This window comes from Eulemur rufifrons, chromosome 21 (assembly GCF_041146395.1).
Source record: "Eulemur rufifrons isolate Redbay chromosome 21, OSU_ERuf_1, whole genome shotgun sequence".
NCBI classification, from domain to species: domain Eukaryota; kingdom Metazoa; phylum Chordata; class Mammalia; order Primates; family Lemuridae; genus Eulemur; species Eulemur rufifrons.
Window position 1 is genome coordinate 15998080 of NC_091003.1, and position 109521 is coordinate 16107600.

Genomic DNA, 109521 nt, shown 5'->3' on the forward strand with positions numbered 1-109521 from the left:
TTCTTTTTATTGTTGAGTTGTAAGAGTTTATGAGATTTTGCATTTGAGAATACCAATGCCCAATCAACATTGAGCCTGGATTATAAAAGCAAGATCAAAGAGTCCTGGGTGAGAAATGGCACCTGGCTGCAAGTTCTGGACCTGTCAGTGGCCACGTGGGCAACCTTGATTAAGTTACCTTCTTTGTAATTCAGTGTTTTCATCTTAAATTCTGTAGCTATGGTGGCAATTGAGGTACATTGTTGTTCCCCAGGTGAGATGCCTGTCCTTTACTCTTGATGGAATTTCGAGACAGAAGGGTCTCAGTAGTAACTCAAGGTTGCACCTGCCTGTCAGGTACCTCAAGAGTTCAGTCACCTATACTGAGGGCTTCTGAGATGCATTGACTTCTCCAGGCCCTCCTGTTGGTGCTGTGTTTACATGACTCTTCCCTATTCCTGTCTCCTAGGCTCAAAATTTTCCTGTTTTTTGTTTACAGATACCAGAAAAGTCCACACTGCCCCTGCACGAACCTTGTTCCTGCTGCGCCCGCTGCCCATTCTGTTGTTGACAGGTGGCGGGTACACAGGGTACCGGCAGTATGAGAAGTACAGAGAGCGAGAGCTGGAGAAGTTGGGATTGGAGATCCCACCCAAACTCGCTGGTCACTGGGAGGTAGGAATGAGGCGCAGCTGCCTTGGGTTCTCACCCAGCACAGCTGTCTGCCGCTCTTCTAGTTGCCTCAAAGTTGAAATGTTTGAACCAGTCAAATATGCTTTCTTGGAGCTCATGTCTCCAGTGGGTTTTGGCCAGATATAGGAGTAATACCTTTGGGGTCACGTCAAGCTTCTCTTCTGTCCCAAGATCTCCCCTGATCTCCCCAAGGGCTCTGAGAAGAACTTGCCCGCTGTTGAAATCTCAGAGTTCATGCCCTGTGTGGTGCTGACGTCCTGGCTGTTTTGCTGTTCCTGCCCTTCTCTGTCTGTGAAGGGCTGAAACTGTTGGATTTTTGTGATGTGTACTAGTTCTCACCAGGAACCAGATTGAAATAATCAATTTTCTTTATTGTTATTGTTCTAAATGCTCCCCACCCCCCCAGTCATACTCACACAGTAGGGACAGCCTGCATTGTTGCAGAACCATGCATGAAAATAATGAAACGCCTTATTTATCTGTGCTTCCTGGGGCCCAGGACAAAGCCTGACTCAGAGGAGACATTCAGTAAATATTGAAATTGAATATAAAGGTATATATTTAAAAGTTGCCTTCTTTTCAGCTGTAATTCATTTGTTCAGCTATTGAGCAAAATGAAAAATCTGAAATGTCAGATGATACTTGGAATGGAATGGTGCATTTGGATTTGCTCATGATTCATTTTGTTAATCCAGCTCAGTTGAACAGTCTAGTAGGATATATGGTGACCAGGGCATCAGGGTCCTCAGTCGCCATATGAACTTGGACATGTCCCTTTCTGTCTGGTCGTCTGTGTCTTTAACTGTAAAACAGCAGGTTGGATTGGAACACAAGTGAGATCGCTTTCAACCCTAACATCATTTTATCTAGGAATCTTTGCTGCCACTGGCATTACATGCTCCGTTGTAGGCTCCCTTCCAAAATCCTTTTTTGACTTTTGGTTTTGATCATTTTCCTCCAGTAAAATCTAATAAAAGGTTTTCACTTGATTTCTGACAGTCCTGTAAAACTGTGTCTCAGTCAACTGGCCGTACAGATCCAGATGTTACCCCAAGAGATATCTGTCTGCCCTCCGTCCCCTATGCCCATGTGCCTACCCTTTGGCGTGTTCATATGCCTTGGACTTTATCATAACCTACCTCAGACCAAAAAAAAAGTTTTCGGGTAGCATATCGCGAAACCCTTTTGGTGAAGGGAATTGTGTAGTGTGTGAGTCACACTTTCAAAGTATGCTGCATTCTGTTTTCCATGACATTGGTGGTTTCCCCTGTAAACATATCCTTCTCCATTAGGTTAGTGAAGTACGTGTAAGTGTAGCACAGGGCTGTGATTGTATGACCCCACTCAAGCGTCAGGCCCAAGCCGGCATCTTTCTGATCCTAGGCATTTGTCACACTGGCTCACCCTGTGACGAGCTTGCATGCCTTCAGGAAATTCCCACCCATTTCAAAGGTATCCCAAGACAATGTAAATTTGGAAGAAGTCTGCTACTTCCAAAATAGTAAAAGACCAGTGCCAGTAGTTTTTTAGCATCTACCATTTGTAAAATTGGGATTACTGCCACACATAAGTTTCATACCTGAAAGATGATTGTAGAGAGGGTGAGTTGATTAGCTCATGAGTTCTCGGGCCTGGACAGTAACAGGACCCTGGAGTGGAGTGGCCCAGTGCAGCGTGAGGTCTCAGAGCACCTATTGGTAAGAGGACTTATTAGATACTGTTCTTTTGGTTGAATAAAATAGCCACAGGACCACGCTTGGATTTTCAAGTAGACTCCAGCGTTTCATTTTATGAAGGGGAAATGGCCTGGACTCAGAGTTGACATTATAGGTGGAGTATCTGTTATCCAAAATGCTTGGGACAGAAGTATTTTGGATTTTGCAATATTTGCATGTACGTGTTGAAATACCTCGGGAAGGGACCCAAGTGTAAATACGAAATTCATTTATGTCTTATATACACCTAATACACATAGTCTGAAGGTAACCTTACACATATTTTTAATAATTTTGTGCATGAAGCAAAGTTTTGACATGTTTTGACTGCGACCCATTATGTGAGGTCAGGTGTAGAATTTTCCACTTGTGGCATCGTGTTGGCGCTCAAACAGTTTTGGATTCCGGAGCATTTTAGGTTTTAGATGTTCAGATTAGGGATGCTCAACCTGTGTAAGAGCTCAGGAGAGGCAGCAGGTGAGCTGTGATCCTGAACTGGCAGTCGGGCTGGGTCCTAGTCCCACCTCTGGCCCTATCTAATTGTAGTCATTGTAAATGAAAACTAACAGATTTTCCAAATCTAGCTGATCATCAGACTTGTTGGGGAGCTTTAAAAATGATGAATTCTTTAGTCTCCTGCAAATTTAGAAAATGTGGGAAGGCTCAAGATCTGTGTTTTTCGGAAGCCCCTTATTGATTCTGACAACAGGCCAGATTTAGGAACCTCAGGCAGCTAAGCTGTAAGGTTCCCTTCAGGGCTCCACTTTTAAGTGGCAAATGAAACTTTTGGTGGTGATTTTGCTGGAATATAACCCCCTAATATCCCCGAGATCAAGTCTGGCATCTCAAGAGAGAGAAGTAGGCTGATAGTTACTGTTGAAATGAGCCCCTGGGATCAGTGGCACAGCTGAGGCAATAGGATGATGTTGTTTTACCAAAAATAGTGTTTTCTGGTTTTCCAGGAGATAGACACGAGTGCAGGGTCCACACATAAAACATTCCCGTTAGCTCCTGTGGGTCAGTTTACCAGCAGGGAGCCTTTGTTCTCCTTTATCATTCTTGTAAATTTCCCTTGTGCCAGAAAAGGATTTGGTTATCCCTCTGGAGCGGAAATCTTAACAGCGTGATTGTAATACCTTATGTTTGAACATCATCTGACAGTTTTTCTAAACTTTTCCAGTTAATTATTTTGTTAAGATTTTACAGCAGCTCACTGAAGTGGACAGTGCAGATGTTACAGATATTTTTTTTAAATTTTATTTTAATTTATTTATTTATTTATTTTTTTTTTTTTGTTGAGACAGAGTCTCACTCTGTTGCCCAGGCTAGAGTGAGTGCCGTGGCGTCAGCTTAGCTCACAGCAACCTCAGACTCCTCGGCTTAAGCGATCCTACTGCCTCAGCCTCCCGAGTAGCTGGGACTACAGGCATGCGCCACCATGCCCGGCTAATTTTTTCTATATAGATTTTTAGTTGTCCATATAATGTCTTTCTATTTTTAGTAGAGACGGGGTCTCGCTCAGGCTGGTCTCGAACTCCTGACCTTGAGCGATCCACCCGCCTCGGCCTCCCAGAGTGCTAGGATTACAGGCGTGAGCCACCGCGCCCGGCCTATTTTAATTTAAATTAAATTTTTTTTTAGAGACAAAGTCTTGCCCTATCACCCAGGCTGGAATGCAGTGGCATGATCATAACTCACTGCAGCCTTAAACTCCTGGGCTCAAGTGATCTTCCTATCTGAGCCTCCCAAAGTAGCTGGGATTACAGGTGTGAGCTACCACGCTTAACCTAAATTTAATTTAATTTTGTTAAGAGATAGAGTCTCACTGTGTTGCCCAGGCAGGAGTGCAATGTCTATTCACAGGTTCTGTCACAGCTCACTGCAGCCTTGAACTCCAGGACTCAAGCAATCTTCCCTCCTCAGCCTCTTGAATAGCTGGGACTACAGGTGTATGCCATCATGCCTGGCGAGGTTGGAGCCATTTTACAAGTGAAAAAAACTAATTTGTAGCAGAGTGGGTTCCAGAACCAAGATCTGGTGACACCAAATCCCATACTCTTTCAACAGTACCATGTTGCTACTGAAAGATGTTAGTAAAGAGCTTTGACGGTGTTAACAAAAAATGGAGGCAAGCTGCCTGCTCACTGGGGCGTGCTGTGTAGTTGAAGTACCTCCTTTCTATGAGGACTGTGGTTGTTTCAAACGTGAGGTGACTCTGAGTGTACTGGCTTGAAGAGTTGTGATAAAGCAGATGAACATTTATGTGAGGCCTCCCCCAACACTGTGTTGCTGAAAAATTTATACTCATATCTTTTCTTTATTTAAATAGAATTTCCTGTTTTTTTTTTTTTTTTGGTAACAGTATAAAATATCCCATAACTCCAAAATCCATGCCACCTCACTGGGGTGGGAGCGAGGAGGGCGCACTGGGCATGCATAAGGGGACATGGGCTCTGGGCACCGGCAGCTGCGTGACCTTGGGTGCATTGTTTCACCTTTCTGGGTTATATTTTTACACATGTAAGAACTCTTGCTAAGATATTTGCCTGCTCTATAATTCATGCTCTTTTTATGGTAGAAAGAAAAAGTCCATGCGGTCAACTGAACAGAAATGAAACCTATGTGTTTACGATTAGGGGGGTAACAGAATTCTTTGGCAACAAAGTAACCTGTGGAAGAGCTTTGGTTCCCTCCTTTTTTGAGGAGGGTGTTCTGAAGGCCCTGGCAGCTTTCAGAAGCATCCAGTTTCTGGCATCTCCACGTTGTCTGTCTCTATATAGGGTATCACTTTTCCCAATGTGGGAATAACTTTGTCCTTTTCTAATTAGAAAAATAAGTATCCTCTTTAAAAATCAGAAAGTGTTGCAAAATATGAAGACAAAAACAACAATGACCATAACCCACAGAAAATCACAGTTAACATTTTGGTGAATGTAGCCCTTCCAGGTTTTGGTTATGTTTAGGAATATGTATTAATTGAATTTTAATTTGTAACAAAATAATGGCTTTTAAAAGTTTACATAAAAATTAGTCATTAAAATCCGAATAGTCAAGAAGGTTTATATAAAAATAAGTCTTTCACCCTGTCTCAGCTGCTAATCCCATTCCCACTCCAGAAGCAAGCATTTTTAACATGTCTTACATATCCTTCCACAAAAATCTCTCTCCATACTTAGCATGTTTTTTGGTTGTTCACAGTTGATTTAATTTTTTTTTTTTTTTAACTTTTTAAATTTTTTGAGGCAGAGTCCCACTCTGTCACCCTGGCTAGAGTGCCATGGCATCAGCCCAGCTCACAGCATCCTCAAACTCCTGGGCTAGAGCAATCCTTCTGCCTCAGCCTCCCAAGTAGCTGGGACTACAGGCATGCGCTACCATGCCCAGCTAATTTTTTCTGTATATTTTTAGTTGTCCAGCTAATTTCTTTCTATTTTTTAGTAGAGACGGGGTCTCGCTCTTGCTCAGGCTGGTCTCGAACTTCTGAGCTCAAACCCGCCTGCCTCGGCCTCCCAGAGTGCTAGGATTGCAGGCGTGAGCCACCGTGCCCAGCCTGATTTGATTTTTTTAAAATAAACTTTATTGAGGTATTATTTACATAAAATGAAATACACCCTTTTAAAGCAACGAGTTCAATGGGTTTGTTTCACTTTTTTTAGACAGGGTCTCACTCTGTTGCCCAGGCTGGAGTGCAGTGGCGCAATTATAGCTCACTGCAGTCTTGAACACCTGGGTTCAAGCATGCCTCCCACCTCAGCTTCCTGAGTAGCTGGGACTACAGGCATGTGACACCACATTTGACTAATTTTTCTTATATTTTGTAGAGACAGGGTACAGGGTTTCACTCTGTTGCCTAAGTTGGTCTCGAGCTCCTGGGCTCAAGCGATCTTCCTGCCTTGGCCTCCCAAAATGCTGCGATTACAGAGATGAGCCACTGGGTGGTTTTTGATAAATGTATCTACCTGTGTAACCACCACCACACTCAAGTTAGAGAATGTGTGCTCCTTTGTGGTCAGTATCTACCCATGGTTGTACACAGTCACTGATCTGCTTTCTGTCACTGTAGATTAGATTTGTCTTTTAAAAATTTTATATAAATAGAATCATACAGTATACTTTGTTATATATGATTTATTTCACTGAGCATGTTTTTGAGATTCATTCATGCTGTTGCATATATTGGGAGTACATTCTTTTTTATCGCTCATTAGCATTTCATTGGGTGGATATACCACAAATTATTTTTAATCCTTCACTTGTTGGTGGACATTTGGGTTGTTCGCAGTTTGTGACTATTATGTAAAAAGTTGGTACAATTATTCGTGTAAAAGTCTTTGGACGTTTGTTTTCATTTCTCTTGTGTTGCCTAAAAGTATTATTACTTGGTCATATATTAATATAAGTGTATATTTAACTTTATAGGAAGTTTTGCCAAACTGTTTTGAAAGTAGTTACACCATGTGGCAATACCATTAGCAATATCTGAGAGTTTGTGATTAAATTCGCTTACTAGTTGTAGTAACTTTCTTGGGTAGAAATTTTCATTGTAGCTAGGCAAGGTGGCGTGTGCATGCCTGTAGTCCCAGCTACTTGGGAGACTGTGGTGAGAGGATCACTTGAGCCCAGGAGTTCAAGGCTGCAGTGTGCTATGATCAATAGACACTGCACTCCAGCCTGGACAACATAGCAAGACCTCGTCTCTTAAAAAAAGAAAATTTCATTGTAGGTATTCTGTCTTTCATTTTATTTTATTTTTTATGGATCTGGAAACAGATTATATTTGTCATTTTAGAAATTTCAAGTTGTTCTTCTTTATGTCTTCCATTTCTCTCATTATACTCATATTTTCCATTAAGTCTTTGAGTACATTTTATTTATTTATTTATTTTTGAGACAGGGTCTTGCTCTATCGCCCAGGGTAGAGTGCAGTAGCATCATCATAGCTCACAGCAACCTCAAACTCCTGGGCTCAAGGGGTCCTCCTGCCTCAGCCTCCCGAGTAGCTGGGACTACAGGTGCACACTACCACAGCTGGTTAATCCTTGAGCATATTGTGCCTGTTTATGTAGCTATCTCAATGCCCTTTTCTCGTAATTTTACCATTTTTCTATCATTTTCTGGGTCTGTTTCTATTGAGTGATTTTCTTCCCGCCCCCACCCTCATCCTGGTTGTCAGTCACATTTTCTTCGTTCCTCCAGTGTCTAGTAATTTTGATTTAATGCTGTATTTTGCAAGTTTTATATTGTTGAATGCTGAGTTTTGATGTTTCCCTTCAAAGGAGTATTTGACTTTGTTCTGGGAGACAGTTAATTTATGTGTGGATCACTTTGATGCTTTTAGGCTTGTTTTAAAGCTTTTTTTTTTTTTTTTTGAGACAGAGTCTCACTTTGTTGCCCGGGCTAGAGTGAGTGCCGTGGCATCAGCCTAGCTCACAGCAACCTCAGACTCCTGGGCTTAAGCGATCCTACTGCCTCAGCCTCCCGAGTAGCTAGGACTACAGGCATGCGCCACTATGCCCGGCTAATTTTTCTATATATATTTTTAGTTGTCCGTATAATTTCTTTCTATTTTTAGTAGAGACGGGGTCTCGCTCTTGCTCAGGCTGGTCTCGAACTCCTGACCTTGAGCGATCCACCCGCCTCGGCCTCCCAGAGTGCTAGGATTACAGGCGTGAGCCACCGCGCCCCCCCCCCCCCCCCCCCCCCCCCCCCCCCGGCCTAAAGCTTTAAGATGGATTTAGAGTAGCCTTTACTCTGGACTGGTTTAGCCCTGCTACTAAGGTGCGACCAAATGCCCCAGGACTGTTGAAATGCAAATGTCCCCTGGCCCTGTGTAAACTGTGGGATTTGTTTAGTTTGTGTCTCTCTGGATATTCTATTCTTGCTTCTTGGAATTTAGTCCTATGTACGAATGGTTTAGTATTCAACTAGAGACTCAGGAACCCCTGTGCAGATTTTATGGAGGTCTTTGTCTGCGTAGCTCCCTCCTTTCTGGTTCTCTGCCTTAAATAATGTAGCTCTTTATTGGTGTGAAGTTACCTGGGTTTCATTACAAACAGGCAAGACTCATTTCAAGAGGGACTCCAGGGGGTGGGGAGTCTTTTTATGATATATTGGGAATGATTGTTTATGGAAGCTGTCACCACCCATGAAGGATCCTCTGCCCCCGTGTTCTGCAGTTATTAGGCACTAGTTGCCTTCCTGCCCCTGTGCTTTGAGTTCAGTTAGGCCAGGGCTGAATTCTGCATGCTGCAGGCATCCAGGAAATCATTTATCATGTGACCTTGACGTGGTGCTGGTGGTGTGTCTTTGCCCACTGGGTGAGAGGAGTGTATGGGAGGCAAGGAAATGCCAGGAGGACGAAGAAACCTAAAGGTCACATTAACATGAAACATGGAATTGGGGCCATGAGACCGATGACCCATCATCCCTGGGAAGCACAGCTAGAGGAGGAGGCTGTGCAGACGGCCCTCCCTCACCGCGCTTCTGCTGTTCCTTGTCTGTCATCGTTTGCTCTGTCCTCTGTGTATGTGTGTGTCTGTCCATGAATGTCCCCCCATTAGGCTTAGTAGGTGCTCACGGTGTGGGAGGAGAAAGATTTCTCATGAAGAGATTAAGTTATAAAAGGAAAAAAAGTTTATTTTATCCTTTTAGAGGAGGGCTGGGGAGAGAGAGAGAGAAAGAGGGAGAAAGAGAGAAGGGAAGGGGGGAAGAGAGCAGGGAGATGGCATGGCATCCCAAAGAAAGAGAAGGGGGTGCCAACAGCAATGCCTAGTGGCTCACTGTAAGGGGGACAAAGAGAAAAAAAATAGTGATGGCTGTCAGTTGATAAGAAAAGCGGCAGCAGGTAGATAACAAAACTGCAAGGATGTCAAAGTCCAAGACTTGGTTTCCTGCCTTCCTTGGAGAAGGGATTATCACAGGAGATGCAACTCTGTCTAGATATGGTTGAGGCTGCAGCTCATTCTTCTGCTGTTTACTCAGGAACTGTGTAAAAGCAGATTCTCAAAAAAACAATTTTGAAAGAGAGATTTACATCTCTTTTCTCTCTATTCAGCTCTTTCCAGAAGTTGTGCAAAACAGAACTCCTGCAGGGTACCTGTTAGTGATTGATCTTTAACCCTTACTGGGGAAATTGTGGGATTAGGTATTTTCCTCTTGTTTTCGCAAGGCCGACCCTTTCACTCCCTGTCCCCCAATCTGTCTCTTTCTTCCTTCTTCTCATCTCCTTCCCCTGCGTCACTTTGCTGTCCTTTCTGACTGGTGGCATCCCATCTTCCTCTCCCCACAGAAACTGTTCCAAGGTATTTTGGTGATGTGTACCTACCCTGGATTTTAGGCGTACTTTTTTGTTTGCCAGTGTCCTCTCTTGTTCTCTCTCTGTTTTCTTCTCCTCCCACTATTGGTAAAATACACTGTCTTAGTCAGCTCTGACTGCCATAACGAAATACCACAAACTGAGTGGCTTAAACAACAGAAGTTTATTTTCTGACAGTTCTGAAGGCCGACGTCTGAGATCGGTGCTAGCCTGGCTGGGTTCTAGCGAGGGCTTTCTTCTTGGCTTGCAGCCTCCCTGTGTCCTCACGTGGCTGAGAGAGAAAGAGCAAGCTCTCTGGTGTCTTGTCAGGGTCCTAAACTCTCGAGTACCCCATTCTCGTGAGTTCATCTAAACCTACCTCCCAAAGGCCCCGTCCTTAAATGTACAATTCAGTGGCATGAAGTACATTCGCAGTGTTTTGTGACCACCACCACTGCCCATTTCTGGAACTTTTTCATCATCCCAGGTGGAAATTCTCTACCAATTAAATAATACTCCCAATAAACAGTAACTACCGTTCTATTGTCAATCACTGTGAATTTCCCTATTCTAGGTATGTGCTTCTTGCAAGTGGAATCATGCAATATTTGTCCTTTTGTGTCTGGCTAATTTCACTTAGCACAATGTTTCCAAGGTTCATCCAGGTTGTAGCATGTATCAGCGCTCCACTCCTTTTTCTACCTGAATAATATTCCATCATGTGTATATACCACATTTTGTTTATCTTCTCATCTGTTGGATGGCATTTGTCTTGTTTCTAACTTTTAACTATAGTGAATAATGCTACCGTGAATGTTGGTATACTAGTATCTGGTCAAGTCCCTGCTTTCAATTCTGTTGAATTACACCTAGGAGTGGAATTGCTGGATCATAAGATAATTCTATGTTTAACTTTTTGAAGAACTGCCAAGCTTTTGTGCAGCAGCTATACCATTTTACGTTCCCACTAGCAGGAGTGCACAAAGGTTCCAAGTTCTTCTCACCATTTTTTGATAATAGCCATCCTACCAGGTGGGAAGTGGTATCTCATGGTTTTGATTTGCATTTCCCTCAAGATTAATGATGTTGAGCATCTTTTCATGTGCTTATTGGCCATTTGTCTATCTTCAGAGAATTGTCTATGCAAGTCCTTTGTCCATTTGTTAATTAGTTTTTTTGTCGTTTTTGTTACTGAATTGTAAAAGGTCTCTATATTTTCTGGGTGCTAGACTCTGATCAGGTAGATAATTTGCAAATATTTTCTCTGGTTCCATGGGTTATTTTTCACTTTCTTGATAGTGTATTCTTTGGTGCATGAAAATTTTAAATTTTGATAAAGCCCAGTTTATCTGTTTTTTATTTGTTGCCTATGGTTTTCATGTCATATCCAAGAATCATTACCAAATCTAACGTGGGGATTTTTTTCCCCCTATGTTTTCTTCTAAGAGTTTTATAGTTTTGGGCCTTTTTATGTAGTTATTTCATTTTAGAGACGGGGCTTGCTGTTTCCAGGGCTGGAGCGCAGTGGCTGTTCACGGGAGCTATCAGGGTGCACTGCAGCCTCAAACTCCTGCGCTCAAGTGAGTTCAAGCTGGAACTGTAGGCTCATGACACAGTGCCCGGCTAGTTTAGGTCTTGTATTTAAGTCTTTTATCCTTTTTGAGTTAATTTTTGTATGTGGTATAACAGTAGGATCCAAGGTCATTCTTTTGCATGTGGATGTCCAGTTTTCCCAGTACCATGTGTTACAAAGATTGTCCTTTCCCTATTGAATGGTCTTGGTGTGCTTGTGGGAATCAATCTCCTTCCCTTTTAAATGACAGAGATGATACAACATGGCAGAATGTTGGAAAACAGAGGAGGACAGTGCTGATTCTCACCCTTCTGGCTGTATGACTGTGATTAATCAAGAGCTTTATTTTTCGTGCATTCAATTCTTGTCTTTGTCTCTATTTTTAAACTGTATAGCTATTTTGTATCTTGCCTTTTTTTTTTTTTTTCCACCTTGTACGTATTGCTGTCTGTAAAGATGTTGTGAGAGCTCGGGATAGCACTGTAAGTGGCTTTACTAGCACAGTTGATTCTGGTGCACTGGTGGTTTTTGCCACTGTGAATAGTGTTGCAGAGCACGTCTTTGCACATACGGCCTTTTCGCTGTGGTGAACGCCGAGGGGTAGGATATCAGCCTGAAAGGATGTGGATGCCTTTGTGGTTTGTAGCATGTGTTCGGCTCCAAAAACTGTTACAGTAGTCCATCCCCCCTTGTCCGAGGTTTCACTTTCTGCAGTTTCAGTTACCTGCAGTCTGCAAATGTTAAATGGAAAATTCCAGAAATAAGCAATTCATAAGTTTTAAATTGCCCGCTGTTCTGAGTAGCGTGATGAAATCTTGCACGGTCTAGCTCAGTCCCGCCTGGCACATGAATCATCCCTTTGTCCAGAGGATGCACGCTGTCTGCGACGACGCCCACCTGTGAGTCACTTAGTAGCCGTCTTGGTTATCAGATTGACTGTTGTGGTATCACAGCACTTGTGTTCGTGCTGATCACCCTTATTTTACTGAATGGCTCTAAAGCGCAAGAGTAGTGATGCTAGCAATTAGGATATGCCAAAGGGAAGCCTAAAGTATTTCCTTTAGGTGAAAAGGTAAAAGGTCCCAAGGAAAGAAAAAAATCATATACTGAGGTTGCTAAGATCTCCGGTTAAGAACGAATAATTTGTGCATGAAATTGTGAAGAAGGAAAAATAAATTTGTGCTAGTTTTGCTGCCCCACCTCGAACTGAAAAAGTTATGGTCACAGTGCGTGATAAGTGCTTAGTCGAGGTGGAAAAGGCATTAAGTGTGTGGGCGGAAGACACGCACAGCAACATGTTCTGATTGAGGGCAGTTGGGTTCAGTACTGTCTGGTTTTAGGGTCTTGGAATGTATCCCCCACAGATAAGGGGGAGGACTACTGTATGCCCTTTGTAGTTGGCATTGTCGGCTACATGAACCACACTGGATATTTGCAAAACAAAAATAGATGAACATGATTCCTTTCCTCTTTAATTCACTCATTTATTTACCAAATCTTTGAGTTCCTTCTATATGCCAGGCCCTGTTGAGGTGCTGAGAATTCATCAGTGAACAAAACCAGGGCTTCCCTTATTAGTGGAAGAGACAGAAAAGAAACAAGTGGATATATAGGCATGTAAGTGATTAAAATGCCACGAAGCAAACTTAAACAGGGCGTCCTGGGCTGGGGTGGAGCTGGGCTGCTGTTTTACTGGAGCAGTCAGGGAAGGAGGGCCTCGCTCAGTGCCACGGGAGCAGGGTGTGCCTGTCACTGTAGAAGAAGAGCGAAATGTGGCCCCGTGGGGCTGGAGGAGCCCATCACAAGGGGCTTTTCCCCTGACTGAGGGCTGAGCCATCTGGGTTTTGATGGGAGCACTCTGCTGCCGTGGAGACAGGGCAGGGGGACCAGGATGGAGGCAGGGGGACCTGTTAGGAGGTGCTGGTGGTGTCCTGGCAAGAGATGGTGGTGGCTTGGATCAGGGTGGGACCAGAGGAGGGAGGGAGAAGGGACCCACTTCTGGGTGTGTTTTGAGGGAAGGGCAGACACGATGCACTGGTGGATTGTATGGGGAGGGGGAGAGACTTGGAAAATGGCTCATGGTTTTGGACTTGAGCAGCTGGAGTAGCTCTTTACTGAGAGCTGTAGAGGAGTAGGGAACCGCAAGACTTTGGTACTTTAATACAACTTTTAATTTGCATTTCTTTTTCTTTTGAGACAGAGTGTCGCTTTGTTGCCCTGGCTAGAGTGAGTGCTGTGGCGTCAGCCTAGCTCACAGCAACCTCACACTCCTGGGCTTAAGCGATCCTACTGCCTCAGCCTCCCGAGTAGCTGGGACTACAGGCATGCGCCACCATGCCTGGCTAATTTTTTCTATATAGATTTTAGTTGGCCAGATAATTTCTTTCTATTTTTAGTAGAGATGGGGTCTTGCTCTTGCTCAGGCTGGTCTCGAACTCCTGACCTCGAGCGATCCACCCGCCTCGGCCTCCCAGAGTGCTAGGATTACAGGCGCGAGCCACCATGCCCGGCCTGCATTTCTTTAAATGCAAACTCCACCATAAATTTTTTTTTCACTCGTTGATTCTCTGTTTATATTGGCTTGTTTATCAAGTATCATTTGAGGATTTTTGCCTATTTTTCTGTTATATATTTTTTCCCCTTAGATATCTTTGAATATTATGAACAGTCATTTAGAAATTTGTTTTTATTAACAATTTAGATCCATAGTTTTTAACTTTTTTTTTTTTTTTGAGACAGAGTCTCGCTCCATTGCCTGGGCTAGAGTGCCGTGGTGTCAGCCTAGCTCACAGCAACCACAGGTTCCTGGGCTCAAGCGATCCCCCTGCCTTGGCCTCCCCAGTAGGTGGGACTACAGGTGTGCACCACCATGCCTGGCTAGTTTTTTTCTATTTTTAGTTGCCTGGCTAATTTCTTTCTATTTTTAGTACAGATGGGGTCTTGCTCTTGCTGAGGCTGGGCTTGAACTCCTGACCTCAAGCGATCCTCCTGCCTTGGCCTCTCAGAGTTCTAGGATTACAGGGGTGAGCCACCGCACCCGGCCCATAGTTTTTAACTTTTGAGGTCTTGAATATCTCTTAGAGTTGGACAGAAATTGTGGATTTTCTCCTTCAAAAAAAATATGCCCGAGCAGACTTTTTTGCTAGGGCCTCAAATCCCTCAAACCGATTTGTGTATTCCAGGTTAAGAACCATTGGATGAAGCTTTAAGTGGATGTTTTTCATGTGAAGTTTTTATTTCACAGAATTATGTGGCTAGAAGGGGTAGCTTGAAATAGTGCAGTCTTAGAAGCTGCTTGCTGAGCCTCTGAGGTTGGAGTATCATCGTGTGTTCCTTTTAGTTCCATCTCGTCCTGCGGCGTCGATCGTGTGCGGTTTGAAGGATGCTTGCTGGCTTCCAGGGTGCTCTCCCTCCTCTTGAGTCCTTGAATCAGCCTGTGGCCTCCATCAGTGGGCAGAGGTGACTGTCGGAAGGGCGCTGGGGGCTTTTTGAGGGGAGGGGCTCAGGGACTGCTGAGAAGTAGAGAAGATTTTCCAGGAGCTTCTTCTCAGGAACTCATAACCTAGAAACGCCCTGGGTTCATGGCCAAGTGCACAGGCCTGGCTTTGGCCCTTGGTCTTAGGAGCAGGGCCGTTAACACAGGGTCTTTGCAGCTCAGGTAGAGGATGCAGCCAGGTGTGCCTGCGGCAGTCGTGGGGCCTGCGTTTGTGTGGCAGTTGTGATTTCAGATATGTTGTCCATTTATCTCCAGAAGTAAAAACTACCATTCAGCAACATAACAGCATATGGCTCATTGCCTCATTTCCTAAAGTTGACAAGTTTGTTTTAGATCATGTCTCAAGTTTCTGGTTACAAAATATCTAACTGAAAATATGCATTTTCTAGTTTATCCGTGGGTTTGTTTTTTTGTGTTCATTCTGGTAGGTGGGACCCAGATGGTTTTTCCGTGCAGATCTCTGAGGGGAGGGGGTGCTGCGGGGTTCCTTACTGCCCGTTTTGCACCTCTTGGGACAGCTTTGCCATTGCCCCTCCCCGAGTCCTCTTAGCCAACAAGTGTTTCTCCCCCTTTCCTGTGCTCCCCACCTTCCTCAGCCCCTCCACAAATCCAGCGGTGTTTGACGGACACTCCCCGCCTTGTAATTAGTTGAGTCAAGTGGAGGTGAGTTTTCCATGGGGAGGGGCTTGGCAACAGGGGTTGCTGGCCCTCCAGAAGGGGCTTGGGGCTGCTGTTGTGACCAAACCTGCCCCATGTCCAAGAGCCTGAGCTGCACCCAGTCACAGTGGCCACAGGGCCTTTGTGTTGCCTCTGCCCTGTGGATCCAAGTCTCAGGGGATCTGGTCCAGGCGAGGGCTGTTTGAATCCTTAGGGGCCACCACACACCTGGCTGGAGGCCAGAGGCAAGGGCGGGGATATCCGAAACACGTCTGGCTGGGGAACCCGGGAGTAGGTCCTCCTGGACCTACAGTTTGGAGGACACCTGCCCCAGCCCGAGGGGCAGCCCTCGCTCAGCCGGTGTCTCTTGCTCCAAAGCAGGGCGGCCTCCTGGTCTGACTGAGGCCGAGGGCCTTGCTTCTGGAAGCTTTCGTTCCTTGCCATTCAGCCTGTTGTTATTATAAATCTACAACTACTCTGAGTCAGAGCTTGTACCTTGTGGGACATGTCATTATGGAATGAAGACTTCATCTTCACTGGATGCAAGATAACAAGTGCCAGGTGAGGGGAGGGCACTTCATCCCTCAGAAGAGTGGATCAAAAAGATGACCTCTTCCTTAGTCCGCATCAGGATGGGGAAGAGAATGGTGCTTTCGCAACAGAGATGCTTTTTCGTAGCTTTCCCTGTCTCTTTGCTCTGCAAAATAGAGGCCAAGGAGTTCTCAGGGCAGCATCTGAGCCTAACTTAAGCCCTTGAGTGAGGCTCTCAGGCTGCTACTCCTGGCATATGCCTGTCGCTCTCACAAGCTGCTAGAGGATAACGTAGCGAGGAGGGTCCTGCTCAGAGTGGCGCGAGACTAGGGTTATATTAAAACAAGACGGTTAGCAGTTTGAGGCCGGTGAGAAATTTTTAACAGTAAATATGTAATCCCTTAAAAAGTGGGAACAGAAAAACTTCCTAAGTACTTCTGAACTAAAAGGATAGAAGGTTATGTAGCCGTCTCATGACGACAGACTTCAGGTGTGTCGGGGAAGGGTACCACTGTGCACTGTGGTGACTCCTGGGGTTTCCCATTAATGTGTGGGTGACCCGAGTTCCATACAGGCTGAAATCTGCTGACACACTCCTGCTCTCTAGCATGTCTGAGCTGGGAGGCATCCTTTCTTCCTTGATCAGAGGACACAAGAGCCTGTGGTGGGAAGGCACACCCCAGTCCCATGGGCCCTTGCTGGTGACTGCGGAGATGGGAGGGACCTGGCTGCAGAGCCAGCCTTGGTTGGCAGCTGGCCTCTCCTGTCAGCCCCAAAGGTCTCTCTCTGGACACCAGCACCCAGCCAGAGCTGGGCACATGGCCACATGATGCACCTGCGCTGAGTGGACAGGAAACAGGTGGGCGATGTTCAGCCTTGAGCTCCCATGTGTGAGGAGCCACAGTGGGGACGCAGGAGACGCCCAGAGCAGGCCCCACATGTTCTGCCTCCCCTCAGGGTGGGAGAAGTTCCATGTGCGGAATGTGGGCTTGGATTTTTCTCCCCATTAGTGATAGAATTTAGAGGGGTTTTCTGTGGTTTAGCAAAGTCTTGCAATTTTTTAAATTGCAAGCGCTTTTGAACAGAGTAGAACAGTTGAAAGAATAAGAGTTACCCATATATGCACCACCTTGATTGAACAGTTAATGTTTTGTCATACTTGCTTTATTTCCTTGTGTGTATATTTTACACTGAACCTTTTGCCAAGGACATTGTGGAACTTCACCCCTAAATACATCAGCATGCGCCTGAGCATAGTAGCCGGTTTTGTTTGTTGCTTGGCCTGGCCCTGGGGGCTTGGGGAGCAGCCGTGGGGCAGACAAGCCTTAGGAGCAGGGGGGCTTGCAGGGACACTCTCCTGCCCTGGCACTGCCGCCTCGTTTCTAGCCTCAGGTTAGAAACGTTCAAAGACATACGGTGCGTTATTCCAATTCATGAAAAGGAATGAAGACAGCCCAGCCTGTCTGTTCTCCCAGCATCCAGCTGAGGCACAAGACAGGACCCTGTGTCCTGTTCCTGTCCCCACGCTCTGCCTGGAGCCCCGTTGTGCTGTGCACAGAGGGCTCCTCAGTGCTGTGACGTACTTGACCATGTATAGTATCAGATGTGTTCGGCACATTTCTAAACTATATGTAAATCCTATAGCTTTATTATTTTCATCTGTAAACAAGGTCTCTGTTAACTCCCTCGTAAAGCTGTTAAATGAGAATGATGTATGTGTAAATACCGCGTCCCATGCTGGCAGGGAGTAGAGAATTAGTAAGTACTATTTTACTTCTTACCTAATAGGTGTGAAGAAAACTATTATGGATGTTAAAATGGGCAAATAGTCAAGTTGGCAGGGAAGCAGATCCTCCCGCCTGCTCAGGTGCCTGCTCAGGTGCCGCCTGCATTCCTGGAGTAGTTTTCTTCTGCTGCTGAAACTGGCCAGCAGGGGCCAGCTCGGTCCTCGGAATCGCGGGCTCATTCTAGGGCAGGAGGACATCTCAGAGGCCCCTCCTGCTGCGTTCACCAGGAACTGGCTCAGAGACACACAGTCACGCTCTGATGCCCAGCTGTGCTGCAGCGTGGCCAGGCCCCCATCCCAGCCCATCCCTCCAGCCCTGCCTCCCCGCAGCCCAGATACAGCTCTGTGTGGGGACCACTCGGGAGCTGCTTCCCCAGCTTTGAGTGGCCAGCGGGTGGGAGAGTGGAGGACTGTGCCTGCAGGAGACATGGAACTAAAAACAAGGCTAAACTCCCGGGCAGGGGGGCCCGACTCAGATGCCCACCGCCCTGCGTGAAGCTGTCTGCTGGGCTTGCTCTGCCTGAAAGCCCTTTTTCTTTATTCTGCTGCAGGCCATCCTCCCTTGGTGCCTGGGCAGGGCCCTCGGGGAGCTGCTGGAGGGGCTCTGCATGGGCCAGGGGCATCGGAGAAGTCGTGCAGCCCGGTGGGACTGCCAAGAGCCATTCCTGGACCTGAGTGCAGAAGTGGGAAGTGGGCAGGGCTGGGCGAACCTCGTGTAGGGAGAAATTGCCTGAGGGCACTTCCCGCTTGTGGTGCTCCCTGCCCAGACTGCTGGGAGGCTGATGGCTGCCTGTGGTCCCTTGGGCCAGCGGTGAGACACCAGTCATCTTCCTCTGAGGGCCTCTACTGGCCTCCAGGGAATTAGCTAAGGGGACCCGCCACACCCATTCCACGACCACCTTCTGTTCCCTGGCACAGGGCATCTGTCCAGAGGTAGTGCATGAAATTCACGCAGCTAGGACCTAGCAGAGCCCAGGGGTGGGTTAACTGAGGCAGGGAGGCCTCTGTCTGCTGGTGTCCTTGTAGCCTGCAGTGCCTCGCAGTGGCACTAGGTGGCACTCCTACCAGGGGCGATTAACAGGGTAGGAGGAGTGGAAATTAAGGACTCAGTGGCCAGAAGAGCCTTCTTCAAGGTGGGAAAGTAAATTTACCCCAGAGGGTTCCCCACTCTAGTAATTCATTTGTTAACTAATTGTTTGAAATCCAGAAGGTGGAGGAGGTCTGGCTGGAGGGCTAATCTCCGGGCAGACTGGTGGGCCGGTTTGTGGTTTCTAAATACCAGTTCACCGTAGTGTGGCTAAATGGGAACGCTCGTGGGCACTGCAAGGCCTGGTGGGCCATCCCACGGGAAGGCTCTGTACCCAGGAGCCTGTGGGGCCTGGGCTGCGTTACTGGAGGCTCTGGGAAGTCAGGGTGGTCTTCCGGGGTCTTTCCAGTTCTGGAATTTGATGGTGCTAAGATGCTCTCTCAGCATCTTTCTGTGCTTTAACTCCTTTTTGTCCCATTTCATGTGGTGTTTGCTTGGAGCTTGGAGGTGAGAAGGCGCCCGAAGTGTCACTGGGGTTTAGGGAATGCTGGGGTCAATCCCAGCAAGTCCTTACCTGACCGCGGCCACAGGTTCTTGGAATCTTCCACTTTAAGCGAAACGGCGTAGAATGAAACCAATTTTACCATAGGCTAAAAAAGAGTTAAGCCCCACGGCATATATTTCTGGTCACAAAAACGTCACCAAACTTCTAAATAAAGACCCCAGACACTTCTAATATTAAAAATTGAATAAAATGTGAGCTATATATACAGTTAAGAAAGATTAATAAAAACAGGGTAATTATTTACCTGCTTATTCCAGGTTTGAGGGTAGCCAGAACCTGTCCACCGGGATAGGGTGCAAGGTGGGGAACCCATCCTGGACAGGACGCCGTCCCCTCGCCGGGCGCGCTCGCACACCCTGGGACAAGTCCGGCTCGCCAGTGAACCTGGCGTGCGTAGCTTTGGGAGGTGGAGGGGAGCCAGAGTGCCTGGAGAAAACCGACGTAGACATGAAGGAAGGGTGCAGACTCCACACAGACAGCAGCCACAGCTGGGAATCACTTTGTCCCCCGCCCCCCATCAGCGTTATGATGAAACAATGTTTTTCAAGGACCTGCCGTAGTGATGTCTGCTGTGGGCTCAGGGTGGGAGGATAGGAGGGCAGCCTGTGTGTCGGGTATTCCCAGCCCTGCACCAAAACTTGAGGCTCTGGGCTAGAACTGTACCTCGCTCCCCCTGCCTCCCCATTCCCAGGGTGCATAGTAGGTGTGGAATATCGTGGGGAATCCATGACCTGTAGTCTTCCCCCTGCTGCTTCCAGGGTCTGTGGCTTGTCACGCAGCACTTGCTTGGGTTGGATCTGGGTAAGGAGGACAGGTGTGGGGCTGTGTCTGCACAGTGTGTCCCGTTCCAGGCCGTCCTGGCCCACCAGCCCCATGTCTCCACAGGCCCTGTAGGCGCTCTCCTCCTGTTCCAAATGGTAATTGTTTTAGAAAACAAAATTCTCAGTGGTCAGAAGCTGGAGTTGTTCAGTGGCCCAGAGTGAGATGACTGAGCCTTCTGAGGCCGTCAGACCATCGCATGGGTGCGGGATGGGAGGTGCTGAGTTGGTTGCACAGCCGTGAATGAGGCTTCGTGATTCCATGCCCTTTCTTTGGCTGAAAGGTGGCCCCTCAGGTCTTCCCCCTCCTCTAAAAAATATTAAGCTGATTCATTCCATCCCATGTGGACTGAGTGCTTGCCGGGCGCCTGGCATGCGGCTGCGGCGGTCGGCTGCTGACCCTGCAGACTGGGGTCCTTCCATCTAGTGGAGTAGAAGGACACAGCACACACATCATCCCTCGGGACCTTCATCCCAGCAGGGGGAAGCCTGTGTGCTCTGGGCCTGGCAGTTCGATCCTGTTCACAGCTGTTCTTATTCACTGGTCTCCATCGTTTTGGGGGTCAGGGCATTTTGTATGTCAGGGGCGAGCCTGCCTGGAGGACAGCATGTGGGCTGGGGGCCGCCTTGCGTCTTCTAGACGGGGCGTGGGAGAGATCGAGGACCTCGGTGGTGAGGTCGGCAGCACGTGGTGGCCTGAACCTGCCTGGCAGTGGGGGGTGTGCGGGGAGTGGTGAGGGAGGCAGTGGCTCCTGGAGGCCAGCCACAGGCTGAGGACAGACAGGCTGACAGACAGGAGGACAGGCCGAGGTATCTCTAGGGGCAGGGACATCCCATGACAGTGCCCAGGCAGAGCTGGTCGCCCTATCACCACTCTTCCCCTTCTCTCCTGGCCTTGGCCCCGCCTCTTAAAGGGGCCCTCAGGCTGGGCGGGTGGCCCGGCCTGGCTGGAGCTCAGGGGAAGCGGCGGCTTTAACGGTGGCCAGGGTCGGTCTCCTGCCCCCGCCCCGGCAGTCTGAGTGGCTGGAGCGCGAGCCCCGCCCACCCCAAGGCTTCGAGCCGGGCGCCCCTCCCCGGAGCTGGAGGCCGGGGGAGCCCGGAAGACGCGCCTGGGACCCACCTGCCGGTGAGCGAGCCGAGAGCTGAGCAGACCAGACCGGGGCCCTGGGCCCGGGAGCCACAGGTGACTTCTCTGGGAGGCGCCCTGCCCTGCCCTGCCCTGCCCTGCCCTGCCCTGCCCAGCCCTGCCTTGCCTGCCTGCCCAGAGGACTGGACCGGGGGGAGCGCCCTTCTAGCTCATTCCGTGTGCGGGTTGGCTCTTTCACTGCCGGGAAGGATGTGGTCCTCGGGGCCTGAGGAACCCACCCGGACAGTCTTGATCAAATTGTGGGCTCTCCTGTCCCCGACATGGGTCACGGGGCCCAGGCTGCATGAGCTCACTTCCTTCCTCCCCGTCCTGCAGCATCCCCCGTCTGCCGCGGCGTGCGGGAAGTGAGGGAAATGCCGGCAGAGCGTTGGCGGCGCCACCCTCGCCGAGAGCTCCCATCTCTGTGCTGTCCCTCAACGGGACAGGGTACCTGGGGGAGAGGGAAGCGCCATTCCTCAGTAGAGCCTCAGGGTGTCACCACCTGAGGGCTGGGGAGGGGGTGGCAGGCTGCCTCTTTGTAGAGCCCTGTTCCCGCAGGCACCAAAGGTCATCTGAGAGGAGATTCCTCTTCTCTCGGTGATTAAGTGTGGCCCGTGGCATCCTGTCTCTTCCCTGCGCTCCTGGGCGCGTGGCCGGGCCCTTCTATTTGCTCCCTCTTCCCCTGCCCTCGCTTCCCCCATGTCTCTCCCATTTTGCCCAGGGAGAGCCCACTTTCCCAGTCCCCTACTTGGGAAGTTGGTCCCTGCTAGCCCTGGAACACAGGGGAGGAAGGCTTGGTTGCCCCACTGGGCACAGCTGCCAGGTGCTGGGGAGAAAGCCCGCTCCTCCCCTCTGGGGGGAGTACGCCCAGCCCAGGTTAGGCCGCTGGACACATGATTTGGGGCCCTGGAGGTTTTTGCTGAGGCTTTAGGAGGGGTGACCCTGGCTCCTGGAGATTTCTACCAGAGAGCAGTTCCTGGGGTGTCCCCGGCTGGACACGCAGAGCTGCAAGGCCCCATGTGCTCTGGGAGAGCTGGTTGGGGGCTGCAGGTGGACGGTCCCATCTCTCTCTCACTGCCTGCCGTGCCTTGCCGAGGCTCAAACCAGACTCCCAGGAGCACGAGCTCAGGCACAGACATCTACACACACATACGCACGCACGCACACTCGCTTGCTCTCGAGCCGCAGCCCCCCGGCACCTGACATGAAGGGACACCTGCTTGCAGGCACCCACCCACACCGGTAGTAACTGCTGGCTGGCTGGGTCCGACCCTGCGACTTCAGTTGGAATGTTCCATTCCACTGGGGGGAGCAGGTGCTGTGGACTCTGTCCTGGGCAGTGAGGGGTGGGTGGAGACATTGCTGTGCTGCTTGGATGTGAACCCCCAGGTCAGCATGTCCTGACACAGGTGACCCCCTCCCCCGCTGTGGTCCTGTTGGCCGTTGCTTCCTACTCCCAGGGCAGCCACTGCCCCCTGAGCTTGGGCTCCTCTTGCAGAACTGCCGCCCAAGCCCCGGTTCTTTCCTGAGCCCTGTGGTGGAGACCTCTGCCCTGCCAGGGTGTGGGTTTGCCTTTTTGGAAAGAGGTGCGGCGCTGGGAGCCGGGTCTGGGGGCCGAGGCGAGGCTGTGCCAGGCTCTTGGGTGGGAGTGAGGGCTTCTGAGCAGAGTTGTTCTGGGCTGTGGTCAAAGCTGTGCTCCGGGTGGGCAGGAGGAATTTTCCTTCCCATTTTCCAGATTCGGGAACCGAGGCCCAGAGAGAACCCGTGGCTTGCCAAGGCCTTTCCTGGCTCTCGGGCTGAGGGTGGAGGAGGGCAGCCGGGGTTGCAGTGACCAGGTTGTCTCCCATCACAGAGCCTTCTGAGTTCTCACGTTCCAGGTGACTGGTTCTTAGGACATGTAATGACTTTAAGCTCCTGCTGGTCGTAGCCCAAAAATTCAGGTCTGTGAAGGTCCTTGGCTCTCGGGAGGGAGGGAAGGTGTCAGCCCTTCCTTGTTGCAGGGCATCCTCCCTGCACATTCCTCAGCCAGGGCCCGAGCCCCCGCTTACCCTGAGGGAGCCAGGGAGGGTGAAGTCACTGGCTTGGGGGGCAGGGGTTGTCGCAGGTAGAGGGTGAATTGGGCTCTGAAATGGGGAGGCCAGAAGCACCGCTGGCTGAGGAAGTGGTTCTGCCCTTGGGAAGTGGGAAGGCAGAACCTCTGGGGGCCCCTTTCCTCCGCCCTGCAGCTCTGAGCTGGACAGACAGTGCCCAACCTGTTGCCGGGGCGGGGGGGGGGGGGTAGCAAAATTCATCTGTTGCCTGGAGACCTTTTGGGACCCACAGATGGTGATCTGAAGAAACCCTGACACCCTGGTCTGGGCGCCTTGTTTTAGAAGAGGTGGAACAGTGATAAAGATGGGACCTGCGGCAAGGGCCCCCTGGCCTGGGGTGAGTGCAGGGTGGGTGCCCGGCCTGGCCCCTCAGGGCGATTCTTAGCATCTCTCCAGGGAAGCAGCTCGTTGGGCTGGTCCCCTTGAGCTTCCTCCACTGCAGGAAGGAGGAGCCAGGCCCCTGCCCTGGTGGGCGTCCAGCCTGGCCAGGCCCCTGGCCTCGCATGCCTTGAGTCCTCTGCCGTCAGGACTGGAGGTCTGAACCGGCCCCTTGTAGCGCTGTAGGAGAATGAAGCGCCAAGGTTCAAGCAGGAATCTGCTTTGAGATCCCATAATTTTTTGCCAAGCTGGGTTTTTCTGGGCTTGTGCCTTTCTGCCACGTTAAGGGCTGCGGCGGTCACATCCAGGTGGCAGGACAGTGGGAAAATTGGCAGCAGGCGGGGCTCTCGCGGTCCCCTCTTCCCTCCCTCCCCACAAGGCTGCACTTGCGGCCCCTTGAATGAGGGTGTGAGCTCAGCTCCTGGTCTGCGCTTTATCAAGTGGGAAAAGAGCCGCTGCTGTGGGCACAGGCACCGGGCTCAGCCCCGACTGCCCGACTGCCCGTCACCCCTCTGGGCCTGTTTCCCTGGCGGGAGGCCAGTGACAGGGAGGGTGGGAAGTGCTCAGTATGTAGGTGGATGGTTGGAACAACCCGACCATTGAAGATGGGAAGGTGGCGGGAGGCCGGGCATGAGCTTGGGGCAGAAGCAGGGCTGTCCATGGAGCTGCGGGCCTGGCCTCGGGACGGGCCGGGCCTCCCACGCCTCTCTCCTCGTGCCGGCATCTTCCCGAGGGAGGAGGCTTGTGTGCATCTGTTGGGAGGGTGGGTACCCCCCGTCTCGCTCACCCTGCGGTGAGCTGTCCTTGCCACTCATCGAGGAGAGGGACCTGGACAGCTCAGTCTAGGGTGGGCCAGGCCTCGCCACTTGATCCGTCAGGGGGAGAAATCCACACTGCGTCCAGACCTTAGTCGCCTCTTGTCCCAGGTGCCAGGGCTGGAATCTCCACCTGTGTGGCCGAGAAGGATTTGCTAGGGTGTCCCATGTTCGTCCTTGTGCGGCTAGAGCCACGTCTGAGTTGGCCTCTTGCTCTGTCACAGTGCACTGGCTGTGGCTGCGGGTCCTTGCCTGGCCTATTCTGGGCCTTAGATGCAGCTCTTGGGCCGCGTTCTTCATCTAAAGATGGCGACAGGCCCCTGCCCCCCTCCAGGGCTGTGCTTAGGGTTGGAGGCCAGGAGGGGTGGGCTCTGGTCAGCCCATGTCCTCCCCGGGCCTGGAGGGCCTTGACTGCCTTGGGCTGAGATAGCAGCAGCTGTGGAACGTTTGCTGTCCTTCCCTGTCATCTGCCCGCGGAGGTGGACACTTTGTAGAGGCTAAGTGTGTCCTCCCAGCCAGCCAGAGGCCCCGGCCAAAGTGCTTTTCTGAAGCAAAGACGGGAAAGTAGGAAACTGGTTCAGTCTTCAGGGCCCGTTCCTGGTTTTTCCTGAGGTCACCCAGCACACAGCGTCAGAGGGGGCCAGGAGAGGGTCAGAGCCAGGTATTCGGGGCTCCAAGGCCAGGAGGGGTGTGGAGAGCTGGCGCGGGTAAGATGCCCCGGCTGTCACCACTGCGCCGCTCCCGGCTTCCCGCTCATCTCATTCCTCAGGTGCTACTTTGTAACCTGAATCGAAAATGGGTCAGGTCCTGGCGAGGGAGGGGCCCCAGACAGGCCGACGCTGTGCTCTTGGGCCCTGGAGCACAGGGCTCAGGTTCCCATCTTGTGCTCTTGGAACCCAGAGGTGCCCGGGAGGCCTGGCAGTGGCGTCTGGTCCCCTCCCTGCCATGGCTCACTGGAGTGGGCAGCCTGGGCGCCTTGCCCACCTGCCGCCCCCCCCGGCCCAGCTGAGGAAGTGGACGCCAGGGCAGGCTGGCTCAGCCCCAGGCAGCAGGGACACGGCAGGCGGCCAGGCCTGGGGACGGTACAGAGTGGGCTGAGTGGAGGGGCTTCTGTCCCAGGCTGCAAACCCTGAGCAGGTGGCCTGAGCAGGTGTGTGACCAGTGCCTGTCTGTTTGCAATAGCCCCGACCCTCTAACTGCGCCCCGTGAGCCACCAAGACCCAACCAGGGTGGGGAAGCGGCGCCACCAGCCAGCCTTGCCGAGGCAGAGCCCCTGGAGCAGTGACAGCGCCGGAGATCTTCTGGCTCAGGGGAAGGGGAGGAAAGAGGAAAACAAAGGCCAGCAGCCTAGCGCTGCGATGTGTCAGTCCGAGGCGCGGCGAGGACCAGAGCTCCGTGCCGTGAAATGGTGAGATGCTGCCCACGGAGTCCTAACCCCGCTGTGCCCCGCCACAACCTCTGGAAGGTCAGAGTTCACGTCCAGTGGCCCCACAGTGGAGGGGGTGGCAGGGTGTTCCGGGGGTCAGCCCCCGAGGCTGGAGGGGCCAAGCTTGAGGGACCGGAGAGCCTGCTTTAGCTACCTGCAGTTCCTGCCCCCGGAGCACCCCGTGGGGGAGGCGACCGGTGGGCTTCAAGGCCTAAGTCTGATGTTCCTTACCCTGGTGCTCCTGGGCTCCGCCTGCCACCCGCAGACCCCTGCCTCCTGGGAGAGGCTTCCCATCCGCCTCGTGCTGGCCTGAGGGTGCAGCTCTTCTGGGATTGGTCCCCGCTCTTCTGCAGTGAGCAGGGTGGGTGGGGAAGCCCTGGGAGAGCAGTCATTCGTCTTTGCTTGGCCTGCCACCTTCCCAGACCTTTTTAAATGGGGGGTGGGGCGGATGGGAGAGAAGGCGGCATCGGGGGACCTGTGGGGACGTGCCTGGGGCTCTGAGCCCTGCCTCGCACTGCACCTGACCTCTGCTCTGCTCTCACTGTCAGCTGAGACGCCTCTTTGTCCCTGGGTTTGCTTAGCAGCCGAGACACAGAGGATCCAGCTTCTCTTGAGAGCACAGTTCCAGATGGCAGCTGTAGATTATCCGGTCAAAGGCAGTCACTTTGCAGATAAGGAAACTGAGTCTGGGCATGTTCTCAGGGTGGGTGGCAACGTGCTCTCCTGATGGCTGCCCTGGGGCCTCGGGAGCGTTTTCTAGGGCCTAGTCATGGGACAGTGAACCAGGTCTAGGGCCTGCTTCGGGCCCCGGAGGCCAGGGTTCCGGTGGCGAGGCCCATTCCAGACTCTGCGACTCCCGTGAGGCTGAGCCTGTGCTGGGAGGGCTGGGGAGGGGCCACCCCCTTGCTGAAAGGAGGGGCCTGGGTCAGGGGTGTGGCCCAGCAGAGCAGGGCCTGGAGGTGCTGGAGAACCTGACCTGCCTGATGGACGCCGGTTGCTGTCGGGGGTGTCTGAGTGCTCCCTTCCAGATCTTGTCTGGCCCAGTCCCTTAATTTAGTAGATGAGGAAACAAGAGGCCTAGAGCCGTGAAGAGAGTATCCCGGGTCCCACAAAGGGATGGCAGTACAAGATTCGATGCCCGGGTCGCAGCTCTGCCGTGCTGTGCCCTGCCAGGGCTCAGGGCAGAGCTGGCCGCGGAGGCTGGGGCACGAGGCAGGCTCTCCGCTCTGCCTTCCCCTGCGGGGCCCTGGCGGGCTTGGCCCTGAAGGCCCTCGCTGGGGCCCCTTCCTGCTCAGAAGCTGCGCCTCCCTCTCCTCTGTCTTGGCTGCCCCTGCATCCCCAGTCCTCCCAGCTACTGGCAGGCGGGGCAGACTGGGAAGGGAGTCCACCAGCCAGGGGCAGCCAAGCCTTGGGCTCAGAACGGGGTTGGGACGAGGTGCAGCCAGTTCTTGCAGGACTCTGTCACCCCACTGGCAAGGCAGCTGGTGGGGGGCGGGTGGACAGGAGGGGCCCTCCCGGGTCCCCCCAGAGTGTGGCCACTGACCCTGGCTGTGCGTGGACGTGTGCCCTGCAGGTTGCAGTTCCCCCAGCTGGCCCTGAGGCGGAGGCTGGGGCAGTTGAGCTGCATGTCCAGACCCGCCCTGATACTGCGCTCCTGGCCCCTGACCGTCCTCTACTACCTCCTGCCCTTCGGTGTCCTCAGCCCGCTCAGCCGGGTGGGATGGAGGCCCGTGAGCAGGGTAAGTATGTGCAGCCCCAGCCCTCTCCCAGGGTGGGCCTGAGGCGCAGGCGGGACCCAGGAGACGAGTTGTCAGGAATGGAGGTGATGGCTGCGCCCTTGGGGCGGGGGGGGGGGGGGGGGCTGTCGGAAGGTTCACTGGGACAGCCACGGCAGCTTTTGAGAAGGCAAGGCTTGTTGGTGGCCACGTGGGCCACAAAGAAGTGACCGTGAGGACTCGCTGTGGACTGCCTGCTCTCCTTGCCTGCCATTCTGGGGCTCTGGTCCTGGAAGGAAGCCACACTGGGGGTTCAGAGAAGTGGTGTCTGTCTCTGGCTTTCTGTGTTCAGGCAGAAGAGAGCTAAGAGGTGGTTTTGAGAAGAGCCCACCTTAATTCCTGAAGCCCAAGGGTGGTTCAGGAGGGCTGCGGCCTGATTGGACCCCTTAGGGGGAGGACCCTTGAGGACCTGGAAGGCCACATAGGTACCTGCCCCACGACTGGGCCAAGGTGCTGCCCTGGCCACTCCCAGTCCCCAGAGGCTCACTCTTGTGCTCAGCGTCCTGGGCAGGCTGACCCCAAGGAGGAAACCCTCTTCCTGGGCCCTTGACAGCCCAAGTGAGTGTCACAAGAGCTCAAGGGCACCAAGGCACACTGGACGTTAGACCAGGCTCCAGCCAGTGCCTGGCCGCACAGCAGCCCTCCAGGTGGCTGGACATCAGCTGGGACGGGTAAGAGCAACTTTCTGGGAGACACTAATTCAAGACCTTGGAGGTATTGAAAGTTGGAATTAAATGACTTCTGTGCCTTGGGGAGCCTGGTCTTGGCCGTGTTCAGAGAAGCAGCAGCTGCTGGTTCGAGGCAGTTCCCGCCGTGGCAGTGGCACCTGAACTTCAAGAGGCTGCCCCTGTTGGGTGCCTGGCCCTGTAGTTCCAGGACCCGACGGGTAGGACCCAGTGTCCGTCCCCAGGCCATCGCCTATGCTCAGGTGCTCCAGGCTTCCCTGGAGGGAGGGACAACAGAGTGGCCCCAAGGGGGCAAGTCCCCTTTGCCTCCTGGGAGGAGCCCAAGATACAGACGGCTTTGTGGACTGGCTCAGTCCCAGGAGAAGCCTCTGAACGTGAGGCCTGCCGTGGCCACACTGGGGCACCCAGGCCCTCTGAGTGCCGGCCTCACCCGCGGGGCCACAAGGCCTGTGCCTGCAACTTGGGCAGATGGCAGTGTGTGTTGCAGATCTGCGTCTGAGAGTCCCTGCTGTTGCTCAGGGTGTCCGGCTTGCTTCCTGTGGGGACAAGAGGGTACACGCTTTGGGCCGTAGACTTGTTCCAGGCACCTCGGAGTCTCTTCCTTCCCCTAGAGGTCTGGGATGTGGGCAGGGAGCTGGGACAAGGGCTCGGTGCCCAGTACCTCCTGCCACGCACTGCGACGCTGTGGCTAGGTCAGGTCCCTTCACTTCTCCCCACCCTCGTTCAAGCAGCAAGACTGTGCTGGCCGGCCTGCCGCTCTGGGGCTGGGGCAGTTGCTATTTGGCCTCTGCGTGAAATGACTAAAACAACCCGGGTTGTATGTAAATCCTCAGTTTGAGAGAGTATTTGGCAAGTGCAGTTCTGGTTCCTGGTGAGAAACAGCCGTATCACAAAACCAGTGTGGGACGCTAGGCCGGGCGGCCTCTGTTGGGCTCGAGTTCTCACCTGCAGTGGGCGGTGGGGTGTTGGGAGCTGGGGCACCATGGCCCACTCAGACCCCGCCCTCTGGCCTGCAGGTGGCCCTGTACAAGTCGGTGCCAACGCGTTTGCTGTCGCGGGCCTGGGGCCGCCTCAACCAGGTGGAGCTGCCGCACTGGCTGCGCAGGCCCGTCTACAGCCTGTACATCTGGACCTTCGGGGTGAACATGAAGGAGGCCGCCGTGGAGGATCTGCGCCACTACCGCAACCTCAGCGAGTTCTTCCGGCGCAAGCTGAAGCCGCAGGCCCGGCCGGTCTGTGGCCTGCACAGCGTGGTGAGGCGCGGCCCTGACCTCGCTTCCTGCTGTGGGAACGGGATTCCTGCCTGTCTCCAAGCAGCCTCCGAGGCGAGGCCCCCGCTGGGCGGCTCCTCCCAGGCCGGACCCCACCTGCCCTGCACGGCCCCCCATCTCCAGCATGTCTGTCAGGGGCAGGGCTCTGGGGGCTCAGATGACAAGGTGTAGGGGCTGTCTCCTAGGGCAGGGGACACCCTCCCTCCCAGCAGCCTCTCCTGGTGCTTCCAGATCAGCCCGTCGGATGGGAAGATCCTCAACTTTGGGCAGGTGAAGAACTGCGAGGTGGAGCAGGTGAAGGGGGTCACCTACTCCCTGGAGTCGTTCCTGGGCCCACGCACCTGCACGGAGGACCTGCCCTTCCCCCCAGGTGGGCGACTGCAGACGGAGCCCGGGCAGCCCTGCTGCTGTGTGGCTGGGCCAGGTGTCAGAGGGCAGGGGAGGCACGTGCGGCAGGGGAGGCTCAGGCGCCGAGGGCTGGTACCAGAGCTTCGGGGCTCCCGGGGGAGCCGTGTGCAGACTGTGCACAGGCCCCGTCCTGGGGCTCGTCTCAGAGCGTGGCCCTCGTGCCTGCCCCTGCCCCACAGCCACCTCCTGTGACTCCTTCAAGAACCAGCTGGTCACCCGGGAAGGGAACGAGCTCTACCACTGTGTCATCTACTTGGCCCCCGGGGACTACCACTGCTTCCACTCCCCCACTGACTGGACCGTTTCGCACCGGCGACACTTCCCAGGTAGGCCCAGGGCCGGCAGGTGGGCGCGAGCTGCCCTGTGGGCTTCCGACAGAGGCTCTCGGCTTCTTGGTGTCAGGAGACCAGGCTCCAGATTGGGGTCATTGAGGCCAGGAGTTGACTGCTTCAGGCAGGCTGGTCCTGGGCAGGGGAGCCTGGGGTCCAGCCTGCTCTGCATTTGGAATGACATTGAGGTGACAGGTCATGTGTCCCTCTGGGTTATGGCTCTAAATGGGGAGTAGCACAGGTCCCTGCCCCCACAGGCTCCCTGATGTCTGTGAACCCCGGCATGGCTCGCTGGATCAAAGAGCTCTTCTGCCACAACGAGCGGGTGGTCCTGACCGGGGACTGGAAACACGGCTTCTTCTCGCTGACGGCCGTGGGGGCCACCAACGTGGGCTCCATTCGCATCTACTTTGACCGGGTGAGCAGGACCCAGGCCCTGCCAAGGCCCAAGGGCTGGACCTCTTGGGTCCTCGTGGATCACCTGCTGGGCGGCAGATCCACGGGGACTGTAAATTCTGGGAGGGCCAGGCCAGAGGAGGGGCCGCCCCTGCCGGCCGGGGTATCCCTCCCACTTGCACCTTAACTGGGGTGGCTGGGGGAGAGGGAGAGGGTTAACCTCCCCGCCTGGCACTTGGCTTCTGCCAGGAACCACGGTCAGAGGAGACAGTGAGCAGGAGCAGAAAGGGAGCAGCGAGCTTGGGGTGGGCCGTGTGGGAAGGGGCCGGTGCACACAGCTCGTGCTGCCCACCTTGCCCGTGGGGACGGCCTTTTTGGGTGTCAGTTTCTGACTGATGGCCCCTGGCTCCCGGTCTGGCAGCGCCCTTCCTGCTGGGAGCAGCCCTTCCTGCTGGGAGGACGGCTGGGCAGTCTGGTTTTCCCTGTCCTCCTGGGCCCAGTTCACAGCAGGTGGCAGCTATGTGACATCCGGCTAGACCAGGCCCTGCTGGCCCTGAGCTGCCGTTCCCCACTTCCCTTCTGGAGCTGGGTTGGGTGTGGGGAACGAGCAACAGAGGGAGCGGGACCCAAGCACAGGTCGGGGTGGCACTCTGACCTGCGGCCTCCCGCCACAGGACCTGCACACGAACAGCCCGCGGTACAGCAAGGGCTCCTACAACGACTTCAGCTTCGTGACGCACGCCAACAAGGAGGGTGTCCCCATGCGCAAGGGCGAGCACCTGGGCGAGTTCAACCTGGGCTCCACCATCGTGCTCATCTTCGAGGCCCCCAGAGACTTCAACTTCCAGCTGAAAGCAGGACAGAAAATCCGCTTTGGGGAGCCGCTGGGCTCTCTCTAGAGCCTCTTCGTGGCTGCGGCTGCTGAGGGCCTTTTCCAGACAGAACGTGAGAGTCTCCTAGAGGCGAAATGCCGCGAGGCCGTCCGGGTGAGGGCCTGCCTGAGGGGTGGGGGGATGTGACCAGGTAGGACTGGGATGGTTCCACGCCCACCTGTCCCGGAGGTGCAGACAAGAGGTCCTGGATCCTTCCTGTTCGGTGGTCGGAGCCCCTGCCCTGCCCTCAACCTGCGCTGTTCCCCCCACCCACAAAGAAAGAAAAAGTACAGGCTGGTGTGATCTCAGAGTCACTTCTGGATCTGTTTACACTGTGTAACTGGCGACCCGCCTCTCCCCCCCGAGCATCCGGTCGGCCACTGTCACTCCAGGGTGACGAGTGGCAACCATGTGCTGTCCTGCCGCTCTCACCTGGGCCATTTTGTCACCCCTTTTGCTTTCTTTGGCCTTAACCCTCTGCTTTCCCCTGCACAGTGGCACAGGGTGAGGTGCCTCCTTGGCACGGACTGTGGACACTGCCCCCACCCACAGGGCCACACAGCCTCATGACAACCGCTTCTCTTCCCAAGTGCACCTCCTTGGGCTCACTGGAAAAAGCCGAATCTTTCTTTGCACGTGTAGCAGAACGTATCACCCCGGACCTGCCAGTGTCCTCTGAGGACAGTGACTTACCATGGAGACCTTTGCCGGCCCTCGTGACCAGCCTTCTGGAGCTGGCCGAGTCCTCTTTGTGGCAGGCAGGTGGCCCAGGGGAGACCTCTGTCCCCCTCCCTGTCTCCAGCCCCACATGAAATGGGGGATAGTTGCTGCTCTTGCGGGGCTGTGGCGGAGGTGGAGGCGCCCCAGGGGCTGAGGGATCAGTGCCTGGAAAACCTGTCCCGGTTAGCAAGCACTCGGGCCGTGGGGAGCCCCTGACGGCGTGGACAGGGCCGGATTTCATCTTGATTCTAGGGACACCATGGATTTCTCCTGCAGGAGAAGTCATTGAACTCTTTCAACTGTATCAGTAGCACAGTATTTTTGTATGAAAAGTGGGAGACTTCTGAACAGTAATTCATTTAATTGCAAAACATTTTGAAATAAAAAGCTAAAACTCAGTGGAGCTTTGCATTCTGTTCCTGGAGGTGGCCCGAGGCTTCCCCCGAAGCCCAGCTCCTGCCTCCCTGGGCGAGCGCACTAGCACAGGGTGGCACTAGCACAAGCTGCGCCGCAGGGCCTGGATGCGGGTGACACAGGCGCCGATGGGCTGTCGCTGCGCCTGGAGCTCCTCGGCCAGCTGCTGGATCTGCAGCTCCACCTGGGGGTGAGACAGTCCGGGCTGAGAGGAGGCACAGCCGGGCGGGTGGGGGCTGGCCGAGGGCCGCCGGGGGCCTCACCTCTTCTAGCTCCTGCTGCACCTGCAGCTCCATTTCCAGGTCCTCAGGCCTGGGCTCTTCTCGGCTCAGCTCCAGCCACCTGCGCAGGCTGCTCGCTTGCCGCTGGCAGGACCTGCGGGATGGAGACACCTGCTGCCTGCCAGGCTCGGTGCTGGGCAGAGAGACCCCCGCCCCCCACCCCGGCTTGAGGAGAAGCACGTCAGCTAACTCTGGTGCGAGGAGGTGGTGGAGAGAAGGGTGTGTCGGGCAGGGTGCCCTGCCCTGAGCTGCAGGCATGAATTCTTGTTCCTCGCCCAGCCTCCTGCACCTCCTCCCAGCACACAGCAACTCAGGTGAGCCCAGGCGCAAGCACCCTCCTGTCCCCGCTCCCCTGTGCAGAGCTGGGGAGGAGGGGACCAGTCTGCTTTCTCGGTGCTCTGAGGCTGCTACATGTCGATAGTCCCCAGACCACCGGTGCAGCTGGGGGCTCGAGCCCGTCTTCACACCTTTTAACAGCGGCATTATAATCCCTGGGAAGGTAACGTGACCCGATCGGGTTTTTTATAGTTTTGCTTTCTCACCCCCCATCAAAAGCAGGGCCTCTGTCCCAGGTGGGCCTTGCTATGCAGGACTCAATAGGACAAAGGTGCCACAGTGGAGGGGGTGGTGCTTCTGGCCAGCACGCGTCGGGGGCTCCCGTCCCCACCCGGTGGACCACCCCCAGGATCCCGGCAGCTGGCTCAGTGGAGAGAGACACCCCCCTGCCTTTCCAGGCGACACCTGTGAGCGTGTTGCCAGGTGCACGGGCCATTGCCCAGGCCTTACCAGAGGTTCTGCTTGGTGGCCTGGTAGTGCAGTAACTGCTGCTGGATCCCCTCAAGCTCGGCCTCCAGGTCCACACAGCCTACGGCAACAGGACACTGCGCTCGACCATCTTCCCCTCTGGGACCTGGGTGTTCACTGCCTGACAGGCCCCAGCCACACACCTGCAGTTTCAGAGCCAGGCCCAGCGCTGGTGTCCGTGAAGTCCCCAGGGAGGAGCAGATGGGGGTCAGGGACACGGGCTGGGGATGGGGGGGCCTGGGGCTTTGGCTTGGGGGTGGTCGGCAGAGCTGACACCTGTAAAGGAAGGAAGGAAGGACGGACGCTGAGCAGGGAAGCCAGGACGAAGCCCCGGGGAGGGGCACCGAGTCCTCGTCACCCTCCGTGTCACCACCTGCCCACATACCGGGCCCCAGGCCCCGGAGCTGGGCTTCCTGGGCACACACTGAAGCAACCTAAGGAGCAGCCCACCTGCGCTGGGGGCGGCTCTGCTCTGCCCAAGCAGCCGTCCCGGCCTTCCCGAGCCCTCCCCGCCTCCTCGCTCTGAGCGTAGGACCTTGCTGAGCTGAGCTTGGACTTCGGGGAGAAAAGGGGTCAGGCAGAGGCAACTGTTCCCGCTGTCCAGCCTCACCCCTCCAGGCCTCCTCTGGGGAGACCGCACGTCCCGGCTCAGCCCCACTCCAGCCAGGGTGTGTGGCCCCACGCGGCCAAACTCACCACAGGAGCCGCCTCCTTCCTGCCCCCACCCTTAAGGCACCAGCGCTCTGGGTGGCCCGGCCGTGGCCGTCACCTCCATTACTGAGCTCTAACCACCCGTCCCTGCCCAGGCTCCTCCCCAGGGAGCCTCAGCCCCTCTGTCCTCCCTCTATACCTTCCTCCCAGGTGACCTCATCGGTTCCCAGGGGGTTTAACCTTCAACCTGTGCTGAGGATTCTCAGTCTGTGCCTCTGGCCCTACATTTTCGCCCGAGGGCAGACTCAGTGCCGCTGCTTTCCCTCAAATCTGACAGGTTCCAGCGGGCTCTGTGTTTTGCCTAAAACTCGTCCCCACCCCCCGTTTTCCTTCTTTCTGTGAAAGAATCATCCTTCCCAAAGTTATTCAAGCCAGAAACCCAAGAGTCATCCTGGATCCCTCCCCCTCCCTCATTCTCGGCAAACCCATCAGGGCACGTCCCGCCGCGTCTGCCGCCAGCAGTGCCCGTCCACCCGCACAGCCACCCGCACAGCCACCCGCACAGCCACCCGCACGCGCGGGGCGCGAGCCCGCGTTAGAAACCAGACACGGCGCTCCCAGGCTCCAGACTTCTCCCCAGGGCCTGCACGAGCCTGCGGGACCTGCGGTCACTTCACTGGTCTGCACACGGCGGTTTCTTCCGACTGTCTCTGCCCACGCCGTGAGCTGCGCGAGGGCAGGGGCTCCGCAGGCTGTTCACGGCTGTCCCTCGCACCTGGCGTGCAGCGGGCACCTACGCTCGATCAGATGGGTGGCCTCCGTGTCTTCCCGTGCCAAAGTGTTCCAGAAACCGTGAGTACAGCTGTGGCTACGGTGCCAAGTGCACCAGAAAGGGCACCAAAGGCCAGACCGAGGAGTGGCAGCCCCAGGGACCAGGCCTGGTAGAGGACGACTCACCCTGGCTGGTGCTTCCGCCCCACGGGGCATGAAGGAGGAAGGAGGCAGCAGCAGCAGCTCTGGGCAAGGCGCACCCGGCAGGGCCCCAGGCAGGAGGCTGCTGGGGACCGGGGCGTTTGGGGCCTCTGCCAGGGCGGCCGTCATCAGGGAAGGGCCTGCCGGTCGGGTCGTGCTCAGGCCACACTCCTGCAGCTTTTCAGGCCTGAGCAGAGGGAAGGCAGGAGCCTGGTCAGGACGTGGACCCTTCTCTGGGACCAAGAAACAGGAAGGAAAGGGGCCACCCATCCTAGGGCCACCAAAACACAGGCCCCAGATGGAGGTGCCAGCTGCTTTGGGGGCCCATGACCACACACCTACCCCTGCCTCTGGAGGGTGCCACACCCCAGGGACCACTGGCTCTGCACGGGCTCCAGCAGAAAGAGTGGGCGTCGCGGCTGCTTCCTCGCTGAGCGGGCAGCACTGCTGGGAGGAAGCACAGGGTCTGTCCCTTTCGGTTGACCAGGGCTGCAGGGGCCGAGAGCTCTGTGGGTGGGGCCATCCAGTCCCACCCGCCAGTTCCACAAGGAGCCTGGAGGCCAGAGAAGGCGCAGCTCCCGCCCAAGTCAGCCAGCAAGCAAGCTGGGCGGACCTGGGCCACGGAGGGTGCCTGATGCCACAGGGCTGCTGCAGCCAGGTTGTCTCTCTTGACCTGTGCAGTAGCCCTGGCGATGGAGGTGCGGTCCCGTCACGGGGGAGCAGCCTCCGAGCCACCCAGGCTCCCGTCAAGGTCGGGCAGTACGGGGCAGAGCAGGGACTGGGCCCCAGGCCGGTGCGCCCACCGTGATCTCGCCCTGAGCTGGTCACTCTGGGGGCTGCCAGCTACCTCAGCACAGGGTGGGGGTCGGTGTAGGGTTTGGGGAGACCACGGCGGGTAGGGGAAGAAGAGCAACTGCCAGGTCACAGAAGGGTTTCTGACAGAGCCAGTGTCTCGGCTGTGAGGAAGAGGCAAACAGCTGCCTACAGCTTGTTCCTTTTGTCAACTACACGTGTCACTTTGGAAAAGACTGCCTCAGCAGTAGGACAGACTGGAGAGGGCAGGAAAATGTGGCAGAGGAAGGGACAGCCACTTCCTGAGCTTTGGCAGGCGGAGGAGAAAGAGGGTCTGGAAACCCCACTCCATTCTCCCCCTGCCCCGGGAGGGGTGGGAGCTGCTCGGCTGTGACAAGGCCATGCCTGGCCCATCCCATCAGGACCGGGCCGTCCTCGCTGCTGCACCGTCCAAGCTTTCGTCCCAGGTGGGAGGGAGGAGGAAGAGGCGAGGATGGGCCACTCACAGTTCCCGGAGGTGCGGCTCCCCCGTGGCGAGGGCCAGGCTGCCCGGGGCTCCCTGAGGCTGGGGCGCTCGTGGCCTCTTGGTCTCCCAGGTGGCATCCCCAGCCCCAGCAACAGCTTGGTGGAGAAGGGGCCCCTCAAACGTCACTCTCCTGCTGGGTGCGACGGGTGCTGGGGGCTGAGGCTCCCTGCCGCAGCCCAGCACCTTCTGTTTCCAGAGCGTGGCGCAGTGGCGGACGGCTCGGTGGAGCTTGTGGGCTGCCTGTGACAAGGCCCCTCGTCAGCTTTCGCCGGACCCGCCCGCTCCCCACAGGCAGGGTGGGCGCCCCGGGCCTACCTGGACCTGCTGCTGGGCCTGCAGCTGCTGCCGGGAGGCCTTCATGCCTGCTGAGAAGCGCAGGAGGCGCGCGGCGCCCTCCGCGAGGAGCTGCCCGTGGTAGGCCTGCACCGCCCGCTCCAGCCGCGCCTTCTTCCTCCTCCTCTCCTGCACGAAGCCCAGCCAGGCGGCCCACGCCTTGGGGGGCGCAGGAGTGAGCCGGGCCCGCCTGCCTGGGCTCCCCCAGGGGCTCTGCCCACGGCCCACCCCACAGCTGCAGCGAGATGCAGAACCCGTTACCTTTGCCTGCAGCGAGAAGGCCCAGAACCACAGGGCGCGCGCCGTAGCCTGCTGCTCCCGCCGCCTGGCCGCCAGCTAGGGCCGGAGAGACGAGTTACTTCCCCGCTTCCCTGTCGCCTCTTTAGGGAGACCATCCTGGGCAGCCCGGCCAACCGCCTGGCTCTTCAGGGCTCCCCTCCCTCCCCAGGAGGGATCCACAGCTGACGTGTGGACGGAGGAAGGGCCCGTAGGGAAAAGGCTCCTGTAGGGGGTGCGTGGCCGCAGCGGGCTGGGGTGGGGTGCGTGGCCGCAGCGGGCCGGGGTGGGCGGCCGGGGAGCTGGGCCCAGGGCGCGGCCGTGCATGATGCGCGCCATCCCCCAGCCTTTTTATCAAGACCTCGGCAAAAACATAACATGGATTTCATATTAATTTTTGGATATTACACTGATGTATTTTTTTTTAACATGACACCGTAGAAAGCTACACTGGGCACGGAAGTGACTGGCCTTGTACAGGTCGCAGATGGGAGGAAGCTGGGAAGTGCCCGGGGACAGGGTGACATGAACAATACTGAACTAGATGTGTGGGCTGAAGGTCACCCACAGCCTCGGCCTCAGGAGCCAGCGGGAGGGAAGCGGGGAAGGGACAGCTCGGGGACTCCCACCTGCTGTCTCCACTGGTGGAAGCAGGCCCGGCAGAGTCTCTGTGCCAGGAGCCGGGTGCCCTGGCGCTGCAGGAGCTGGGGAGAGAGCAAGGGCACGGGGAGCTGCGTCCCAGACTGCAGTCGGGGACCCCAGGTCCCGTCACCAGGGTGAGTGTCTAACCCGGATTGCTTGGGGACAGCCGCAGGGTAAGGCTCCCGGCCTAAGTGGATCGTCCTCCCAATGCCAGGAGTCCCGGGTGAGGCCATGGGCCTCCGGCACCTGCAGGGGTGTCTGGACGGCTCTGACAAGCCGTGGGTCAGCGTGAACCAGGCTTCTCTGCTGAGCCATCTTCCCCAGGAGACCCGATTCTGAGGCTGGCTACCCCCGTCTCCAGTGAACACCCAGAAAGGCTCCGGCAGCTTTGTTCCGGCAGGACCCAAGCCACCCACCACCCGCAGCAGCTGCCCCGAGTGCTGTCAGGGGAGACCCCTTCCGCAGAGGTGTCTCCTGGCCCGGACACCCCATGCCATACGGGGAAACCTGGGCAGCTGCCGCCACCTGCCTCACCCTTTTCCTGACACAGCCCAGGTGGTGCGTCTTCCATCGGGCCACGGCCCCCAGCAGCAGCTGCCGGCGGTGGTGCCGTGCTGCCCTCTCCAGCCGGACTCTCTGCCGCGCCGCCCTCCGGCTGCCGTCCCGCCAGCGCCGAAACCAGGTCCGGAGACGGCCTGCGGCAGATCCAAGCCAGAGTCTGCCCTTCCGTGGGATCCCACGGGCGACCCGGTCACGGTGAATGTTCAGGCAGCGGAGAAGGTTGTGTGGGGACGGAGTGGGGGTGTCCGGCCTCCACTTGGTGGCCACTCTCTAAGGACAGCTCTGGCCACCTTCAGCGACTGTGACTGCCCGGGGGCCAGGAACCAGATCTGCTATGTACTGTTATGCTCCCCAAGGGCCCTCCTGGAGCCACCAGCCTGTCCACAGCCACCACGGGCGTGCCACGGGGGCCCTGCAGAGCCACGTGCAAGATGCTGCCGGGCACACGAAGACCCTCCTCTGAGGGAGAAAGGGGCCTCTCACCTGAGCTGGAGTTTAGAGGAGGAGGCAGCTCTTGGACTGCCAAGGTGTGCCTGAGACTCTGACGCCTTAACGTAAGCCAAGAAACCATTCCCCAGGTGTGTGTGCACCTACTGTGTGCACGGTGTCTTGCCACCCTGTCTCCAGAGTCCCTTGGACCATCTGTCATGGACACGGCAATCCCAGGCCTGCCACGTGCCACCACCCCTTCTGAGGAAGAGTCCTTGACAGAGAAGCAGTTTCAGGCTGAACCTCAAACCTGTCACCTCTAACCTACCCCCGTGGCCAGGAGCGGGCACTTGACCTTCAAGGCAGCTGCCCCGCACTGGCCAGGAGCCCCTGCAGTGCCAGCTGCAGAGGCTCTGCCCGAACACAGGCCAAGGGGTGGGACACCCCTGCGGCTTCTCTCTCAGGCGTGAGCCAGAAACACTGCGCTCGTCCGAGCTGAGGAGCAGCGAGGAGCCAGGGGCACGTTCGAGGTGGAGCAGGCAGGATGGACGTCGGGACGATGTGTGTTCATCAACACACACGCTCGAGTCAGAACCAAACCAAAGCCGACTAATTTTTGTCCTAGAATAAACTCTGTCAGTTTAACAACTCGATTTTCTCTATAGTCAAACCATATCCAAACCATTTGTTTTCACTTTCCTTGGTTCTAAATGTGAGCCGTCCCCTGCAGAATGTTGCAATCCCCCCGCCGGGGGCCCCAGGCTGTGGTAGGAGACCCCCCCCACCCCACCCCCTGGGTCTCTGGCGTGTTTGCACCTTGTGAGCAGAGGCACCGACTCCCGTTCCCTACCGTCTTTTCAAAGATGTTTACACAGCGGGTAGGGGGCTTCCTGAGGCCGACTGGGCAAGTGTCTGCTCTCTGAACATACAGGGGCCCCGCCATGCAAGGAAGCAGGACTTTACCACGACAGGGGCTGACAAGGACCAAGGCCTTTCCCATCAATGCCCCCTCCCCAACCACCCGGACTCCTCCATTCCAGGTTCTTTCCTTAATTTCTCCATAGTTCTCAAGCCTTGGCCTTTCATTTTAACATAAAGTGCTTGGCAGTCAGTTGGGAACTGGATTGAACAGTGCCCCCTCCCCCAGCTCATTCCTGTCCTTCCTGGAACCTGGGAGTGTGGACGCAGGCTCAGTGCAGACGCAGTCAGGACGCTGTGCTACTGAAGGAGGGTGGGTCCTTGTAAGAGGGGATCCAGGGACACAGGAAGAGAACGGCTTGGCTTGTGAAGACGGAGGCAGAGCTTGGAGTGAGTGATGTGTCTACAAGCCCAAGAAAGCCGAGCATCGCCAGCAACGAACTGGAAGTGGCGAGGAAGGATCCTCCCTCCCCTGGAGCCTCTGAGGGGAGCACGGCCCTGCCCACACCTTGACTTTGGACTTCTGGCCTCCAGAACTGAGAGAACAGTCTTTGTCGTGGCAGCCCTAGGGAACTGGCCACATAAGGAGGAGACAGAGACCGCGGGGGAGCATGGGGATCCCAGACGGCCATGTCTTCACGGTCTCCTCCCCAACCACTCGCTTCCGAGGCCCAGCTTACCCCTGTCCAGCACCTTCCGGGCCTCCCTGACGGCGCAATCCTCCTGCTGCCGGTAATAAATCTGCACCGAAGCAGTTTCCCGCCACTGGACCAGGACCTACGGGCGGGCCACGAGCAGGGCACAGGTCACTACACCCCCTGATTTCCAGGACACCCCAGGTCTGTGACGGCGGCTCCATGTGAGGTGAGGCTGAGGGGTTGACGTTCCAGGAAACACCCGCCACCCACGCGGACCACCGGGCAATGGGGGAGCCCCAGTCCCCGCACAGGAGACTCAGTATCTCTGGCACTGGGACTTCTCTACCAGGACTTAAACTTCACACTGTGCCTTAAGGAAATTGTCATTATGTGGGCTTTGATTCTATTATTATTTGTTAAGTGGAATACATGCACTGTATGTACTCTGGTATAGGAGATAACTATGAGCGGTAACAGACAAAATCACAAAAACAAGGCTGGGTCTGGTGGCTCATGCCTGTAATCCCAGCACTTTGGGAGGCAGAAGTGGGAGGATTGCTTGAGCCCAGGAAGTCAAGACCAGCCTGGGCAACATAGTGAGACCCCATCTCTACAAAAAAAAAAAGAGAGAGAGAGAGAAGAAAAAAGAAAAGAAGACAAGAAATCACAAAAATAAGACACTTAAAAACTTTAAAAAGAAGTCAGGCAGCCAGGGGAAACCCGGTGCCTGCTCCTCAAACAGCTATGAACTCCGTTCCCAACAAAAATGCCTCCTCCCTTCGAGTCTTCGAAATCAAGCAAAGACTCCTGTCCTCTTCCTTCCAGGACAGCGGAGGCTTTGGGGTTTTCCCGAGAACAGACCGGGCCTTGACCAGATGCAATTGTTCCTCCTCCACTGGAAGCTTCAAGGTTGGCAGGCGGCCTTCCAGGAGGTGAACCTTTGCTGCTCAGGGCTCCCAGCAAACCGCTTTCTGCTAGAACACCCCAGGTTCAGGAACTACCTGTGTTACTTCATTTCTTCCCCTTTCTTCCCCCACGTTTTCTTCCCCCAGCCACACCCTGCCATTCCCCTGTCCCCAGCGCATGGGACCAGTCCTGCCATGTGGCACATCCCCACAACCATCCCAGTCAAGGGAATGGGGTGGTGGGGTTTGGGGACATTTCCCACTGAAGATGACCAAGGACCTAACGTTCCCAGGAGGCTCTGTGCCTTTCAGAAAGCCACCGCGGCCACAGAACCCGCGAGGCGGCTGGGCAGGAGCGAGCATCCTCTTTGCAGACAAGGAGACTGAAGCTCAAAGACTTACACAGTTCGTCACACTGGACAGGTCCGTGTGCGTAGAAGACACTGGTGCTGATAAGAACTAGTTCCCTCACTGCGTGCCATGTTTTCATGTGAACACATGTTGGTTCATAATTCAGTAAAAAAAACCAAACACCTGCCCACAGGGCTGTATGTCCACGTGCACCACCCGCCACGCCACGCCCTCACCAGAGCACCGTCCCAGCCCTCCCGGTGCCCAGCCTGCCTCCCTGCGCCTCACCTTGGCACACACGGTCCTTCTGTAGTGAGCACTCGCTTGGGAGGTTTTCCTGGCTTCATCCACACGGGCCACAGTGTTCTCCCTCCAGCGACGCAACGCACCCCTGCGGGTGCACGGGCAGGTGAGGGCGGACGCCACCAGGATGGAGAGAGACGGGAGGCTCTGTGGGCGAGTCCTAGTTCCTCCCCCAGGCCCAGGCAGGGCCCATCTATGTCTAAGCACATCTGCTTCGCCGACACCCGTGTTGACATTGACACCGGCGTCTACGTCCAACAAATGGCTACTGGGCAGCTGCCCGGCGCCGGGCACCGGGTGAGCACGAGGGACACCGCCGTGCCTGGGGCCAAACCCCAGATCCTCGGGAGTGGATGTGCCGTGGGGAGACACGGCGTAGCCGGGCGGCGACAGCACAGGTGGCTCACGCTGTGATGAGAGAAGCCCGGAGAGACAGGGACACCGAGGGTGGGCGCCTGGGCCTGCGGCTGAGTTAGCCCAGGGAGTGCCCCTTTCTTATTCCATCATCTGAAAAGCTGGATGGGGCTTTAGGGGACCCAGAGGAGGGATGGAGGCGTTGGAAGTCCCTGAGGCCCACTGCCCACAGGCTGCATGGAATTGCATGTGCTGAAGAAACACAAAGGAAGGAAAAGAAACGCGGAGGCCTCCCGGGAAGGGGCGAGTTTGGAGCTCGCGGGGAAGGGCTGCAGGGGGCTGTGCGGCGCCCGCCAGGGGGAGAGATGCCGACGGTCCTACAGGGCTTAGAGGTGACTCTGGAGAGCCAGTGACGGACGGGGACTGCCCGCGAACTGACAGGAAAGGAAGCTGCCACAGCCTCCGGAGCGGGAGAGGAGGTGAGACGCTGCCGTGAGCAGGTGTGCGGCAGGGAGGCGAAGGTGCCCAGAGGGGCAAGGCCAGCGGCCTCGCAGGCGCCCAGCCCAGCTGCTTTCCAAGGCCCCGCCCTGCACACAGCAGAGGTTTAAGACAAGCTGAGGTGAACAGTGAGTGACGTGCTTGCCGCGGAGAAGCCAAAATCAAGGCATGAGCAGTATGAGGCAGCGGGCCTGTCCCCCACCTGGCCCTAAGCAGGACTCCCCAAAACCCGGGGTCTGGTCTGTTCCTCATTGCTCAGCCTGGGCCCGGGAGACACGTGGGAGACTCACCGCAGCAGCTGCCTGTCGTGCTGGCTCTCCCTGGCTGCCACCTCCTGTAGGACACTCCGCACCCTGCCCTGGTACGTCTGTGGGGGACGAGGAGGACTGGAGGCCGCCCCTGGGCCCACACTTCTCCCTGTCCAGGTGTTTTACACCAGGGGCTGCCGTGCCCAGAGCACTTAACAAAGAGCGGGGAAAGGCCAAGGCCCCCGGTCCCAAGGCCAGCAGACCCTCCCCGACAGCAGGGAGAAGACTGTCTCGCCAGGCCCTGCCCGAATAACCCAGACCACTGGGCTCCTGACCAAGGACCCACGGACAGCACTGTTTTCATTCTGCTGAGCAAGGACCAGAGACACCTGTGGCCACCGTGTGGGACACTTGCTCGATCTGAGGCCTGTCTGATTACTCGGAGAGGGGTAGGTAGGAGGGACAGGGAAGGGAAACAAAGTCTCCAGAAACCTCCCCTGCCCCGACAGCAAGTTCCAGAGGGAAGAAGCGGCTCCTACCACCCAGGTCCGCAGCGCCCTGTGCAGCAAGCGGTGCTGGCGACGCAGGTCTGCTAGCACCAGCTTCTGTCGCTCGGCTCCCCGCAGGGCCAGGCACTGGGGACAGAGGAGACACAGCGCTGGGGGCTGGGGTGGGGGTGGCTTCCCGCTGTGCCTCCGCCTACACTGCGTCTGCGTGAGCTGTGGTGCTTAACCTCCCTGAGCCTCAGCGTCCTCATCCACACACGCCCACTGCTCAGGGGTCTCGTGAGGATCACATGAGGCAAGTGCCTCATTTATGGTAAATGCTCAATGAACGTCATCATCAACCTTTTTTTTTACCCCCAGTAGGATTCCTGTAAACCAGGAATTTTAGATTCAGTAAGTTCAGACAAGAACAGCCTCGCCCCTAAAAGAATTCGGAGCCAATCATTTCACAAAACCGAGTTAATACTTCCTCATTAGCTTCCTGGTCTCCAGCTCAGAGGCAAGTGTTTCCCAGGGATGGCTGAGTGGCCCATGTCCGCTCGGAGTCATGCTGACACACAGCCCCACCTGTCCAAAAGCCACCCCCCGGATGGCATCCGCGCCAAAGCCTTACCTCCCTCCACCGGGTCCAGGCCCAACGCAGGAGCCGTGCCGAGCGGAACCCTGCCGCCTGCGCCCTGCCCATCCTCCTGCGGGGAGACGGCGGGCTCAGCGCTGCAGCCCAGACCCAGCGAGGCTGCTGTCCCTGGGCCCCACCTGGTTGTTAAGTCTGGGGGGAGTCAAGACCCTCTCTGAAGAGCTGCCAAAGGACCTGTGCTCTCTCCCAGAAAAGTGCGCATATAACCAAGTCTTTGCCTACAACTTCACAGGGCCGCAAGCACCACTGAAGCACACTTGTGCTGGAGCCTCTGTCTGGGGAGGCGGTCAGCTGTGGCCAGAGTTTGTGAGGGAGTGAGATCCTCCGAACACGGTGGGTACAGAAAGGTTGCAAAGCAGTAGACACACAGGCTGTCTGCCCCGCCCCCTGTAACCATGACCTGCCCACTGGCCACAGCTGCTGGTCCCAGCACGGTCAACTATCCCAACATGGGCCCGCCGGTCTATTCCCTGGCCGTGGTCCTTTCAAATGGGCCCCAGTTAGTAAGCAGGATATAGCCGATGGACAGAACCTCTGGAATCCACAGAGCACTTCTGTCCCCACCCAAGTTCCTGTGACTGGGAGCTCCATGAGGTATCCCAAGATCCTGTCGCCGCAGCCTGGTTTTGCTTAGACTCTTTCAGGTTGAATTTCTAGCGCTTACAACCACATTCTCTGCTAATGCAACCTCTGGACAGGCACTTGGTGACAGGCTGACAGTCAAAGCTGGCCTGGGGTGGGAAGGAATTTTGAGGCAAGAACTGGCCACTTACTCTGTTCTGAGCCCTTGGGCACCTCCCCTCCAGATGCAGAAGGCCTTCCTGAGCCTCCTGTGGCAGTGGTGGGCACAGGCCACTCTTTGCCGCTCCCGCTCCTGGTGACGTGCTGCTGTCTGCTGGCACCACGTGGACCACGACCTACGCAGAAGCTGCCGCTCTGCGTGAAGGATGGCCTGAGGCAGGGTGGGAGGCAGAGAACAGAAGAGGAAGTCAAGTAGAAGGAGGGTTCAGAAGCCAGGAAAGAATCTACAGGCCATGAATAGTGATCAAGGCAAAAGAAATGAACATTCAGGAGGGGTCTGGCCCAGAAGCCATCCATGAACTCCATGGACACAGGACACAGGTGCCCCAGGGCCTGCCTCTGCCTCCCGAGTCCCAGGCAGAAGCCCTTCAGTGCGGGTCTGGGTTCTGCGCGACTTCGTGAGGAGGGACGAACGAGTGCAAGGGCTTGCACAGGCCCTGCCCCTCTGGGTACGTGCTCGGGGACAGCCATTTACCATTCTCCCCGCCAAACGGTCTTCTCGATGCACAAACATCTTCTGCCACCAGATAGCAAATACTTGCTTCTCTAACATCTCCCTAGAAGAAAGAAAAAGAAAAATGTGTAAAGCACCTAAAACAAACAAAACAATGCCAGTGGAATGAAAAGTTCCAAATAATTGGGTTTTTTCTCTTATACTGTGCTATTTTGTCAGAGGCAATGAGCTTAGACGAGGGAGAAAGGAAAGAGAAAGGGAAAGAAAGCAGCTAAGAACCAAAAACCCATCAACCTCTGAGACCCTAGTTCTTCCTTCATTCGACATCAGATTAACACCACTGATCGGGGATCGTCTATTAATAAAGCCTACCCAGTGCAGCATGCTGTCCAGCCAGGCTGCTTCTACGCCAATCCTTACTTAAAAAACAAGGGCCTTCCCCTGAGTGGAAATGGCCAAAAACAATTTAAAAAGAGAAAAAAGAAAGTAAAAACAAGGGCCAGCCTCTAAGGCTGACTGAGCAGGTCTGGATGGGCCCCAGGAAACAGAATTATAAACCTGTGTTCCAAGTGAATTAGACAGGTAGATAGGTTTGGGAACCACTGCTTTGTCACCTCTGCCTAGGCCTAGGCCTACCTGCTCACCATTAATGACATCAAATCCTGCAAAAGCACCGCGGGGACGACTGATCAACAGCCACTAAGGGCTACATATCGGCAAAGCCAGGAGGACCAAAGCTTGGCGCTGGAGGATTTTGCTCCTCTGGCATTTGACACATGAGACACATCACTCAAAAACAAAGAATTTGACTTCCAGCTATGACAGAGTCACAGGTCCTGGACTTGCCCTCCAGCCATACATTACAGAACTAGACAAAATATACGTGGCAACTGTTTCCAGGTGATGTCACAGGCAATGTAGATTCTGCTGCTTGAGAGATGGGAAACACGCGAGGTGAGTGCTTTCTGTGTGGCAGTACTCTCTGGACAGCGAGAGGGAGGGAGGGAGGCCAAGCAGAGCACACTAATCCCACTGAGCTGAGGAGGCAAAGACTGCAGTTCAGGACGCTGAAGGGGCTGGGATGTAGGGGCCACGCACTGCAAAGGAGGGGGTTAAGCAGAGGGGAATATCCAGAATTTTACTGAGGTTACCCCAAGTCTCAGATGAGAGCTGCATATGCTGACTCCCTGAGGCCCAGCAGACTGACTGCTGCGGGTCTAAGAGTCGAACAGAGATAGCAGAGGTTGGACAGAGCTGGGAGACGGAGTTCTGGCCCAGCCAGAGTGGCCAGACCATAAGCAAAAGCTAAGATCATCCATCCCCAGTTGACCTGTAGTAAAGAAATGATAAAAGATTTTCTTCAGTCTGAAGGGAAATGATACAGATGACAACTCAAATTCACAGGAAGACACAAAGAATACTGGAAACGGAAAATATCTGGGTAAACAAAAGACTGTATTTTTTTCTTCTCTTAATTTTCAAAAAGAATATTGATTGCTTAAAGCAAAAATAACATTGTATTTTGGGGTAAAATATATGTATTACAGACATAAAATATATGATAACAAATATTATCAAGGATGGGGAAGAAATGGAATTTTACTGTTTTTATGTTCTTGCATTAAATATGCAATGGTATATTAATTCTAAATAGAACTATAGTGAGTTAAGGATGCATATTGTAATCCCAGGAACAGCAACTTTAAAACTACAAATGATACACAGGTAAAAAGTTAATGTACGAAGTAAAATGGAATACTAAAAAATTTTAAGTGAACCCTAAACAAGACAGAAAAGGAAGAAGAAACAAAAACCAGATGTAGATTTTAGCCCAATCATATCAGGGATTGCATTAAATATAAATGAACCAAACACTCCAAATAAAAGGCACAGATTGTCAGACGACAAAAAATTAAGATGCAACTATATGTTGTTTACAGGAAATATGCTTTATAAAATATGAATAATTTCAGGATAAATTGCAAGTAAAAGAATGGGGAAGTAAAAGAGAGGGAAAACACACAATCAACATAAAAAAGCTGATGAGATATATTAATATAAGTCAAAATAGACTGTGAGAAAAGAAATGTTACCAAAAATAAATACGTTCATTTCAAAACAATAAAAGGGGCAATTCATTAGGAATCCTAAATGTGTATGTCCAAGTAACAAAGCTTCCAAACATATAAAGCTAAACTGACAGTATTACTAAAAGAAATAGACAAATCCACAATCATAGTTGGAGGTCTTTAGCACTGCTCTCTAGTAATTGATAAACAAGTAAACAAACAAACAAAAAAATCTGTAAGGATATAGAAAATTTGAAGATGACTATCAACCAATAGATATTTTTATATATAACATAATAGATATTTATAGAATATTACACCCATCAACTCTAGTATAAACATTCTTTTTTTTTCCCTTTTTTGGAGACAGGGTCTCACTCCGTCTGGGATAGAGTGCAGTGGTATCATATTAGCTCAATGTAACCTCATACTCCTGGGCTCAAGCAATCCTCCTGCCTCAGCCTCCTAAGTAGCTGGGACTACAGGCACATGCCACCATGCCCAGCTAATTTTTCCTATTTTTTGTAGAGACAGGGGTCTTACTCTTGCTCAGACCCAAACTCCTGAGCTCAAGACAATCCTCCTGCCTCGGCCTCCTGAAGTAATAGGATTACAGGTGTGGGCCATTGCACCTGGCCCTACATCCTGGTACACATGGAATATTTACCAAGACAGGCCATACATACTGGGCCATAAAATAAACGTCAATACATTTCAAAAACTGAAGTTATACAAAGTATATTCTCTGGTCACAGTGGAAGTAAATTGGAAATTAAAAGTAGTAATATATCAAGAAAATTCCGTAAATATTTGGACATTATCAACACACTTCTAAATAAACCATATGTCCAAGAAGAAGTCTCAAGGGAAATTAGACTGTATTTTTAGTTGAATGATGATGAAAATAAAACATATCAGAATTTGTGGGATGAAGCTAAACTAGAAAGAAATCTTATAGCGTAGATTTAAAATTGATAATCTAACAACAACAACAAAAAATGACGATCTGTGCTTCTACCTTAAGGAGGTAGAAAAGGAAAGCAAATTAAATCCAAAGTAGAAAGAAGAAAAAAAAGTTAAAATCAATTAATGAAAAATAAACAAGAAAATAAGCAAAGCAAAAAATCGTTTTTTTATAAAAAAGTGATAATCCATCAAGACTAGTCAAAAGAAAAAGAGATAATACATCCGTGCAAAACAGTTTACCAAAACTGATGCAAAAAGAAATAGAAATTCTTAGTAGTACTGTATCTATTTACAAAATTACATCCATAATCAAAATCCTTCCCATAAAGAAAACTCTGGGCCCAGATTTCACCAGCAAATTCCATCAAAAATTTAAATAAGAAATACAAATCTTACAAAGAATCTTTCTAAAAATAAAGACAAAACATTACAAGAGAACTACAGATCAATATCGCTCATGAAAATATATATATTTAAATCCTTAACATTAACAGATCAAAAATCAGTAATATGTAAAACAAATAATACATCATGACCAGGTGTAGTTTATCTCAGGAATACAAGGTTGATTGAACATTCGAAAATCAGGAAAACCATATGATCATCTCAATAAATGCAGAAAACGCACTTGGCAAAATTCACCATTCACAATAAAAACTCTGAATAAACCAAGAATAGAAAAGAACATTCTCAATCTAATAAAGCTTTTCTAATATTAAATAAATACAGCTAACATATTCAATGGTGAAACATTGAACACTTCTGCTTTCCCCGTAAGACTGAGAAAAACACACTTATGTATACTCTTACCATTTCTACTCAGCACCGTATAGCTAGTGCAATAAGGAGGGGGAAAAAAGCATACAGGTCAGGCCGGGCGCGGTGGCTCACGCCTGTAATCCTAGCACTCTGGGAGGCCGAGGTGGGCAGATCGTTTGAGCTCAGGAGTTCGAGACCAGCCTGAGCAAGAGCGAGACCCCATCTCTACTAAAAATAGAAAGAATTATATGGACAGCTAAAAATATATATAGAAAAAATTAGCCGGGCATGGTGGTGCATGCCTGTAGTCCCAGCTACTCGGGAGGCTGAGACAGGAGGATCGCTTGAGCCCAGGAGTTTGAGGTTGCTGTGAGCTAGGCTGACGCCACGGCACTCACTCTAGCCCGGGCAACAGAGTGAGAAAAAAAAAGCCTACAGGTCAGAAAGGTGAGAGTAAGACTATCTTTATTTGTACATAATTGTTTATGCAATTTTTAAGAAAGGAAATTTTATTGTGTAAATTTGAGGTTTATAGCATGATGTTCTACGATACACATAGGCAGTAAAATGGTTACAATCGTGCTGGGTGCAGTGGCTCACATCTGTAATCCCAGCACTCTGGGAAGCTGAGGTGACAGGATTGCTGGAGGCCAGGAGTTCAAGACCAACCTGAGCAACGTAGCATGACCTTGCCTCTATTAAAAAAAAAAAAAAAAATTAGCTGGGTGTGGTCACACGTACCTATAGTCCCAGCTACTGGGAAGGCTGAGGCAGGAGACTTGCTTGAGCCCAGGAGTTTGAGGTTGCTGTGAGCTATGATGAGACCACTGCACTCTAGTCTGGGCAACAGAGCAAGACCCTGCCTCAAAAAGACAAAAGGCAAAAACCAAAAAACGAAACATGTAGTGAACCGAGCATTAAAGGTGATTCTGGTAAGAGCTCAAAAGAAAAGAACTTTAAAAAAAGCCTAAATCTCCGTAGAGATTACTTAAGTGATCATGACCAGAATGTTGGTAGAAAAATGGAAGGTCCCCTTTTCCCCTTCTGCCATGTGAGGACACGGCATTTCTTCCCTCTGGAGGGCACAGCAATATGGCACCACCTTGGAAGCAGAGAGCAGCCCTCAACAGACCAAACATGCCAGTTCCTTGATCTTGAAATTCCCAGCCTCTAGAACTATGAGAAGTTACATTTGTGTTCTTTATAAATTAAAAAAGAAAAGAAAAATGGCCAGTAAGGGCCATTCTGATGAGGTCTCAGACAGAACTGAGGAACAAGGTACCGGAAACTGGAGTAAAAGCCATCCTTGTTATAAAGTAGCAAAGACCTTGGCTGAATTGTGTCCAGGCCCTAAGACTTTATGGGATGCAGAACGTAAGAACAATGAATTAGGATATCTGGTGGAAGAAGTACCTAAGCAGCAAAGTATTCAGGCTGCTGTGTGGCTACTTTCAACCACATACAGTGAGATGCAAGAGGAAAGAAATAAATATGGAATTTAGAGTTAAAAGGGAAGCAGAGCAGAAAGATTTGGAAAATTCACAGCCTGGTCATGGAAAGAGTAAAAAAGCATCTTTGTGCAAGAATACTAAGGTGTGTCCAAGCTCTGTCAACGAGATCGACATGGATAGAAGGAAGCCAGGTGCTATTCACCAAGACAAGAGGATAAAGACCCCAAAGGCATTTCAGAGATCTCTGAGGCTGCCCTTCCCATCACCGACCCAGAGCTCTAGAAGGGCAGAATGGTTTAGGGGGAGGAGGAGCCAGAGGTGCCCTCCATGGGCTTGCTACCCAGAGCTGCCTTGGGTCTCTGCTCCTTGCATTTTGGGGCAGCGCCCTCAGCTACTCCAGCTGTAGTTCAAGCAGGCTCCAGTGGGGCTCAACCTGCCACTCCAGAAGACACAATCTGTGAGCCTTGGTGATGTCCATGTGGTACTAATTCTGCAGGCACAAAGAACGCAAGAGCCGTGGGAGCATGGCTACCTTCTAGATTTCAGAGGATGTCCTGCATAGCCTGGGGGCTCAGGCAGAAACCTGCCACAGGGGCAGAACTGCCATAGAATCCTTACTACGGCAATGCCCAGTGGAGCCATGGGAGTGAAGCCACCCCTGAGATACCAGAACTATAGAGACACTAATGTTAAACTCTAGCCCAGGAGAGCGGCAGGCATGAGGCTCCAACCCCTACATCCGTGCATCTAGGAAGCAGGACATAAAGTCAAAAGAGATTATTTTCCAGCTTTAAGATTTAATGCTGCCTTCCCTGTTGGGTTTTGAACTTACTTGGGACCAGTTACCCCTCCTTTCTTGCCCATTTCTCCCCTTTGCAATGGGAATGTCTATCCCGCCACTGTATTTTGGAAGTAGATAACTTGTTTGATCTCACGGGCTAACAGCAGGAGGAATTTGCTCCTGGAAAAATTGTGCCTCACCCATATCTGATTTAGATGAGACTCTGGACTTTGGACTTTTGAGTTGGCCTCCCAAAGTGCTAGAATTACAGGTGTGAGCCACCGTGCCTGGCCCTATTTATTTTTTTGAGACAATGTCTTGTTCTGTTGCCTGGGCTAGAGTATAGTAGTATTGTCATAGCTCATTGAAATCTCAAACTCCTGGGCTCAAGTAGTCCTCCTGCCTTAGCCTCCTGAGTAGCTGGTACTACAGGCATGCCACCATACCAGGCTACTTAAAAAAAAATTTTTTTAAATTTTTTGTAGAGTTGGGGTCTCACTGTGTTGCCCAGGCTGGTCTGAAACTCCTGGGCTCAAGTGATCCTCCTGCCTTGGCCTCCCAAAGTGCTAGGATTAGAGGCATAAGGTACCATGCCCAGCCAAATCTACTTATTTAAAAAGAAACTACTAAAACTAACAGATGAATTGAGAAAGTCACGGTATGTAAGGTATCAATTATATTTCTATATACTGGAAAATGAATTTTAAAAATAGTTCCATTTACAATAGCATCAAAAATGTATCATAGGAATAAATTTAACAAAATACATATAAAATCTCTACACAAAATTACAAAGCACTGCTGAGAAAAATTAAAGAAAACCTAAATAAAAGGAGAGATATACCAGATTCAATGCAATCCCAGAAAGATTATTTGTAGCAACTAGCAACTTGATTCTAATATGGGAATGTGCATAGAACTAGAATAGCCAAGACAATCATTAAAAAGAATAAAGTTGAAGTACTGATTTTACTATGAAGACACCATAATCAAGACAATATGATAATGGCATAAACAAATAAATGGAAAAGAGAAGGAAACTTAGATATTAATAGATACAAACGTATATGGCCAACTGATTTTCAACAAAGGTGCCAAGTCAATTCAACGGGGGGAATAAAAGGTCTTTTCAATAGATGATGCTAGAAAAACCTGGTAAATATAAAGAATAACTTGACTCTTACCCTCATACCATATACAGAAAAAAAACTGTATGATCACAGACATGATCACAGACCTAAATGTAAATGCTAAAACTATTAAAGCTTCCAGAGAAAATTTAGGAAAATATCTTTTGAGATCTTGGAGTAGCAAATATTTCTTAGGGAGAACCCTAAAATCACTAATCATAACAAAAAAAAAATTGTTAAGTTGGACCCTATCATAATCAAACACTTCTGCTCATCAAAAACACTGTTCATTCATTTAAAATACATATATATGAATATTTATTTATCTTCAATTTTTTTTTAATAGAGATGGGGTCTTGCTATGTTGCCCAGGCTGTTCTCAAACTCCTGGCCTCAAATGATCTTCCCATCTTGGCCTCCCAAAGTTCTGGCATTACAGGCATGAGCCACCTCACCCAGCCTCAAAATATATATATTAATAACCAGCTACTTTGCTGTCAATTAAAAAAAATACTCTTAGAAAATGAAAAGGCAAGCCACAGACTGGAAGAAAATATTTTCAATACATATATCCAATAAAGGACATCCAGAACATATAAAGAACTTCTACAGATCAATAATAATTTTTTAAAAAGACATACAACCCAATTTTAAAAACTAGGGAAAAGACTTGAACAGATACTTCATACCAGAAGATACGATGGTCAACAAGTACATCATGAGTACAAACGGTCAATCTCTCTGGGACAGACTGGATGAAAATCAGCTCAGTCTGAAGAGTTAAAGCAGCCCTACCATTAATCAGACGGGGAGAAGGGACACAGATAAGCCAGTTGCAAGGAAACGCTGTTTCTCCCAAGGTCATGCAGCTGTGATAAAATGCCATAAAGACCCCTCTTTGAGTGATCATTGCTTCAACACTAACGATGCCCCAAGCATGCTCTGGTATCTTCACTTACTACTGAGGATACCTATGTCAGTACTGAACGCTTCGTGAATCCCAGTTCTCCTAATCCCCCCTAATCTCATCTCGGAAACAGCAACCAATCAAAACTGATCCCGGCTCTCTTAGACCCTCCTCAGAATCCTATGGGAGCCCAAATCTTACAAAACATGTTTCCCTTCGGTAGAAGAGCATTCTAGAATTGTTCTGGAATTCCTTCCTTGGGGCATTCCGATTTTGTCAAACTATAGGCTTTTTTCCCCAGGCTGATTAAGGCTTTAACAAGGTGTTCAACATCATTAGTGATCAGGGAAACGAGACAGTGCTTCACACCTACTAGAATGGCTCAGTTAAAAAGAACGACAATACCAAATGTCGGGGAGGATGTGGAGCAACCAGAATTCTCATGTTTTCATATGAATATTTTAATATTCTCATATTGCTGGTAGGAGTATAAAAATGATACAACCACCTATATGTTAAACCCTATGACTCAAAAGTCTACACTTAGGTATTTACCCAAGAGAAATGAAAACATATGCCCACTAAAACAAACGTTCACAGGAGCTTTGTTCATAATGGCCTCAAACTGCAAACACCTCCGATGTGACACTGGGTCAACGTACTGTCATATTCATATAGCAGAATACTACTCAGCAAACTAAAGACTATAAAAGACTGGAATCCTGATACACAGGACAACATGTTCAATCTCAGAAACATTGCACTGAACTTTAAAAGGCAGACGTGAAGTGGCTCAGGCCTATAATCCTGGCACTTTGGGAGGCCAAGGTGGGAGGATCGCTTGAACCTGGGAGTTTGAGACCAGCCTGGGCAATATAGTGAGACCTTGTCTCTACAAAAATAAAAAAAATTTATCCAGGCTTGGTGGTGAGTGCCTGTGGTCCCAGCTACACAGGAGGCCGAGGCAGGAGGACTGTGTGAGCCCAGTAGTTCAAGGCTGCAGTAAGCTCTGATTGTACCACTGCACTCCAGCCTGGGCAACAGAGCGAGACCCCGGCTCTAACAAAAGCCAGATGTAATAAATACTCTATGATCCCATTATGTGAAGTTCAAAAACAAGCACACCTAACCTAGGATAACTGAAATCAGAACAGTGGGTACCTATCGGGTTAGACTGACTGGGACATAAGAGAACTTCCTGGGAGAGGGAAATGTTCTATGTCTTGACTAGAGTGTTGGTTATCCAGGTGTGTAATTTGTGAAAACTTGTCAAGCTGTTTACTTAACATCTGTGTCTTTCACTATATATAAATTTTACCTCAGAATAAAAGACAAACCAGTATTGCCTCATTCTCAGTATATTTTACTGGTGGGTTAATAAATTACCATTTTTAGCCACAATTCATGAGATTCTACCATAAATTCTGTCTGTACTCCCAAGACATTAAAAAATACCCTAAAAGTATAGAAGACACATATTTATTCGGAATTTTAATTTGCTAAACTCCAAAGCAATCGTATGAATATTAACTTACCATGAGAGTTATGAATCAATTCTAGGGGCCAGAGGGATAGTTAATATTTTGTGCTGGGTACCCTGCTTGTATTTTACAGGTATTATTACCCCATTTAGTTTTCATGACAACCCTGAGATAGATCTATTATCAAATCATCCCCACTTTATTAATATAATACGTTCAAGGAGACTGAGGCTCAGAGAGACCGATTTGCTCAGGGTCACAGAGCTGGCAGGCGGCAGAGCACAGATCTGACCTGAGGCCTGTCTGGCTTCTGAGCCAGACTCTCAATCATTCTGCTCATGAACAAAGCAGGCAGGAACTAAGTTTTCTAAAAAGGTTCACCGAGACCGCAACAGGACAAAATCTGGACCAGGCCTTCGCCATCCTGCAAGCCTCCTGGCTACTCCCCGTCTCCGATTCCCCTCTACTCTTCTGTCTCCACAGTGATGGCTCTAAAATCATCCCAGGCTGCTCCCCAGCAAAAATCCTTTTAGAGGCTCCTCTTGGCTACTTTGAAGGTGTCCTCAATGTTTGGTCCCCCCAGCATGCAAAACACAAAAAAAGGAACAGAGCCAAGCATGATTACCTGTGAGTAAAGGAAACAAAGGGGTGTAAGTGTTTCAAGTACTGTAGCCATTTTTCAAATGCATCTTTCACCAGACAACAGTATAGGAATTAGGTAAAAGCAAAGCTGCTGTGTTTGTAGGAGAAGGGGGAAGAGGCAAGAGTTGTTCTCTTGCCAGCCTCTATTCCCTGTGGCCACCACCTAAAATGACTCCTTGGGCTTTGTGCTAAGGAGCCTGGGGCTCTGGCTGGTCCTCGCAAAAACTAGTACTCGGAGTCCTCCGAAGTCGAGATTACTGCAACTTCCCCCAGCGCACGTTCCTTCCTCCCAGCTCTCCGTCCCAAGTTGATGTGCGCTGTACTCTGGGTCATCTCCAAAACTGTCACTTTACTAGTTCCACGCGGCTGCTCAAACATCCATCAATTACCCGCCCGTAGGATCAGCACGATGCCCTCAGTCTCGCCCCCCTCATCACAGGAAGCCTCCCCCAGATACTGGAGTGCTCCCCAGCCACCCCCTCAGCACTAGCACTGGGCTCTGTTAAAACTTGTAGCTGACGTAACTGAAGACACAAGGATCTATCTCTTGAATTGTTTTTTAGTTGTTTCTTGTATGTCAGTCTTACCTCCTCACAAAAATTTCACCTTTCTACAAAGTCATCGACAAGATCTGCCTCTTGATCGTGTACAAAGCACCTGGACTTTGGAAACAGAGATTGAATTTAAACCTGGCTCTGCCACCGACTGTCCACGGTCGAGCCATTTATCATTTTGAACCAGTTCTCTCAGGACTGCTATGAGAAGGAAATGATTAATGAGGATAATGATGCCACAGGCAGAGTAAGTTTATGTATTTGTTCTCTTTTTTTCATCACACAACGCCCACCACAGTGGCAGGCACACGGTTAGTCATTAACAATTTCTCCATTACGTTCTACCACATAGTAAGGACGTGCTGTGGGCAAGTGTGTCCCCATGGGAGCTAAAAAGATGTAGCTCTGCTCCTTGACCTTTCCAATTTTGTTGATGACTATAATTTCAAGACTTCAAAAAGCCAGGTCTAGCAGAACAGGAACTAAGTGTTTCAGGGAAATTACACTCGAGAATGTCTGCCAAGGCCATGCAAGGTCCCACCACGCTCTGATCCAGAAAGCTAATGGGCAGCTTTAATGGAGCACTCAGAGGCTTGCGAGGAGGGTTACAAACAGGCTGTTCTGAAAGCATTTACAAGAAAGACAGACAAAAGTTTTCCCGGGGGAAATGCTGGCTCTCTTTTCCTGCCAGATGAAATCAATGAGCCCACATTATTGGAAAAACGAAGGCCTGGGTGGCTGGGAGGCTGCAGAGCAAAGCAGATGGGCTGTGTGGTTGGCAGAGTTAGACCTGGGACGCCTGCCCTGGTGCAGAGAGGAGCCGCACAGCGTACCTGCGAAACCGTGTTACTCGTGCCCCGAGGACGCTTTCCTGCTGGCGCCATCTCCAGAGTCTACACCACGCGTGGAAGGCAGCGGGCAGGGCTCTCTGCTGGAAATGACTGTCTGCTCTGGCCTGCAGCAACTGGAGGAAAATAATGAATGGCCTTGGTACTTTACGTTTTTTTTACATGACCTTTCAGGGTCACACTCTTGGGGGTGGATTGCTTCCTATATAGTAATATTGAGAAAAAGATGAAAATCATTATTTTTTTTTTATCTTTGCCAATATGCTAGGTGAGCAATGAAATATGATGGGTGAAAATTTTTCACCTTTTAAATTAAAAGTGGCTTAAGCGTCTCTTAATACACATACATACACAAGAATATATATATATAATATATATAATATCTCCCCCCATGACTTAGTAAAACAGGCAATAGTATGAACACCTATCTGTCAGCATTTAACTTAGTGATATGTACACACTTTTTGAACCTTAAAAAATGTGTTAGTCTTTTGGCATGTGTGTTATAAATATTTTTCCCACTCTATGTCTTTTGTTTATAGTGTTTGTCATACAGATTCTTTAATTTTTATGCAGTTACAAAAGTCTACCATTTCACCAATGTATCAGTAGGAAGACAGTCAATGGACACCAGAATATACTGTATATGCCTCCTCGAACCAAAACTTTGGGGGACAAAAGCATATAAGCATGGGTAGAGGTTTTAAAAAAATAGCTGCAAATTCTTTGATCCTCCTTCATTGAGAAGTGGTCTATGTCCCCTCCCCTTGAGTGTGGGTGGGATAGTGACAGCTTTCACGAATAGAGCATGGTAAAAGTGACACTACGTGATGTCTGAGGCCACAGAAAGGGCCGTATAGCTTTTGCCTCATTCACTGAACACTCATTTTTGAAGCCCCGATGTCTGACTACCCCAGGCCACCATGCTGTAAGGAAGCCCAAGCCTCACAAGGAGGCCATAGATAGGCTCTCTGGTTAACACCCCCAGTTGAGCCCAGTCTTTGAGTCACTCCAATCCAGGATCTAGACATGTCAGTGAAGAAACGTCTAGATGATTCCAACCCCCGGCCATTAGAATCTTCCCAGCTTAGGCCTCAGTAATCATGAAGCAGAAACCAGCCATCCCCACTATGTATTATCTCAATTTTTGAGCAACAGCATTCTTAAGCATAATCCAGTGGTGGTTGTTTTATACCACTGAGTTTGGGAAGATTTTTCACATAGCTATAGATAATTGCAACAGTGTGCATACGTATGTGTGTGTGAACATATGGGTACATACATTTCTACCTGCACAGAGGAAAAAAGACACACCAGGTTTACCGCCAAATGTCATCTTAAGAGGCAAGCTTATGAGTGTCTTTATTTTCTTCTTCTTTATGTCTTTCTACACTTCCCAAGTTTTCTACTATGTAACGTTCATATACTGCTTTTCTTTTTACTTTTTATTATGGGTTTTTTAAAATGTAAACAAAAGTAGAAACAGTAGTATAATGAATCCCCATGACCCTGTCATGGAGCTCCAACAGTTAGCAAGCGCTGTGGTATCCTGTGTACGGCTGTCCCTCAGTGTCTGTGGGGGACTGGTTCCAGGACCCCCAGGGGATACCAAAATCCATGGATACACAAGTCCCTTATATAAAATAATCTAGTATTTGCATATAACCTACACATCCTCTCATAAACTTTAAATCATCTCTACATTACATATAATATCTAACACAATGTAACTGCCATGTAAATATTAATAGTTGGTATGCGCGTTGCTTAGGGCTGTGGACCAGTACCGGTCCATGGCCTGTTAGGAACCAGCCCTCTCCCCCTCCCATTGCTCACATGACCCCCCTGAGCTCCGCCTGCCCCCCAACCCCCCAACCCATCCATGGAAAAACTGTCTTCCATAAAACTGGTCCCTGGTGCCAAAAAAGTTGGGGACCGCTGGTTTAGGGAATAATGACAAGAAAAAAGTCTGTACAGACATGACCATCCGTTTTTTTAAAAAAATATTTTTGATCCATGATTGGTTGAATCAAGGGATGCGGAACCCACAGACGTGGAACCCATGGATAGGGAGGGCCGACTGTGTATTACTTTTTAAAAAGAAAGAAACCTGCAATAAATCACATTTTTATCTTTTCGAGAATATAATAACTGATGTGCTCCCGGGATGTCTACACCAAGAGGTGATATTTAGGTTGTCAGCTTGAGGTTTAAAAGCAGCAACTAAGCAGCGCTCCTGCTATTTTGCAGACCCCCTATGCCTTTGCAAGTAGGCCACGCCTGGGGGGCTCTGCGTCAAGGACAGATCTCTCTTTCCAGGAAGGAAACAAAAGAGACCCTCTGCTCTCCTCCTTAAATAAACACGACCTTTCAACCCTGACACTCACAGTCTTTTTCTAAAAGGCTTCCTTCCCTACATTCTCTTGAGCTGGTATTAAATGACCTTAAGAAAACAAGTGGCAAGGACCTTTCAAAACCAGCCACACGTTCCAAAGGGATGTCAAAGAAGGCAGTAACTGGAAGTATTTCCTAGGTGTGGAAGGCAAGGGCGACACAGAAATAAGCCATGCCGTGGATTAGTACCCATCTAAACCCTAAGAACTGAGATGATCCTTGGGAAACACTCTGAAGTGATCAATGGCAGTTTGTTCGTTCTTTTGTGCTTTCATTTATCCAAGTACCAGTCAGCACACACCCCGTGCCAAGCACCGTGTTGGGCTAAGGAGGAGAGAGAGACAGGCTGTACTCTAAAGGAGCTCACAGCCTGGCAGGAGAGAGAGGCCAGGGAACGATTATGTGCTGAATGTTCTAATGAAGCTGTGCATGTGGTGGTGAGCTGCGCTGGGGGCTCCGGAAGGGTAGTGCAGAACAGGGAACTGCAGGTACCAGGAGGAGCCAGGAGAGCGCACAGTACCTTTAAGGAAGACCAGCAGCTTGGCTGGTCAGGGTGCAGTTGTGAAGGAACAGAGTAGTAACTGGAATGGTGGGGAAACAGATAGGGACCAGCTCTCAAAGGAGTTTGTAGACCTTGCTAAAAATTTGGATTCTATCCCCGAACTATGGGGAGCCAAAATCTTCAGATTTACATGTTAGACTCTAGCAGCAGATACAGGTGGGGCTGGGAAGGCAGCAGGAAAATAACTGGGAGGAGTTTGGTTTGTGTCTTCCTCTGTTTCACTGCCAGGGACGGCCAAGAAGGGGCACTTCTCACAGCAATGCTCAAGCAGACATCATTCATGAACACACATTCCCACCGAGTCTAAATGTGCCTTTGAAATCTGTCTCGGTGCGGCACTCCAGACTGCTGCTCCCAGTCATCAGAACTGGCCTGCAAGGTCACACTTATTTGCCACCTTGGTGCCAAACAGGAGTCCTGTAAGAGCAGGAATTTTGTCTCCTTGTATCACAGTTGTATCCTCAGTGCTTACTTAGCACAGTGTCTGTGGCACAGCAGTTGCTCAATAAGTATTTCTTAAATGGAATTGACTCTTTCTCAATCTGCCTCTACAAATTTGTCATCCTGACCCCAACTCATCCACCCCCTGGGGGACCTGTGTGTCACAGTTTAGCACTGGGATACAGCACTTATGCTCTGCACCTTGCCCCATACCCCCTGCAGCTCCCACTGGGTGAGGGGCTGGCTAACTCACAGAGTAAATGAATCTGAGTAAAGACGAATGGCTGGTAAGAGCTCATGACTCTCAGAGAACACCTGCATTTTCCCAGCAGATGAAGAAATGGGAGTTATGCAGACTTTCTGACATCAATAGCGGGGACTGGAGGAAATGCCTTTGAGCTTTTTCAACACCCTCTCTTCCAAATCAGAACAATGAGACCTCTTGGCGTAGGCCTTTTCCAAGAATCTTTCCAAAGCAAATGGATCCAAGAATGCAAGCCAGGAGAGCCATCTGCTATAAAGAACTCCATACCTGCTGGTATCGCCGCTCCCGAGTATACTGTAACCACAATTTGATACACTTGCATAGCAATGTTGTCCTGAAAGAAAACAGAGAACACTAAGGTACTGCCCATCCTCATCTTCAAGTTTCAGGTTTTTTAAAGTTTGCTTTGTTTTTAAAGCAGATAAATCTGGGTATAGTTACTTCTTGAGAGTTAAAGGTACCCCATGGGCTTACTAGTTTCATTCTAGGAGGGAGAGAGGGCATTTAGATACGTCTAACATCAAAGCTGTCAACCCTGATTTTGGACCGTGGGTTACCTAAAAATGTTAACAATTTTGTTGTAAACCTAATTAGACCACCAAGCACAGTATCTCTGGAACTTAGAAAACATATATAAAATCCCCCAGATATCCTGAACTTCCTGGTTTTATGGCCAAATTTTGGGGCTCATTTAGACTACCTGGGTCTGTGACATGCTCCCTTTCACACTTGGTTTAATAAACAAGGATTTAGAATAATATACCTTGACAACTCTGAATTGAGTCAATTAAATACTGGGATTCTCATTGACTCATTAAAAAATGCTCCAAAATTGGCCGGGCATGGTGGCTCACACCTGTAATCTTAGCACTCTGGGAGGCCAAGATGGGAGGATCACTTGAGGTCAGGAGATAGAGACCAGCCTGAGCAACAGCGAGACCCCGTCTCTACTAAAAACAGAAAAAGTTAGCTGGCCATCGTGGCACGTGCCTGTAGTCCCAGCTACTTGAGAGGCTGAGGCAGGAGGATTGCTTAAGCCCAGGAGTTTGAGGTTGCAGGGAGCTATGATGATGCCACTGCAATCTAGCCCAGGTGACAGAACAAGACCCTGTTTAAAAAAAAAAAAAAAAAAAAAGCAAGCTCCAAAATCAGACCTATAACTATGCAAATTAAGTTAATTATACTGTGGGGAGGAGTGGGGATGGAAATGAAGGGGAGGGTACATCAAACATTTCTGGCAGCAAGAAAGTTAAAATACAGTGGTTACCTCTGAGGATTAAGATCAAAGATCTGCAGGGAGGAGGCCAGGCAACTTTTATTTTTCATTTTATACCTTCCTTCCTATATGTCCTGAGTTTTCCTCACAAATATGTAGCGCTTCTATTTATTTATTTTAAATGAATGACTAGCGCTAACACAGAGGACACTCCCTGCACCCTTCCAGACTGAGCCACAAATACCCACCTGGCCTGACCCTTCTCTTTAACACTAGCGATGCACGAATTCTGAGATGCGAGCATCTTCATGGCTACTGACACAGTGAGCTACCAGACACAGACTTCAGACTATAGTGGCCAAGAACCAATATAAATACCCTCACATTCTACCTCCTGTCTAATCAGCCAAAAATCAAATGCAAATTCAGGAACCAATGGTTTACAGCAGGGCCTCCGCCCCCAGAAGGCCTTTCTGAATCTGCCACACCTAACTTGCGGAAGGGTAAGCGATCATTCTTGGAAAATGGATGAAGCCAGGGTCCCTACCTGTAGTGGTCCCAGGCAGCACACAGTAAGGGGAGATGCTCTTTTTCCTCTCTCTGCTCAATCCGAGACTGCCAGAGGTTCCAGAACCTGCGCAGCAGCTAAAATAAGACAGGAAGGAAATGGAAATTTGTTAAAATGAAAAGAATCCTTACTCCGATGGACTGTGAGCTTCCCCAAAGCAGAAATTATCTCAGTTTGGAGCAGCCAACATCCAATGGGTTTGCAAAATAATTATGGCTGAAGTATAGAGCTACCTGGGCCAATGTTAAAGGCAAAAAGCTGGTTCTTCCTGTCTATGGAAATCTGGATGAAGAAGCTATTGCTAATCTGGGCCTCATGGAAGATGGGCTTTGCTTTTTTTTTTTTTTTGAAACAGAGTCTTATTCTGTCACCCCAGCTAGAGTGCAGTGCCATCATCATAGCTCACTGCAACCTTGAACTCCTGGGCTCAAGCAATCCTCCTGTCTCAGCCTCCTGAGTAGCTGGGGCTACAGGCGTACACCACCACGCCCAGCCAATTTTTCTATTTTTTGTAGAGATGGGGTCTTGCTCTTGCTCAGGCTGGTCTCTAGCTCCTGTGATCCTCTCACCTCAGCCTTCCAAAATGCTAGGATTACAGGCATGACTCACTATGCCTGGTCCCACCATTTTAAAAAGTCATTTTAGAAATTAAAGCTGATTTTATGATGTGTTACCCATCTATGACGTAGTCGAGCAGAAATGTCTAACTTCAATCTAATCAAGGCTTTAGATTTAATGTATCTAGTTTATAGATATTATATAAAGGGAAATTAAACAAATCAAAAGGAAATAACCAGATAAATCAACTATGGAATATTGTACAGAATAACTCTCCTGTCCTTTTCAAAAAGTCAACATCATTTAAAAGAAAAAAGTGCATATTAAGCTTAGTGAAATAAGTCTGCTGCAAAAGGATAAATACTGCATGATTCCACTTATGAGGTTTCTAGAGTAATCAAATTCCTAGAGACAGAAAGTGAAATGGTAGTTTCCAGGGGCTGGGGTGAAGAGGAAATGAGGAGTTAGTGTTTAATGGGTACAGAGTTTCAGTTTTCCAAGATGAAAAATGTTTTGGAGATGGTTGCACAACAACAATGTACTTAACATCAATGCTGTACAATTAAAATGGTTAAAATAATAAATTTTATGTTGTATTTTACTACAATTTAAAATTTAAAACAAAAACATGTTAAAAAAAGAAATTTGGGGCGGGGTGAGGTGGCTCACGCCTGTAATCCTAGCACTCTGGGAGGCCGAGGCGGGAGGATCGCTTGAGCTCAGGAGTTCGAGACCAGCCTGAGCAAGAGCGAGACCCCGAGCCTGAGCAAGAACGAGACCCCGCCTCTACTATAAATAGAAAGAAATTAGCCAAACTAAAAATAGAAAAAATTAGCCAGGCATGGTGTCGCGTGCCTGTAGTCCCAGCTACCCGGGAAGCTGAGGCAGGAAGATCCCTTGAGCCCAGGAGTTTGAGGTTGCTGTGAGCTAGGCTGATGCTATGGCACTCTAGCCCAGGCAACAGAGTGAGAATCTGTCTCAAAAAAAAAAACAGTAAAAAAAAAAGTAAAAAAAAAAAAAAGAAAAGAAAAAAGAAATTTGGTTGGGGGGAGGAAATTGTTCTAAATTAAGAGCTTTAATAACTAAAAGTAGTTAGTGATCCTTAACTGAATCCTGGTCTGAAAAAAGCCATTTTAAAGACATTTTGGGGACAACTGCAGGAATTTGAATATGGACTGGGTACTGCAGAATGTTAAGGAATTACTGCTAATTTCACAAGAGATTATAACGATATTGTAGTTACATGAGAAAATGTCCTTATCTTTGGGTGATGCATGCTGAAACGCTTAGGTACAAAGTGTCATGATGTCTGTAATTTACTTTGAAATGATTCAGCAAAAAAAAGCAAATATAGCAAATACTAACAATTGTTGAATCTAGGTAATGAGTATATAGATGCTAATTATATTACTTTTTCTGTTTTTCTATATGTTTGAACATTTTCATAAAATAACACGAAAAAAAAACCGTATCCTTCTATACTCAGAAACAAAACTGACAAGTAGAGATAATGTTTGCTGATCTCGGGTAAACAAACCACCGCAGTGAATAGATTTACAATGGACACACAACCAAAGCCTCCTGTGATCCAAGACTTAAAGTGTATTTTTATCACTACATCCCTGAGGTCAGGGTTAAAATCTACAGTCCCTGACCTCTGAGTCAACTATCCATTTTCTTAGCAAACATACAAACTGGGATTAAACAAAGCAAAAAACAAGAGTTTCTCTACCAGCAGGCATAGATTCCTCCCAAAAAATGAGAACTAAGGTTTTGGAGTCTAAAACCTGGACAAATCTCTGAGTACAGAGATTTTTAAAAAAGAGTTCCGTTTAATCTGGCAAGACAAAAAAAAGAGATGGAGAATGGCCATCAGAAGCCCCTAGATACGAAGATCACCCTCACCGTGACATCATGCTGCTGGTAAGCGAGATTTCTTCTTATTCGGTGGAGATGGGCACGGGTCACGTTGTCTTTTAGAGCTCTAAAGCAAAAATACTGCACAAAGAAGAAAGGACACAACTGATTACAAAGACTGGAATCAGAAAAGTGTGAAAGAGCAGACGAAGGCAGGCGGTGCCCCAGATCAGGGGTGGGAAGCTCAGTCAGAGCGTCTCATGGCGGCTGCATTTCCCTGAGCGTTTCTCTGCTTGGAAACTCGATCCCGAGCCTAACACAAGCCAGCCTGTGCGGCAGGCACTTGCTAAACATTTGTTGCGCCAGTCCCTACTGCCCATCTGTCCTATCCAAGGACACACACCCCCTCATCTCTGACCAGGAGAGACCCCCATGACCCAGATGAGAATTCTACAGACAAAGGTTGAACATCAACTTTTGCCTCTCAAAAGAGACAGACTTTTTGCCTATGGTGTTTGTTTGTTTTTTACCATGTGGAGTCAGTGTATACATTTACATAACTATAAATGCAGTGTTGCTAGAATGGACCAGAAAGAGTCCTTGGTGAGTAGAGGGTTGGGGTGGGGGCAGCATACCCAGGTCTGGCTCCATCAATAACACCTCGCCTATGATCTAAGCAAAGCCCCTCTGCCCCTTTCCCCTGTGCCTTGGGCTTCAGTTTTCTAAGACAGAAGTGATCAGGCTGGATTAGAGATTTTCCTATTGTGCTCTGTGGAACCCCACAGGCCCCTGAGGGTGTTTGAAGACCACCTACCTCACGTGGCAAGGGAGGGAGAGAGTAGCTGGTAGAACAGGGACTGACTCTCAGACCCACTTCAACCACAGCATCGCTGCTTGGGTCTGTTTTACAGATTGGGCTTTCACCACTAAAAAGGGGTTCCACCATGCAAAAAAAGCCCAGGACCAGATCACCTCTTAGGGTCCTTTATAGCTCCAGACCCCTCTGACCCCACACCATTACCATTTTTGATCCAAAATGAAAACAGGGACAGGGACATCCACAATGAAAGGGGGACTTCGTGACTTAAGCTAACGCGTAACTGGCTGCACTTAATGAGTGGGATGGGGGTTGGGCTTCCCCAGGAGTGAATGCCTGAGCAAGGCCGCCAAGCCGAGCTGTGCCAGGCTGCGATGCTCTTACCAGCAGGCTGTGCCTGCGGTGCGCCTCTGCCATCTCACACTGGGCAGCTTCTTCCGCACGCAGCAGCATGTCTGCCAGAAGTCAAGGCCTCAGTCTCAACAAGGTTCCCGCCCCCAGCTAGTGCATTCCCATGACCCGCCTGAAGGGTCATGGCTGCAGCGGTAACAGGCTCAGCAGGTGGGCTGATGTCCCCCTGCCTCCCCTGGATGACCCAGGGAAGCAGTGGGCAAAGGGGAACCATGTCAGTTACTTATCAAACAGCTGGCCTTGTGTCCTTCCCCTTGCATGCCCATTTGATGAGAGACAAAAAATATCTGAGATAAATTGCCACTAATTTCAGCAAACATTTCAAAATCACCACATCAAAAAGCAGAATGTGCTCCTTCTGGCAAGGAGATCCAGTCAGATGTTTGAACTAAAAACCTTGGAGTTATTTTCAAATCTTTCTCCTCCCGCTCTAATCTCAGTCACCAAGTACATCTGTTCTCCTCCTAAATCTCTCCTCTCCCTCCCCTCCTGCTCTTCTGTCCCCCCCTCCCCCACTACCAGGCAGTTTATCTGACTTGTCCCTGCATAAGTGAGCCTCCTCCCATAACCAGTCTCCCCCTGCTAGCCTCCCTCTTCTAATCCAGAATTATCCTTTCTAAAGCACAAACCTTTTTTTTGAGACAAGGTCTTGCTCTGTTGCCTGAGCTAGAGTACAGTGGTGTGATCACAGCTCACTGCAACCTCAAACTCTTGGGCTCAAGCAATCCTCCTGCTTCAGCCTCCCAAATAGCTGGGACTACAGGTGTGTGTTACCACACCTGGCTAATTTTTTCTATTTTTTTTGTAAAGATGGGGTCTTGCTATGTTGTTCAGGCTGGTCTCAAACGATCCTCCCACCTCAGCCTCCTAAATTGCTAGGATTACAGGCATGAGCCACCATGCCTGGCCTATAGCACAAACCTGACTACCTCTCCTCTTAAAAACCTCTAACGCCAGGTGTGCTGGCCTGTGCCTATAGTCTCAGCCACTCAGGAAGCCGAGGTGGGAGGATCACTTGAGCCCAGGAGTTCGAGGCTGTAGTGAGCTATGATTGTATCTCAGAATAGCCCACTGCACTCCAGCCCCGGCAACATGGCCAGACCCTGTCTATTAAAAACAAACAAACAAAACTCCAGAGACTTCTGCCTCTGCCCTCCCACCATCCACACCCCCACAACTCACTACAGATTCTGGAATGCTCTTCCTCACTTCTAAGCCTATGTAAATGCCATTCCTTACACATGAAATGCCCTTCCCAACCTCTCTGCTGGGTGAACTTGTCATCTCCTAAGACTTAAGTTCAGCTAAAACATTACCTCCTTGGCTGACTCTCCACAGCGGCTCTCACAGGACTTGATACAAATCTTTATCATGCTATATTTAAAGACTTTTTTCATGTTTATTTTCCCCACTACATAATGAACTGCTGTTAGTCTTTGAGCTTCCTTGTATCTCAGAACTTAAGCACAAGTTTAACACAAAGCAAGACTCTGCTGTGACTCTGAAAAGTTTTAGGGTTGGGGGCGGTGGCTCACGTCTGTAATCCTAGCACTCTGGGAGGCAGAGGTGGAAGGATTGCTCAAGGTCAAGAGTTCGAGACCAGCCTGAGCAAGAGCAAGATCCCCGTCTCTACTAAAAATAGAAAGAAATTAGCTGGACAACTAAAAATATATAGAAAAAATTAGCCGGGCATGGTGGCACATGCCTGTAGTCCCAGCTAATCGGGAGGCTGAGGCAGGAGGATTGCTTGAACAGGAGGAGTTTGAGGCTGACGCCACAGCACTCTAGCCCGGGCAACAGAGTGAGACTCTATCTCAAAAAAAAAAGAAAATTTTTAGCTCCCAAGTCTCTGTTTCTTCATCTGTAAAGTGGGCGACAGTCACACCTACTCCACAGGGTTGCTAGGAGGATTAAGAGGATAATGCATCATGTCTGCAACATAGTAAAAGCTCAGTAAATGGAAGCTATGATCATAGTGATGGTATCACCAAGAAAAAAGACAGCTGGGGCTATTTCCACCACCTAGTGGAGAGAGAAAAGCAATGAAATGGTAACACAAAAAAATGTTAATCGAGACAGTGGGATTAGCTCTGAGGGAAGGAGGGAATGCAGTCAGGGAAAAGGCACTGGCAATGTTCTGTTTTTTAAATTGGGTGGTGAATATATAGGTGTTCATTTTATTATTATTCTTTAAAATGTAAGTATGTAAGTAGTCTTTTGTATGCATAGTCCCAATTAAAAAAATTTTTAAAAAGAAGTCAGAGAGACAAGGCTGTCTAAAATTGTTTGGTAGTTATTTCCCACGATATTTCATGACTTTTGTTTCGAGCTGGCGAGCACATGCTGTCCTGGCTGAGGTGATGGACGGGCCTGGTATCTGAAAAGGATACAGTGCTTCCAGTGCGCAAAGGCCCGCCGCAGCGCCATCCTCCCGGCCAGCTCCTCCACCCGGGCACGCTGGGCGTGCAAGCTCTCCCTCCACTCCCAGGCCCACTGCCAATCACAGAAGTGTATCTGGAGCACAGTCACACGATGGAATCGCTCAGCCATCTCTGCAACAGAGAAATAACTTAAGTGCTGCTCCCGCAAGGTTGGACGATGAGCTTGAAGCATCTTTAGGACAAGTAGAACCCTGCTACTGGCAGAGAGCAGGGGGATTCAAACCTGCTTTCACAAAAAATCTTTAAGTTTTTTTTTTTTTTAAGAGAGAGGGTTTTACTCTGTTGCCCGAGGCTAGAGTGCAGTGCACATCATCATAGCTCACTATAATCTCAAACTCCTGGGCTCAAGCAATCCTCCTGCCTCAGCCTGTAGCTAGAACTACAGGCTCATGCCACTACACCCATCTAATTTTTAAATTTTTTGTAGAGATGGGGTCTCAATAATGCTGGTCTCTAACTCTTGGCCTCAAGCAATCCTCCTGTCTTGGCCTCCCAAAGTGCTGAGATTACAGGCATGAGCCACTGTACCTGGCCTAAGTTTGTTAAACACTGGAAGGTCATTAGGAGTCCCTGAGCTACATCTCCTCACTTTGAGAAAAGAGAAAAGGTATGTGATTTTAAGGAAGACGATGCTATAAAATCCATTAAATCAAAGGGTTGACGCTTCTAGTTAGATACCAATGAGCAAGAATGGTGATTGTTGTTTGCAAAGAGGACTGACTCTGTTTTACGTTTGCCTCTATAGGGATGTTTCCTGGATAGGACTCAGGAACTGAGTCATGACATAGGATTCAGTCACTGTGCTTGCAAAGGCTTTTCTGAGCTTTCAGCCAAGCTGATCCTGACTACTAGGCTTCATATCCTTTTAACACTAATCAGCTAATGGTCTGAGGAGCTGAAGCCCGGGAAGGGGAAGGGAATCAGATCTGGAATCTGAATGCTGTAATTGGAGGCAGGTGTTAGCGTGTAGCTTATCGCACTAAACAGCTTAATGTTTCGATTCACCTTCCAGGCTTGGGCAACTGGACTGCTGGTCCACGGTTATTATCCTCAAGTGAACACATTCAAACTCTCCCAAGAGACAAGTGTTCGTAGCCTTGGAGATTTCTGCAGGGAGGGATGGGCAAAAGCCAGAGTCCATAACCTGGTGTGTAGCACAGTGCTTGACTCACTTCTGTGTAAAACTTGATAAACTTAAGTACAAAAAGTGTACCAATAATCATGTTTCTATGTATTATTACTTCTGAATCTAACTGGGGAACTAAACCATAAAAACAGTATATAACCATAAAAACAGTATACAAAAACTTAACAAAATAAACATGTATTTGTATAATTGGGGACAAACAGAAACAATCTAAATGTCTATCAATAGGAGAATGGCTAAGTAAGTTAAAGTAAGCCATCCTATAAAATACAAATAGTCATTTAAAAAAACTTATGATGAATACTTAAAGATGTAGGAAAGTGTTGATTAGGTGCATGGAATAAAGCAAGATATAAAATTATAGGTATCATATTAATCATAATGTGGGCCAGGCATGGTGGCTCCTGCCTGTAATCCCAGTGCTAAGGGAGGCCATGAGTTTGAGACTAGCCTGGGCAACTCAGTGAGACCCCCATCTCTACAAAAAATTTTTAAAAATTAGCCAGGCATGGTGGCACGTACCTGTAGTCCTAGCTACTTGGGAGGCTGAGGTGGGAGGATCGCTTGAGCCCAGGAGTTTGAGGTTGCAGTGAGCTATAATCATGCATGCTGCTGCACCCCAACCTGGGTGACAGAGTGAGACCCTATCTCCCGAAAAAAAAAAAATCACAATATTTACAGCATAATTAAAAAAATATTTGGATAAAATATATGCATAGATGAAAAGGCCAGAAGGAAATAAACGTGAACCGAAGATGATGTGTTTTCCTCTTCAATATCCTTTTACCAAAATTTGTAGCATAACGTGATTATATTTCTTCTTAATATAGTACCACTGGCAGCAGGAGAGTGGAAATTGTGACCAGACCTTCTGTCAAGGGCCCAGGGCTTCTTTCTCACCGTTCTGCTGTCTCTTCATCCTGCGGATTTGCAAGTACTCAAGCCAGGCCTTCAGGAATCTCCGCTTTTGCCAGTGCTGATGGTGTTTCACTGCAGAGACCATCTTCTCTTTGTTCCTCTGGTCATGCAGGAACTGTTCCCGCCACTGTGACCAGGCCTGAAATCCAGAGAAAAGGTAACAGTCAAAGGAGAGGCAGGAAAACGGGGGTGAATACAGGTAAGGAGGGAAAAGAGAAACAGAGACTCGCACTGGAAAAGCTAAAATTAGAAACAAGGAGGTGGCAATTCCCCAGCAGGATCCTGAGCTACGGGAATTCGGGGTGAAGGGATCTTTAGGAAGACTATAATGCTTCCAGAAAGTAATCTTTTTCTAGCTTAAAATAAGAATAATAATAAAATCAACAAGCAGACAAGAAGCAGGTGTGACATAATTAAATCAGATTTGGGATAGATGAAGCTCTGCCTTTTCTTCCAAAGTGGGAGGAAACCTATTGGGAAGAGGTCCTTTCTCAGGCAGATTAGTTTCAGGGCCCTGTTCCTATAGAAGTTGAAGGTGTACAAGAGGATCCCCGTAAGACTATCCATAAACACATCCCTAGAAAAGTCTTCGTGTATGGTCAGCAATAATGTGTGCCCTAAAGATGATTTAGACAAAGACTTCATATTTTCTTTTCTTAAACCTATAATACCTCTTCTTCTTTCCTTCCTCTCAAGTGAATCCCATTCCTCCTATTTCATCATGAAAATAAAAGTAATCAAAAGAGAATTTCTTCAGGTCCCACCATGTCTACCCAGCCCGCTGTACACAGGCCCTGCCTCCTCTCTCTCCAGCTACCTGGGATAAACTGTCCCTGTTCCCGTCCAAGGTCACCCCCCACTGTGGCTACATCCCATCCTCTCTCACCTCCTCAGGTTTATCACTTGGCAATTTCCCCTCTCTTCTGCATCATCAGTTTTACTCTCTATTAGATTTTAAAAATCAGCATATAAATGTGCTATTATTTCTCCTATCCTAAAAAAAAAAAAAAAAATCCCTTCAGGATGTGACAACTAAAAGCAATGGGTGACCTTTGAATGCACTCTGGACCAGACATGAAAATAGTAATATACAGGTTTAATATGAACTTCATATTACATATTATCATAATAACATTAAGTTTCTTGGATATAATAATGATATTGTGGTTATGTTGGAGAATGTCCTTTTTTTTTTTTTACAGGAGATATAAGTTTTAGGATACACTTTATACCTGCAATTTTAAAGTATATCATAAAAATCATATATTATATACTCAGAGAGGGAAAACCAATGTGGCAATATGTTAACAATGGGTTAAACTAGGTGAAGCATATACAGTACCCACCTTTTCTGTGATTTAGTATTTGTCAAAAGTAAAACGTTGGGGGGAAAAGATTACTGTCACAAAAATACTTCCTAAAAGGAATAAAGCAGTGATTGTCAGACAAAGCAACACCCCTCTCTAGACCACACTTTGCCATCCAGCTAGCCCTCTGGTTCTCTCTCCTTTCTGAGCTCCTCAAAAGAACTTGGAAAGAACTTTCTCTTCTCCCAGGCAGACTTCCTTGAACCCACTCCCACCGGTTACGGAAACTGCTCTTATCAGAGCACCAAGGGTCACCTCCACGTTGTTGAATCCAAAGGTCAAATCTCAGTCCTCCTCTCCCTCTGACCTTCCAGAAGTGTCTGACAAAGTGTCGCTCCTTCCTTCTGCTTCCAGGATGCCTCCAGGTCCCTCCTCTGTTCCTGTTGCTCACTCTCACCCGCGCACCTCACAGGCCCAGCTTTGGAACCTCTCCCTTTTATTCTACACTCGCTCCCTTTATTCTTTCACCCATTCTTGTGGCTTTAAATAATACCTGCCTACTGAGGACTCCCAAATATACATCTTCTGCCTGGACTTGTCCTCAATACTCCACATACACATCCCACTGCCTCCCTGACATCTCCCAGTGGATACTCAAAAGTCTGTCACGCTGAAGATGCGGAGTTCGGATCAGAGCTCCTCCTAACCTTTTGCCACAAACCTGCCTTTGAGTCCTCCCTGTTTCAGTAAATGAAAACTCCACTGTTCTAGTTGCTTACACCGAAACCCGGGAGTCATCTTGTACGCTTTCTCTCTGAGACGTCCCATCTCACCTATCCATTAGCAAATCCTTTCGGTTTATACCTGCAAATATATCCAGAATCCAACCACCATTTGCTAGCATCCTGCTATAAAATCTCACCTGGAATTTTGACATAGCTTCTTACTGTTCTCCCTGCTTTCATCCTTGATCTTGTCTGGTCTACTGTTAACACAACACCAGAGTGGTCCTTTTTGGCTTCCTTTGGCAGTTATGTCACTTAAATCTCTCCTTTTTATGTGACAATTCCTCTCCCTGCCTTTTTTCTCTTTCATGCCACCAATCTATTAGAGAAACTACGTCATTTATCCTATAAAATGTCCCACATGTTGGATCTGGCTGCTTGTTTGTTCCTCTGACTCTTGTATTTCCTATAAACTGAGAGATTTGTTAGGCTTGTTTGGAGCCATGTTCAGGTTTTAGGCAAGAACACTTCATGAGTGTGCCTGAGCACGTCCTGTTGCATAGTCTCATGAGGCACCTCACGTCTGGCTGCTGCAGCTGTGGCAATGCCAAGACCGTTTAGTGCCTCAGAGGGCACCGAGCCTGATTGCTCCTATGTTTCCCCGTCACCCTCTCACCTGGTGACTACTACCCAGATCCACGTCCTCATTAGGGGTAGCAAAGCAGTGATTTTCTTTTTTTCTTTTTTCTTTTTTTTTGAGACAGAGTCTCGCTCTGTCGCCCATGCTCGAGTGCCGTGGCGTCGGCCTAGCTCACAGCAACCTCAAACTCCTGAGCTCAAGCGATCCTCCTGTCTCAGCCTCCCGAGTAGCTGGGATTACAGGCATATGTCACCATGCCCGGCTAATTTTTTCTATATATTTTTAGTTGTTCAGCTAAATTTCTTTCTATTTTTAGTAGAGACAGGGTCTTGCTCTTGCTCAGGCTGGTCTCGAACTCCTGACCTCGAGTGATCCTCCCGCCTCGGCCTCCCAGAGTGCTAGGATTACAGGCCTGAGCCACTGCGCCCGGCTTATTAGCATTATTTTAATGCTCAAATTTTTCTATCTTAAGGCCTGGGAACTCTTTCAAATTGGCTCTTGGAGTCCTTCTGCCACAACCCCATTAGCCTTTGTTAATTTCCTAACTTTTCAGCACACTATATCCTAGGCTTATCTTGTCTATTTCCTGCCCCAGATCTATAATCAGCCATTTCTCCACAAAGCCCTGGTTCCTTTTAGGGGGAAATAGTAGAGACCACAACTGGGGCACTGGGGATGTTAAATGCCACACTATTGCCACTGCTTCTAAGTCTTTCCAGTAAATAGAGTGAGACATTCAATTTTTAAGATTAAAAAAAAAATCATGAATCCATACTGATATTTATACTTCCAATTTCAGATTACAGATTTTTTTTAACTCTGATTTTATACTCGTAATCTTTTCTTTTACACTGAAAATCTTGATTTTTAATGACATTACCACAGTTATTTGCTTTATCTTACAATGTAGCTATAATATTTTCAACGTAACAATTCCAAACCTGCTCGTAACAATAAGACCACTGAATGTGGTGTGATTTCTTAGCAGTTCTTTGTGTCCTTTGAATACATCCCAGTAGGGGAGAATAGTCAAACTATTGTATTTTAAAGTTACTTGAAGTAATTATTTTGTGTAGTCATTGCTACAAATTTGATACAACTTTGTTTCAGATTATTTTAAAAATCTAGGGATTGCTTTTTGATCTACTTTTGCTTCTTAATTATGTAAAATATTTACATAGTTCCAAAGTTAAAACTATATAAGGAAGTAAATTCATAGAATTACTCTATTCTCATACTGTTCCCTCCCTTTCTTTCTATAGATAACCATTTTTGGGTAAGTTCTTGGTTTATATTTTTTATTTATTTATTTTCAAGACAGAGTCTCGCTCTGTTGTCCGGAATAGAGTGCAGTGGTGTCATCATAGCTCACTGCAACCTCACACTACTGGGCTCAAGCGATCCTCCTTTTGTTTTTTGGGTTTTTTTAATACATATATATATATTTTTTTTTTTTTTTAAATTTCAGAATATTACGGTGGTACAAATGTTTAGGTTACATATATTGCCTTTGCCCCACCTGAGTCAGAGCTTCAAGCGTGTGCACCTCCCAGACGGTGCACACCGCACTCATTAGGTGTGAATATATCCATCCCCTCCTCCCCCCTCCCATCTGCGCGACACCCGATAAATGTTACTACCATATGTGCACATAAGTGTTGATCAATTAATACCAATTTGATGGCGAGTATATGTAGTTTTTCCATTCTTGTGCTACTTCACTTAGTATAATGGGCTCCAGCTCTATCCAGGATAACACAAGTGGTGCTAGATCACCATTTTTTTATGGCCGAGTAGTACTCCACGGTATACATACATCACATTTTGTTTATCCCCTCATGTACTGATGGGCACTTGGCTTGTTTCCACATCTTTGCAATTGTGAATTGTGCTGTGAGTGCAGATGTCTTTTTTATAGAGTGTCTTTTTTTCCTTTGGGTATCACCTGACTCAGCCTCCCAAGTAGCTGGGACTACAGGCGTGCACCCCACACCTGGCTAATTTTTTTCTTTTTTCTTTTTTTTGTAGAGATGAGGTCTCGATTTTGCTCAGGCCAGTCTCAAACTCCCGACCTCAAGTGATTCTCCCACCTTGGCCTCCCAAAGTGGTAGGATTACAGGCGTGATCCACTGTGCCTGGCCATATTTTTCTATTATTATAATTTTTTTTTTAAATATAAGCAAACACACACACACACACACACACACACACACACTCTTACTCAAATATCTACTTCCCTTTCTTGCCCAAAAGGCCACACACTATGGACCAGGGGGATCCAATTAAAAGGGAGGTGCAACCATGTATTTCCTCGGCTCACAGCCGGCAGCTCCCCACCTCCCCTGGAATAAAAGCCAAACCCTATGGTCTGGCTCCCTGTTACCTCATGACCTCATCCTCCCTACTCTCTCTCTCATGCTTGCCAATATATCGTGAGATATATCAAATTCATGGATGAGATGACTCAACATTATAAACATGACAATTTTCCCAACCTAATACAAAAAGTCAGGCTATTATAATAAAGATCCTGGTAGGCTTTGTTGTAGAAATTGACAAGTCCATCTTAAAATTAGTAAGAAAGAATCAAGAAGAATAATCAAGACAAGTTTTAAAAAAAACAAGAATCAACAAGATCCTTTCCCATAGAGTCTTGAGGGCTGTATACTGAGCAGGAATAGTAATTAACAGCTAGCATTTATTGAACGTTTCTATATTCCAAGCATTGCTCTCAGCATATTACACGTATCATCACACTAAAGCCTCAACAATCTTGTGAAGTAGGTATTATCAGGATTTAATTACAGATAAGAATTGTGAGGTATAGGCAGATTAAGTAACTCACTCAAAGGCACAAAGCTAATAGGTCATGGAGGCAGAATTTCCACCAGGGAAGTCTGACTCAAGAACCTATGCTTTTTCTTACCTGCTTCATTAAATTGTAACTAAAACAGTATGGTACTGGCTCAGAGGCAAACAGACAAACGGAACAGAGAGCCTAGACACAGACTCATGAATAAATGAGAACTTGGTCTATAATGGATTAATAATCAGCATAAAAAGAGGAAAGATGGACTAATCAATAAATAGTGCTGGAGCAATTAATTATCTATATGGAAAACTATCCAGTAAGAGCCTGTTTCACACAATTTATAAAGCTAAACTCAAGCTAATATTAAAGATAAAACCATAAGATAAAAGAAAAAAATTAGGCTACATTAAAATTAGCGGCACCTTTATGAAACAAGCACCATGAACAAAGCAAGAAAGCAACAGCCTGGAAGAAAGCACCTGCAACCTATATAACAAACATCAGCAAGCAGAATCCACAACGATGCCTACAAATCAGTAAGAAAAACCCAAGAAACCCAACAGAAAAACAGGAGCGAGGGATGTAAACAAGCTCAAAAGCAGAAACCCAAATGGCAAGTAAGTGTAAGAGAAGATGCTCGGCCTCACTAGGAACCAGTGAAATATAAATCAGTGCAGTAATGAACTACCATTTCACAACCATCCAATTGGTTAAAATGACCAACTCCGGCAACGTAAAGTGCTGATGCGGCTGAAAGAAATCTGAATAAAAACATTAGCACGTAAATTGGCACAGCATTGGAGAGCAATTGGGTGATGCTCAGTAAGGACAAAAAGATGAAAACCCAATGACCCAGCAATTTCAATTACAGCAACAAGACTAGAGAAACACTCAGACACTTGCCCAAGGATATATGCTTAAGGACGCTCTCTGCAGCAACTTGCAATTGCAAAGAAGTAATCAACAGTCTGTATCAGTAGGTGAGCAGATAAACTGTGCCTTATTCATACGATGGCATAATATACAGTTAATGTAGCTCTACATATCCACATGGATGAACTTCAAAAAATATACTGTTTCATTTAAAAAAAAAGCTAAGCTGTAAAGTAAATGTACAGTATGACATCATTCATCAATGTTCTAATTACACAAAACCGTAACATTTATTTCTTTTTTCTTTTTGGAGATAGGGTCTTGCTATGGTGTCCAGGCTGGCCTCAAACTCTTGGCCTCAAGCAATCTTCCTGCCTCAGCCTCTTGAGTAACTGGGACTATAAGTGGACACTACATATTTAGTCTTTATGAATATGTGCACACATTTTAACGAAGAAAAAATAATACAGAAGAACAATCACACCAGAATCACAATGAGACAAAGGGTAAGGCTTTGGCAATGTCGTTTTTGTTTTTTGTGAGACAGGGTCTTGCTCTGTCACCCTGGGTAGAGTGCAGTGGCATCATCATAGCTCCCTGCAACCTCAAACTCCTGGGCTCAAGCGATCCTCCTGCCTCAGCCTCCCAAGTAGCTGGGACTATACGCAAGTGCCAAGATAACTAGCTAATTTTTTCTATTTTTGGTAGAGACAGGGTCTCACTCTTGCTCAGGCAGGCTGGTCTTGAACTCCTGACCTCAAGTGATCCTCCTGCCTTGGCCTACCAGAGTGCTAGGATTACAGGTGTGACTCACCAAACCCAGCCAGTTACGTTTTATTACTTTAAAAAATTCTGGCATAAGCATAGAAAATGCTAACACCTTTTAAATCTGGGTGGTGGGTACTTGGGATATCTATTAATATTTTTATTAATGTTTTATATTTTATATATTCTATGTTTGAAATACTAAATTTCATTCATTAAAATTTCAAAAATCTCATGATATCTGCCCTGCCTAGTAGATAGAGATGCTGTGTGGAGTAAGAGAAATGGCTTAAGTGTAATTCTTGGTAAACCGTATGGTGCTCATCGGACACGAGGCATTGTTGCCTATAATCCACACCATGAAGTCTGGGTCTTACTTAGAGCCTCGTACAGTTTTTCACCTATGTCAACATTATCTTGATTATTCAGATTTTTCATTGGATCTGACTTTTGGCAGGTTTTATAGTTAAATCAAACCTCAAACCATGGCTATCATTAAAAAGATTTAATCAAATCTGTTATTGCAAGCTTTGAAGATAACTATAAAAAGGTTATCCTAAAAATGTTCTGAGCAATATTGCCATCCGTAGAATGAGTACATAGCCTCTCAAGTGGCTACCTGAAAGGGAAGAACTCTCATGCAATTGTCCATCAGTGATGTTTCTTTGCTTACAGCACTTTCCCACTGGTCAGTTTCATCTGCCTCGGGAGGTCACAAGTCTATTCAGCACAATACTACATGGTGGTTCAGACAATGACCCTCCAGCGTTCTGGCTGCTTGGGTTAAATCCTGGCTCTGACCTATTCTATACACGTGACCCTGGTTCAAGTTATTTAACCTTCCTGGTTTCCTCAATAATACAGGATTTTAGAAAATGAATTATGAAAATTAAATGAGATAGTGCATGAAAAGCACTTAGTCCAGCACCTAGCATAGACCACAATAAAAGTTACTGCTATTGCTGCTGCTGTCACTGTTGCTGTTACTAATAATACTGACAAGAACTGTGTCTCTTATGTCTTTGCTATTGTCTCAGAAGACCTTGTGAGCTCAGGGATCAGCAAACTTTTTCTTAAAGGGTCAGACAACAAATATTTTAGTCTTTGCAGGGCATAAAATCTCTGTAGTAACAACTCTATTCTGCCCTTATATCCTGAAAACAATCAAAGAGATACATAAATGAATGAGTGTTGGTGGCATCCCAGTAAAACTTTACTTACAAAAATAGAAAGCAGGCCAAATTGGGCCTGTGAACCAGAGTTTGCTGATCCTTGATCTAGATGACCGTATATGCTATTTGCATGTGGTCTGCATATATTTAAATGGACTATGCAATCAGTGGTTAGATTACAAAGATATTAGCTGGATGTAGTAGCATGTGCCTAGAGTCCCAGCTACTCAGGAGGCTGAGGCAGGAAGATCGCCTGAGCCCAGGAGTTCGAGGTTGCAGTGAGCTATGATCATGCCTGAGAATAGCCCACTGCACTCCAGCTTGGACAACACAGTGAGACCCCATCTCTAAAAAAGATATTACTCCTATATTTGGTAACAAGCACTTCCTTTTTACTCTCTTCCCTATTCTATTTTCTATAACTTACTTGGCGGCCCTATAAGTACCCAGCAGATGCAAAAAAGTGACCAGGAATTCAGAGAGTATATCAAAAGATAAAGTTTCACCACATGACAGTTTTGGTATAGGACTTAGACCTTTATAATTGACCAAAAGCTAGTGGCTTCCCTAAAAGAAACCCCAAAGATAAGCAAAACTTTAAGGAAAAAGAAGCCAGGTTTTCTTTTTGGTCTTAGTTTTTTTCTTGCCCTCATTATTTTCCAATTTGCTGTAGGAAAACAGTAATGAGGAAATACGTGTATGTTTATAACTAATTCATAAATCCCCTTCCAGCTCCACAATTACCAGAAGCTCTCTAGAAGCCATTGGTAATCACGTCTAGGACAAGTTTCTGCATTATTCCTAATAGCAGCTTCCACCTGGAAGAGCCCAGCCCTCCATATTGCCTCTGCCCCCCCATTCCTTTCTCCTCAGCCCCCCCTCTCCCCCCCAGGTGCCGGGAGGGCCCAGCCGAGAGGTAGCAGCATGGTGGCTTCCTACTGGGAGTCTGCCCTCGCGGGGTATGGACTTGACAACACGGACAGAGGATGCCAAAGCCCGCGTCTGCTGGACTCACCTGCAGCTGGAGGCTCAGGGCCCTGTGCTTCACAGCAGAGGCATGGAGGGCACGGCTGACACGGACCTGTCCTAGTCGCTGCCTCCACTGGCTCCACCGCACCCTGCCAAAGAGCAAATTGAAAATGGAACCGGTCAGGAAAAAAGCCGCCCAGAAAAAAGGGCCATTAGTGCTGGGTCTCAGACGCTCAGCTCAAGTCCTTCTCCCTCACAGTGCGCCATCGCTAGACAGACATGTATCTGCTAGATCCACTGCTGGGAAAAAACCGAAACAAAACAATCAAGAAACAGTCCTGAGCCGCCAGTTGAGGGTTGGAAACCGATAAGCCTCCGACACCACAGATGTGCTCTGTTTGGTCTACACAGTTCGGTTATTTTAAAATATGAGTTATTAGCCGGGCGCAGTGGTGTGCTCCTATAGTCTTCAGGAGGCTGAAGCAGGAGGATTGCTTGACCTCAGGAGCTTGAGACCAGCCTGGGCAACACAGTGACATCCCATCTCTAAAAAATTTTTTTTAATTAAAAAGAAATAAATACGAGTTATTGTCAACATTTAAAAATCAGGAGATTCCACAGAATAATCTGCACATAAGTAACTTGCAAACAAGTAACTTGCCTGAGCTCACATAAGTTATAACTGACAAAACTAGGGCACATCCACCAATGCTCTTAACTGCTGCTCTGTATGGCATCTCGTCAGCATTGTGGACATATTGGAGAGATGTGAATTAGTTCACTTTTAAAGCCAGACATACAACAATGAGCTGCTTTATTCTGGGACTGATTTCAGATTTTCAGTTTAGCTGGACCCCTTCCCTTTCTACTGTCCTGGTCAGACTTTCATTTTAGTTTTGGTTTCTTTCTACTTATTTTCTAATTTGCTTTAGGAAAACAGTCATGAGGAGATAAGAGTTTGTAAGCTCTGCTTTACGGAAATACTCACTTTGCCTGGTCATTCTAACCCAGAAGTCCCCAACCTTTTTCGTACCAGGGACCAGTTTCATAGAAGACAATTTTTCCACGGACCGGGGTGGGGTGTTGTGGGTGTGGGGGCGCTGGTGCAGAGCTCAGGTGATGACGCACGGCCTGTTTCCTAACAGGCTACAGACCGGTACTGGGCCTTAGGTTGGGGACCACAGAACAAAAAGTTCTCTTAGACCATGCTCACCTGTACCATTCACTTTAAAACCTCAAGGTATCTTGCATTATTACTTATCTTCTTAAGCACTTAGGGAATTACAAGTTCCTGAATATAGCCCCAGCACCAATACAGTACCAGGAACATTTTAAACCCTTAGTAAATGTACATTGAGTACATGAATTAATTATGTAAGAATATCTCTTATAGACTCAAGTAAAACTGCATACAAATGAAGCATTTAAAAATACTTGCTGAATTAATTTTGAATACTGCTCTTATACATACTATATTCGGTGCCCAGTTCTTCTAGGCTGAAACTGTTTTTTTTTTTGTTTTGTTTTGGAGACAGAGTCTCACTCTGTTGCCCAGGCTAAAGTGCCGTGATGTCAGCCCAGCTCACAGCAACCTCAAACTCCTGGGCTCAAGCGATCCTTCTGCCTTAGCCTCCCGAGTAGCTGGGACTACAGGCATGCGCCACCATGCCTGGCTAATTTTTTTCTATATATTTTTAGTTGTCCAGCTAATTTCTTTCTATTTCTTTAGTAGAGACGGGGTCTTGCTCTTGCTCAGGCTGGTCTCCAACTCCTGACCTCAAGTGATCCTCCCACCTCGGCCTCCCAGAGTGCTAAGATTACAGGCATGAGCCACTGCACCCAGCCTGAAACTGTGCTTTTAATATACTGCCATTCAAGATACCAGAGGACCACCAGAGACAACGTACAGGGCAATCAGTTCCAGAATAAAGCAGCTCACTGTTACACATCTGGCTTCAAAAGTGGACTAAATCATGTCTCTCCATTATGTCCACAATGCTGATGAGATGCAGTGCAGAGAAGCAGTTAAAAGCATTGGTGGGTGAACCCTAGTTTTGCCAATTACAACTTGTATGAGCTTAGGCAAGTTACTCAACCTCTCTGAGCCTTATTGTATATCTTTTTTTTTTTTTTTTTTTTTGACAGAGTCTCACTGTGGCCCGCCCCTGCCTCCTGCTAGAGTGCAGTGGCATCATCACAGCTCACCTGCAACCGCAAACTCCTGGGGCTCAAGCAATCCTCCCACCTCAGCCTCCAATTAGCAGAGACTACAGGCAAGTGCCACCACACCGGCCTGTTGTACATCTTAATCTATACAATAATGGTACTTATTTAAAGTTTATGGTGAGGATTAAATGAGATACTTTACATAAAACAATAAATACACACAAACTTAACATGGGGTTTAGAACACAGTAAGTACTCAATTAGTGACCTGCGATTATGTGGAAACCTAGTGTTATAGTTGAACAAGTTATCAATAAATATTTACTAGGCATCAATTGTGTTCAAAACCATTGCTTTTAGGTGGGTTTTAATGCTGCTTTCCAGCAGCAGAGAGCTGCTGAGGCAAAATGAAGGCTGCTGATCTGTAGGGCACCCGAGTGCACTCACCGTAAGATACTCCGCTGCCTGAACTCCAGAGCCGTGGTCTGCATCTGAAGCTTGGTCCTACGAACAACCACGTAGATCAACCAGGACTTCCAGGCCCGTCGCATCTTTTGCTTTGCATCTAGAGTCACCAAAGAGATTTTTTTTTTTTTAAAGGCGTGGGGAAGAGACAGATTATTCTGGGTTATAATAAAAGCTCAAGGGTTCTCTAAACTCATCCCTCCTTTGAATACCTAAATCCCTCCAGCCTTCAAGCGCCCCCTGCTGGAAAACTTGTGAAGCACTACAAAATTAAGAAGGATGCAAGTAAATCGAAGATTTTATATAGGTGATGATATTTACAAAGCATTTAAAGGAAAATCAACACACTAGACTGTTAAATGCTTTGCTTTAAAAGCTTTTATTTTTATAGCTATATTCTATAAATATTTAGATGGAGTGTTATGACTGAACAGGGAGTGAAGAAGTGAGCGGGGAGATGGATGTAGCAAGAATGGCATGAGCTGGTAACTGTTGAAGCTGGGTGATGGACGCAGGGAGGTTCATTTATCTATCTTTCAATTCTGTAGATATTTAAAATTTTCCACAATACAAAGTTAAAGAAGAAGGATTCCTGTTATAAAACTTGCTGAAATAATTGTGAAGTAAAATAAGCAAGAAAAAAGGAAGGGATGTATCTGTTGAGGAAGCAAAATAAAAAGGACCAGTTAATGATCCTAGAAGAAAGGCAATTTACTAGATATTTACTAGATGCAAAGGCCTGCAGGTCTCACTTTGTGGTGAATTCTATTTTCATTACGAAAGTCACCACTAATGAAGCAAAAAAAATTTTTTTTTTAGAAGTCAAAGGAGAAAATAAAATTATGTAAACCATTTTTAGGACAGTCTTCAAAATATGGTCATGAGAACTACAGCTATACTTTATATTCACAGTTGTTGACAAGACAAATCAAAATATGAAGGACAATTTAACATGCAGCTCCTATGGGCCCACCCTGGACCCTAGGTATCAGCACCCCTCAGGTCACGAGGACTAGAATGGTGTTGTGGTTTAGAATTTGGGACCCTAAGACAAGCCAGGTTTCAACACTGACCCTTTCACTTATTAGCTAAGTAATCTCACACAAGTTCCTCATCTGTAAAATGGGGCCTCCTTTAGATACACGTTTGTAAAGTGTCTTATCTATGAGAAATATCTCCAATAAACACTAGCTATTATTTCCTGAGTATGGAACACAGTCTCTGCCGTGATTCTGACACATAAGGCAAATTGAGAACCATGCTTGCCTAAGGGCTGAAAATACTTGCAAACGTTTTATTTAACAGTGTAAGAGTGAATGGACACTCCCTGGAGTCTGTGGGCATGGGCTGAAATAACTATCATATGTCAGAAATAATTCTTTTTATCTTAAAAATTCAAGTGATTTTTCCCTTTTACTCCATAATATTGAGCTGTATTTCATGCCCAAACCATGAAAAACCACAGGGATCTGATCACAGAGGAGTCCCCACTCAGGAGATCGCACATTCTGAAAAATATGAAAGGGAATCTAACAAATCTTCTCTTTGACCTGGAGTTATTCTCTCTCAGGGAAAATGTGTTTGTCCTTTCCAAAGGCTTCTGCCAAAGTAAATTTTGGCATCTTTAGCCATGTCCTTCCTTTCTTACCATGACTCTCAGCTCTGATGTACTTTTTCCTCATCTGCTGCTGCTGATGCACATAGGTCTTCCAGGTCTGGAACATTAGGCTGTACAAGTAATATCTGTGGAGCCAAAAAGGCAAATGGCATTTCTTTAAAACAAAGCAACAAAACGGCTCCTGATCCAACACACCCAGTCTGTTCTATACGCGGAAGAAATTGACATGGAAGCCTGTGACACAAAAAAAGCCACCTCTGCACCAAAGCTAAAATTTCATTTCTTATAATCACAGTGAAACCTATTCTCCTTGAAGGAGAGTCATTCTCCACACCTTAAAGTATCACTGCAGATGAAAAGCCTTGACTTCAAGAATAACTTCACTTTCAGCATCCACAAAGCTGTGACGGCCAGGCGCGGTGGCTCACGCCTGTAATCCTAGCACTCTGGGAGGCTGAGGTGGGAGGATTGCTTGAGCTCAGGAGTTCAAGACCAGCCCAAGCAAGAGCAAGACCCCGTGTCTCTACTAAAAACAGAAAAATCAGCCAGGCGTGGTGGCACGCGCCTGTAGTCCCAGCTACTCGGGAGGCTGAGGCAGGAGCATCCATCATTTTAGCCCAGGAGGTTGAGGTTGCAGTGAGCCATGATGATGCCACTGCATTCCACCCAGGGTGACAGAGTGAGACTCCGTCTCAAACCAACCAACCCCGCCCCCCAGAATACTCCTAGAATTAGAAATTATATAGAAGTAAGAATCAGTGAGAAAATCTCATTCAGATCATAAGCATGAACTGCACATAATGGCTACCTGAATTGGAGGGGCAGGGGGGTGTGCGCGAGTGCACTCAGCACATGCGTGCATGCTTAGGTTTAATTTAGGACTTTGATCTAGCTTACTCTGAAAAAGATTTGAAGAAAAACAGAAAGTGATCCAAACTTTGCTCCTTTTGACCAGAAACATGCTAACAAGTAATTATTTGATAACGTATATCAGTAAATTGAAGTAACATAACATGAAATCCGACCTATAATGACAATCGGCTCGAACACAGAGTTTCCACTCGTGATGGGAAACCCACCACTCTTCTTTCCAGTCATCAAAGACCTTCCATAATATTCGCTGCTCATAGTAAAACCTAGGGCAACAACAACAACAACAAAAAATCAGAGAAGTGTGTATGATGATATTAGAGTTGATATTTATTTCTGAATCACAGTTTCATATCATTGCCTTCTCATAAAAAAAGTAAACAGCAAAATAGATTAAAAAATAGACATATTTGGGCTGGAAGCAGTGGCTCACACCTATAATCCTGGCACTTTGGGAAGCCATGGCAGGAGGACAGCTTGAGCCCTGGAGTTTGAGGTTGCAGTGAGCTATGATAACACCACTACACTCTAGCCCAGGCAATGGGGCAAGACCCTGTCTAAAAAAAAAAAAAAAAAAAAAAAGACATATTTAACTTTTTCAGATCAGAACCTTAGAGCTACTTATCCTAGAAATGAGGCTAAAATAATTTCTACTATAGATCTTACCAATTAAAGATGTTAAAGTAAAATAAAAATCTGACTTTTCAAATACCATAAGTGAACTGAAAATTATTCAACTTTTTTCATTCACTAGACTAAAAAAATATTTATTACTAAAAAGTAGTAATTCCATCTCATTTACATACATAGGAAATTAAAGTTCTAAAAGAAGCAAATGCCTTACCATATTCCTAATCCCTAACAGGAACACAGCATGTTTGTTTAAATGAAATCTGGCCAGGGGAATTGTAACAATAGCCAAAGACAGGTAAGAGAAAATAAAGAGAGGAAAAAGGTAGTAAGAAAGACAACAGAAGACCAGTGACAAAAAGTGTTGATGCTAACAGAGCACTGTCAAGGTCATTGATAACTCAAGAACTTTGGCCCTGTCAATCACTTTGAACTTTTCTGCAGGTTACTAACATGTCCCTCCTAACCCACTCAGTTTTTAGAAACTGGCTTACAGAGATATATATATAACGGAATTCATATCACTATTGCTTATGATAAAAAAAAGAAAGAGTGAAATACCACAAATGCCCATCAAGAAAGGACAGGTTAAAGCAATTCAATCAATGCCACGTACTTATTTTCTATAAATGAAGCAGAACTTAGGGTACTGAAATGGACAGATGCCCCATAAAAGTTGCTAGGTGAAAAAATAAAGTTACTTCATGGTATGTATCATATGATATCATTTCTTAAAAATTAGTATTTTATATATTTCCAGCACCCATGTTGGAATTAATATACATTATATATACATACACATATGTATACATTTTTATATATGCATATCAACATATATATAAGCATATGTGTATACATACAGAAAAGATTATGTTATACATATTGAAAGCCTGAAAAGAGCTCCAGGATGCCAAACTATTACCAGTGGTTCTCTCGCAGGGAGGGATTATAGGAGACTGGCATTTCCTAAATTGTACATTTATGTAATGTTTGAAAATTTTTTGAACACATTTGTTCACAATTTTTAAAAATTTTAATAGAAAATAACTATTTGCACATGGTAGAATGAACATATCCATCTACCTCCTTCCCTCCCTGAAAACCCACGAAAATAGCAACAAATGCATTTTAAAAGGCATAAGCCCACAGACACAGAATAGGAGAGGGAATGATAGACAGGAGCTGTTGACAAATTTTAGGCACTAGAAAGCAGCTGGGTGAGTGACAAATGAACCGCCAGAGAGAGAAAACAGAGAACTGTCATGTGGAGGGAGAGGGAGACACAGACCCCAGCAAGGCACGGGAATGAGAGGCATCAGGGGCGAGGGGAGTCCTGAGCAGAGAGGAAAGCACAGGATTGTCTGCAAGCCCGGGTGTCAGAGCAGGTAGGCCCCCTGGATCCCAGTATTCCCAGGCAGAGACTCAGGTTTATCTCTGGAAAGCTGAATCAGAGGAGCGCTGGACTCCAGAATACCAGGCAAAGCTTTGGGGAGAGTCCTGACCTAAGAGTCTACACACTGAACTGTGAGACCCACAATCCCTCTTCCACGCTTGCAGCCAAGCTTATAACCACCACCTCTACCCCACCCCACCCCAGGAGTTTGAAGGATCCCTCTTCTCTAGGGAAAACTGATTAATCTAAATGGAAGGGCCTTCAGAGACACGGACAGCTGGAGATTCCCCAGTGAAATCGCCTGATCTCGGCCCCAAAAGCCTACAGTGAAGCCCTCAATTTGTAAGTCTCCAGGCATACGTATAAAAGCATCTAAAATTAAAATTGGCCCAGCATGGTGACCCAGGCCTGCAGTCTCAGCTACTTGGGAAGCCGAGGCAGGAAGATCACTTAAGCCCAAGGAGTTCAAGGCTGCAGTGAGCTATGATCTTGCCACGGCGCTCCAGCCTGGACAACAGAGTGAGACTCTGTCTCAAAATAAATAAATAAAAATAAAATAAAAATTAGCTCCTTAGTGCCTAACTCTTAACTATGAACAGACAACAAAGGATCTCTGGACATTTGAGGAAAAACTCCAACGTGACACAAAAGCCAAAACACAAAGAAAAAAGGATCTCAGAAGAAACAGTGTGAGAAGATAAACATCTTAATGACAAACCAACCACTACATTATCCTCAAAAAATTATGACCCTCCAGGATGCTGTATAAGAAAAGGAACACTCAGAGAACAAAAAGGAATTCTTAGAAATTAAAGATATGACAGCAGAAATGAATAGACAGGTAAAACCGCAAGTTGGTTGGCCTTGTGGGCCACCGTAAAGACTCTGGCTTTTATGTTCAGCAGGAAGCCATGGGAGGTTTGACAGCAGAATGGCGTGACTTGATACACACTGAGAAGAGACTGAAACAGGGCAAGGCAGGAACAGGAGATCAACGAGGAGGTTACTGGAGTCATTCAGGGCAGAGATGAAGATGGTTTGGACCAGGGTGGTAGCAACTGGAGGTCTGAAAAGAGATTGGATTCTGAACACATTTTGAAGGTTGAATCAACATGATTTGGGCATTTGGCGTCTTTAAATTGGGGTGTGAGAGAAAAAGAGGAGTCAAGGATGATTCCGGGTGTCTGACCTGAACAACCTGGAAGGTGCTCGGTTTCCACCATCTGAGAGGGGGAAGCTCAGCAGAGAGGTTTGTGGGGAAGAACAGGATTTCAGTTTCTGACATGATGGTGTGACACCCAGTGGAGCTGTCACATACGTGTCCAGAGTTCAAGGCAGAGGTTTGGGCTGGTGTACACATTTGAGAATCATCATGGGATTTTATGACACTGCCACAGTTGTGAGGTAGACCACCACGCAAGGACAGGTGTTGGGGTAATGGGATGAGGAGGAACCAGCAAAGGAGAGTTCGGAGGAACAGTCAATGAGGCAGAAGAAAAAGCGTGAGGATGGTAACACAGAAGCTGGGAGAAAACCACTTCCTTGAAGGGAATGATGGACCGTAATGCTACTTGGCAGGTCAGGTAAAAGGAATTCATCGCTGATTTTAGCAAATTTAGCGACCCTAACCAGAACCAATTTGGTGGAGTGGTAGTACCAAAGGCCTGGTGGGGTGGATCTATGAGAGGCTACCAGAGCTGTTGGAGACAGTGAGTATGGCCAGGAGATGTGATGTAACGGGGAGCAAAGAGATGGAGTGTTAGCTGCAGGAGTGAGTAGAGTTTGGTCAAAGAGATTTTTTATTTCAGGATGGAGAAAATAATAGCATTTCTATGCTGATGGAAATAATCCAGTAAGAGGGAAAAACTGATGATGTAAAAAAGAAAAAATATTGCCTGAGTGACGGCCTTGGATATCACTGGAGTGGAACAGAGTGCACAAATCTAGGATTTCACCAGTGACGAAAGCATGGACAGTTCATCTGCCTGACGGGGAAGCAGGTTGTGGCTACAGATGCTGGCGGTGGGTAGAGGTAGTGGAGGGAATTTGTGGAGGTCTCTTCCCGTTGCTTCTATTTTCTCAAGAAAATAGGAAGCAAGGCCATTAGCTAAGAAAAAGAAAGAGAGATTTATGAATTAGATACTGTAACTGGACATGACCGTTTCATCTACTTTTCAAATTAGCTGAAAAATTTTGTTCAGATCTTCTCTTCAGAAAATTAAACCTCATATTTAAGACTGCCTTAAACATACTTTATATTTTTGCCCTACTAATTCAATGGTCATTTTGATTCAGTTTATTAATGATAAAACAAGTCTAGCTTATAAAACATTCCCCAGGCAGGAGTTCAAGACCAGCCTAAGCAACATAGCAGGATCCCGACTCTACAAAAAAAATTTAAAAACTAGCCAGGTGTGGTGGTGCACACCTGTAGTCCCAGATAGTGGGGAGGTTGGGGTGGGGGGATCACATGAGTCCAGGAGTTTGAGGTTACAGTGAGCTATGATGACACCACTACACTCCAGCCTGGACAACAAAGTGAGACCCAGTCTCTAAAAAAATCAAAAATATATACACATGAACTTAAAATACATTACAATAAGGGCACATAAGTAGAGAGGGAGACAGGTAGAGTGTTTTAAGGACCTTGCCTTGTCTGGGAAGAGGGTAAAAGACCAATTAACATGACAAGTTACAGATAAGTTACAGATACATGTTATATTCTTTAGGGTAGTCAGTAAAAGAAGAGTAAAAGAGTATGTGACTTCTAAGCTAACGGAGTGGAAAGTCAATAAAATACTCATTAGAAAAAAAGAGAGACTTCTGACAACAGCAAACCAGGCCATTTGGATTAACTCTCCCAGAAAACAAGAAAGCAAGACAAAAAACATTCACGTGAAGGCGCTGAAGAGCTCCCAAGGCAGTGAAGGAGGGCAGGGCCCAGGTCCAGGAGAAGGAAGAGTAGAGGACAAGGAACCCTCCCACCTGCGGCTGGGACGGGCTGTGTTGCCACATCAGCAGCTTCACCGTAAAGACACACAAAGAAGCAGATGGGAACAGCGGGCCCTCTCACAAGGAATACAAAGGAAAGATTCCAGAAAACACACCCAGGCCAAGTTTGCTTGAGAGATGTTGAAGCAAAGAACGTCAGTGTCAAAAAATGAAACAGGAAAGGTACAGTCAGGGGAAGAGAAAGAGGAGAGGGGCAGGGGAGAGAACCCATGATGATTCAGTTTTTAAGAAACACGTACATTCTCAATGGCTGCCCGTTCTCCCTCTGAACCACGCCCTGCACTGGCCCCTTCTCCCATCCACACTGCCTCCTGCCCAGTGATCCTGACTCCTGTGGACTCCCTCTTGCAGTCCACTCTAGCACTGCAGCTAAAGCGATGGTGACCACAAACCGCAGCAGCGCATGGCGGCAATCTATACAAAGTGAAGCTATGACACAAGGATTTGCTCTGAACTAAAATTTCACTCCTTTTGCCAAGCCCAATTTTTCCCTCAGGTTCTGCTCTAGATCAAGCCAATTTGTCAGCCCCACCAGTGCCCTAAAGAGCTCATTTACTTCCTAGGCAAACACTGTTTTTCCCAGAGAGGTCTTAGCCATCCTGGTTTACTTAAGTATGATTCTTTCATACATTCATTCAGTCAACTAGTACGTATGAAATTACCATTATATCACATGGTTATATTAGGTACTGTTCCTGCCTGTTGGAGGCTGGGTAGAAGAGGAGGAATTTAACACCATATGCCAAAATAAAGGTTATGTATAGGTTTAATATAAAACAAAAACCTAGAATGAACTCAGCAGAAATTTGGTGTTCTGAGCTGCTACTACCTGGCTCTGGAGGGAAATACTCTTCCGAAAGTCATTCGAATCCACAAATACAAGAACTTTCTGGCCACGCATCTGAAAGAAGGAAAGAAAGGATATACACATTTTAAAACTCCATTTGGGCCGGGTGCGGTGGCTCACGCCTGTAATCCTAGCACTCTGGGAGGCCGAGGCGGGTGGATAGCTTGAGGTCAGGAGTTCAAGACCAGCCTGAGCAAGAGTGAGACCCCATCTCTACTAACAACAGAAAGAAAATTAGCTGGACAACTAAAAATATATAGAAAAAATTAGCCAGGCATGGTGGCGCATGCCTGTAGTCCCAGCTACTCGGGAGGCTGAGGCAGTAGGATCGCTTAAGCCCAGGAGTTTGAGGTTGCTGTGAGCTAGGCTGATGCCGTGGCACTCTAGTCCCGGCAACAGAGTAAGACTCCGTCTCAAAAAAAAAAAAAACAACAACAAAAAAATTCCATTTGACTTATATCATCAGGTTTCTGGAAAGGACAGGGAACCTTTAAAGTTCGAGGGGAAGGGATGCTAGTATCAGTAAAAAGATATCACAGCTAATACTGCACCAGAGCATAGGATGGGACAAATTTATAAAGCTAAAATCAAGCAGATTATTATTATTACTATTTGAGACAGGGTCTTGCTGTATTGCCTGAGCTAGAGTGCAGTGGTGTTGTTATAGCTCACTGCAACCTCAAACTCCTGGACTCAAGCAATCCTCCTGTCTCCACCTCCTGAGTAGCTGGGACTACAGGTGTGCACCACCACATGGAGCTAATTTTTGTATTTTTTGTAGAGTCGAGGTCTCACTCTTGCTCAGGCTGGTCTCGAACTCCTGGCCTCAAGTGATCCTCCCACCTTGGCCTCCCAAAGTGGTAGGATTACAAGCATGAGCCACTGTGCCCAGCCCAAGCAGATTATTTTTAAAAATACTTTCAATACAAAGTATTTTGTCAATGAAGAGATTTAAAACTTCAGAGCTGAGGTAAAAGAAATATATAATTCTTTTGTTCATATTATTATTCTTGCCTACAAATGCCTGGCAAATGCCCACTAACCCTGGACTTTCCCCAAGCCAAAGAGGGCAAGTAGCTGTGTACTCTCAGCACTCTGTTCAACGCCCTCCAGTAATGTTATGACACTATCGCACAGTGACTGACTTGACCAGTGTCTGTCATTCCCGCTGCACTGTGAGCCCGTGAAAGTAGGAACTGTCTTGTACAGTATCCCCAGTGCCTAGCACAGTGCCTGGTACACATACAAAACGTTGGCTTGGCTTGGCCAGTTAACCTCTGGGCTTAGGTTGGGACTCTCTTCCCCCTGCCCTTTATCTGGCTTATTCTTACATTATACTTCAGGACTTAGCTTAAACTCCACTTCCTCCAGAAAGTCACTGCTAGCTATACTAATGTGGCTACTCTTACTATGTGTGTGTGGGGTACCACTTCCTTCTCCTCTCATTGCATTTAATCATATTTTATTGTTGTAGCTTAACAGTCTATCAAGCCTACCTGATTTTACACTTCCATAAGGTCATGGACCAACAATGTCTTATTCACCTTATATGTTCAGCATCATAACACCCAGCAAAGTAGGCATCTGATAAATTTTTGAATGCATAAATGAATGCCTTTAATATACCTCATCAAGAGTAGCAGAAGTATTATAGCACTTTTAGAATGTGTCTATCAGGATTTCCAGTAAAAACCTAAGGAAAAAAACCTAGGGGGGGAAAAAAAAGAGTAGCAGAAAATGATCAATTTTCTTGGACTGTTTATATGTTTAGACTTTTTCTGGGAGAGCCTCGACAGCCTGCATATTGTAGGGCACACGTGGACAGTATGAAAGCACTCATGAAGGCAGGTGACCACACATAAGCTCACCTGATACGCAATTCTTTTAAGCGGCCCCGTCGGGTCCAAGTATGCGAGGCATGATATTGCACTGGAAGACCAACGCTCGGTACCTCTCTCCGGATCCCAGAGAATGCAGGAGGCTTCTTGCTGGACAGTATCTTTGGTTTCTTAACAGCACCATCCCTAAAAGACCTTAAATTTGAGGAGTAACGAAGCAAGGAGAAAACAAAATTATCTCTGCATGTCATGAAAATACTTTATAACATACAAGCAAAATCAAATAGATAACCTCACTGAGACTGACAATAACTATGCTTCCAGGACAATGAGCAGCCCAATCTCTGACAGAAATATGTCAGCCACTCGAGGTGGGTACTGCTGGACTGGCTCTAGGCAGGAACTACAGGGATGGAGGGTACTCTGGGGTCATTAGGCCTAACACACTCTTCTGCAGTAGGTAATTTTAATGGGAATCATTTACAAATTGGAATCAGGTTCCTTTATATAAAAAATTAGGAAATATTTTCAGATAATATGACTTTGATATCTATACAAAACCACATACTTTTACTAAATACTAAATTTTTGACCATTAATTCCACCTCAGAAAAATTAAGAAATTGTCTTTTACAATTATGGAAGGAAAATGCAACAGCAGAAGCCTGAATGGGAAGTGGAGGTATTGGTATAAAAAAAAAAAGTATATATGAAGAGCTCTGCCCATAGGAAATACCTAGAAGCAATGACATCCCATATTTAGAGACCAAATATTGTCTCTAAAATACCATTCCCTACTAAAAGGAACCAGGGCTCCTTAAAGAAATGGCTGCTTTTCAGGTCTGGGACAAGGGAAAAATATAAGAGAAACTATTTACAGTCCTGGAAGTTTAAAGACCATAAAAATATTAACATTAGTGAACGTGAGAGAGCCCCAGAAATCTGAGTTATTCTAACAAAGTCAACACCTAAGGGACGAGATCACAGACTGAAACTCTGTATTTGTCCATTTACATAATGGAGTATCTGCCTCCCTTAACCTATCTGTAAACCTCATGATGACAGGGGCCATTTTTATTTGCTAATATATACTCAGCCTTTAACACACTGCCTAGCACAGAATAGGTACCTGATAAACATTTATTGAATTATGGAAGGGAGGAAGGGCGGAAGGACGGAAAGGACTAGAGAAATAAGAAATATGAAACAACGCATTTTAAAAAGATCACGTCAGCAAGTCAAAAATCACAAAGAAACAGGTAAAGAACCTGGCTGGCTTAATTAAAAATAAAGTAATACATAAGTGCAGTGGCACAGGACTGTAGTCACAGCTACTGCAGAGGCTGTGGCAGGAGGATCATTTGAGGCAAGGAGTTCCAGGCTGCAGTGAGCTATGATCATGCCTGTAAACAGCCACTATACTCCAGCCTGGACAACAGAGTGAGACCTCATCTCTTTAAAAAAATTTTTTTTAATTTTTTAATAGCAATACAATACTATTTTTGAAAACATTTCTAAACATAATTTTTTTTAATTTATTTTATTATTTATTTTGAGATAGGGTCTCACTCTATTGGCCAGGGTAGAGTACCGTGGCATCATCATAGTTCACTGCAACCTCAAACTCCTGGGCTCAAGCGATCCTCCCACCTCAGACTCCCAAAGTGGGTCTGAAGCTTGTCAGTTCACAGAGCTAACATCTTAGTCTCTTTCTTGTAAATTCTTTCTTTTTGCCTAGGCTAGCCAGAGTTGGATTTTGTTATTTGGAATCAAAAGAGCCGTAATGCAGGCTGAAAGCAACCATGATCAAAAGTAGGGGATAGATGGCCAGGTGCGGTGGCTCATCCTTGTAATCCTAGCACTCTGGGAGGCTGAGGCAGGAGGATTGCTAGAGGTCAGGAGTTTGAAACCAGCCTGAGCAAGAGTGAGACCCCATCTCTACCAAAACCAGAAAGAATTAGCTGGGTGTGGTGGCATCAACCTGTAGTCCCAGCTACTTGGGAGGCTGAGGCAGGTGGATCACTTGAGCCTAGGAGTTGGAGGTTGCAGTGAGCTATGATGATGCCACTGCACTCTACCCAGGGTGACAGAGCAAGACTCTGTCTCAAAAAAAAAAAAAAAAGGAATAGGGGTAAGATATGAGAGCCAGCCAACCTTGATGACATAACTTGTAACCTCAGGAAAATCATCCTCACTTGTGCTCCAAATCAAAACTTTAATGATAGATATTTCCACACGTTCAAAATGGTTTTTGGCTGTAACATAATGCATGAAGTGTGCATTTTCTTATTGATGAGAAACTCAAAATACCAATGACTTAAAACCCCTTACCAATAGTTTCTACCTCATCACTCATGGCTTAGAAAAATTTATGTATTTATTGTTAATATTTTATTTTCACACACAAACGTTTACAGACTTTTATATGGACCATCTTTCAGTTATCTTTGTCAAGTCCCGTCACTCACCTGGAATCAACCTTCCTCTCCATTCTCTGCTTAATCACTTTTTCATGGAAGTTCAACCAGTGGCTTGATAGGCACTTCTTGGTTACCAGATTCTTCATGAATCAAAAAGTCTCTTATCTTCCCCTTCTAACTACAAGAAAAATGGGGGGAAAGAGAATTTAAATTAAATTATCTCCAGCCTCTTAGGAGTCACAATTCTAAACAGCTGCATGCCAGCTCCCAGTCTCTTGCCCCTCCCTCCCTGTTAACTCCACACTAGATTAACATGGCAAGTCCCTGAACCAAAATATTATTTTTAGTTTTTTTTAGGTTTTTGTAGAGTTTTTTAGTTTGTTTTTAGAGACAGGGTCACTCTGTCACCCAGGCTGAAGTACAGTGGCATCATGATAGCTCACTGCAACCTCCAACTCCCAAGCTCAAGCAATCCTCCCTTCTCAGCCTCCGGAGTAGCTGGGACTATAGGCATGCACCACACCTGGCTAATTTTTAAATTTTTTGTAGAGATGGGATCTCACTTGTTGCCCAGGCTGGTCTCAAATTCCTCCCACCTTGGCCTCCCAAAGTGCTGGGATTATAGGTTTGAGTTGCCACGCCCAGCCTTAAAATATTATTTTTAAATTGCATTAAAAAGTTATTTTTGGCCAGGTGTGGTGGCTCACACCTATAATCCTAGCACTCTGGGAGGCCAAGGCAAGAGGATTGCTCAAGGTCATGAGTATTGTGTGGTGTGGTGATGCGCGCCTGTAGTCCCAGCTATTCAGGAGGCTGAAACAGGAGGATCTCTTGAGCCCAGGAGTTTGAGGTTGGCATGAGCTAGGCTAATGCCACAGCACTCTAGCCCAGGCAACAGAGCGAGACTGTGTCTCATTTAAAAAAAAATAAACCAGTTAAAAAATAAACCAGTTATTTTCTAAAAAAGGAAACTGAGAGGAAAGCGAGCCATACACGAAAGGTGTCCAGATGCTTCAACACCTTTAACTTCCCTTCACAAAAACACCATTCATCTGGTCAAATAGACGGTTAAAAAAAAAAAAAGAAAGAAAAGAAAAACAAAGAAATTTAAAACAAAAAAAATAGAAAGAGAAAACAAAACACCAGTAGTACTAGGCCAAAATTTCTTATTTTTTCCCCAGATTAATTTTTATCGTTGTCAATGTTACCTATAAGAATCTTCAGGCCGTTTTTGGTCAGCAGTAGATATTACTGTGTACATTTTTCATTTTCAACTGGTGATCATTTCTACCAAAAATATTCATTATGAACTGAATAAATAACATAGTCTTTATTTCTTTTTTTTTTTTTTTGTTGTTGAGACAGAGTCTCACTTTGTTGCCCAGGCTAGAGTGAGTGCCGTGGCGTCAGCTTAGCTCACAGCAACCTCAAACTCCTGGGCTCAAGCGATCCTACTGCCTCAGCCTCCCGAGTAGCTGGGACTACAGGCATGCACCACTATGCCCGGCTAATTTTTTCTATATAGATTTTTAGGTGTCCATATAATGTCTTTCTATTTTTTGTAGAGACGGGGTCTCGCTCAGGCTGGTCTCGAACTCCTGACCTTGAGCAATCCACCCGCCTCGGCCTCCCAGAGTGCTAGGATTACAGGCGTGAGCCACCGCGCCCGGCCCTAGTCTTTATTTCTTAGTGCAAAGAATAGTAGTGTCATGGGCTGAACTGTGTTCCCCAAAAAGATATGCTGAAGTCCTAACCGCTGCTACCTGTGAATGAGCTTATTTGGAAACAGGGTCTCTGCAGATATGGATATAAAGCAGGGTCTTTATAGATGTAATTAACATGTAAGCTAAGGTGAGGTCACATGGGAGTAGGGTGGACCCTTCAACCAACATGATTGGTGTCCTTAAAAAGAGAAGAGACACAGGAACAGATACACATAAAGAGGAGAATGCCACGTGATGACAGAGGCAGAGAGATCAGTCCGATATGTCTACAAGCCAAGGAATGCTGGCAACCCTAGAAGCTAAGAGAAAGTCATGGAACAGATACTCCCCTGAGCCTTCAGAGAGAGGATGACACCTTGATTTCAGATTTCTAATTTCCAGAACTGTGAAAGAATAAACTTCTGTTGTTTTAAGCCACCGAGTTTGTGGTATTTTATTGCAGCAGCCCTAGGAAACTAACACAAGTAGTAAGACAGAGGAATAAGGCTTAAGCACAGGTGGAGGCAGGCTAATGGGGTGAACATATCCTACGCTCAGAAATTATGATGCATTTTTAATGAGATACTCATTCTAAAAGAATGATGTCACCTTTATAATCAAGGTCACATAATTCAATGACAATCAGACAAGGAATTAGCCAGAGAAGAGTTTATCCACACAAAATGAATACTCCTTACTGACACCAAACCTATGTCCTAGACCTACTCTTTCTGATACCACATTACAAGTAATACAGGTCATCATTAGTTTCTGTAAATAAATCCTATCGAAGGAGGATTCAAATAGGCATTTTTGGTGAAATACTGCTATAATAAATGGGTCACTGCTTTGGGTTCATGTCTCGTTATAATGATTCTGTGGAATGTCCCGTGTGGTCAAGGACTCCCTTTTGTTATACACTCTGTACCAATATTCTAACTACGTGTACACGTCCTCCTTTCCTACTACAATATATTAATAAGTTCCATGAAAACAGGAGTTGTCTCTGATCTCCTTGCCACTGTATCTCCCGCATCTAAAACAATGTCTGTAACCTCACAGATAAGATACATAAATAGCAGAAAGACTAGGATGTAGGTTTGCTCTGAATAAGGATATGTATGAACATGAACTTGCTTCTAAATTGGAATATACATATAATGACAATCAAATACAAAAGACAGCTCAAGAAAAATAAACATAATTAGTTGCTGACTCCCAGTTAAACATGTAGACTGACCTGCTAAGGTAACAGTAAATGATAAAAAATTTCAAATTATAAAGTCGAAGAGATCATTAGAAACGAGAGATTTCCACAGATTTTGCAAGAAGAAAGGAAAATGAACTGACCTAACAGATTTGAGGAAGTGAAAACCTTCAGAGTGGGATAACAAAGGAAAGCAGGCCACACAGAATTCCAGAAGAGCTCAGAACTAAAAGAAAGAAGGAAAGGCTCCCATAACTGAAGCCACAGGCCACAAATGAGGGGATTGAACGAAAGATCATACAGGAAGCAACTGGAGCCCCAGATCTCCTTCCAACCCGGCCCTGCCTCCAGAATTCTGGCAGCTAGACTGGTACCTCTCAGGCAGAAGACTGGAAAAGTCTTTTCAGAAGATGCTAAAACCAAAAGACCTCGAGATTCTGGTATCTGTGCCTCGCCCCATCAATGAAAAAGCAGGCTTGCTCCTAGATTACCCTAAAGTAAAGCTCATAAACTCACAAATCTTACTCAGACACTAGGAGCTTCCAACTAATTTCTCAGTTGCTGACACTTAAGTATAGGACGGTCAAGAATCACAGAACATTTGGAAAAAACCTTCAACAAAAAAAGAAAAGAGACCAAAATAAACCCAACAAAGGACTCTGAGGACATGCCACCACTTGTGATGTAATCTTGCCAAAAAAATTGAAGCTGATTATCATCAAGCCTTATCTAGAACTAAGTAAGGTAAGTCCTCACTTAACATCATGGATAGGTTCTTGGAAACTGCGACTTTAAGCAAAAGACATATAACAAAATCTATTTTAGGCTAATTGATATAAACAAAAGTTCCTATATTTCTTGTCACAAAAACATCAAACTTCTAAATAAAGATCCAAATATTTCCAAAATTAAACATTGAAATAAATGTGAATATATACATTCAAGAAAGATTAATAAAAATAAGTAAGATTTAGTTATTTACCCCCTTATTCCAGTTCAGGGTTGAGGGTAGCCAGAGCCTCTGCCAGCAGCTCAGGGTACAAGGCAGGAACCCACCCTGGACAGGATGCCACTGCGTCACGGGGTGCACTCACTCACACACACCCACACTCACTCAGATGGGGACAATTTAGACAGGCCAATGAACCTAACAGGCACATCTTTAGGATGTGGGAGAAAACCAAGCGCCGCAGAAAAACCACACAGACATGTGGAGAAAACGGGCAAACTCCACACATACTGTGGCTCTGGCAGGAATCAATTTTTTTTTTTTTCTCATCGTTATAACAAAATTATGTTGAAAAAAACTACATTATTTGAGGACCTGCTACACAAACTTAAAACAAATACTGGGAAAAAATAGAAATGCAACCAGCTAAATCGAGATGATGTAGGAAACTTCATAGGACAAATGAATCAATTCCTTCTATAAACAAACTGCAAAGGAAAGTGGAGAAAACCTATCCATTAATAGAGACTTAAGAGACATATCAACCAGATGCAACATACAGACCTAGTTTGGATCTTGATTTTCACAAACTAAAAATCAACTGTTAAACAACAACAACAAAAAACCCCACAAAACAATCAGGAAAATTTAAGCTTTAAATATTTTTTAAACTTAAATTTTTTTTTCCTGGGTGAACAAGGGTAAATAAACTTAAAATTTTTTAGATGAGTTAGGAAATTATTTGTTTCTTGTGATAATGGAGTTGTGGTTATGTTTTTTCAAAAAAACACTGTAGCTTATACAGATCTATACGGAAAAACTTAACAGATGCAACCAACCAGTCCAAGCTCATACACTTGCCGCAGGATGGCCAATAATAATAAGTCAAGAGACACGGTGTTGGGGCAAGGAGAGCAACTTGCATTCATACAGCCAGCAAACTGAAAAGATGGTAGACTAATGTCCTAAAGAACCATCCTTTGTAGGAAATTTAGGCTCTGTTTTATATTAAGTGGGGGGTTACAAGAGGTAACCAAGGGCCAAAGACATATCTGGGCATCAGTGAGAATTTGTGGAGGTTGTAAAACTTCTTCGCTTTTGGTCAGTTAAGTTTGGATGAAGAGGTCAGGTCACGATGCACCTATAGATCTCTGACACAGCACTGTTACTTGTGTGCATACTTTTCTTATCTCCTGGGCAGTTAGTTTTGGGAAAGGGACAGTTATCATCTTCCTTCTAGAGTTGAACTACAAACTAAATTCTTCCTATAATTAGCTGGCCTATCTGCAGAGAGCTAAGCAGAAGCTTTTAACCTAAATATTACCGCAGGGGGTCAGAAGCAAAATGGAGCTACTCATACTAAGCCTTTCTTCCACTGCTACACAGATAAAATATGATAGATTTGAGCACCAAAACAATAAATTATGACACATTAAATAAAATAGGAATTCATGAGCACAGGTAAACAATAAAGAGATGAACAAATAGAGGAGTAGAGAGGGCTCATCCTTATGTAGAATGTCTACAGAGAACTGTGGAAGAAGTGGTAGAGCTGGAAAACCCTCATTTTGCAATCATCATAGACAAAATGATAAAGAGGCAAAAAAGTTAAAAAGTGATAAATGTGGCTAAAGGTATATGGAAGTTCTCTGTATCATTTTTGTAACTTTTCTATAAGATTGAAAATATTTCAAAATTAAAACTAAAACTAAAATAATACGGAGAGAGTAGAGTGGGCAGAGGTGTGGATGAAACAAGACGGTTCTTGAGTTCAATAATTGATAGGTCACAGTTTTCGATAATGGATGATGTGTTAAAATTTTTAATAAAAAGTTTTTTTTAAATTATGGAGGAAACAAAGACAATGTGGGGAACACAAGAAAAACACAAGAACAATAAAAGGAACATTCTACAGTTAACTTTTCTTAGAGAAATAAGAGACTATACCCATAGAATAAAATCAGAATGTTATTCCAAAGAAAACAAAAGAACAAGAAACAAACAGGATAGCCAAAACATTAGAATATGGCTGATGTAAAGTTGAGGAAATGTTCAAGAAATAGGAAGGGAAAAAAAGACAAAAGGAAATAGGAAACAAGGCTCAAAAATAGAGGCTCAATCCAGGGGATCAGACATATTAACTAGCAGGAATTCCAGAAGGAGAAATATGAGCCACTGAAAGAGGAAGAAATTATAAAAGGTATAAGGAGTTTCTCAAAACTAAAGAATGCAAATCCTCATTTAAGAGGTCCTGCACCAAGGCCAAGTGTCAGGGTAGACTAAATATGCAAGGAGAAAAAGATTAAGATCTCCCTTTCATGAGGAAAAAAAAAGAACTTTTCTCTGAGAAATTCAAGTCCTTTAAAATTATCGGGCCCAGAGAGACATTAAAAAAAGACAACAGTGGCCAGGTGTGGTGGTTCATGCCTACAATCCTAGCATTTTGGGAGGCCAAGGCAGGAAAATCGCTTGAGGCCAGGAGTTTAAGACCAGCCTGAGCAAGAGCCAGATCCCATTTCTACAAAAAAAAAAAAAAAAAAAAAATAGAAAAATAGAAAAACTAGCTGGGCGTGGTGGCATGTATCTGTAATCCCAGCTACTGAGGAGGCTGAGGCAGGAGGATCACTTGAGTCTAGCAGTTTAAGGTTGCCGTGAGCTTTGATAATGCCACTGCTCTCTAGTCCAGGCAACAGAACAGACCCGGTTGCCAAAAAAAAAAGATAGCAATCACCCTACTCTCCACTTTGAGACTTTGAGTTATTCATTCATCTTTTGAAACTGTTTGCTATTGCCACAAATAGCTATAAATTAACCTAATAATGGCACACCATATACTATAACCCACACCCTACACCTTAACAAGGCATAGCCAATCACGAATCAATGTTATTTCTGTAAACCAATGAGGATTCTTGACAAACAACTTTGTATCAGCCCACTCCCTGTCCGCCTTTTTTTTTGCCTTTAAGAACCTGCTTGCAACAAAGGCCAAATGGAGCTCATATCCAAGGTTACTTGAGATTGAGTCTTCTGGGCAGGTGTCCTCATTTTGGCTCAGGAAAACTCTTTAAATTATGTTTTGTGCCCCAGCCTCTTCCTTTTAAGTCAACATTTGTGGTGGAGCAGGCAGGATTCAGAGCAACCCACCCCCAACCATCCAGCATTCCTCCCAGACTCTGCCTACTCAGCCCTGAACACCCCGTGTTCTGATTCCAAGAGAAACTGTTGGATGTAAAGTAGTGAGTCCTACTGAAAAACCCAGGCCTATCCTACTCTTTGGTTGAAGGTCTAGACTTTGCTTGAGCTGTTCTTTCAAACCCTCCCTTTCTAGAACATAGGTTTTTCATCTTAACCCTGTGGGTCACAGATTTGGGTTACAGGAAAAAAACTGCCTTTTCTTCCTTTGCCTGATGATCAGAGGTTTGGGTAAGGTCAGGCAAGGAGCTTCGCATAGAACTTTTGTTTTGCTGCCATTGTCTCCTGGCAGTAAGGATCAGTGGCAGTTTAGCACTGGTGGTCTTATTTTACATAGCATGCTTTGAAAACTGTAGCTACTTTCCTATTGTTTGAAATTCAGTCTTGATTTTTCATTTGTTACCAACTCCTTTTTCTTTTTGAGACAGAGTCTTGCCCTGTTGCCCGGGCTAGAGTGCTGTGGCATCAGCCTAGCTCACAGCAACCTCAAACTCCGGGGCTCAAGCCATCCTCCTGCCTCAGCCTCCTGAACAGCTGGGACTATAGGTGCACGCCACCACGCCTGGCTAATTTTTTCTATTTTTAGTAGGAACGGGGTCTCACTCTTGCTCAGGCTGGTCTCGAACTCCTGAGCTCAAACGATCCTCCCGCCTCGGCCTCCCAGAGTGCTAGGATTATAGGCGTGAGCCACCTCACCCAGGCCCAACTCCTATTATTAATAGTTAAACACCAGCTGGGTTTATATGCAACTCTAATGAGGCATGCTCTCCTAGAAAGTGGACCCGCCTAACCCGAGGTGATCTTAAGCAGCCATGGCCAAAATGCGGGTCTTTTGAAATGCCTAAAATAATTTATCTGCATGCACAATTGCAAAAAGCTGGTTTTAGAACCAGACAAATCGAATAGGGCATTTACTTCCAAAGGCACTAAGAAGATTCCAAAAGAAATTGAGAAAATTGCTTCATTCAAGAGGTAAACAAAAAGATATCCATCACCACCACCTGAGGAAATTTCCCAGGTCTTTGACCTCCTCCTGGAAATTCCTATTGCGGCTGTCATGGAGTCAATCTGAACTCCTTTATAGGTTCTCTGCCCCATTCTTGAACCATTTTTTGCCCAATTAAACGTCGTTAAATTTGTCTAGAGTTTTTCTTTAAACAGACAGCGTATTCAAAATAGAGCTCCCAGTGACCCCTGTTACTGAACCAAACTGGGGTCTGCTCACCCAGTGCAGCAAAGCCAGACACTGAAGCCACGAGTTATGGCAGGAGAAAAAGACATTTTTATTGCATGACGCCATGGAAGGAGACCAGGCAGCTAACGCTTAAAACTCCAACTCCCTGATGGCTTACGAGCCAGGGTTTTTAAAAGCAGGGATACATTTTAGTAGACAAAATTAGAAATCAATACATGGAAGTTTTATATTGGCCTGGCTCAAAAGGTGGGATAGGCTGACGTGGGGGCCACGGGTCATAGGTGGTGAGGCCTAAAATAAAATCTTAAGCCACCTCGCCCTGCCTGGAGTAGCACTTCTAATTTCCTTCAACAACTTTTCCTTTGCATTCACAACTTGGCTAACTGTTCGGTGCAAGTGGTCTAGCTTGGCTTTCAACGCGCCTTCCTCACTAAGCTTAATGATTTCTAGCTTTTGACTTAAAGTGACAGACGTGCAACTCTTCCATTCACTTGAACACTCAAAGGCCATTGTGGGACTATTAATTGGCCAACTTTGAATATTGTTGTGTTTCAAGGAATAGGAAGGCCCTAGGGGAGGAAGAGTGGAAACAGCTGGTCGGTGGAGCAGTCAGAACATACAACAATTACCATTAAGTTCGAGGTCTTATATGGGTGCGGTCTGGGGCACCCCAAAACAATTACAATAGTAATCAGAGATCACTAATCATAGATCACCATAACAGATAAAATAATAAAAGTTTGAAATATTACGGAATTACCAAGCTGTGATAGAGACACAAGGTGAGCACATGCTGTTGGAAAAATGGCTACACTAAGCAGGGTTGCCACAAACCTCTGCTAAGTGCAATAAAATGAGGTACGCCTGTACCCAAGTTCCTAATATCAGTAAACAAATATTTACTACACGTCTCCACACCTGTTTACGAGAAATGTGAACAGCCTCCTGTAAAATAAAAATGCCGCAACCCTCTCCGACAGGGAGAGGCTTCATTGCCGGTTTGCTACGTTAGCCCCTGAGATGCCGCCCGTTGAGGTCAGTCATATACCCTCTCGGGCCACGCAGCAGGGATGTGCAAACCCCTGACTTGCACCCGCGCACCGGCCTGGAGCTCACCAGATGCGCGGGAGGATGCTGCGCCCCCGGTGCTGGGGAGGAGAAGCGACCAACAGAAACCACTGGAGCGCCGCGCGGGCGGGGACTGTGGCCTCGGAGCGCCGTGATACCCCTTCTTCTCAAGTCTCCTCCAATCCCGCACCGCAGCCCGGTGGGTAGGCAGCATCACCTGCAGCTCTAGAGGAGGAAGCCGAGGCTCGGACAGGCGAGTCACCAGGCCCAGCTGGGGCGGTGGGGGGAGAACCCAAGCTCGCTGCCGGCTCACAGCCAAAGAGGCCAAGCCACTCAGAGGCTGGGGGCGGTCGGGCAGGGCCTCGTACCTGGAGAAGCCGAGCACTCGGGCCTGGCGCCGGGAGAAGTCTCGGCGGAAGCCAGCCGACACGGCCAGGACTCCTGCGGCCCGCGCCCGCCTCAGCGCGCCTCTAGACGCCAGTCTCGCGCCGGCCCCGCCCCCGTCTCCATGGCGACGCGGCGCGCGCAGAGGACGCCGCCCCCAAACCCTGGAGCTCGCGCAGCCTCAATCGGGCAGGTGGCACGCCTCCCTCTGGCGCAGGGACAGCTCGCCCGGAGGCGCGCGGATGAAAGCTATCTAGGCAATCAAGAAGGCCTTTGCCTCCTTGGCCCACTTGCTTCGCTCTGAGCTCAGCTTCCTACTACTCCCGATAGGTGAGAGGAGTGGGAGCTCTTCCGAGGCGGATCCCCCACTTGCGCCTCCTGTGACCAAGCACCAGGGATATCCGGAGGCGGTGGACGCAGACCAAAATCCTCCCTTCCTCCTCTCGCTTTTGGTTCCCAGGGTCTGCAAGCCAGAACCCGTGGGGTAGGGTGCACCTACGCGTGGATGGGGGACGTTGCCACAACCTGGACTTGAAGGAGGAAGTCCCACAGCCTCCGAATTAGAATTATCCCAGATTGATCTCTTCTTATAACCCTTTTAAATATAATAAGCCCCAACTGTTGTTAATTTTTTTTCTTTAATTTGGGTCCACTCTGATAATTTTTGAAAAATAGAGGTGGGGGAGGGTAAGTGGGATGTTTTGATACACCCTTCTCCTGTGCTTGGTAAAACATTTGAAAGCGGGCCGGGCGCGGTGGCTCACGCCTGCAATCCTAGCACTCTGGGAGGCCGAGGTGGGCGGATCGTTTGAGCGCAGGAGTTCGAGACCAGCCTGAGCAAGAGCGAGACCCCATCTCTACTAAAAATAGAAAGAAATTATATGGACAGCTAAAAATATATATAGAAAAAATTAGCCGGGCATGGTGGCGCATGCCTGTAGTCCCAGCTACTCGGGAGGCTGAGACAGGAGGATCACTTGAGCTCAGGAGTGTGAAGTTGCTGTGAGCTAGGCTGACGCCACGGCACTCACTCTAGCCTGGGCAACAGAGTGAGACTCTGTCTTAAAAAAAACAAAACAAAAAAAAAAAAAACATTTGAAAGCATGTGAGATTTCTGGCGGAGAGCAAAAGCTAGTATTCATTTAAATGCTTTAAAGATTTTGCGTTAAAAACATGAGGAAAAATAACTTGGGTGTCTCAGGATTGGAAACATAGGTAATTTTTATTTTTTTTCCCATTTTCTACATGTTAAGTTTTGTAATTAAAACGTTTAAAAAGAACTACTTTCAAAGACCAGAACCAACCTTTTAGGGGCGATTCTGAACTTATGCGGCCAAGTAGTTTTAAAATAATTCGGTAAGTTCCAAAGTCCTAATTAACGCTAATATTTACTTACTGTAAAATTAGCCTTAAGTACTTTTATATAATTATATAAATTGACATATTTAGCATACATCAGTAAGCATTCTTTCTAGATGACTTGAGCTAATTCGCTGATGCTTTCTTCTGGTCATGTGCATTTACCACCGTCCGCTTTGACTACGAAGGGATGAAAGGTATTTCCATTTGAGTTATAATAAAATTAATTAGTCCTGTCAGGGAAAGATTATTAGATACCATAACAGTATAGAAAAGCTAGTGCAGTAGCCCTTATTTGGTGTCAGGATCTGTATTAAGTACTTCCCATATATAAAATCAAAGATATGAAGTACCAGAACAGGTCTAGGCTCTGCAAATAATTTGCCATGTGGTCTTCTGGAAGTTCATTAATAATTTCTGTCCTTCTAGTCCTTAACCTGAGGATATGATGTGACAACTGTAAAACTGTTCAAATCCTGGCTTCTTGGAACTAAGGATTGATTACCCCTGGAGGAAGAAAAACTTAGTAGGAAAAAGCCCATTCAGAGAGGGGCAATCCTAATCTGAGATGAGGCTGCTGAAGGTCATGGCCTGGCATTAAGCTCTCACAGGTGATCTCATAATTCACAGGTTTATAATATTTTCATTTGCTTCTCTACTGTTCTTGGACTGCCAGCTTCCCCAACTGACTGAACCTTTGAGTCTCCTTATGCCAAACTTTGAACCAATGATGTGAACCTAAACCAAGAAATTACAAATGTTTAGTAAAGAACCAGAATAAATCATTTTCTCTCTTGCTCTCAAAGGAGTTTCTCAAACTATTTGAAAATTGATTATTGGCTGCAAAAGGGGGCATTTAGAATACAAATTATCATTCCTGCCAAGAAGAATAACATTCAAAAGCTACGATGAAAAGAATTTATAAGCATCCAGCTTTTGTATAGCACAGGTGAAAGAAGTTTACCTTGGGTTCCTAGATATTAACTGTCTTCTTTTGCAAGCACAGGTAAGAAGTGAGTTGAGCCCAGAGTTCTACAAGACATTAAAGAAGAGCCTAGTGGAAGAGTAAGTTCCAACTAGAACAGAAGGCTCAAGAAATTAGTTCCAAGCCACAATCATAACTAAAATGCCTTGAGCACTGATTTCCTGTATGGCTTGTGGTAGATTTAAAACATGCCCCAAATTCTTTGACACTCCTCCATGTAAAGGTGGAGACTAAGTCCCTTTCCCTTAAATACAGGCCAGCCTTAGGGACTCCTTTTTAAGGAACAGAATGTGGCACATGGCAGAACTGATACTGACTCCGAGGCTAGGTTAGGAAAGGCAATACAGCAATTATATTTGGCTCTCTTGTTCTCTCTCTGGACACTAGCCCTTGGAATCCAGCCATCATCTTGTGAGGATGCTCAGGCCACATGGAGAGGCCATGTGTAAGCCTCCATGTCTAAGTGTTCCAGCAACAGCTCTAGTGGTCCCAGCTGACAGCCACAGTCAACCACCAAACATGTAAGTGAGCCTTCAGGTGATCCTAGCCCCAATCATTTGAGCTGCCCCAGCTGATGCTGAGTGGAGCAGACCAGCTGTCTCAGCTGGATCTGGCCCAATTTACAGAGTTGGAAGCAAAATAAAGGTTGTTTGAAGCCACTGAGTTTTGGGGTGGTTTATTACACAGCAAGATAACCAGAGCAGTGTTTTTAATGTTATCTCTAATTCCCTCTACAAGCCTGAAAAGTAGGTACTACTGCTATCCCTTTCTGAGATGAAAACACATGCAGAGTTCCAGAGGGGTAAAATGCCTGCCTTAGGTTTCACACTAATTGGCAGAGCCAGGATTTATAAAAGAATAAGCCTTCTCCACTACTCTAGAAAAGTCTCCAAGACATTAAAGGGAATTAGACCTGCTTCTACCCACTTTAGAAAGAACTTGGATTGTAAAAGAAGCCTGATTTTTAAAATAAAAATGACCATTAATAACCTGCAATGTATCTCTTCATAGGCCAAAAAAAAAAAAAAAAAAAAAAAAAAACCTCAGCAGCTTTATGGAGGTTACAAGGTTTTTACCCACCTTATCCTGTTTAATCCTGACAACTGCCCTGTGAGTGGGTTATCTTCTCAACTTTACAGATGAGAAAACCAAGGCTCACTCCAAGGACAAATTGCCTAACTCCACACCTTGTAGAAATGGCAGAGATGGGATGTAAACTCAAGCCCCAATTGCAAATGTTTCCCTCTACCTCTTGCCTACAGAAAAAGGATAGTTTGTAAGAAACACACTTCATTCAACATTACAGACAGAAAGAAAAATGTTACATTGTTCTCTCTGTTGCCAAGACTCACAGAAAGGAGCATAGTGGTCACTGCCCAACCCCCTAATTTCACAAATGAAGAAAGTTCAAAGAAACTAGGCCTCTTGAAGTAACAGTAGGCTTCGCTGCCCTTTAACGAGAAAAACTGCATTCCCCTTCACGCCCATGTATCATTTCACGTCAATTTTGGGCAGTCCCACAGGGCAGAAAACAGGGCTATGACACTCCTGCAGACCAGGCTCACAAATGACCTCTTCCCCAGCTTGGCAGTTACTGGCAGTGCTCACGTATTTGCATTTCTCTGCCCCCCAGACGGTCTCAGCATTATGGGCTAGGCCCTTGACGTTTGCCATGTCACATTCTCCCAACCACACTCGCACTTCCCCTTCCCATGCAGGTTATGGGCGGGACAAAACATTAACGAACTTCTCAGTTGCCTTTATTGTTTATCAAAGGCAACCGTGGAAACTCTGCTTATTAATGCAGCAACCAGTAATCTCGCTTAACCCTCATAAATGTACAGAGAAACCATCTTAGAAAGAGCGAAACTCATAGTCAGAAAAGTCTCGAAAATTCGCAAGTTCTCCTAACCCAGATCCCCACTACCGAAGCCCGAGCCTTCTCCGTCGGCGCGAACTGTGCAACTGCAATGGCAGTCGCCTGGTATCCGAACCAGAACCACCTGGCCGCCGCCTTCACAGAGCAGCGTGGCGCGGGTCTCGGGCCCCAA

At 47.8% G+C, this 109521-nt stretch overlaps 2 protein-coding genes across 7 annotated transcripts; one reads left to right on the forward strand and one right to left on the reverse strand.

Moving 5' to 3' along the window:
• Window positions 1–524: 524 nt before the first annotated feature.
• On the forward strand, window positions 525–32911 carry PISD (phosphatidylserine decarboxylase). 3 transcript variants are annotated; one of them, XM_069497568.1, is made up of 8 exons: window positions 21305–21317; window positions 25726–25951; window positions 27543–27708; window positions 29447–29683; window positions 29933–30071; window positions 30289–30435; window positions 30696–30856; window positions 31509–32911. In XM_069497568.1, exons 2-8 carry the CDS (start codon window positions 25902–25904, stop codon window positions 31731–31733), a joined length of 1125 nt encoding a protein of 374 aa, XP_069353669.1. In that variant the 5' UTR covers window positions 21305–21317; window positions 25726–25901; the 3' UTR covers window positions 31734–32911. The 3 variants fall into 3 exon arrangements, with proteins under 3 accessions (XP_069353668.1, XP_069353669.1, XP_069353670.1); XM_069497567.1 differs by lacking the exons at window positions 21305–21317; window positions 25726–25951 and adding an exon at window positions 525–654; XM_069497569.1 differs by lacking the exon at window positions 21305–21317 and having other exon boundaries at window positions 25679–25951.
• Window positions 32912–32919: 8 nt separating this feature from the next.
• Window positions 32920–95574, reverse strand: SFI1 (SFI1 centrin binding protein). Of its 4 annotated transcripts, XM_069497561.1 has the most exons (32): window positions 95474–95574; window positions 93036–93200; window positions 91150–91221; window positions 85441–85551; window positions 84446–84540; window positions 82780–82897; window positions 80213–80315; window positions 70886–71042; window positions 68788–68949; window positions 66371–66441; window positions 65218–65310; window positions 62734–62831; window positions 61238–61304; window positions 57294–57424; window positions 45742–45823; window positions 45239–45417; window positions 44442–44517; window positions 43862–43957; window positions 43365–43441; window positions 42208–42310; window positions 40706–40802; window positions 38652–38812; window positions 38105–38179; window positions 37461–37535; window positions 37182–37358; window positions 36847–37106; window positions 35924–35995; window positions 35534–35735; window positions 34069–34201; window positions 33908–33986; window positions 33104–33215; window positions 32920–33024 (listed from the first exon to the last, which is right to left on the reverse strand). In XM_069497561.1, the coding sequence occupies exons 1-32, from the start codon at window positions 95569–95571 to the stop codon at window positions 32920–32922; spliced, it is 3702 nt and encodes a 1233-aa protein (XP_069353662.1). In that variant the 5' UTR covers window positions 95572–95574. The 4 variants fall into 4 exon arrangements, with proteins under 4 accessions (XP_069353662.1, XP_069353663.1, XP_069353667.1 ...); XM_069497562.1 differs by lacking the exon at window positions 65218–65310; XM_069497566.1 differs by lacking the exons at window positions 91150–91221; window positions 93036–93200 and having other exon boundaries at window positions 42244–42310.
• Between the last annotated feature and the right edge of the window lie 13947 nt (window positions 95575–109521).

What these genes read in the sequence shown, in the direction of transcription:
- PISD (XM_069497567.1), top strand. Translation starts at nt 581, where the DNA reads ATGAGAAGTACAGAGAGCGAGAGCTGGAGAAGTTGGGATTGGAGATCC. An exon ending in GATGGAGGCCCGTGAGCAGG is followed by an intron (nt 27,709 to 29,446) that starts GTAAGTATGTGC and finishes TCTGGCCTGCAG; the next exon opens with GTGGCCCTGTACAAGTCGGT. An exon ending in GGACCTGCCCTTCCCCCCAG is followed by an intron (nt 30,072 to 30,288) that starts GTGGGCGACTGC and finishes CCTGCCCCACAG; the next exon opens with CCACCTCCTGTGACTCCTTC.
- SFI1 (XM_069497561.1), bottom strand. Translation starts at nt 95,571, where the DNA reads ATGAAGAATCTGGTAACCAAGAAGTGCCTATCAAGCCACTGGTTGAAC. An exon ending in TCCACCAGTGGAGACAGCAG is followed by an intron (nt 37,536 to 38,104) that starts GTGGGAGTCCCC and finishes CTCCGGCCCTAG; the next exon opens with CTGGCGGCCAGGCGGCGGGA. An exon ending in GAGCCCGTGCAGAGCCAGTG is followed by an intron (nt 35,736 to 35,923) that starts GTCCCTGGGGTG and finishes CCCTCTGCTCAG; the next exon opens with GCCTGAAAAGCTGCAGGAGT.